Source organism: Chionomys nivalis, chromosome 10 (genome assembly GCF_950005125.1).
Source record: "Chionomys nivalis chromosome 10, mChiNiv1.1, whole genome shotgun sequence".
NCBI classification, from domain to species: domain Eukaryota; kingdom Metazoa; phylum Chordata; class Mammalia; order Rodentia; family Cricetidae; genus Chionomys; species Chionomys nivalis.
This window is the reverse complement of record NC_080095.1, coordinates 83,907,274-84,051,452: the sequence shown is the minus strand read 5'-3', so window position 1 is coordinate 84,051,452 and position 144,179 is coordinate 83,907,274. Positions and strand designations below refer to the sequence as shown.

Here is a 144,179-nt window from a genome sequence, read left to right as displayed (position 1 = left end):
CACAAGGCATTCAAAGACTCAGAACACAGTCTTTTTATGTTTCTCAGTCACAGAAAACGACGCCCCCAAACCATCATTAAAAAGTCTTCAGAATTGCCACCCACAATTCCTTCAAATGGTGTTGTATAATGCGCTTTTAATTATATAGAACACATGGAAATATTATGGTTTTCTGTGTATTAAAGAGACAAGCCATGCACACTCCTTCCAAAACCATTGAGGCAGGCTGATCTTCAGCCTCCATCCTGAGCTCTCTTTTCCATCTCCCTATAGAAGAGGCAGCTTCATTTCTGCTGCTCTCCCAAATTCTCCAATTCCAACCTTCTTTCTTTCTCCTTTTCTCTATCTTTGTCACCCATTAACACTTCCACCCACAGAAAACCCTGAATCCGTATTCAACCTAACACTGTAAGTAGTGTCTATCCATGTCTGCCTCCTGCCTGCATGCCAGGTGTTTATCTACATAGAACCAGCCAAGGATCAAGAACAGACAACCATCTGTGCCTGCAACTGGCTGCTCACACAGGCCACTGCCTGCCACATGGCCAGCAAGCATGGCTCGGGCCAACACTCTGGGACGGGCAGCCATGTCTGCCTGAGACTGGCTATACCCGGGGGACACTGTATGCTGCCACAGGTCCGGACACCATCATTTGGGACCTACAACATTTCTGATGCCTACTGCCGCAGGGAATCTTGCATCATTTCTAAAAAAGAAGGTAAAAGTAAACTCCACACCTCCGGGGATCCACGGGTATGAACAGTCTCTGACGAGGAAAAATTGGATCTATAATGATCGGGTTTTTAAGTTTCCCATTGCAGCGCGAGTAAAAGAGGTCAAGGGCAAGCGGTTGACAAAGATAGAAATCACTTAAGCCAAAAATGTCCCTTTAAATTAAAAGCAAAATCGCAAAAAATGATTGCAAGCACTGTGGCACTTAATCTCACTGACTGTGGCAATTAATCCAAATACAGGATCAAAGGTCCCACAGCACTTGTCCTTTCTCAGCAGTGCAGTGGCTGTGTCACACCCTCTACATCGGGTTGGACAGAGAGCTATGCCATAGGCCAGGCTGCCTTGTGTATTGGACACAAGAAAATCTCAGATTTTTGGAGATTGGTACCCGACCTATGGACTCTCTCTCTGTGTCCATCTGACCTATGAATTGGCCGGTTTTGTCTGTATGTCAACAAATAAAAGAGCGGGTTTTAAAACAGGATTTGTCTGCACAACTACTACAGTTACAGTTGCAAATCAGAAACTGCACCATGTGCTGGATGACAGTTAATCAGCAGGTTTCTTTGTCAATAGGACTCCAGCCCCGGCGTTTCTTGCCACTCTGGTCGAAATGAAAAGAGGCATTTTGGACAATTTGGAGGTACCTCTATTTACTTATTATTCTTAAGTGTCATTCTTAATGATATATCACTGTTTTATTATGTGTGATTAATTGATAGCACAAACACTATGTGCTATCAATTTGCTATGATAGGCAAAACTGACTCTTTATCTAATGGTAATAGGAATTTACCTGAAAGGTTACAAGCTGTTGTATTATACTTTCAGAAGTTATCACACAGTTTTGATAAATAAAAGGACAGGATATAGCTGCAGGATGGCAACTCACATGCTATACAGGGGAAATTCAAGGAGGAGATATTATCTTTAAAAGAAGCATGAAGAACTTGGAATCACAGATGCAGAATGGGGACCAAAAAATCAACACCTTAGTGAAATGCCTAGGAACACATGCAGGTAAGAAGATTCATAATTTAAGAGAGACAATGACTGAAAAACTTGAAGTGACTGAAGAAACTATTTTTAATTTTAAAAACATACAATTACGATGTTGAATCTTGGTATGATTAGCAATTAATAAAGCAATGAGGGGAAATAAACCTAACAAATGTTTTAATCATGGTAAATTTGGACATCTAAAAGGAATTGCAGGAAAGGTATTTTTAGGAATAAAACTTCATCTTTGAATGGAACAAATCGGAAACCCTCAGCACTCAGGTGTATGTAGGAGGCATGGTAAACTAAGACAAATGAGTGCAGATGAACAACCAATGCCAAAAGTGGCCCAGTTGCCGGGCGGTGGTGGCGCATGCCTTTAATACCAGCACTTGGGAAGAAGAGGCAGGCGGATCTCTGTGAGTTCGAGACCAGCCTGGTCTACAAGAGCTAATTCCAGGACAGGCTCCAAAACAACTGAGAAACCCTGTCTCGAAAAACCAAAAAAGAAACAATAAAATAAAATAAAAACAAAAAACCAAGTGGCCCAGTAATTCCCAGTAACCGTGGAGAAATTTTGACACCAGGACAATTAAAAACTCTAGAACCTTCTGTACAAGACCATAAGGTTGTAAAAGAGGGTAAGTCAGAAATTCAAGCAGGAAATAAGAAGCCTATATTTTGGAAAAATTCTAAAAATCAGAGACGAAAATGGAGAGTAGGTATAAATTAAATTGTGATATAATAACAGGAAGGATGTAATAAAGTACTATGCACAAAGGCCACCAGCCATTCAGGGCTGTCAACAAGGTAAATCAACCTATGGGAACTCTTCAGTCTGGGCTTCCTCTGCCTTTTCTGTTACACAAAGAATGGCCTCTTACAGTTATTAACTTTAAGGATTGCTTCTTGAACGTAACATTAGAAAGAAAGGATAGAAAAACTTTGCATTCTCAGTGAAGACATAAAATAAGTATTACCATATTGGGAGATAGCACCATCATGTGTCAAAACTTTGTAAGTGAACTGTTGGAAATAATACTATAAATAAAAAAAACTATAAATAAAAATAAATATACATACTATAAATACTATATACTATAAATACTATATATTATATACATATACTATAAAATAAGGATGTGCTGACCTCTGATGGAAGCCAGGAGATGTGCTACATTGGGTAAAGGGTTTTGCTCTTATGTACCATTGCAGAAGGAAAACTGTGGGTACCATCAAAATTAATAAAGTTTGGATGGGAAAACGATAAATGACAGATTGGAAAGGGCAAATGATGATCATACACAATGATGGCAACCATTATAGGTGATAAGAAAAACATAGAATGGGTGCAAAGTTCTGTTCTTATCTACACAAGAAAGGTAAGATGTTTGAATACTGGAAGCAGGAAAAATAAATATCAGATAAGGACTATAAAGAAAACTGAACCGGTTATGAGAGTATGGTGCTAAAGGATATACTTAATCATGTTTCTAAACTTATAGACCAGGTTTTGGAGTTGGACTCAGTGCCTCTATCATTCTAAGCCTATTGTTAATAGAAAAACCCAAAGTTTCTGGAGTTTCGGTCAGTCCTCTTTCAAAAACCATGATGAGACAGAAAGAAATATGAGTTTAGATAAGATAATTTTTTATTCGTATCTATCATAACTGCATGTATGCACATGTCTACATAATTAAGGTTTAAGTTGTCAAAAATGAACAATGAGGTTTTTCTGCACTGGTTTTTGAGGATTCTAGGAAGCAGATGGGGCTACCACAGGCAGAACTAACTGCAATTTGTTGATATGACATAACAATACTGATAGCACTCCTACAAGTCATGTTTCAGGTATCCAGCTTAACGTATGACACCAGCTTGGTTAGCTGAAATGGTGCACATCTTGCACAAAATTCTGGCCAGAACACAGCAAAATACTCAAAGACTGCCTGCAATTAAAAGACACTGATCTTGAAATTTAACCAGTATTTTACTCTCAAAAGATCCTTCAGAAATAACATCGCCCCTGCATAGCTGGAAGTAATTATGTTTATGCTCGGATTTAGGTGTTACTTAAAATTGAAATACAACACTTAGGGTCTGCTTATACTTTAAACACAGTTGAGGATTTGGAGAGTGATCTTTTGGGAAAAAAAAACAGGGATAACTGGATAGATAATAACGGTATTTGTGACTGATTGTTTACAGATAATTACATTGGCATAGATTCTTTGCAGATGGATACAAACTTAAATTATATTAACTATTGTATGCATGCATGCATGCTTGTACCTATGTTTAAAACTTCTTTGTGCATTGATATATGTATACCATTTTAGAGTATACATTTCTAGCTATGACTAAGATACTTATGTATTATTTATGTTTTACATTTGGAAACAATTGTTCTCATTGATTGCACAGTTGCTTATTCTCTTAATCTTTAAGGTAGATAGACATTAAGAGTTATAGATCAAGCCATGTATGTATGTCATATTTATAGTTAGACTAATCAGGTTCTTTACATACATAGAACATGATACATAGAATATATTTTGTATAAATAATCTTCAAGCTGTTCAAATAGCTGTGGAAAATGACATAATTTATTAATAGAGTTATGTGACAGTGACAAACAATGACTCCTGACAACAATGACCTATTCCCAAGAGATTATTGAGCACCAAAGATATTCCACTTGGAGCTTGTGTTCTTATTGCCAAACCGGCATCTGGGAAAGAAACTGCCCATACCAAAGTTAGTGACAAAATACACAGGATTCAGAAATGTATACGCAGAACTGTCAAAGACAGGTTAGGACAGTTTTGAAAAATGTCTTCCCTGTTAAATCCGGAAATGGATGAACAGAACCGACGACTAGCACCAAGACAGGGTAGGGTGGTATGGAAAAAGCTCTTGACTGTCAAAAGTAAGCTGTCAGTTATTCTAGACCACAGTGAAAGTGGGTTGATCAAATGCTGAAAACATAAGTTCTGGTGATTGGCCCGGTAGAAAGTTGTCTCTGATTTGTTACATGGTTTGGAAGTTGTTTGATTACAATTCCTAATTGATCAGGTAACATTATTTCACTTGTCAGATCTTCTATGGGATTTAAGAATAGGTAAATGTAGAAACATCGCTCAAAAGCTATCCAAGTTATTTATTATAAAAGACTTGGGATTGTTAGGACAGGATATTTGTTCTAATTGTACACAATTTTGTAGTAGAATTAAAATGGTCTTACTTAAAAAAAGGGTGAGGGTGCTGCAGGAAGAACTACCACTCCTTCAGCCAATAGCTGCTGAAATACGAGCACATTGAGCTGCAGGAACACCTTCTGCTTGATCAGCAAAGAGACGTTGAAATATCAGCCCTATGTGGCATGGGGTATTTGTCATTACAAAAGACATGAAAGCCTGGGCACACTATCTATCGCGGTTAAGGCGATTGGTTCATACTCTGGGGACTAGGCTCCTTACCTGATGGTTGATGTTTCCTGTGTTCTAACAACCTAAAACAATATCCATTCAAATCATAACTGGTGTGGGATTGATTTGCGCATAAGTAAAGGGCAAATGAACTGGCATTGCCAATACAACACTGAATCTTCTTCTAGTGAAGGAAAGAAATAACAACAGAAACCATCATCAGAGCTGTTGACTGAGCTACCAAGGTACAGTTGAAAAGCAGGGGGAGGGAAATGATGGGTAAGGAAGACTGGACCAGGAAGGGTTGGTGCACCCACTGAGAATGTGTGCCTGGTGCAATGGGAGCTCACCAAATACAGATGGACAAGGAATGAATGAGCAGGCAAGCATGCAAACAAACCAGACTCTCAGAATGTGGCTGAAAATGAGGGCGACTGAGAAGCCATTGATAAAGGCACTGGGTCTTGTTTCTACTGCATGTACTGCCTTTTTGGGACAAGTCTATTTGGATGCAAAACTTCCAAGGCATGGACATAGGAGAACAGGGTAGGGTTCATAAGGAGGGAAGGTGGAGTGAGCAGGGGGACTGGGTGGGGAATGGGAGGAGAGTAGAGCGTATAAATTTTTGAATGGAAAAAAAATAATTAATTTAAAAAAAAATAATAGATAACAAACTTAAATAATCAGCATATACCAAAAAGTACTCACTTTATAATTTTTTCACAAGCATTTTTTTTTTGGAGAGAGGGTTTCTCTGTAGCTGTGGAACCTGTCATGGAGCTAGCTCTTGTAGAAAATGTAGGCATGCCTCTCATCATAAATGCTATGATTAAAGGCATGCACAACCACTACCTGGGCACATGCACTCATGAAAAGAGCCACACTCTAACCCTAGCTCCGCCCTAACCCTATCCATGCCCTAAACCTAAGCCATAAGTAACCCTAACAGGGCAGTCAGCTTGAAGCTTGGCTATGGTAAGGGAGAGTCAAAGGTTTGGGGCAGTACAAGGGGTGGGCGGTGCTGGGGGTGGGGCATTGCCGGGGAGGGACAGGGTCAATGGGCACTTGGGGTCAGTGGACCTAGGGCTAAAGGGTGGCTAGAGTTGGGGCATAGCTAGAGGTGGGGCATCACTAGGGTTTGGCGGCACCTGTGGTGGAGCGTTGACAGGGCAGGTGAAGGGCGTGGGGGGGGGGTACTAGGCACTGGGGTTCATGGGGACTTGGGGTGGCTGGGGTACCAGGGGAGGGACATGGTGTGCCCACGGACACTCCCCCGGGGGGTGGTGGGGGAGCGGCCACAATGCTACCATGGCCCCCAGGGCCTCCAGGAATCAGTTCCTGGTAAGGGACTAGGTCTCCCATGATTCCCCGCGGGGGCAAATTTGCCTGTAGTCCAGAACAGTCATGGACAACTTGGTCACACAAGATCCCCGGTCATGGATGTACTCGGTATCACAAGATCTTCGGCCTGGAAGCCCAGGCTCCTTCCTTCCTGGCCGGAAATCCATCGATGATGGTAGCCGGATACCATCGCAAGGGAGAAGCAGAGAAAGGAGAAAAACGAAGAAAAAAGGAGAAAAAAACAATTTCCCCCCTCCCCAACATGCCACTTGTGGAGCCATGACTGCCGCAAGGGAACTGAAGTGCCGATTTGGGGGGGGGGGGGGCAGCAGAGGGAGGAGGCAGAGCTCTGGGTACCAGCTGAAGCAGCCCTTCAAGACAGTACCAGGATCAGGGAAACCAGGATGGGGCGAGCGGCGGGGAGAAGGGGTTCGAGGAGCTAGCCAAGAGGCTTCCTGACAGCACTGGTGGAGGCAGGAGCAGCAAGCAGCCCTGGGACTGGGTGCTCTCGTGGCCAAATGCCTGCTGGCACATGACCTGCCACCACTGCTCAGGCCACCACTCTGGGACCAGCAGCTCACAGGGCCTGCTGTCTACAGAGGCATGCCCACTACCAACATTTTGGGACCTAAGGCATTTCTGCTCCCTACTGCCGCCAGGGATGCTAAAGCAGTTTTTAAAAAATTATTTTAAAAAGGGGGTTGCATAACTTTTGAAGGTACTGGAGAGACCAGTAGTCTCTGAGTTTGGCAAGTTTGGCAAATATGAAACTGGTATTCTACATGTTTAATTATCATTTTTAGAAGCTATTATAATGTGATTAGAGGGACCAAAAGGTGGAAATATTTCTATCATTTATATACAAGATCAGTGAGGTAGCTAGGAACAAAGGCTACTTATTGATGATTTATTGTCCAGTTCATGGAGGCCATGGATAACCCAATCAATTAATTTGAATAATTATAAAGAATACAATAGGAGGTTTGATGTACGCTTCAAAGAAAGCCACAGAACATAAAGCAAAGCTTAGGACTTATACTCACATTGATGGACAACTGATGAATCTGAGTTTCCTTCCAAGCACAAGTGACCTGTAAAGTCTAGATGATGAACTGGCATTGACAACACAAAAAGAAAGATTAATTTTTGCCACCTGCATCTGTCTGCAGTACTAAAGAAGAAATTTTATTCAAAGGATGAGAGGATTGGTCATGAGAGAAGGGATGACACTCCAAAGTGTCGACATAGGATGCTATTTAAAAAGCAAATCTCAGTAAGATTTTCTTGGTAAAAAGATTATATACAGATCTGAGACATGAGACTCATACTCCTAGAGCAACAGCACACAGCAAAGAAGGACAGGTCCATGATTACTCCAAATTAAATGATGCTAAATACCTCTCCTCTCCCTATCAAGAAGCCACGTGGGAAGGGTATCATGCTGACTTTCGGCAGATGAAACAGATATAGAAGGGTGTGATAGTTGGTTGTGGGCTAATCACTCTAGGGACCAACTGTAGAAGCTAAATGAAAACCTCTAACAGATGGAAGCTATTGTGAGTCCTTCAAAAATGTGTTATGGACTTTGGATATGTAAGTTACTCATACAGACAGAGAATTTGGTCCTTACAACAGGCTCTATGGAAGGAAATTCTAATAATACGACCTGATGCAACAAATTCAACGAAAACAAACAAGATCAGTCATTGCCCCAATCCGATAATGGTAGTTAGTGTTACCTATTCAGAGGAAGTTGGGATAAGAACTGGAGGTAGAAATCAGATATAAAGTTTAGGGAAGAAAATAACAATTCTCATGGCTGTCTACTGGCTCCCTATTTGCTCACAATATAATTCCCAATGGTGTTCTTTATTGTTAGGCTTGCCCAAGTACCCTCAATTGCTAGAATTGCCCACCTGAGCTTCAAGATAGTAGCAGTTCCACTACTAGGTGTGCAGAAATCAAATGACTAAGCAAACAAAGCCCTTAGCAGCTCTGCCACTACACCCTAGGAGAACACAGGGCTCAAGTATGGAATATTGGCCTTGTAGTAGAAACTCTTCCAGTCTTAGAGAGCACTTCCTTGTATATGTACCATTACAGAGTAACTGACCAGCATAATAAAACCTTTTACTTATAGCTCAGAAATTCTGAGGGCAGACATAGGTCACATGCAAACAGCAACCCTTGATAAAGCAAAATTCAGGATTTTTATCATTTCCGGGTAGTCTTAGAGGCAAGAGGATGATGATTTGAATTATGTAATTATAATCAACAAAGGTTAAAAGGGTTTATGGTCATGTGCTCCAAAGTTTAGTGATTTATATTAGAGCACAAAAAGGATTAATACCACAATTTATCTCTGGCTGTACAGCTTAAATATGTAAAATAACAGTTCTTTTAGGAATTGGAACACAATTTTATCAAGTTCTACTTTTCTCAGACTAGTGATACTGCTATAATTTGTTTTCATGAGTTTGGTTCTTTATCAGGGTTCATGATTCCTTATTATGTGGATGCAAGAAATGGACACTCAGAACATTTAGCAATCATCTAAAATTGATTGACTCACTAGCAATTTCTTATGTGAGCTATGGTCAAAGGGGGAATGCTTTCATGCACACATTAAGGCCCAGCCTTGAAGCAGCTGCAAGACTTTCTTTCCAGCAATGAGCAGCAGAAGCAGGATTGGGTGCTCAAAACAATTCTAAAACGCATAAATTTGAAAAAGGCAGATCTCTAAACTCAAGGTAAGTCGGGTCTACAAAGATAGTTTCAGGACAGCCAAGGCTACACAAAGAAACCTTGTCTTGAAAGACAAAAATGTATTAATTTAGTTATCTGTGATGTGACCAACTATAATTCAGATGCATTGAAGATAATGTGGGCAAATGACGGTGATTTTCTAAAAGATCATAGTATACACAGTAAGTTCCAGGACAACCAGAGATTCACAACGAGAGGACCAAGAGGTGAGTGAACAGATACCCAGTCGTGGGTGTCAAAAACCTGGGTTAAAATAACAGCTAGCAGGAGAGGTTCCTACTGAGAGGACCAAGAGGGGAACTATAAAGCACAAGCTGTGAGAGCAACCCAGGAAAACAGAGCAAGAGAGCATGCTAAAGGAAACCTCAGTGGCTGTCTGAGACACAGAGCATACAGTTACCAAAGACTCAGACAGCCACTGGAAGAATTGGACCAACAGAATAGAAAGGATGGAAGAGAGAATCTCAGGGGTTGAAGATGCCTATATGAAATAAATTAATAAGCCAAAGAAAACATTAAATATAACAAATTCTTAACACAAAATATCCAGGAAATATGGGAAAACATCAAAAGTCAAAACCTAAGAATTATAGGGACAGAAGGAGAACTCCAGGTCAAAAACACTGAAAACACATAAAGTCCTATCACCATATAATAATTAAAACACAAAGCATATAAACTAAAGACAGACTATTATGAGCTGCAAAGGGAAAAGGTCAAGTACAAAATAAAGGTAGACAATCAGAATTACACCCGACTTCTCAATGGAAACCAAGAAAGCCAGAAGGCCCTGGTCACATGTGCTGCAGACACTGAGAGACCACAGATGCAAGCACAGATATCTATAACCAGCAGACCTTTCAATCACCATCAATGGAGGAAATGAGATATTCCATGACAAAAACACATGTAATCAACACATAGCCACAAACACAGACTTACAGAAAGGGCTAGAAGGAAAACCCAAAACCAAGAAAGCTAACAGAACCCACAAAAACTGATAAAACAGATAAACTCGCATCAGCAAAACCAACCTGCAAAGACATTGTGTCCAAAAAACAAAAAGTATTGCAAAGATTAAAAGCAACAAGAAAAATAAAAATAAGTAAATAAAAAAGCATAATTAATTTTGGGTAACTTAATACCTCAAAACAAATATGCTGTGTATAGTAAGAAAGGCAGAATAAAATAAATACATTTCAATGACAATTTCCAAAAATTTATAACAGAAAAGCCGATTACAAAGCTACATTCATGGGGAAACACTCATAGTGATCAATAACATTATAAAAACATAGTACAAAGACTGACATAGTATGACTTATGGAGGGAAAGTGGTGGTGTACATATTTAATCACAGCATTTGGGAGGCAGACACTGGCAAATCTCTGTAAGTTGAAAGCAAGAAAAACCCAAACATCAAAAAAAAAACTTACATCAAAGCTATCAAAATTAAGAAATAAACGGGTTTAATGGGAGATCTATGCTCTCCTGTGGCCTCAAGGAGAAAACCGGGAAAACACATGGAAGGCGAACCCAGGGAAGAAGAAAGGGAAACCACGTGCTTCTCAGAAGAGAGACCACAAGTCCCCGAATTTGGCTCTGTGTATGTCATTTTTTTAGAGTCTGGTGGAGGCACCACAAACAGGTTTTATCCTCACAGCTTCATGGCATGAACTCTCACAATCTCTTCACTGGGTTTCTGACTCTGCCAATCTTGGATGCCAGTAAAATGCTGACTTGTAACCACAAACTAAGAACCCAGTACCTTAAATTTTGATTTTTTCCTGTTTCCAGGACCAGCACGTGATGAGTGGTCCTGAAAAGTTTAACTTCTAAATTGATAGACACTAACACACTTGCACCACAGGCATAGCAGGTTTTGTATAAAGTCCCTTCCTAGGACTAGGAAGCACTGTGCTTACTCCTTACATAAATTGAAGGTTTATGTGGATAGAGTCTTTCTCCTGGAGCATCTTGCTCGACTTCCATTCCATAGCAAGGGCCTTCTCTATAACAGTAATAAAATCCTTGAAAATCCCTGCTTCTCCTAGTAATTGTTTGCCAACTGAAACTAACTTTTCATTTTCATTTATTTCTTTTTACTGTAGACCTGAATGAATCATCATTAATAACCATCCAACAAATCCAATATTTCAATAGGAAGGAGAATGTGGATATGACATAATATCAAAAAATTATTTTGAAAAGTTGAAACAGGATGGATGGTCATGTGCTTCAGTAGCTACGGATTTATATTAGACAACATCAAAGATTTCTGAAACCTTTTATCTCAGGGTGTATATTTAAAACCAGTGATAACAGTCCTGTTAGGCAGGGCCACATTTAACTCAGATTTATTTTGGTTGACCTACTGTAACTATAGCAATTTGGCTTTAGGACAACATCAGTTTTTTATCCAGATTCTTGATTATACTGGCATGTGGACAAGAAATGGCCACCCGGGACCTTTATGGAGCATATACAATTGATTACCTAATTACTAAGTAGGTAATTACTACATAGCTAATCACTGCTAATCTCAACTACTGTAGAAGTAGGAACCTTCTCTACCACTGTCCTGTCTCTCCCTTTCTGCACTGTGAATCTACCAGCTTCAAGATGAACCTAAGTACTCAGAAAAGGGACATGCGGGAGGAAGAAAGGAAGATGACGTGTTTCTCTTTGGGGGGGGAATGACTTAAGTAGCCAAAGGAGGGGTCCCGACACCACCACCAAGGAGGGGGCAGGAACTGGCATGATGGGATTTTAAGAACAGACCAGGCCTGGTGGCTGGGATAGATGCTAATGTCTGGGGCCTAAGCTCCCAACCTAACTCTTTATGTGACTTAATGTCTCCTAAGAACTGGTAAATCCTTATACCATCAATTCTATTATGAATTCTACTCTTCTACATCACAGTTTAGCAGTGGAGCGCTATTCCACACAGGAGAAACCTTTGACAAACCCCACAAAATTAACTACAGACGAATCGTAAACATGAATGTTAAAAATGCAGATCTTCTGAAGACCAAGGAGAGACCACAAGTCTCCGAGTTTGGCTCAGTGTATGTCGTTTTTTTGAGAACCAGGTAAAGGCCCTCCAAAAAGTAAAAACAACAACTACAGGTTTTATCATCACAGCTTCATGGCATGAACTATCACAGTCTCTTCACTGGGTTTCTGACTCTGCCAATCTTGGATGCCAGTAACAATGAAACCTAAGTTGTAAACACAAACTCAGAACCCAGTACCTTAAATTTTGATGTTTTTCTTGTTTCCAGGACCAGCACATGATGAGTGGTCCTGAAAAGTTTAACTGCTTAATTGAAAGACAATAACACACTTGGACGACAGGCATAGCACGTTTTGTAGGAAGTTGCTTCCTAGTACTAGGAATCATCTTGATTACTCCTTACTCAGCCAACCTGAACTTCCTGGTTATCAATTCAGCAGAAAGAGAGTCCTTTAAAAAACCGGGAAGGTACCCGTGATCCTGATTAGCAAGTAGAGTCCTTCATTACCTATGGTAAATTTGGGCTTCCAGACATTAACTACTGGGTGAACAGAGATCAAATATCTCAGAGAGCAAAAGTCCGCCAGGTTTGTCCTTCCACACTATGGTGAGATAAGACCCTAATTTGTAGTTTAATAAAATCTTCTATTCTCCGAGAGCACTTCCTGTTCTTCCTCCAAGGCACAGGGTACTATGCACATACACAATATTATACACTCAATGTCCAGTGTAGCGAACCCTTTGATTCATAGCTCTCTACCCCTCGCTCTCTCCTGAAATAAATATTTTCTAAGCATATATATCACATATCAGCACATATACCACAATATCCTACCATATCAGGACTGCAGAGTCTCACTCTCCTCAGGAAATCCATACATAGGGAAGCTCAAAGTATGATATAGTTATAATCTCAAAAAATTTTTGTGAGAAGTTGAAGCAGGCTATATTGCCATGTGTTACAGAAACTATGGGAAATTCTTATACCATTAATTATATTAATCATGCAATCTTAATTCACAGTTTAGCAGTGGAGTGCTACTCTACACAGGAGAAACCATTTACGAGCTCAACAATATTACCTACAGAGGCAACGGAAACATAAATGGTAAGTGTTATGGTATTCAATCTCACTCTGCAAGACATGTCCGTTTTTCTTCTGGGGGACTACATCTCCCAGAAGGCCACTGTGTGTAGGTGCCATAATGTTGCACATAACCTGGGAAGACCACATTTCCCAGAATCACGCAGCATTTGAGAAAAGAGCCGCACATGTGCAGAGTAGAGCATCTGCCCGCCTGATATAAAAGACCACATTTCCCAGAAGCACCCAGGGTTAGACAAAAAGGACATGCACGTGGAGACTACTGCATCTGCCCGCCTGATTTAAAAGACCACACTTCCCAGAATCACCCAGAGTTCCACGAAAAGGCAAAGCTTGCGCAGTAGACCTAATTCTGCAAGTCGTGTCTATCCCTGTCTCTATCTTTGGCCCGTCTGCCATGTGTCTCGCTGCCTGGGACCAGCCACTACTAGGGAACCAGCAGCCATCTCTGCCTGAGACTGGCTGCTCTCAGGGCCCACTGCCTGCCACCACATGGCCTGCCACCATCACTCAGGCAACCACTATGGAACTGGCAGCCATTTCTGAATGAGACTGGATGCTCCCAGGGACCTCTGCCTACCACCACATGTCTTGCCACAACTGCTCAGACCACCGCTCTGGGAGCAGCAGCCATTTCTGCCTATGACTGGTTGCTCCCAGGGCCCACTGTCTGCCACCACATCGCACGCTACCACCATTTTGGGAACTACAGCTGCATTCTGATGAAATAAATTCATCAGCCAATGAAAACATTATATCTAACAAATTCTTAACACAAAACATCCAGGAAATCTGAAAAAACAACAAATGCAAAAAATAAGAATGATAGGGATAGAAGGAGAAGAACTACAGTTCAAAAACACTGAAAACACATTCACCAACATCATACAAGAAAAATTTCCAAACTTAAAGGAGAGCCCTACAAAGATAGAAGAAGCTTATAGAACACAAGATAGACTGAATGAAAATAAAGTCCTATAAACATATAATAATTAAAACACAAAGCATATAAACTAAAGACAGACTATTATGAGCTGCAAAGGGAAAAGGTCAAGTACAAAATAAAGGTAGACAATCAGAATTACACCCGACTTCTCAATGGAAACCAAGAAAGCCAGAAGGCCCTGGTCACATGTGCTGCAGACACTGAGAGACCACAGATGCAAGCACAGATATCTATAACCAGCAGACCTTTCAATCACCATCAATAGAGGAAATGAGATATTCCATGACAAAACCACATTTAAACAACACATAGATAGCCACAAACACAGACTTACAGAAAGTACTAGAAGGAAAACCCAAAACCAAGAAAGCTACCAGAACCCACGAAAACTCCAAAAACAGATAACCTCGAATCAGCAAAACCCAATAACCCAAGTGTTTCACAGATTAACAGCAACAAGAAAAACAAAACCAAAGTAAATAAAGAAACAAATATGCTGTGTATAGTAAAGTTGCAGAATAAAATTAATAAAATTCAATGACAATTTGCAAACATTTATAACAGAAAAGCTGATTACAAAGCTACATTCATAATAGAAACACTCAGAGTGATCAATAAGATTATAAAAAAATAGTACACAGACTGACATAATATGACTTATGGAGGGAAAGTGGTGTACATCTTTAATCCCAGCATTTCAGAAAAAGACACAGGCAGTGAGTTCAAAGACAGAAAAACACAAAACTCAAAAAGAGCGTACATCAAAGGTATAACAATAGTGAATGTGAACAATATTTAAGATAAATATTTAAAAAAATATTTACAAAAATAGAATACTTAAATTCTACTTTGTGTTAGGAATATTTCCAAATTGAGATCTTTGAAGATGCAAAAATTCACAATAAAGCCAAATTTAAAATATTTTTTTTGTAAGACACTTACACGGGCAAAAACAGACCTGGCGTTGAACTGTAAGTGACCATTTAGAGTATTTGACCAACCTCGTGGCCTAAGTCCATTTCAGAACGTCCTCCAAAGTGGCTCTTAGGTCAAAAAGGGATCTCGGAGATGGAATGCCCGGGCTCACGATACAAACAGATCTCAGCCTCAGCCAACCCCGATCCCGCAAGATTAACAACCTGACTCGAATTACCAGCGTGAGCTCACGACTTCAAATGGAAATCCGAAAATGAAAAAAAATAAGTACGAATGGGTACCCACAAACCCTATAGACAAGAAAAGGGACTCACCAGAACGCAGCCACTGTACCCCAGAAGCCGGTTTTAAGTGTGGCATAGACAGCTCAAACTGCAGACTAGGGGCCTTTCAACATGAGGCCTAACACGTGGAAAGGACCTGCCCTAGCTTGGTGGGAATCTCCAAATGTTAGAAATAATTCCTAAACGAGCTCTATGAAGACGGAAAAATTATCAATGATTCCAAACAAACAATCAAAATTAAGAAATATCCAGGTTTAAAGGGAGATTTGCGCTGTCGGGTGGCAGAGAGGGGAGAAAACCGGGAAGCCACCTGGAACGAGAACACAGGGAAGAATAAAGGGAGACCACGTGTTCCTCTTTTGGGGCATCAATTAAGTACCCGAGGGAGGGGTCAGGACCTGGCATGCTGGGATATGAAGTCCAGACCAAGCATGGTGGCTGGGATAGAGGCAAAGGATTGGGGAATGAATGTGGCTAAACTGGAAGAGGTAGGGAGTGTAGGCTTGAGGGGGTAGAGGAGGGGCCAGTGCCTCAGGCAGCTGGTGCTGAGACTGGCTAAGGTGGGGGTGGACAGAGAGCACAGGGGAAAAAACAGACCTGGCTTTTAACAGTAAGTGCCCATTTAGAGGCTATGATCAACCACGTGGCCTAAGTCCATTTCAGAGCATGACCCAAAGTGGCTTTTAGGTAAAAAAAGGGTCAAAAAATAAATCAAAATTAAGAAATATCCATGGTTTAATGGGATATCTGTGCCCTCAGGTGGCCCTAAGGGGGAAACAGGAAGCCACAGGAACTCAACACCCAGGAGGAAGAAAAGAAGACCATGTATTTCTCTTTGGGGGGGGATGACTTAAGAACCCTGGGGAGGTGTCCCAATACCAGCCCCAGGGAGGGGTCAGGACCTGGCATGCTGGGATATGAAGTACAGACCAGGCCTGGTGACTGGGATAGAGGCTAAGGTCTGGGGACTAAGTTCCAAATGTAACACTTTGTGTGACTTAATGTCTCCTAAGAAATGGTAAATACTTATACCATTAATTCTATTATCAATTCTACTCTTCTACATCACAGTTTAGCAGCGGACTGCTACTCTACAAAGGAGAAACCTTTTACAAACCCAAAGAAATTAACTTCAGACGATTCCTAAAGCTAAATATTAAAAGTGCAGAACTTCTGAAGACCCAGGAGAGACCACAAGTCTGCGGGTTTGGCTCAGTGTATGTCGTTTTTTTGAGAGCCGGGGAAGGCACTCCAAATAGTAAAAACAACAACAGGTTTGATCCTCACAGGTTCATGGCATGAACTCTCACAATCTCTTCACTGGGTTTCTGACTCTGCCAATCTTGGATGCCAGTAACAATGAAACCTAAGTTGTAAACACAAACTCAGAACCCAGTACCTTAAATTTTGATTTTTTTTCCAAGACCAGCACATGATGAGTGGTCCTTAAAAGTTTAACTTCTTAATTGATAGACACTAACACATTTGGACCACAGAGCATAGCCGGTTTTGTATAAAGTTCCTTCCTAGGACTAGGAATTATTTGCTTGCTCCTTACATAAACTGAAAGTTTATGTGGATACAGTCTTACTCCTGGAGCATCTTGCTAGACTTCCATTCCATGGCAAGGACCTTCTCTATAATAGTAATAGAATCCTTGAAAATCACTGCTTATCCTAGTAATTGGTTGCCACATGAAACTACCTTGTCATTTTCATTTATTTGAGCCACAATTGTTATCTTTTCACTATAGACGTGAATGAATCATCAGTAATAACAAATCCAATATTTCATCTAATGAATCAGCCCATTTTTTTTGATTGTGCTTTACTAAATTTCCAAGTAATAGACAGGAAGATTTTAGAGCAAAAATATCATACAAATAACCTCTAACTTAATCTGTTATGATTTCCAAATGAAATCCTAGAATCTCAATCTCGAATTTCTGGCATTACTCTTAACATTTCTGTCTTCTTGGTCCTATAGGAACAGACAATTTAGTTCTCTGTACTACTTTCTATATTTTTTTTAACACCTAAAGTCTAGATATCTTCTACACTCTTTCAAGAGACATCATTCCCTGGTCCTGCCTAGCAACAATATTACTTTTGGGTTTCCATTTTTTATTCTAACTTGCATTCGTTTGCAGTGATTAAATCCTCTAACCAAAAGCAGCTTCACAATTTTCACGAAATTAATTCAATGTGACCCTTAAACAGTTGTTTCAGACCTTCCAGCTACTGTTATTTCTTCCAGAGAGGCCTCATGCTCTAGAGCCCTCGCTGCAAAAAGAGATGATCTACTGCTATGGTTATGCAGCCCATTAGACCTCCTTGTATTTTCAGGTAAACCCAGACACACTGATGCCCAATCACAAAACAATAGAGAATAACTTCTGCTTCCTGACAAATGGATTGTAGCAAAATATATAGATTCTGCTCTATCGACCTGCCAAATACCATAAAAACCTAAGAAACATCTGTAGCACAGAAACTCCCTTTGTCCCCTGGAACTAAACATCAATGAATTACACCATTGCAGCTAGCTAGTGGTAGCAGAAAGTTAGAAACATTTTAATCATGTATTGCTAAAAGACAATCAACATCACCGTAGTTCTACTAGCTTTTAAACTATTTGAGACATTTATCAGACAAACTTGAAAGTAGACTGCAATATTCATAACTTATAGAAATCAGATCATTTTAAATTTGTCTTTCCACTGCACACCAAAAGCATGGCTCTGTATGTACACTGGATAGTGATATTACAAGCACAATATCACACCATGCCAGGGCTGCAGAGTCTCCCTCTCCACGGGAAATCCATACACAGGGAAGCTCAAAAGACAAACATGGGTCACATTTATAACTGTTGTTAAAGAAAAATAGGCCATGAATTAGAAGATAATAAGGGGTCATGGTAAAGATTGGGGACAGGAATTAGAATGTGAATATGATAGTTATAATCTCAAAGAAATATTTTGAAAAGTTGAAACAGGATTCATGGCCATGTGCTTCAGAAAATAGAGATTTATATTAGAGCACATCAAAGATTTCTCAAACCTTTCATTTCCAGATGTATATTTAAAACCAGTACAATATAAGTCATGTTGGGCAAGGCCACATATTACTCAGATCTATTTTGGTTGAACTACTATAATTATAGTAATTTGGTTTCATGAGAAGATTAGTTCTTTATTCAGATTCTTGATTGTCCTGGCCTGTGGTCAACAAGAAATGGCCACCAGGACATTTATGGAGCATCTAAAATTGGATTACCGAATCCCTAATTAGGTAATTAGTAAATAGCTAAGCATTGTTAATCTCAAATACTATTGAAGTAGGAAAGTTCTCAACCACTAAAAGACTGAGATACTGGAGGTCACTCACTAGATGGTCTATTTTTCCTTATCACAGACCAGTCAAATCCCTGTCCTAAAGGAGTTTCCGGACTATCTACCCAAGACTGGGCAGCAGAGGCAGGATTGAGTATTTAAAGAAATTTTCAATTAAACAGGATGAGGCAACAATATTATAAGCTCATAGTCTCCCACACCAATATGGCAGAGCCTCCCCTTCACCCAGGGAATACACACTCAACAAAGCTCAGACGCCAAGGGCAACTACACGGATCACCACACAAAATAACAGAACCTGTCCGGATCATGGTCCATTCCTTTCCAAGCAGCTAATAGCTCAGCGAACCTGCTCTTCCTGGGCTGGGGACAGTGGCCACTACATTTAACAGTGCATGGCTTTGTGGTCCTCCTTACAGCTCCCTTCAGCAGAACAAGAGAATCCTGAAAAGAACCTGTGAACTACCTCCTACTGATGCTCCTGATTGCCAAGTACAGTCTTTCATTAGCTAGAACCACCCATTGTGCTTCAAGACAATAGCAGATCAAATATCTCAGAGAGCAAAAACCCTCCAGGTTTGCCTTTTCACAATATGGTGAGACAATATGGTGAGACAATCTGGTGAGAAAAGACCCTAATTTGTAGTTTAATAAAATCTTCTACTCTGCCAGAGCACTTCCTGTTCCTCCTCCAAGGAAAATAGCCCTATGTGTACACATTCCATTACACAATGTCCAGTGTAGCCAACCCTTTACTTCATAGCTGGGAGGTCCTGCAACCAAACACAGGTCACATTCAAGCAGTAATTGTTAAAAAGAGGCAATGGATTAGAAAACAATAAAGGGTCCATGGGAACAAATGGAAGCAAGAGACAGAGAGTGAAAATAATGTAATGACAATAACAAAAGAATACGGTTAAAAGGTTCGATCAAGCTTCATAGTCATGTGCTCCAGAGACTAGGGATCTGTATTAGAGCACACCAAGTACAACTCACATCATTTCTCTCAGGATATACAGTCATGTTAGGCAGGACCACACCCTTTTACCTAGTACTTCAAGTTTGCTTGAACTACTGTAACTACAGTAATTTGGTTTAATCATAAGTTTTTATAGAGATTGTTGAATGCAAAGTTTGTGGTGAGTCACTACTCATTGCTAATGTCAAATACTGTCCCAGCAGGAAATCTTTCACACTCTTTCCTGCCTTTCCATTTTTCCATTGTGACTATGTTTGCTTTACAGTTGGTCAGTGAACTACATTATTCCATCGATCCTACTTCACTCGTAAATTCACAATAAAATCTAGAGAAGTTGGAGGGTACTCATTCACTGATCTATTTCTCCTTTCCACAGAGCAGTCAAGGTCCATCCTGGTTGGAGTTGCAGGACTATCTTTCCAGAACTAGGTAACAGAGTTAGGATTAGGTGTTCAAAGAAATTGCCAATTACATAGTGCGAAGTAAGCATGAGCTACAGGTGACACTCCTATAAACCAGTTGTTGTCGATCTTCCTAATGTTTTGACCATTTAAAACAATTCCTCATGATGTGTTGAACCCCAACTAAAAAATTATTTTCACTGCTACTTCATAACTATATTTTTGCTACTGCTATGAATTATAAAATATCTGTGCTTTCTGATGGTCTTAGGCAAGTCCTGTGATAGGATCATTTGATCCCCCATAGGAAGCTGTGACCACAAAAGTTAAGAAACCCTGCTCTAAACTGATATAAATACACAAACAGCACTTAAGAAAAAAATGGAATGAAATTCTTAAACTAGAAATCATTGAAAAATATAGCAATAATGCACCTAAATAAAATGAATGTTAAAAATGAGAGCAATAATTGATGCTTTAAAATGATAAAAGAAATAGTAGAACACTTATCTATCCAAAATTTGAAATGGAGTAGTTCCTTCCCTGAGAGAAATAATGACATTAATAAGAGACTGTATGACTTTGTTCCACTAAACAGCACTGAATCATGTCATTGTGGCTGGTGATAGCAAAAAATTAGAAGCGTTCTAATTATGTATTGCTAAAAGACAATAAACATCACCATAATACTACCAGCTTTGAAACTATTTGAAACATTTATAAGACAAAGTTAAAACTGAAGGGAATATTCAAAAATTATAAAAACCACAACATCAATTTTCAAATCTCTCTTCCAACTGCTCACAAAGAGCATGACTCTGTTTGTACACTGTACTGTTGTATTAAAATCATAATATCCTACCATGCCAGGCCTGCACAGTCTTCCCTTCCGCTCCCCACAGGAAGCCAGGACACCATGGACTTGTGCTATATCCCCCACCATGCACCATCAGCACGTACCTGAAGCCTCTCTGGCCAGGGCCCAGGCCCCAGGTGGAGTCATGGTCGCTGTCTGGGCAGAGTCTGTGGACACTGGGGCGCACTGTGGCCCTCTGTGCCCTGTAAGCATCTTCCTGCAGCCTCTAGCGCAGCATCTCGGGGTCCTGGGGCGTCCTGAGTCCGGTCAGGGGCCTGCGGAGGGGACGGGGGAGACGTGGGGTCAGCATCTGGGCCGGGCAGAGGGGCCTGGCGGACTGTGGCCAGAGTATGGAGCCTCCAGAGTGTCCTGTGTCCGCCATGGGTGGGCGGGGAGCAAGAGCCAGAGACCGCGGAAGTCTGTCTGGACCTCGGCCGCGCGGCTGGCTCAATCCCTCCCCCCTCCCTCCTCGCTCCCCTGCATGCCCGCCAGCCCTGGTTCCTCCAGGAAGCCGCGCGGCTCGCTCCTCCTCCCTGCACCACCCACGCCCCACTCAGAACCACCCACCCACCCACCCCACCGCGCGCCAGCACAGGAACCCCGGTTCCGGTCACTCCCGGGAACCAGCGGGAAGCGGCCACAGAGCTCCACACCCTCCCCCTCTCCCATGCTCTGAACCGGACCCTCGGATACACCCGCCGCTATCGCGGCTCCACAAGCGGCAGATGCAGGCTATCGCGGCTCCACAAGCGGCAGATGCAGGCGGCAAGGGGGGGGGGAGAGCGGAAGTTTTTCTTTTTTTCTCCTTTCTCTGCTTCTCACGCGCAGCGGGAAAGCAGGAAGAAAGGAAGGAAGGAGCCCGGGATTCCAGCCGGGGGATCCTGGGAGACCGAGTCCGTCCCAGGCTGGCAAAATGGCCGCCGCGAGGATTCATGGGAGATGTAGTCCATGACCGGGAACCAGCGACCCGCGGGTAACCCACGATAGGCCCCAGACCAACCAGGCACACCGAGTCCCCAAGGACCCCGTGTGCTGAGTCACCGCGGCCCCACCCCGGCCCTGGCAACGCCACACCCCCGGCGCCGAACAACACATCCATGCATGTGGCGAGTAGTGCATCTGCCCACCAGATTTAAAAGACAACATTTACCAGAATCACGCAGAGTTCCATGAAAAGAACACGAATGCGCAGTAGACCTCACTCTGCAAGTCGTGTCTATCCCTGTCTCTATCTTTGGCCAGCTGGCCACGTGTCTCCCTGCCTGAGACCAGCCACTACTAGGGGATCAAGATCAAGATCAAATATCTCAGAGAGCAAAAGTCCTCCAGGTTTGTCCTTCCACACTATGGTGAGATAAGACGCTACTTTGTAGCCTAATAAAATCTTCTATTCTCAAAGAACACTTCCTGTTCTTCATCCAAGGCACAGGGTCCTATGCATATACACACTATTATACACTCAATGTACAGTGTAGCGAACCCTTTAATTCATAGCTGGGAGGTACTACAACCAAACACAGGTCACATTCAAACAATAACGGTTAAAAAGAGGCCATGGAGTAGTTCTCTCTATTTCGGAGTGCACACAGGTTTTGTCTCTCCTCTCTTCTCTCTGCACCTTCTCCTGTAATAAATATTTTCTCAGTATATATATAACATATCAGCATATATAGCACAATATCCTACCATATCGGGACTGAAGAGTCTCCCTCTCCCAAGGAAATGCGTACAGAGGGAAGCTCAAAGTATGATGTAGTTATAATCTCAAGAAATTATTGTGAAATTTGAAGCAGGCTTTATAACCATGTGTTACAGAAACTATGGGAAATTCTTATACCATTAATTTTATTATCAATCATGAAATATTAATTCACAGTTTAACAGTGGAGTGCAACTCTACAAAGGAGAAACCATTTACGAGCTCCACAAAGTTAACTACAGAGGCAACATAAACCTGAATGATAAAAGTGTTATGGTATTCAACCTCACTCTGCAAGTCACGTCTGTTTTCCTTCTGGGGCACTACATCTCCCAGAAGGCCGCTGTGCGTATAGGCCATAATGTTCCGCCTAACCTGGGAAGACCACATTTCCCAGAATGACACAGCGTTTGTGAAAAGGGCCAAGCATGTGCAGAGTAGAGCGTCTGCCAGCCTGATCTAAAAGACCACATTTCCCAGAAGCACCCAGAGTTAGACAAAGAGGCCATGCGTGTGGAGGGTAGTGCATCTTCCCGCCAGATTTAAAAGACCACATTTCCCAGAATCACGCAGATTTACAGGAAAAGGCCATGCATGGGCAGACTCTACTAGTCCTGTCTATCCCTTTCTCTATCTTTGGCCACCCGGCCACATGTCTCCCTGCCTGAGACCAGCCACTACTAGGGAACCAGCAACCATTCATAGTGGAAACACTTAAAGTAATCAATAAGATTATAAAAAAATCAGTACACAAACTGACTTCTGGCGGGAAAGTGGTGGTGTACATCTTTAATCCCATCATTTGGGACGCAGACACAGGCAGATCTCTGTGGGGTCAAAGACAGAGAAGCCCAAACTTAAAAAAAAACGTACATCAAAGGCATAACAATCATGAATGTGAAAAACATTTAAGATAGATATTTAGAAGATTATTTAGAAAACTAAAATACTTAAATTCTACTTTGTGTTAGGAATATTTCCTAAGTGAGTTCTTTGAAGATGCAAAGATTCGCAATAAAGCAAAATGAAAAGGTTTTTTGTAAGAGGCTTACAAGGGCAAACACAGGCCTGGCTTTGAACTGTAAGTGCCCATTTAGAGTATTTGACGAACCACGTGGCCTAAGTCCGTTACAGAGCATCCTCAAAAGCGGCGATTAGGTAAAAAAAAGATCTCGGAGATTGAAAGCCCAGCATCACGATTCAAACAGATATCCACCTCAGCCAACCCAGATCCTATAGGATTGACCACAACCTGAATGGAATTCCCAGCGCTAGCTCACAACTTCAAATGGAAATCCGAAAACTACAAAAATAATTATGAATGTGTCCCCCCAAACCCTATAGCACAGACAAGAAAAGGAACTCACCCAGACTAAGCCGCTGTAGCCCAGAAGCCGGTATTGAACATGTCATACACAGCTGAAATTGCAGGCTAGGGGCCTTTCAACACGAGGCCTGCCACGTGGAAAGGACTTGCCCTAGCTTGGTGGGAAACTCCAAATATTAGGAATATTTCCTAAATGAGCTATCTGACGACACAGAAATTCCCCATCAAGCCAAATCAAAACCATACAAATTAAGAAATTTCCAGGTTTAAAGGTAGATATGGGCTCTCAAGTGTCCATGAGGGGGAAACAGGAAGCCTCAGGAATGAGGCCCAGTAGGAAAGAAAGGGAGACCACGTGTTTCCGTTCGAGGGGATGGGGTGGAATGGGGGAATGACTTAAGTACCCTAGGGAGGGGTTAGGACCTGGCATTCTGGGATTTGAAGTACATAAAAAACGTGGTGGCTGGGATAGATGCTAAGGACTGGGGCCTAGGCTCCCAACATAACACTTTGGGTGACTTATTGTCTCCTAAGAACTAGTAAATCATTACATCATTAATTCTATTATCAATTCTACTCTTCCACATCACAGTTTAGGAGCGGAGTGCTACTCTACACAGGAGAAACCTTTTACAAGCCACACAAAATTAACTACACATGAATCCTAAACATAAATGTTAAAAGTGCAGAACTTCTTAAGACCCGGGAGAGACCTCAAGTCTCCGAGTTTGGCTCTGTGTATGTCATTTTTTTTTAATTTGGTTTTTCAAGACAGGGTTTCTCTGAGGCTTTGGAGCCTGTCCTGAAACCAGCTCTGTAGACCAGGCTGGTCTCGAACTCAGAGATCCGCCTGCGTCTGCCTCCCGAGTGCTGGGATTAAAGGCGTGCTCTACCATCGCACGGCAATTATTTATTTATTTATTATGTGTGCAATATTCTGTCTGTGTGTATGCCTGCAGGCCAGCAGAGGGCACCAGACCCCATTACAGATGGTTGTGAGCCACCATGTGGTTGCTGGGAATTGAACTCAGGACATTTGGATGAGCAGGCAATACTCTTAACCTATGAGCCATCTCTCCAGCCCATGTATGTCATTTTTTTTGAGAGTCGGGTGGAGGCCCCACAAAAAGAAAAAACAACAACAGGTTTTATACTCACAGTTTCATGGCATGAAATCTCACAATCTCTTCACTGGGTTTCTGACTCTGCCAATCATGGATAACAGTAAAATACTGACTTGTAACCACAAACTAAGAGCCCAATACCTTAAATTTTGATTTTTTCTTGTTTCCAGGACCAGCCCATGATGAGTGTGGTCCTGAAAAGTTTAACTTCTTAATTGATAGACACTAACACACTTGCACCACAGGCATAGCAGGTTTTGCATAAAGTCCCTTCCTAGGACTAGGAAGCACTGTGCTTACTACTTACATAAATTGAAGGTTTATGTGGATAGAGTCTTTCTCCTGGAGCATCTTGCCAGACTTCCATTCCATGGCAAGGCCCTTCTCTATAATAGTAATAAACTCCTTGAAAATCCCTGCTTATCCTAGTAATTGTTTGCCAACTGAAACTAACTTTTCATTTTCACTTATTTCTTTTTACTGTAGACCTGAATGAATCATCAGTAATAAACATCCAATAAATCCAATATTTCAATAGGAAGGAGAATGTGGATATGACATAATATCAAAAAAATTTTTTTGAGAAAAAATTATATTTTTGAGAAAAAGTTCAGGCATGAGCAGAGTAGAGCTTCTGCCCGCCTGATCTAAAAGACCACATTTCCCAGAAGCACCCAGAGCTAGACAAAGAGGCCATGCATGTGGAGAGTAGTGCATCTGACCACCTGATTTAAGGGACCACATTTACAAGAATCACCCAGAGTTACTCTAAAAGGACACACATGCTCAGTAGACCTCATTAGGCAAGTCAGGTCTATCCCTGTCTCTATCTTTAGCCAGCCTGCCATGTGTATCCCTGCCTGGGACCAGCCACTACCAGGGAACCAGCAGCCATCTATGCCTGAGAATGGCTGCTATCAGGGCCCACTGCCTGACACCACATGGCCTGACACCACCACTCAGGGACTGTCAGCCATTTTTCCTGGGACTGGATGCTCCCAAGGACCTCTGCCTGCCACCACATGTCCTGCCACAACCGCTCAGGCCACCACTCTGGGAGCAACAGCCATTTCTGCCTTTGACTGGCTGTCATAGGGCCCGCTGTCTGCCACCACATGGCCTGCTACCACCATTTTGGGAACTACAGCTGCACACTGCCGCCAGGAATCTTGCAACCTTTTTTTAAAAATTATTAAAAAAGCAAAGAACTTCTGAAAATACTGGAGAGACCAGTAGTCTCTGAGTCTGGCAAATTTGGTAATAGCTCTCCCCGTACGACAACAGAAGCGTGACAACATAAGGCACCACCGTTCATGTATCTTAGAATAGCCTTATTCTTGCCAGTCAGACAATAATTGGGGATTGATGAGAAGGAGACTAAAGAGCTTTACATTCCTGGGGAGACTGCAAAATGGGGCTGTAGAATACTGTCACTGACAGTTACATGAGAAGTATAGACCCAGCAAACATTCAATCACCATCAATGGAAAAGATGAGATATTCCATGACAAAACCACATTTAAACAACATATAGCCACAAACACAGACTTAAATAAAAAGCTAGAAGGAAAACCCAAAACCAAGAAAGCTAACAAAACCCACAAAATCTCATAAAACAGATAAACTCGCATCAGCAAAACCAACCTGCAAAGACATTGTGTCCAAAAAACAAAGTTTTTCAAAGATTAACAGCAACAAAAAAATAAAAATAAGCAAATAAAGAAGCATATAATTAATTTTGGGAAACGTAATAACTCAAAACAAATATGCTGTGTAAAGTTGAAGAATAAAATGAAAACAATTCAATCACAATTTCCATAAATTTGTAACAGAAAAGCTGATTGCAAAGCTACATTCATAGTGGAAACAATAAGAGTGATCAATAAGATTATAAAAAAGTAGTAAACAGACTAACATAATATGACTTATGGCAGGAAAGTAGCAGTGTACATCTTTAATCACAGTGTTTGTGAGACAGACACAGGCAGAAACAGAGAAACCCAAACATCAAACAACAAATTATATCAAGGCTATAATAATCGGGAATGTGAATAATATTTAAGATAAATATTTAGAAAAATATTTAGAAAAAAATACTTAAATTCTACTTTGTGTTAGGAATATTTCCCAAGTGAGCTCTTTGACGAAGCAAAAATTACCAATCAAGCCCAATGTAAAAGATTTTTTTTTTGTAAGAGGTTTACAGAGGAAAAAACAGACCTGGATTTTTTTTGGTAAGTGCCCAGTGTCCAGATAGGAACAGAACTCCGCCTCAGCCAACCTCTATCCCGGCAGACTGAACACAACCTGACTCGAATTCCCAGCATGAGCTCACGACTTCAATTAGAAAATCTAAAACGGACAAAATAAGTACAAATGGGTCCCCCAAAACCCTATAGCATAGACAAGAAAAGGGACTCACCAAGAAGCCGGTTTTAAGCATGGTGTAGAGACCTCAAAATGCAGACTAGGGGCCTTTCAACACGAGGCCTGCCACGTGGAAAAGACCTGCCGTAGCTAAGTGGGAACCTCCAAATGTTAGGAACATTTCCTGAACAAGCTTTCTGACGGCGCAAATTTCCCAATGAAGCAAAATAAAAACAATAAAAATTAAGAAATATCCAGGTCTAATGGGAGATCTATGGTCTCGGGTAGTCTCAAGAAAAGTACCCAAAAGCCAGGAAGCCACATGGAAGACAAACCCAGGTAAGAAGAAAGGGAAACCACGTGCTTCTCTTTTGGGGCATCAATTAAGTACCGGAGGGAGGAGTCAGGACCTGGCATGCTGGGATTTGACGTCCAGACCAAGCATGGTGGCTAGGATAGAAGCAAAAGAATTGGGGAATGCATGTAGCTCAAACGAAAGAGGTAGGGAGTGTAGGCACGAAGGGGTAAGGGAGGGGCCAATGCCTCATGGAATATTGTGATGACACTGGCTAAGGTGGGGGTGGACCTAGAGAACAAGAGACCAAAACACCGTGGAAAACCATATATATGAACGTTTGGATCATTTGTATCAGGCAGGCTCAATTTAAATGATTTTTTTAAGAGCCTTACAAGGGCAAAAAAAAGACCTGGCTTTGAACTGTATGTGGCCATTTAGAGAATTTGAACAACCACGTGGCCTAAGTTCATTTCAGAGCATCCTCCAAAGTTGCTCTTAGGTAAAAAAGGGGTCGGAGAGATTGAATAACCGGCGTCCCAATACAAACAGATCTCCGCCTCAGCAAACCCAGATCCCGCAGGATTGGCCGCAACCTGACTCTAATTCCCAGCGTGAGCACATGATTTCAAATGGAAATCAGAAAACGACAAAAATAAGTACGAATGGGTCCCCACAAACACTATAGCATAGAAAAGAAAAGGGACTCACCAGGACACAGCAGCTGTAGCCCAGAAGCAGTTTTTAAGCTTGGCATACAGAGCTGAAACTGAAGACTAGGGGCCTTTCAACATGAGGCCTGCCACGTGGAAAGGAACTGCCCTAGCTAGGTGGGAACCTCCAAATGTTAGAAATATTTCCCAAGCGAGCTCTCTGAGGAAGCAAAAATTGACAATGAAGCCAAATCAAAACCATACAAATTAACAAATATACAGGTTTAAAGACAGATCTGTGCTCTCAGGTGGCCACAAGAGGGAAATGGGAAACCTCAGGAATGCAACACCTGGGAGGAAAAAAGGAATACCACATGTTTCTCTTTGGGGAGTGGGGGTTGACTTAAGTATGCAGGGGAGGGTCAGGACCTGGCATGCTGGGATTTGAAGTCAAGAACAGGCCTGTAACTGGGATAGATGCTAAGGTCTTGGGCCTAAGCTCCCAACCTAAATCTTTCTGTGTCTTAATGTCTCCTAAGAACTGGTAGATCCTTATACCATTAATTCTATTATCAATTATACTCTTCTACATCACTGTTTAGCAGTGGAGTGCTACTCTACACAGGAGAAACATTTTACAGGCCCATGTAATAAATATTTTCTCAGCATATATATCACATATCAGCATATATAGCACAATATGCTACCATAACAGGACTGCAGAGTCTCCCTCTCCCCAGGAAATACATACACAGGGAGGCTCAACGAATGATAGTTATAATCTCAAGAAATTATTGTGAAAAGTTGAAGCAAGTTTTATGGCCATGTGTTACTATGGGAAATGCTTATACCATTAATTCTACTAGAAAATCATGAAATCTTAATTCACAGCTTAGCAGTAGACTGCTACTCTACACAGGAAAAACAATTTACGAGCTACACCAAAATAACTACAGAGGCAACGTAAACATAAATGATAAAAGTATTATGGTATTTAACCTCACTCTGCAAGTCATGTCTGTTTTTCTTCTGGGGGACTACATCTCCCAGAAGGCAGCTGTGCGTATAGGCCATAATGTTCCGCCTAACCTGGGAAAACCACATTTCCCAGAATCACACAGCGTTTGAGAAAAGGACCGAGCATGTGCAGAGTAGAGCGTCTGCCCGCCTGATTTAAAAGACCACATTTCCCAGAATAACCCAGAGTTCCACGAAAAGGCCATGCATGTGCAGTAGACCTCACTGTGCAAGTCTTGTCTATCCCTGTCTCTATCTTTGGCCCGCCTGGCATGTGTCTCCCTGCCTGGGACCAGGCACTACTAGGGAACCAGCAGCCATCTATGCCTGAGAATGGCTGCTCTCATGGCCCACTGCCTGACACCACATGCCCTGCCACCCCCACTAAGGCCACCAATCTGGGACTGGCAGGCATTTCTGCCTGGGACTCGCTGTTACCAGGGACCTCTGCCTGCAACCACATGTCCTGCCACAACAGCACAGGCCACCACCCCGGGAGCAACAGCCTTTTATGCCTATGACTGGCTGCTCCAAGGGCATGCTGTCTGCCACCACATGGCCCGATACCACCATTTTGGGACCTACAGATGCATACTGCCGCCAGGAATCTTGCAACTTTTTTTAAAAAATTATAGAAAAAGTGAGGAACTTCTGAAGATGCTGGAGAGACCAGTAGTCTTCTAAGTTTGGCAAATTCGGTGATAGATCTCCCCGAATGTGGTCACCGTCATTCAAAACTCCTAACTAGAGATTTTCTAGGCATCAGGGAAGCACAATATGATTCCATTCAAAGAAGTCAGAATAGATGCATGTAAGTTCCTTTTCTTTTCTTAATGGGAAGTAAAAACTCAACCTGGGGTCCATCTGACATGCGAGCTTATGGGTTGCAATAGATGTCTATTAAACAAAACATTATTTTGACTCTGGTTAAATGGTCAAACATCTTTTAAAGTATTTTATTGTCAGTCTCCATCCTGATTATTTTTATACTTTACCAGCATGTAATGGAGGTTTTGGGCGATCAGAATTACACCTGACTTCTAAATGGAAACCTAGAAAGCCAGAAGGCCCTGGTCAGATGTGCTGCAGACACTAAGAGATCACAGATGCAAGCACAGATATCTAGACCCAGCAAACCTTTCAATCACCATCAATGGAGGAAATGAGATATTCCATGACAAAACCACATTTAAACAACACATAGACACAAACACAGCCTTAGAGAAAGTACTAGAAGGAAAACAAAAAAAAGAAAGCAAACAGAACACACAAAAACTCAAACAGATAACCTCACATTAGCAAAACCCACCTGCAAAGACATTGCATCCAATAAACCAAATGTATTTCAAAGATTAACAGGAACAAGAAAGATCAAACCAAAGAAAATAAAGAAGCATATCATTAATTTTGGGGAACTTAATACCTCAAAACAAATATGCTGTGCCTAGTAAAGTTGCAGAATAAAATGAGTACAATTCAATGACGATTTCCAAAAATTTATAACACAAAAGCTGATTACAAAGCTACATTCATAGTAGAAACACTCAGAGTGATCAATAAGATTATAAAAAAATAGTACACAGACTGACATAATATGACTTCTGGCGGGAAAGTGGTGCTGTACATCTTTAATCACAGCAATTGGGCGGCAGACACAGTCAGATCTCTATGAGTTGAAAGAGAGAGAAACCCAAACAACAACAAAAAAAAACTTACATCGAAGCTATAACAATCGGAAATGTGAACAATATTTAAGATAAATATTTAGGAAAATATTTAGAAAAAGAGAATACTTAATTTCTAATTTGGGTTAGGAAAAATTACCAGTCAAGCCCAATTTATATGATTTTTTTTGTAAAGGCTTACAAGTGCAAAAACTGACCTGGCTTTTTTTATTAATTGTCCAGTGTCCAGATACAAACAGAACTCTGCCTCAGCCAACACCTATCCCACATAAATGACCACAAGATGACTCGAATTCCCAGCGTGAGCTCACAACTTCAATTAGAAATCAGAAAATGACAAAAATAAGTACGAATGGGTCCCCCCAAACCATATAGCATAGACAGGAAAAGGTACTCACCAAGACCCAGCCGCTGTACCCCTGAAGCAAGTTTTAAGCATGGTGTAGAGAGCTCAAAATGTAGACTAGGGGGCTTTCAAAACGAAGATTGCCATGTGGAAATTACCTGCCTTAGCTAGGAGGGAACCTCCAAATGTTAGGAACATTTCAAGAACGATCTCTCTAACAACGCTAAAATCCCAATCAAGCCAGATCAAAACAATCAAAATTAAGAAATAACCAGGGTTAATGGGAGATGTACACTGTCCGGTGGCCTCAAGGAGAAAACCAGGAAGCCACAAGGAAGGCAAACCCAGGGAAGAAGAAAGGGTAACCACGTGCTTCTCTTTTGGGACATCAATTAAGTACCCGAGGGAGGGGTCAGGACATGCTAGGGTTGGAAATCCAAACCAAGCATGGTGGCTGGGATAGGAGCAAAGGACTAGGGAATGAATGTAGCTCAACTGGAAGAGGTAGGGCGTGTAGGGTTGAGGGGTAGGGGAGGGGCCAGTGCCTCTGGCAGCATGGTGATGAGACTGGCTAAGTTGGGGGTGCACCGAGAAAACAGAGATCAAAAAACCATGGACAGAAAACCATATATATATATAAGTTTTGCTCATTTGTATTAGACAGGCTCAATTTAATAGATTTTTTATGAGGCTTACAGAGGCAAAAACAGACCTGGCATTGAACTGTATGTGCCCATTTAGAGAATTTGAACAACCACGTGGCCTAAATCCATTTCAAAGCATCCACACTCTGCAAGTCTCATCTCTTTTTCTTCTGGGGCACTACATCTCCCAGAAGGCCACTGTGCATAGAGGCCATAATGTTGCACCTAAACTGGGAAGACCACATTTCCCAGAATCACACAGCGTTTGAGAAAAGGACCGCGCATGTGCAGAGTAGAGCGTCTGCCCGACTGATCTAATAGACCACATTTCCCAGAAACACCGAGAGTTAGACAAAGAGGCGATACATGGAGAGTAGTGCATCTGCCCACCAGATTTAAAAGACCACATTTCCCAGAATCACGCAGAGTTCCAAGAAAAGGCCACGCATGCGCAGTCGACATCACTCTGCAAGTCGTGTCTATCCCTGTCTCTATCTTTGGCCAGCTGGCCACGTGTCTCCCTGCCTGAGACCTGCCACTACTAGGGAACCAGCAACCATTCATAGTGGAAACACTCAAAGTGATCAATAAGATTATAAAAAATAGTGGGCTTCTGGAAGGAAAGTGGTGGTGTACTTCTTTAATCCCAGCATTTGGGAGGCAGACACAGGCAGATCTCTGTGATTTCAAAGACAGAGAAACCCAAAACTGGAAAAAAAAAAAAAGAAAAGCATACTTCAAAGGTATAACAATCATGAATGTGAACGATATTTAAGATAAATATTTAGAAAAATATTTAGGAAAGTAGAATACTTAAATTCTACTTTGTGTTAGGAATAGTTCCAAAGTGAATCTTTGAAGACGCAAAGATTCGCAATAAAGCCAAATTTAAAAGATTTTATTTGTCGTAAAAAGCTTACAGGAGCAAAAACAGACCTGGCTTTGAACTATAAGTGACCATTTAGAATATTTGACCAACCACGTGGCATAAGTCCATTTCAGAGCGTCCTCCAAAGTGGCTCTTAGGTCAAAAAGGGATCTTGGAGATTGAAAGCCTGGCATCATGATTCAAACAGATCTCCACCTGAGCCAACCCCGATCCTGTAAGATTGACCACAACCTGACTGGAATTCCCAGTGTTAGCTCACAACTTCAAATGGAAATCAGAAAACAATAAAAATAATTACGAATGTGTCCCCCCAAACCCTATAGCATAGACAAGAAAAGGTACTCACCAAGACGAAGCCGCTGTAGCACAGAAGCAGGTTTTAAGCTTGGCATAGACAGCTCAAACTGCAGGCTAGGTTCCTTTCAACACGAGGCCTGTCACGTGGAAAGGACCTGCCCTAGCTTGGTGGGAACCTCCAAATATTAGGACTATTTCCTTAATGAGCTCTCTGACGACGCAAAAATTCCCCATCAAGCCAAATCAAAACCATACTAATTAAGAAATATCTAGGTTTAAAGGTAGATATGGGCTCTCAGGTGTCCCTGAGAAACAGGAAGGCTCAGGAATGCTACCCTGTGAGGAAGAAAGAGAGACCACGTGTTTCTCTTTTCATTGTCATTTATTTCAGCACTTGTTTTCTGTTTACTGTAGACCTGAATGAATCATCAGTAACAACCATCCAACAGATCAAATATTCCAATAGGAAAGAGAAAATGGATATAATATCAAAAAATAATTTTGAAAAGTTGGAACAGGATGGAGGGTCATGGGCTTCAGTAACTAGGGATTTATATTAGACAACATCAAAGATTTCTCAAACCTTTTATCTCAGGGTGTATATTTAAAACCAGTAGTAACAATCCTGTTAGGCAAGGCCACATTTTATTCAGATCTATTTTGGATGAACAACTGTAACTATGGCAATATGGCTTTAGGACAAGATCAGTTTTTTATCCAGATTCTTGATTATACTGGCATGTGGACAAGAAATGGCCAATCGGGACATTTATGGAGCATATACAATTGATTACATAATTTCTAAGTAGGTAATTATTACATAGCTAATCACTGCTAATCTCAACTACTGTGAAAGTAGGAAAATTCTCCACCACTGTCGTGTCTCTCCCTTTCTGCACTGTGAATCTACCAGCTTCAAGATGAACCTAAGAACTCAGTTCTTGCACAGATCAATCTTCATTTATGATCAACAATAAAAGACAGAGATACTGGAGGTCACTCATTACCTGGTCTATTTTTCCATCTCAAAAAACAGACAAGGTCCCGTCATGAAGGAGTTCAAGGACTACCTACCCAGCACTGGGCAGCAGAGGCAGGATTAGGTGTTTAAAGCAATTTTCTTTTTTATTGTTAAATATTAATTTATTATGTATACAATTTTCTGTCTGTGTGTATGTATGCAGGCCAGAAGAGGGCAACAGACCTGATTACAGATGGTTGTGAGCCACCATATGATTGCCTGGAATTGAACTCATAAGCTTTGGAAGAGCAGGCAATGCTGTTAACCACTAAGCCATTAATCCCAGCACTCTGTGAGTTCGAGACCAACCTGGTCTACAGAGCTAGTTCCAGGACAGGCTCCAAAGCCACAGAGAAACCATGTCTCGAAAAACCAAAAAAAAAAAAAAAAAAAAAAAAGCAATTTTCAATTACATAGCATGAAGCAAAAACATTATAAGTTCATAGTCTCCCATTATAGTATGGAAAAGCCTCACCCTCGCCCAGGGAATTCAAACTCAACAAAGATCAGAGGCCAAGGGCCACTACCCAGGTCACCACTCAAACTAACAGAACCTGTCTGTTTCATGGTCCATTGCTTTGTAAGCAGCTAATAACTCAGCCAACCTGAACTTCCTCGTGATCCCTTCAGCAGAAAAAGAGTATCCTTTAAAAAACCAGTAAGATACTGGTGATCTTGATTAGCAAGTAGAGTCCTTCATTATCTAGGGTCACCCATCTGGGCTTCAAAACATTACGAGTTAACAGACCGGGTGAACAGAGATCAAATATCTCAAAGAGCAAAAGTACTCAAGGTTTGTCCTTCCACAATATGGTGAGATAACACCCAAATTTGTAGATTAATAAAATCTTCTATTCTCCTAGAGCACTTCCTGTTCTTCATCCAAGGCACAGGGTCCTATGAATATACACACTATTATACACTCAGTGTCCAGTGTAGTGAACCCTTTAATTCATACTGCAACCAAACACAGGTCACATTCAAACAATAACTGTTAAAAACAGGCCATGGAGTATCTCTCTCTGCTCTTTTGGGGTGCACACAGGTTTTGTCCCCCCCCCTCTCTCTGCCCCTCTCTTCTGTAATAAATATTCTCTCTGGATATATATCACATATCAGCATATATAGCACAATATGCTACCATATCAGGACTGCAGAGTTTACCTCTAACCCAGGAAATCAATACACAGGGAGGCTCAAAGTATGATATAGTTATGATCTCGAAAAATTATTGTGAAAAGTTGAAGCAAGCTTTATGGCCATGTGTTACTATGGGAAATGCGTATACCATTAATTCTATTATCAATCATGCAATCTTAATTCACAGTTTAGCAGTGGAGTGCTACTCTACATAGGAGAAACCATTTACGAGCTCCACAAAATTAATTACAGAGTAAACGTAAACCTAAATGCTAAAAGTGTTATGGTATTCAACCTCACTCTGCAAGTCATGTCTATTTTTATTCTGGGGGATTACATCTCCCAGAAGGACGCTGTGCATAGAGGCCATAATGTTGCGACTAACCTGGGAAGACCACATTTCCCAGAATTACAGAGCTTTTAAGAAAAGGGCCGCGCATGTGCAGAGTAGAGCTTCCGCCCACCTGATCTAAAAGACCACATTTCCCAGAAGGATCCAAGAGGCCATGCATGTGGAGAGTACTGCATCTGCCCACCTGATACAAAGGATCACATTTCCCAGAATCACCCAGAGTTCAACGAGAAGGCTACACATGCACAGTAGACCTCACTCTGCAAGTCGTGTCTATCCCTGTCTCTATCTTTGGCACAACTGGCCATGTGTCTCCCTGTCTGGGACCAGCCACTACTAGGGAACCAGCAGCCATCTCTGCCTGAGAATGGCTGCACTCAGAGCACACTGCCTGACACCACATGGCCTGACACCACCACTCAGGCCACCACTCTGGGACTGTCAGCCATTTTTTTCCTTGGACTGGCTGCTCCCAGGTACCTCTGCCTGCCACCACATGTCCTGCCACCACATGTCCTGCCACAACCGCTCAGTCCACCACTCTGGAAGCAGCAGCCATTTCTGCCTATGACTGGCTGCTCCCAGGGCGCGCTGTCTGCCACCACATGGCCTGCTACCACCATTTTGGGAACTACAGATGCACACTGCCACCAGGGATCTTGCAGCATTTTTTTAAAAATTATAAAAAAAAACGAAGAACTTCTGAAGATACTGAAGAGACCAGTAGTCTCTGAGTTTGGCAAATTTGGTGATAGCTCTCCCCGTACGACAACATAAGCAAGACAACATAAGGCACCATCGTTCGTGTATCTTAGAATATCCTTATTCTTGCCAGGCTGACAATATTTGGGGATTGATGGGATGGAGACTAAAGAGATTTACATTCCTGGTGAGACTGGAAAATAGGGGTTATAGGATACTGTCACTGACAGTTACATGAGGAGCCAAAAAAGTAAATAATAGAAGACCTGGAGGAGGCTGAACCACCATAGAAGAGTGGATACAGAGCACAGAAGGTGCCAACCTACTTAAGTGAACCCTATGCATTGCTCTTTGGCATTTGAGCCTTGGGCTTTAGCAAACAATTCTTTCAAAGACAGCTCCATGTAAGTATCTGATTAACTTAGCCTTACAGTGACTTCAGTTCAAATCTCAGGATCTAACCACAATCTGGATGTCATGTGGTCACCATCATTCAAAACTCCTAACTAGAGATCTTCTAGGCATCAGGGAAGCACAATATGATTCCATTCAAAGAAGTCAGACTATATGACTGCAAGTTCCTTTTCTTTACTTAATAGGAAGTAAAAACTCAACCTGGGGTCCATCTGACATGCGAGCTTATTGGTTCCAATAGATGTCTATTAATCAAAACATTATTTTGACTCTGGTTAAACGGTCAAGCATCTTTTAAAGTATTTTACTGTCAGTCTCCATCCTGATTATCTTTGTTATTTACCCTCATTTTATGGAGGTTTTGGGCCCCTAAATATTACCGCTGAGAGAAACAAGAGGTGAGTGACAAGCCACTGGGTATGACACCACACTTTCTTTCTTTTTTTTTTTTTTTTTTTTTGATTTGTCGAGACAGGGTTTATCTGTGGCTTTGGAGCCTGTGCTGGAACTAGCTCTAGCTCTTGTAGACCAGGCTGGTCTCGAACTCACAGAGATTCACCTGCCTCTGCCTCCCAAGTGCTGGGATTAAAGGCATGCGCCACCACCGCCCTGCGACAACAATCTTTCTAGGCCAACCATAGTGAGGCAAAACCGTGGACCTCTACCTTGAATGACTCAGTTTCTCTAGCCAAAAGAATACCCACTCCCATCCATCCACTGGACCCACACAAGCAACAAACACCATCCTGCACCCAAATTCAAAGATCCTGCAACCTCAGTGGTACTGAAATACAATACTGAGAGGACCAAGAGGTGAGTGTACAGTGACCCAGCCATGGTCCTCACAACCTGATTTGGGTTACCTAGACAGCCAGCAGGAGAGATTCATGCTAAGAGGACCAAGAGGGGAACTATAAAGCACAAGCTGGGAGAGCAACCCAGAACAGAGCAAGAGAGCAGGCTAAAGGAGACCTCAGTGGCTGTCTGAGACACAGAGCATACAGTTAAGGAAGACTCAGACAGCCACTGGAAGAATTGGACCAACTGAATAGAAAAGATGGAAGAGAGAATCTCAGGGGTTAAAGATAGCTATATGAAATAAATGCATCAGCAAAATAAAACATTAAATATAACAAATTCTTAACACAAAATATCCAGGAAATATGGGAAAACATCAAAAGACAAAAACTAAGAATGATAGGGAAAGAAGGAGAAGAACTCCAGGTAAAAAACACTGGAAACACATTCACCAACATCATACAAGAAAACTTTCCAAACTTACAGAAATATAGACCTACAAAGATAGAAGAAGAGAACAGAACACAAGATAGACTGTATCAAAATAAAGTTCTATCGCCATATAATAATTAAAACACAAAGCTGTAGAATATAGACGGAATATTATGAGCTGCAGAGGGAAAAGGTAAAGTAAGATAGAAAGGTAGACCTATCAGAATTACACCAGACTTCTCAATGGAAACCAAGAAAGTCAGAAGTGCTTTGATATTCCATATCAAAACCCCAATTAAACTACCCATAGCCACAGACCCAGCATTACAGAAAGTACTAGAAGGAAACCACAAACAAAGAAAACTAGCAGAACCCACAAAACTCAAAAAACAGATAACCACGCATCAGCAAAACCCACCTGCAAAGACATTGTATCCAATAAACAAAAAGTATTTCACAGATTAACAGCAACAAGAAAAATAAAAATAAGTAAATAAAGAAACATAATTAATTTTTGGGAACATGATACCTAAAAACAATTATGTTGTGTATAGTAAATTTACAGAAAAAAATTAATAAAATTCAATGACAATTAACAAAAATTTATAACAGATAAGCTGATTACAAAGCTACATTCATAGTAGCAACACTCAGAGTGATCAATAAGATTATAAAAAAATACTACACACTGACATAATGACTTATGGTAGGAAAGTGGTGGTGTACATCTTTAATCACAGCATTTGTGAGGCAGGCACAGGCAGATCTCTGAGTTCAAAGACAGAGAAACTCAAAACTCAAGAAAAAAATTAAATCAAAGCTATAAAAATCGGAAATATGAACAATATTTAAGATAAATATTTAGAAAAATAGAATACTTAAATTCTAATTTGGGTTAGGAAAAATTCCCAATCAAGCCCAATTTAAAAGATTTTTTTTTGTAAGAGGCTTACAGGGGCAAAAGCAGACCTGGCTTTTTTTAGTTAAGTGCCCAGTGTACAGATACAAACAGAAATCTGCCTCAGCCAACCCCGATCCCACTAGATTGACCACAACCTGACTCAAATACCCAACATGAGCTCACGACTTCAAATGAAAATAAGAAGACAAAAATAAGTACGAATGGGACCCCCAAACCCTATAGCATAGACAAGAAAAGGACTCACCAAGATGTAGCCACTGTACCCACGAAGCCAATTTTAAGCATGGTGTAGAGAGCTCAAAATGCAGACTAGGGGCCTTTCAACACGAGGCCTGCCACGTGGAAATTACCTGCCCTAGCAAGGAGGAAACCTCCAAATGTTAGAAACATTTTCTGAACGAGCTCTCTGACGAAGCAAAAATTCACAATCAAGAGAAATAAAAACAATCAAAATTAAGAAGTATCCAGGTTTAATAGGAGATCTATGCTCTCGGGTGGCCTCAAGGAGAAAACCTGGAAGCCATGTGGACAGCAAACCCAGGGAAGAGGAAAGGGAAACCACGTGCTTCTCTTTTGGGACATCAATTAAGTACCAAGGGAGGGGTCAGTACCTGGCATGCTGGGATTTGAAGTCGAGACCAAGCATGGTGGCTGGGACAGAAGCAAAGGACTAGGGAACAAATGTAGCTCGAGCGGAAGAGGTAGGGAGTGTAGGCTTGAGGGGGTAGGGGAGGGGCCAGTGCCTCAGGAAGCATGGTGCTGACACTGGCTAAGGTGGGGGTGGACCGAGAGAACAGAGACCAAAAAACTATGGACAGAAAACCGTGTATATGTAAGTTTTGCTCATTTGTATCAGACAGGCTCAATTTAATAGATTTTTTTAAGAGGCTTACAGAGGCAAAAACAGACCTGGCCTTGAACAATATGTGCCCATTTAGAGAATTTGAACAACCACGTGGCCTAAGTCCATTTCAAAGCATCCTCACTCTGCAAGTCATGTCTGTTTTTCTTCTGGGGCACTACATCTCACAGAAGGCCACTGTGCATAGAGGCCATATGTTGCGCCTAACCTGGAAAGACCACATTTCCCAGAATCACACAGCGTTTGAGAAAAGGGCCGCGCATGTGCAGAGTAGAGCTTCTGCCTGCCTGATCTAAAAGACCACATTTCCCAGAAGCACCCAGAGTTAGACAAAGAGGATATGCATGTGGAGAGTACTGCATCGGCCCGCCTGATTTAAAAGACCACATTTCCCAGAATAACCCAGAGTTATTTTTTTAAGAGGCTTACAGGGGCAAAAACAGACCTGGGCTTAAACTGTACGTGCCCATTTAGAAAATATGAACAACCACGTGACCTAAGTCCATTTCAGAGATTTGACAAAAGTGGCTCTTAGGTAAAAAAGTGATATCAGAGATTGAATGACCAGCGTCCCAATACAAACAGATGTCCACCTCAGCTAAAACAGATCCCTCATGATTGGCCGCAACCTAACTGGAATTCCCAGTGTGAGCACATGATTTCAAAAGGAAATCCTAAAACAACATAAATAAGTACAAATGGATACCCACAAACAGTATAGCATAACAAGAAAAGGAACTCACCAAGACGCTGCCGCTGTAGCACAGAAGCAGTTATTAAGATTGGCATGGAGAGCTGGACCTGAAGACTAGGGGCCTTTCAACACGAGGGCTTCCACGTGGAAAGGACCTGTCCTAGCTAGGTAGGAAACTCCAAATGTTAGAAATATTTCCAAAGTGAGCTCTCTGACTATGCAAAAATTGCCAATCAAGCAAAATCAAAACCATGCCAATTTAGAAATATCCTGGCTTAAAGGGAGATTTGTGCTATCAGGTGGCCCCAAGAAGGAAACAGGAAGCTCCAGGAAAGCAACAAGCAGGAGGAAAAGAGGAAGACCACGTGTTTCTCTTTGGGGAGGGGATGACTTAAGTACCCTGTGTAGGGGTGCCAGCACCACCCCCAGGGAGGGGTCAGAAACTGGCATGATGGGATTTGAAGTCCACACCAGGCCTGGTGGCTGGGATAGATGCTAAGGATTGGGGCCTAAGCTCACAACCTAACTCTTTGTGTGATTTAATGTCTCCTAAGAACTGGTACATCCTTATACCATCAATTCTATTATCAATTATACTCTTCTACATCACAGTTTAGCAGTGGAGTGCTATTCTACACAGGAAACCTTTTACAAGACCCACAAAATTAACTACAGACGAATCGTAAACATGAATGTTAAAAATGCAGAAGTTCAGAAAACCAAGGAGAGACCACAAGTCTCCGAGTTTGGCTCTGTGTATGTCATTTTTTTAGAGTCGGGTGGAGGCCCCACTAAAAGAAAAAACAACAACAGGTTTTATACTCACAGCTTCATGGCATGAACTCTCACAATCTCTTCACTGGGTTTCTGACTCTGCCAATCATGGATGCCAGTAAGAATGAATGCTGAGTTGTAACCACAAACTCAGAACATAGTACCTTAAATTTTGATTTTTTTCTGGTTTCCAGGACCAGCAGATGATGAGTGGTCCTGAAAAGTTTAACTTCTTAATTGAAAGACAATAACACACTTGGACCACAGGCATAGAAGGTTTTGTATAGAAGTTGCTTCCTAGGACTAGGAATCATCTTGCTTACTAATTACATAAATGGAAGGTTTAAGTGGATGGAGTCTTACTCCTAGAGCATCTTGCTAGGCTTCCATTCCATGGCAAGGGCCTTCTCTATAACAGTAATAAACTCCTTGAAAATCCCTGCTTATCCTAGTAATTGGTTGCCACCTGTAACTACCTTTCATTTTCATTTATTTCAGGACTTGTTTTCTGCTTACTGTAGACATGAATGAATCATCACTAATAAACATAAAACAGTTCCAATATTTAAAGAGGAAAGAGAAAATGGATGTTATAATCTAAAAAAATTATTTTGAAAAGTTGAAACAGGATGGATGGTCATGTGCTTCAGTAAAGAGGGATTTATATTATAGAATATCAAAGATTTCTTAAAACATTTTGTCTAAAAGTGTATATTTAAAACCAGTGATAACAGTCCTGTTAGGCAGGGCCACATTTTACTCAGATAGATTTTGGTTGAACTACTGTAACTATAGCAATTTGGCTTTAAGACAAGATCAGTTTTTTACCCAGATTCTGGATTATACTGGCATGTGGACAAGAAATGACCACCTGGGACATTTATGGAGCATCTAAAATTGATTACCTAATTACTAAGTAGATAATTATTACATAGCTAATCACTGCCAATCTCAACTACTGCTGAAGTAGGAACCTTCTCCACCAATGTCCTGTCTCTCCCTTTCTGCACTGTGAATCTACTACCAGCTTCAAGCTGAACCTAAGTACTCAGTTCTTGCACAGATCAATCTTCATTTATGATAAACAATAAAAGACTAAGATACTGGAGGTCAATCATTAGCTGATCTATTTTTCCTTCTCAAAAAACCAACAAGGTCCCGTCATGAAGGAGTTGCAGGACTACCTAACCAGCACTGGACAGCAGTGTTTAAAGCAATTTTCAATTACATAGCATGAGGAAACAACATTATAAGTTCATGGTCTCCCATGCTAGTATGGCAAAGCCTCACCCTCGCCCAGGGAATTCAAACTCAACAAAGATCAGAGGACAAGGGCTACTAACAAGGTCACCACACAAACTAACAGAACATCTCTGGCTCATGGTCCATTGGTTTATAAGCAGCTAATAACCCAGCCAACCTGAACTTCCTGGTGATCCCTACAGCAGAAAAAGGGAATCCTTTAAAAAAAAGCCAATAAGGTACCGGTGATACTGATTAGCAAGTCAAGTCCTTCATTACCTAGGGTCACCCATCTGGGCTTCAAGACATTACCAGTTAACCTACTGGGTGAACAGAGATCAAATATCTCAGAGAGCAAAAGTCCTCCAGGTTTGTCCTTCCACACTATGGTGAGATAAGACCCTAATTTGTAGTTTAATAAAATATTCTATTCTACAGACAGCCACTGGAAGAATTGGACCAACAGAATAGAAAAGATGGACGAGAGAATATCAGGGGTTGAAGATATATGAAATAAATTCATCAGCCAATGAAAACATTATATCTAACAAATTCTTAACACAAAACATCCAGGAAATCTGGGAAAACATAAAAAAAAAAACTAAGAATGATAGGGATAGAAGGAAAATCTAGATAAATGAACAGAAATTATACAGAGGGAGGTATAAAACACCATAATAAAAGAGATGGAAGAGAGAATATCAGGAGTTGAAAACAGATAGATAAAATAAATTCATCAGTCAAAGAAAACATTAAATGTAACTAATTCTTAACACAAAAGATCCGTGAAATCGGCAAAAACATAAAAATACAAAACCTAAGAATAATAGGAATGGAAGAACAACTCCAGCTCAAAGACAAAGAAACTATATTCAACAAAATCATACAAGAAAACTTTCCCAATTTAAAGAAAAATATTCATACAAAAGGAGAAGCTTAAAATAGACAAGATCAAAAAAGTACTCTCACAATAACTCAAAATATGAATGAACTGAATCCACCTATAAAGAGACACAGGCTAAGAGAATGGATAGGAAAACAAGATCCAGACTTCTGTTGTATACAAGAAACACACCTCAACCTCAAAGACAGACATTACTTCAGAGTAAAGGGTTGGGAAAAGGTTTTCCAATCAAATGGACCTAACAGACAAGCAGGTGTATCTATCATATTATCTAACATTAAATTTCAAACTAAAATTAGCAGGAGGACACTTTAGACTCATAGAAAGATGAATCTATCAAAATAAAATCTCAATCCTTAACATCTATGCATCTAATACAAGAGCACTCACATAGGTAAAAGAAACATTACTAAAGCTTAAAACACACAACAAAATCCACACACTAAGAGTAGGAGACTTCTACACTCCACTGTCCACAATGGACAGGTCAACCAGACAGAAACTTAAGAGAAATAAGGAAACTAACAGATGCCATGAATGAAATGGACTTAACAGAAACGTACAGAACACTACACCTAAACTAAAAGGAATGTACCTTCTTCTCAACACCTCATGGAACATCCTCGACAATCAAGCACATACTGAACAAAGCAAACATCCACAGATACAAAAAAATTGGAGTAACCCTATGTATCTTAGTGGATCGCCAAAGTTTAAAGTTAGAACATAAGACAACAATACTATAAGAAATGCTAAAAAATCATGGAAATTGAACAGTAACCTACTGTACCACCCATGGGTCAAGATAGAAATGAATTAAAGACTTCCTAAAATTAACAATGTACCCAAACCTATGGGACAATATGAAAGGAGTACTAAGAGGAAAGCTCGTAGCACATACAGAAAGCTCACGAAAGTGACTTAACACCACATATGAAAGCACTAGAACAAAAAAGCAAACATGACCAGAAGGAGCAGAAGACAAAAAACAATCAAATTGAGGACTGAAATAAATTACATAGAAACAATTTACAAAATACAAAGAATCAATGAGACAAAGAGCAGGTTCATTGAGAAAAATCAACAAGATAGACGAACCCTTATCCGAACTAATAAAAAAGCAATGAAAGAAAATCAAAAATAACACAATCGAATAAAAAGGGGAACATAACAACATACACTAAGGAAATCCAGATAATCCTTACATAATACTACAAAAAATTGTACTCCACAAAATTAGAAAACATAAAAGAAATGGACAATTTTCTGGATGGATAAGTACCATATAACAAAATTAAATCAAGAACAGGTGAGCAATTTAAATAGATGTTTAAACTGTAAGGAAATAGAAGCTATCATGAAAAGCCTCACAAACAAAAATATCCCAGGGAAAAATGGTTTTAATGCAGCATTCTATACCAACTTCCTATTATCCTCAAAGTGTTCACCATAATAGAACCAGAAGGAACATTGCCAAACTCTTTTTATGAGACTACAGTTAACATGATACCAAAACCACAAAGACTCAAACAAGAAAGAGAATTACAAACTAATCACACTTATGAACAAAGATGCAAAAATACTCAACAAAATGCATAACACAGAATCCAAGAACACATCAAAAAATCCACCATGATCAAGTCAGCTTCATCCCAGAGATGCAGGGATGGTACAACATAAAAAAAATCTATGTAATCCATCATATAAATAAACTGAAAGAAAAAATACCTATAACCAACTCATTAGATACGCATTTGACAAAACATAATACCTATTCATGACAAACATCTTGGAGACAACAGGGATACAAGGAATATATCTAAACATAATTAAAGCAATATACATCAAACTGACAGCCAGCATCTAATTAAATGTGGAGAAAAAGTGATTCCCCTAAAATCAGGAAGAAGATGAGGCTGTCCACTACACCTCCATATCTATTATACATTGTTCTTGAAGTTCTACCTAGAGCAATATAAAAACAAAAAAAGGAATCAAGGGGATTCAAATTGGAAATTTGTTATTTGCAGACAATATGATAGTATTTATAAGTGACCTTAAAAACACTACAGGGGAACTTCTACAGGTGATAAATACCTACGATAATGTGGCAGGATAGATACAAGATAAAATCAAAAAAAAAAAAAAAAAACAGTAGGCCTCCTATATACAAATGATAAAGGAGCTGAGAAAGAAATCAGAGAAACATTACCTTTCAAAATAGCCACAAATTAAATAAAATATCTTGGGGTACCACTAACCAAATAATTTAAGGACCTTTATGAAATGAAATTTAATTTTTCGTAGAAAGAAATTGAAGAAAACACCAGGAAATGGAAAGATCTCCCATGTACTTGGATAGATAGGATTACAATAATAAAAATGTCAATCTTACCAAAAGCATTCTATAGATTAGAAGCAATTCACATCAAAATAACAACAAGATTCATCATGGACATTTAGAGAACAATAATCAACTTAATGCAGAAAAACTAAAAACCCAGGATACCAAAAAAAATCCGGTATGAGAATGGAAATTCCAGAGGCATCACAATCCATCAACATCAATTACAAAGCTACACTAATGAAAACAGCTTGGTATTGGCATAAAAACAGAGACGTTGAACATTGAAATAAAATCAAAGACCCAGATACTAAATCACAAACCTATGAACACCTGATTTTTGTCAAAGACGCTAAAATTACACAATGGGGATAAAAGCATCTTCAAAAAATAGTGTTGGCATAACTGGATGGCAACAGGTGGAAGAATAAAAATAGATCCATATCTATCCCCATGCACAGAACTTAAGTCCAAAAGGATTAGAGACCTCAATATAAATCTGACTACTGTAAACCTGATAAAAGAGATAGTGGGAAGTAGCCTTCAATGCATGGGGACAAGAGACCACTTTTTAAATATAACACCAGTAGCATAGACACTGAGAGCAACAATAAATAATAGAACGCCCTAAAAATTAGAACTTACATATAAGACTAGATACAGTAGAGAAGGCTTTGGACCTTCCACAAAGCAATGTGCCTTACCTTCTCTAAGGAATGGATGGGTGGTTGCTTCTTTGATCCCAGCTGCTGAGACCTGAAATAATCACAAAGAAACCATATTATTTGTAATGATGTTTTGTAACATGAAGGGCCAGCATTAAAACAATTCAAAGAGAGCATAATAACATACAGTATCAATATTCTCTGTATATAATCCATCTCTATGTGACTTTACTTAACCTCTTTTTTTTTATATTTACTTTTTCTTTTTGAGACAGGTTCTATTCATCTTTGAACTGGAAGAAATCTGTTGACCAGGCTGTCCTTGAACTCACAGAGACCTGTCCATCCCTGCCTCCCACACATTGGAATTAAACATGTGTCCTGAAGTATCAGAGGTCAATCTACCTCTGGCTCCCAAGTATTGGGATTAAAGGTGTGTACCAACACACCCAAATACTCTGTATTTCCACTTTAAGAACTTTAACCTTTACTCTGCATATGTTTTAAATATACTTTAAACCATTTAGAAGTTTTCTTCATATTTGAATCTCTCTTTATTGTATATCTTTTTCTAACCACATGAGTCTTTATGGAGATTAAAGCCATGGCTTTGACAGATGGATCGAGCCCATTCCTTAGCTTTATGTGATTCCAGCCTTGAGGCTGAGGTACAGGCCAAAGCCCTGTTCATTGCCTCAACTCTACAGTGTTTCAAGGTAACAGCCAGAAAGCAAACTGCAGTATTCTGCTCACAGACCATACTCAAGTGCTTTCATATTCAGACTGCCTGCCTGAAAGAATAAGAGTTTGCCATGGCAGAAACTCAAAGAAAGCAGCCATTTTAAAACTGCTTAACTTTTTTGCTGCTAACACGGAAACCAGAAAAGCATGCGTTCAGCTTTTCATCAACACTGTTTAAGTGTTTCCTGGCAGGACCTCTTAAAGAGCTGCAGAATTTCGCAGCTAAAGCAGAGTCAGGAAGCCTCTCTTAGATGAGAGCACTTGCTTGCCTATAAGACACAGAGCCAAGAAATTGCTGCTACCAAGAAAAGATGCTTACCTGTATTTTTTGCAAAGGTTTGTAAGGCTTTCTGTGGATGCAGTTATACACATGAGCGCCATTATGTAACATGAGGGGGACATGCACATTGGAATTTCTGCCCTGCCAAATTAACCAGAACTGGCCAGCCCTTTTATCTGAGAGTGTATATGTAAAACCAGTAAAATAACAGTCATGTTAGGCAGGGGAGGGAAGAGGGGGAATGGCGGAGTGGGTAGGGAATGGGAGGAGAGGAGAAAGTGTAAATTTCTGAATGAAAAAAATTAATTAATTAAAAGAACAAAATACAAGATAAAAGACTTTTAAAGAATCAATATATACATAAAGCAACTCTGTTGAAAATTGTTTCACAAGCTTTTGGTGGGGGGGGGGATTGAGAGAGGGTTTCTCTGTAGCTTTGGAGCCTGCCATGGAACTAGCTCTTGTAGACCAGGTTGGCCTGCCTCTGTGTTATGAGTGATAGGATTAAAGGCATGCACCACCACTGCCTGTGTACAGGCACTTTTGAAAACAAGTTTATTGCTATTTTTTACAAATCTTTGCACATGAGAATGAATGTTCTCTGCACGTATACAGGATATGGAATAATAGATATTTGTGAGCCTCTAAACTTGAATGTTGGTATTGGAATTCAGAATATATGAGGAACCACCTACAAAGACATTTTAGCCAATAAACCAAAATCTTTCATAGATTAACAGCAACAAGAAAAACAAAACCTCAGTAAATGAAGAAGCAAATAACCAATTCTTGGGAACATTATGCTGTGTATAGTAAATTGGAAGCATATAATGAATATATTTCAATGACGATTTCAAAAAATTTATAACAGAAAAGTTGATTACAAAGCTACAGTCATAGTGGAAACACTCAGAGTGATCAATGAAGTTATTAAAAAATAATTATGAAAAATAATTTAATATCTGCTTCCTGTCACAAGGATTATATCACAAGATACAGATTCTGCACTATCTACCTGCCCAATAACATGAACACCTGAGAAACTTTGGTAGTTCCTTTTGTCAACTAGAACTAAAGATCACTGAATCTTATCATTGTGGCTGGTGAGAGCAGAAAGTTAGAAGCATTCTAATCATGTATTGCAAAAAGACAATCAACACCACTATAGTTCTACCACCTTTTAAAATATTGAGACATTTATAAGAAAAACTTGAAAGTGGAATGCAATATTCAAAAATTTTAGAAAACATATCATCGGTTTTCCAATCTATCTTCCCACTGCACACCAAAAGCATGACCCTGTGTGTAGACTCTAAAATGATATTACAAGCATAATATTCTACCATACGAGAGCTGCAGAGTCTCCCTCTTCCCAGAAAATCCATACTCACAGAGGCTCAGAGGACAAGGACCACTGGCCAGGTCACTACGCAGAACAACAGAAACATAGCCTGGCTCATGTTCCATCCAAATGTCAGCAGATATGCCAGCTCAACAGACCTTATATGAACACCCTACACTCACCATGGCATAGATTGTGGTCTTCCATACAAGTCATTACAAGAAAAGCAGCGAAGAATCATGAAAAGAACCACCTGTAAGCTAGCACACATTATTATTCCTGCTTACTAAGCCTTCGCAGAGTCCATCACTGGCTAATACCACCCTGCTGGGCCTCAGAATATTATCAGCTCCAATAATGGATGATCAGAGAGCAAATTACTAACATATAACAGAACTTTATGTTCTGCCCTTACAGACCAGGAGGCAGGGCCTTTGTCCAGAAAGTTTGTATTTTAGTACGGGTTTCATCAACGTTCTGAGAGCATATCCTGTTCCTCATCCAAACCACAGGGATGTCCTTTGTGTGGACATGCCATTAAACACTCAATGTGCAGTGTAGCCAACCCATCATATAATACCTGAGAAAACCTGCAGCCAAACACAGGTCACATTCACAACTATTGATAAAGTAAAGAAGGCCATAAATTAGAAGGCACTGGAGAGTCATAGTAGGGCTTGGGGACAGAAAAGAAAATGTGGATATGATATAGTTATAATCTCAAGAAATTATTTTGAAAAGTTGAAACAGGATTTATGGCCATGGGCTCCATAATCTAGGGATTTGTAATAAAGCACATCAAAGATATCTAAATCTTTTAACTCAGGGTATATATCTAAAACCAGTAACAGTCCTGTTAGGCAGGGACACAACATTTAACTATGATCTATTTTGTTTGAACTATTGTAACTATAGCAATTGGGTTTCATAATAAGGTCAGTCAAGATTCTTCATTGCCTATTCTGTGGACACCAAGAAATGACCATCAGGACATTTATGGAGCATCTAAAATTAATTACCTAATTCCTAATTAGGCAATCAGTACATAGTTAAACATTGCTAATCTCAGTTACTGTTGAAATAGGAAAGTTCTCCTGTCTCTCCTTTTCTGTACTGTGAATCTACCAGCTTCAAACTTTGTCTATGCACTCAATTCATTCACAGATGCGTCTTTATCTACAATCACACAGGAAAAGTCAGAGAGACAAGAGGTCACTCATTAGCTGGTTTATTTTGGCTCTCATAGACCAGTCAAAGCCTAATCCTGAAATATAGCCAGCATTGTTTAAAGAAATTCGCAATTACAAAGCATCAGGAAACGATATTACAAGCTCATAGTCTTCCATGCCAGGATGGCAGAGCCTCCACCACACTCAAAAAAGCTCAGAGTTCAAGAGCCACTACCCAGGTCACCACAAAGAACAACAGAACATGTCTGACTCCTGATTCATCCCTATCCAAGCAGTTCTGACAGCTCAGCCAAACTGCTCTTCCTGGTCTGAGGACAGTAGCTCATAGATTCAACATAGCATGGCTTGTGGTCCTCCAAACAGATCCTTAGAGCAAAACAAGAGAATCAGGAAACAACCTGTTTAATTATGTTTTTATATAGATTCTTGAATGCAAAGTTTGTGGTGTGTCACTACTCATTGCTAATGTCAACTACCGTCCCAGCAGGAAAACTTTCATACTCTTTCCTGCCCATCCATTTTTCCATTGTGACTATGTTTGCTTTACAGTTGCTCAGTGAACTAAATTCTTACATCAATCCTACTACACTTGTAAATTCACAATAAAATCTAGAGAAGTTGGAGTGTACTCATTCATTGATCTATTTCTCCTTTACACAGACCAGTCAAGGTCCATCCTGGTTGGAGTTGCAGGACTATCTTTCCAGCACTGAGTAGCAGAGGCAGGATTAGGTGTTCAAAGCAATTCCCAATTAGATATTGTGAGGTAAGCCTGAGTCACAGGAGACACTGATATAAACCAGTTGTTGTCGATCTTCCTAATGTTGTGACCATTTAAAAGAGTTCCTCCTGATGTGTTGAAACTCAACTAAAAACTTATTTTCATTGCTACTTCATAACTATATTTTTGCTACTGTTATGAATTATAATATAAAATATCCGTGCTTTCTGATGGTCTTAGGCCAGTCCTGTGATAGGATCATTTGATCACCCATAAGAAGCTGTGACCACAAAAGTTAAGAAACCCTGCTATAAACTGATATAAATAAACAAACAGCACTTAAGAAAAAATGGAATGAAATTCTTAAACTAGAAAACATCGAAAAATATACCAGTAATGCATCTAAATTAAATAAATGCTAAAAATGACACCAATAAATGATGCTTTAAAATGATAAAAAAAATTATAATAGAACACTTATCTAGCCTAAATTTGAAATGGAGTAGTCCCTTCCCTGAGAGAAAGAATGACATTAATAAGAGACTGTATGACTTTGTTCCACTAAACAGCACTGAATCATGTCATTGTGGCTGGTGATAGCAAAAAGTTAGAAGCATTATAATTATGTATTGCTAAAAAGACAATAAACATCACCATAATACTACCAGCTTTGAAACATTTATAAGACAAACTTGAAAGTGAATGCAATATTCAAAAATTCTAGAAACCACACCATCAATTTTCAAATCTCTCTTGTCACTGCACACCAAGAGCATGACTCTGTTTGTACACTGGACTGTGGTATTACAAGCATAATATCCAGGCTTGCAGAGTCTCCCCTTCCACTCCCCACGGCCATCCAGGACACCGTGGGCATGGGCTCTGGTGTCCCCCACCCACCCACCCCGCAGCACCATCAGCACATACCTGAAGCCTCTCTGGGCACGGCCCAGGCCCCCGGTGGAGTCCTGGTCGCTGTCTGGGCAGAATCTGTGGACACTGGGGCGCGCTGTGGCCCTCTGTGCCCTATGTGGCCCTCTGGGAATCTTCCTGCAGCCTCCAGCGAGGCATCCCGGGGTCCGGGGGCGTCCTGAGTCCAGTCAGGGGCCTGCGGAGGGCACGGGGGAGACATGGGGTCAGCTTCTGGGACGGGCAGAGGGGCCTGGCGGGCTCTGGTCTCTGTCTGTGCAGAGTCTAGAGGCCTCCTGAGTGTCCTGTGTCTGCACAGGGGCGACCAGGAAACCATGGGCATGGGATCTGCCCCCCCCCAGCACCATCAGCACGTACCTGAAGCCTCTCTGGGCATGGCACAGGCCCCCGGTGGAGTAATGGTCGCTGTCTGGGTAGAGTCTGTGGACACTGGGGCGCACTGTGGCCCTCTGTGCCCTATGTGGCCCTCTGGGAATCTTCCTGCAGCCTCCAGCGCGGCATCCCGGGGTCCGGGGGCATCCTGAGTTCAGTCAGGGGCCTGCGGAGGGCACGGGGGAGACGTGGGGTCAGCGTCTGGGACGGGCAGAGGGGCCTGGCAGACTCTGGTCTGTCTGTGCAGAGTCTGCAGGACTCCTGAGTGTCCTGTGTCTGCACAGGGGCGACCAGGACACTGTGGGCATGGGCTTTGCCCCCCACCCAGCACCATCAGCACGTGCCTGAAGCCTCTCTGGACATGGCCCAGGCCCCCGGTTGAGTCCTCGTCGCCTTCTGGGCAGAGTCTGTGGACACTGTGGCCCTCTGGGAATCTTACTGCAGTCTCCAGCGAGGGATCTCGGGGTGCGGGGGCATCTTGAGTCCAGTCAGGGGCCTACATAGGGCACAGGGGAGACGTAGGGTCAGCATCTGGGCCGGGCGGACTCTGTCCAGAGTCCGGGGCCCTCCCGAGTGTCCTGTGTCCTCTGGCCGCCACTGCAGGAGGGAAGCCGCGCTGATGGCTCGCTCCCTCCCCACTCCCTTCTCGCTCCCTCTGTTCGCCCGCCCACCCCGGTTCTGGCGGGAAGCCTAGTGGAGCGCTCCTTCCCCACCCGCAGCAATCGCGGCTCCACAAGCGAAGGCTGGAGGCAGCGGCGATGGCTGGAGGCGGCGGTGGCGGCGGCGGTTTTTCTTCTTTTTTCTCCTTTCTCTGCTACTCCCGCGTGCTGGGAGCTGGCTCCCAGTGTGGCAGGAGCGGCGGAAAAGCAGGAAGGAAGGAAGGAAGGAAGGAAGGAAGGAAGGAAGGAAGGAAGGAAGGAAGGAAGGAAGGAAGGAAGGAAGGAAGGAAGGAAGGAAAGACCCGGGCTGGAAGCCCGGGGATCCTGGGAGAACGAGTCCGTCACAGACTGGTACCGGACTACAGGAAAAATGGCCGCCGAGAGGAATCATGGTAGACGTAGTCCTGGACCGGGAATCGGGTCCAGGAGCCCCAGGGGCTATGGAGAGCGGCAGGGCCGTCCATGCAAGGCTCGGGGGAGTGTCCACGGTCCCGGACACGCACCGCGGGGACCACACACCCCGCCCCCGGCAACACAGTCACCCCGAGTCCTTAGGGCCCCTCCCCGGCCCTGGCAACGCACAACCCCCGGTGCCACCAAACCCTAGCAATGCCCCACCCCTAGCCAAGCCTCAGCCATAGCCAGGCCATAACCACAGCCCCCCAGTCCCCCTAAGGGCCCGCTGACCCAGAGTGCCCGGTCACCCGGCCCCCACCCCCCCGGCCGTGGCAACGCCCCACCTACCCAGAGCGCCAACCACCTCTACCAACGCCCCACCCCTAGCCCATTACAGAATTAGTGACCAGTATAATAAACCCTTTCCCTTATAGTGCAGATAAGTTGGAGGACACTCATCTATTTTCCTTCTCACTGACCACTTAAGACCCAGCCTTGCAGCGGTTACAAGAATTTCTTTCCAGCACTGAGACACAGAAGCAGGACTAAGTGTTCAAAACAATTCTAAACTACATAGTGTGAGAAAAGTTGGTCTATATAAACTCAAGGTCAGCCTGGTCTACAAAGCTAGTTTCAGGACAGCCAAAGCTACACAAAGAAACCTCGTCATAAACAACAAAAATGTATTAATTTAGTTGTCTGTGATGTGCCCAACTATAATTCAGGTACATTGGCGATAAGGTGGTCAAATAACGCTGATTCTCTACAAGATTCTAGTCTATACAGTGAGTTCCAGGACAGCCAGAGATTCATAATGAGGATATTTTTTAAACAAAAAGAAAAAGAAAAAATTAAAAATAAAAGTAATAAACATGATATTTTTGGTATGACTAATTTGGAACACTGATGAAGATATAAGGTGATTAATTTATCCTTGAGGTCCTAACAGGTTTAGATAGATGGCAAGGGATATAAACAACTAAGTTAACCCAGCCTTACAGAAAGTACTAGAAGGAAATCCCGAACAAAGGAAGCTCACTTCACCAACAAAAACTAAAGCAACAGATAACCTCACATCAGCAAACCAAAGGAAGGGAAACACACAACAACTCCCACTGAAAAAGAACAGGAATTAACAACCACTGGTCATTAATAGCACTTAATATCAATGGTGTCAACTCACCTATAAAAGGACACAAACTAAGAAAATGGATAGGAATACAAGATCCAGACTTCTGTTGTATACATGAAACACACCTCAACCTCAAAGACAGACATTGCATCAGAGTACAGGATAAGTTTTTCCGATTAAACGCACCTAAGAAAAAAGTAGGTGTAGCTATCCTAATATCTAACATAAAATAAATCAGAAGAGATGAAGAAAGACAGTTTATATTCATAACAAGATAAATCTATAAAACTGGAGTCTCAATCCTTAACATTTATGCCCCAAATACAAGAGCATTCACATGTGTAAAAGAAACATTAAAAAAGCTTAAAATATACACAAAAATCCACACACTAATAGTAGGAGGCTTCGATATTCCACTAACCACAATATTACTTTGTTATACAAGACAAAACATTAATAGAGAAATAAGGAAACTAACAGATGTCATGAATGAAAAGGAGTTAACAGACATATACAGAACATTTCACCTAAACACAAATGAATAAACCTTCTTCTCAGCACCTCAGAACCTTCTCTGAAACTGACCACATACTGCATAGCAAAGCAAATATCCACAGGAAAAAAAAATTGGAGTAACCCTATGTATCTTAGTGGATCAACAAGGTTTAAAGTTAGAACTTAAAAACAACAGTACTATCAGAAATCATAGAAATTCATGGAAATAAAAGAGTAAACTATTGAACCACCCCTAGGTCAAGGAAAAAATAAAAAAAGAAATTAAAGAATTCCTAAAATTAAGCAAAAATGAAGCCACAAAGTACCCAAACATATGGGACACTATGAAAGCAATGATACGGGGAAAGTTCATAGCACATAAAGAAAGTGGAGGGGCTAGAGACAAGGCTCAGAGGTTAAGAGCATTGCCTGCTGTCCCAAAGGTCCTGAGTTCAATTCCCAGCATCCACATAGTGGCTCACAGGTATCTGTAATGGGGTCTGGTGCCCTCTTCGGGCCTGCAGGCATACACACAGACAGAATATTGTATACATAACAAATAAATAAATGTTTAAAAAAAGTGGAGAAAGGTCACTAGATAAACTCTTTTCTAAACTAACAAAAAAAAAGATAGAACATCCAAATTAACACAATCGGAAATGAAAAGGGATACCTAACAACAGACGCTAAGAGAATTCTTAGATCATACTACAAAAACCTGTACTCCACAAAATTAGGAAACATAAAAGAAATGGACATTTTTCTGGTTAGGTACCATATACCAAAAATAAATCAAGACCAGGTGAACAATTTAAATAGACCTATAAACTATAAGGAAATAGAAGCTATCATCAAAAGCCTCACAAACAAAAATATCCCAGGGACAAACAGTTTTAATGCTGAATTATACTCCTCAAAGTGTTCCCCATCATAGAACAAGAAGGAACAATGCCAAAATCTTTTTTTATGAGACTAGTTACCATGATCCCCAAACCACACAAAGACTAAACCAAGAAAGAGAGTTAACTCACTTATGAACTTAGATATCCAAAAATAATCAAGAAAATACTAGCAGACAGAATCGAAGAAAAAAAAATCAAAAAAATGCTTCATTTTCAAGTCAACTTGATCCCAGAGATGAAAGAATGGTAAAAAATAAAAAAAACTATTAATATAATACATCATGTAAATAAAATGAAAGAACAAAACATATGACAAACTCATTAGATGCTGAAAGAGCATTTGACAAAATATGATACCCCATCATGATAAAGGTCTTGGAGAGATCAGGGGTACAAGAAAGATATCTAAAAAATATAAAAGCACATGTCAGAATGGCTAAGTCCAAAAAAACCAATGATAACATAAGCTGAAGAGGATGTGAAGTAACTGTTGGGAATGCAAACTTGTGCAACCACTTTATAAATCACTATGGATGTTTCACAGAAAACTGGAAATCAAAGCACCCCAAGATCCAAAAATGCCACTATTGGAATTATAACAAAAAGACGTGCAATCATACTACAAAGATATATGTTCAACTATGTTCATAGAAGCATTTTTTTGTAATAGTCAGAACCTGGTAACACACTGAATACCCCTCAACTGAAGAATGGATAAAGAAAATGTGGAACATTCACATAGTTAGATTACTACTCAGTGGTAAAACAAAAAGATATGTTAAATTCTACATGCAAATGGATGGAACTAGAAAACACCATCCTGAGTCAGGTAACTCAGGCCCAAAAAGATGAATATGGTATTATGTACTCAATGATAAGTGGATATTAGCTATAAAAAGAGGATATTGACTCTATAGTTCATGATCCTAGAAGCTAAGTAACAATGTGAACCCTAAGAAAAACATATAAATCCACTTGGAATTCAAAATATAAAAGATCAGCTGAAATAAAATGGGAACACAAGGATGGGGAAAAAGAAAGGTAGGAGAAGAGAAGGGGGAAAGGGGAGGGGTGAAGAGAACTTGAGGAAATGGGATCATTGAGATAGAGGAAGGTCAGAGATGAGAGCAAGGAAAGAGATATCTTGATAGAGGGAGCCATTATGAGGTTATCAAGAAACATGACTTTAGTAAATTCCTAGGAATCCACAAGGATGACCACAGATAAGACCCTAAGCAATAGAGAAGGGGGGACCTGAGCTGGCCTTCTCTTGTAGTCAGAATGATGAATAACTTAAATATCACCAAAGAACATACATCCATCGAATGATGGAAGCAGAGGCAGAGACACACATCAAAGCTCTGGACTGATCTTTCAAAGTTCAATTGAAGAGTGGAAGGAGTGAGAATGAGCAAAGAGGTCAAAACCATGATGGGCTCACCCACTGAAACAGTTTAACTGAGCTAATGGGAGCTAACCAACACCACTAAGACTGGGAAGGAACCAGCATAGGTCCAAACTATTCATTCATAGTATTCCTTGTATGTGTACCATTACAGAGTAACTGACCAGTGTAATAAACCCTTTCCCTTACAGCTCTGAAATTCTGAAGCCAAACATAGGTCACATGCAAACAACAATCCTTGATAAATAAAGCAAAATTCATGATTTTTCTCATTTCTGGGAAGTCTTAGAGGCAAGAGGGTGATGATTTAAATTATGTAATTATAATCCACAAAAATTAATATAAAAAGGTGAAAAGGGTTTATGGTCATGTGCTCTCTGGCTGTACAGCTTAAATATGGAAAATAACATTTCTTTTAGAAACTGGAACACAATTTTATCAAGTTCTATTTTTCTCAGACTAGTGCAACTGCTATAATTTGTTTTCATGAGTTTGGTTCTTTATCCGAGTTCTTGATTCTTTATTCTGTGGATGCAAGAAATGGACACTCAGAACATTTAGCAATCATATAAAATGGATTGACTCACTACCTATTTCTTATGTGAGCTATGGTCAAAGGGGGAATGCTTTCATGCACACATTAAGGCCCAGCCTTGAAGCAGATGCAAGACTTTCTTTCCAGCAATGAGCAGCAGAAGAAGGATTGGGTGTTCAAAACAATTCTAAAATACATAAATTTGGAAAAGGCAGATCTCTAAACTCAAGGTCAGTCTACAAAGCTAGTTTCAGGACAGCCAAAGCTACACAAAGAAACCTTGTCTTGAAAAACAAAAATGTATTAATTTAGTTATCTGTGATGTGCCCAACTATAATTCAGATACATTAGAGATAATTTGGGCAAATCACGATGATTTTCTAAATGATCATAGTATATACAGTAAGTTCCAAGACAGCCAGAGATTCATAACAGAGGACCAAGAGGTGAGTGAAAAGATACCCAGCCGAGGTCCTCAAAAACCTGGGTTAGTTAAAAAGACAGCAGGAGAGGTTCCTGCTGAGAGAACCAAGAGGGGAACTATAAACCACAAGCTGTGAGAGCAAGCCAGGAGAACAGAGCAAGAGAGCATGCTAAAGGAAACCTGAGAGGCTGCCTGAGACACAGAGCAGACCAAGAACAATTCCCAAAGACTCTGGCAGCAACTGGAAGAATTGGACAAACAGAATAGAAAAGATGGAAGAGAGAATCTCAGGGGTTGAAGATAGCTATATGAAAGAAATTAATAAGACGAAAAAAATTAAATATAACAAATTCTTACAGAAAATATCCAGGAAATATGGGGAAACATCAAAAGACAAAAACTAAGAATGACAGTGATAGAAGAACCCAAGCTCAAAAACACTGAAAACACATTCTCCAACATTATACAAGAAAAATTTCCAAACTTAAAGAAGGATAGCCCTACAAATATAGAAGAAGCATACAGAACACAAGATAGACTGGATGAAAATAAAGTCCTATCACCATAATTAAAATACAAAACATATAAACTAAAGACAGACTATTATGAGCTGCAAAGGGAAAAGGTCAAATACAAAACAAGGGTAGATGATCAGAATTACACCTGACTTCTCAATGGAAACCAAGAAAGCCAGAAGGCAATGATCAGATGTGATGCAGACACTAAGAGACCACAGATGCAAGCACAGATATATATACCCTGCAAACATTTCAAACACCATCAATGGAGGCAATGAGATATTCCATGCCAAAACCACATTTAAACAACACATAGCCACAAACCCAGCCTGACAGAAAGTACTAGAAGGAAAACCCCAAACCAAGAAAGCTAACAGAACCCACAAAATCTCATAAAACAGATAACCTCACATCAGCAAAACCAACCTGCAAAGACATTGTATCCAAAAAACAAAAAGTATTTCAAAGATTAACAGCAACAAGAAAACTAAAAATAAGTAAATAAAGAAGCATATAATTAATTTTGGGGAACTTAATACCTAAAAACAAATATGCTGTGTATAGTAAAGTTGCAGAATATAATGAATACAATTCAATGACAATTTCCAAAAATTTGTAACAGAAAAGCTGATTACAAAGCTTCATTCATAGTGGAAACACTCAGAGTGATCAATAAGATTATAAAAACATAGTACACAGACTGACATAATATTACTTATGGCGGGAAAGTAGTGGTGTACATCTTTAATCACAGCATTTTGGAGGCAGACACAGGCAGAGACAGAGAAACCCAAACATCAAAAAAAAACTTATATCAAGGCTATAACAATCGGGAATGTGAATAATATTTAAGAAAAATATTTAGAAACATATTCTAATATAACTATTGATAACAATAAAACAAAACATTTGACAAAAGAAAGTATTGGAGAAAGAAATCTGTCTTAGGAGCGATAGAGAAAGTACCGCAAGGATTTAGAAAAATAGAATATTTAAATTCTACTTTGTGTTAGGAATATTTCCCAAGTGAGCTCTTTGACAAAGCAAAAATTACCAATCAAGCCCAATTTAAAAGATTTTTTTTGTAAGAGGTTTACAGGGGAAAAAAACAGATAGAAGCAAAGGACTGGGGAATGAATGTAGCTCAACCAGAAGAGGTAGGGAGTGTAGGCTTGAGGGGGTAGGGGAGGGGCCAATGCCTCAGGCAGCATGGTGCTGATGCTGGCTAACGTGGGGGTGGACCGAGAGCACAGAGACCAAAAAACCGTGGAAAGAAAACCATATATATGTAAGTTTTGCTCATTTGTATCACACAGGTTCAATTTAATATATTTTTTTAAGAGGCTTACAGGGGCAAAAAAAGACCTGGCTTTAAACTGTATGTGCCCATTTAGAAAATTTGAACAACCAGGTGGCCTAAGTCCATTTCAGAACATCCTCAAAAGTGGCTCTTAGGTCAAAAAGGGGTCGGAGAGATTGAATAACCGACATCCCAATACAAACAGATCTCCGCCTCAGCAAACCCAGATCCCGCAGGATTGGCCGCAACCTGACTTAAATTCCCAGCGTGAGCACATGATTTCAAATGGAAATCCGAAAATGACAAGAATAAGTACGAATGGGTCTCCCCAAACACTATAGCATAGACAAGAAAAGGAACTCACCAGGACACAGCAGCTGTAGCCCAGAAGCAGTTTTTAAGCTTGGCATAGAGAGCTGGAACTGAAGACTAGGGGCCTTTCAAAATGAGGCCTGCCATGTAGAAAGGACCTGCCCTAGGCTAGGTGGGAACCTCCAAATGTTAGAAATATTTCCTAAGCGAGCTCTCTGAGGAAGCAAAAATTGCCAAACAAGCCAAATCAAAACCATAAAAATTAAGAAATATCCAGGTTTAAAGGGAGATCTGTGCTCTAGGGTGGCCCTGAGAGGGAAATGGGAAACCTCAGGAATGCAACACCTGGGAGGAAGAAAGGAAGACCACATGTTTCTCTTTGGGGAGGGGGGGATGAATTAAGTATCCTGGGGAGGGGTCAGGACCTGGCATGCTGGGATTTGAAGTCCAGAACAGGCCTGGTAGCTGGGATAGATGCTAAGGACTGGGGCCTAAGCTCCCAACCTAACTCTTTCTGTGTCTTAATGTCTCGTAAGAACTGCTACATCCTTATACCATTAATTCTATTATCAATTATACTCTTCTAGATCACTGTTTAGCAGTGGAGTGCTACTATACTCAGGAGAAACATTTTACAAGCCACTGTAATAAATATTTTCTCAGCATGTATATCACATATCAGCTTATATAGCACAATATGCTACTATAACAGGACTGCAGAGTCTCCATCTCCCCAGGAAATCCATACACAGGGAAGCTCAAAGTATGATGTAGTTATAATCTCGAAAAATTATTGTGAAAAGTTGAAGCAAGCTTTACGGCCATGTGTTACTATGGGAAATGCTTATACCATTAATTCTATTAGAAAATCATGAAATCTTATTTCACAGTTTAGCAGTAGACTGCTACTCTACAGAGGAAAAACCATTTACAAGCTCCACAAAAATAACTACAGAGGCAACGTAAACCTAAATGCTAAAAGTTTTATGGTATTCAACCTCACTCTGCAAGTCATGTCTGTTTTTCTTCTGGGGGACGACATCACACAGAAGGCCTCTGTGCATAGAGGCCATAATGTTGAGCCTAACCTGGGAAGACCACATTTTACAGAATCACACAGCGTTTGAGAAAAGGGCCGCGCATGCGCATAGTAGAGCGTCTGCCCGCCTGATCTAAAAGACCACATTTCACAGAAGCACCCAGAGTTAGACAAAGATGCCATGCACATGGAGAGTACTGCATCTGCCTGCCTGATTTAAAAGACCACATTTCCCAGAATCACCCAGAGTTCCACTAAAAGGCCATGCATGCGCAGTAGACCTCACTCTGCAAGTCCTGTCTATCCCTGTCTCTATCTTTGGCCGGCCTGCCATGTGTGTCCCTGTCTGGGACCAGCCACTACTAGGGAACCAGCAGCCATCTCTGCCTGAGACTGGCTGCTCTCAGGGCCCAATGCCTGACACCACATAGCCTGCCACCCCCACTCAGGCCACCACTCTGGGACTGGCAGCCATTTCTGCATGGGACTGGCTGCTCCCAGGGACCTCTGCCTGCCACCACATGTCCTGCCACAACCACTCAGGCCACCACTCTGATGGTCTTAGGCCAGTCCTGTGATAGGATCATTTGATCCCGATAGGAAGCTGTGACCACAAAAGTTAAGAAACCCTGCTATAAACTGATATAAATAAACAGCACTTGAGAAAAAATGGAATGAAATACTTAAACTAGAAAACATCGAAAAATATACCAGTAATGCGTCTAAATTAAATAAATGTTAAAAATAACGCCAACAAATGATAATTTAATATGATAAAAAAATTAATAATAGAACACTTATCTATCCTAAATTTGAAATGGAGTAGTCCCTTCCCTGAGAGAAAGAATGGCATTAATAAGAGACTATGACTTTGTTCCACTAAACAGCACTGAATCATGTCATTGTGGCTGGTGATAGCAAAAAGTTAGAAGCATTATAATTATGTATTGCTAAAAAGACAATAAACATCACCATAATACTACCAGCTTTGAAACATTTATAAGACAAACCGGAAAGTGAATGCAATATTCAAAAATTCTAGAAACCACACCATCAATTTTCAAATCTCTCTTCCCACTGCACACCAAGAGCATGACTCTGTTTGTACACTGGACTGTGGTATTACAAGCAAAATATCCAGGCTTGAAGGGTCTCCCCTTCCTCTCCCCTTCCTCTCCCCAAGGGCGTCCAGGACACCAAGGGCATGGGCTCTGGCGCCCCCTCCCCCCAGCACCATCAGCGCATACCTGAAGCCTCTCTGGGCATGGCCCAGGCCCCGGGGGAGTCCTGGTCGCTGTCTGGGCAGAATCTGTGGACACTGGGGCGCACTGTGGCCCTCTGTGCCCTATGTGGCCCTCTGGGAATCTTCCTGCAGCCTCCAGCGCGGCATCCCGGGGTCCGGGGGCGTCCTGAGTCCAGTCAAGGGCCTGCGGAGGGCACGGGGGAGACGTGGGGTCAGGGTCTGGGACGCGCAAAGGGGGCCTGGCGGACTCTGGTCTCTGTCTGTGCAGAGTCTGGAGGCCTCCTGAGTGTCCTGTGTCTGCACAGGGGCGACCAAGACACCGTGGGCATGGGCTTTGCACCCCCCAGCACCATCAGCACGTACCTAAAGCCTCTCTGGGCATGGCCCAGGCAACCGGTGGAGTCCTGGTCGCCTTCTGGGCAGAGTCTGTGGACACTGTGGCGCTCTGGGAATCTTCCTGCAGTCTCCAGCGAGGGATCTCGGGGTGCGGGGGCATCTTGAGTCCAGTCAGGGGCCTACAGAGGGCACAGGGGAGACGTGGGGTCAGCGTCTGGGCCGGGCGGACTCTGGCCGGAGTCCGGGGGACTCCCGAGTGTCCTGTGTCCGCCGGGGGGGGGGGGGGGGGGAGGGGGGCGCCGGCCGCGCGGGTGGTTCGCTCCCTCCCCCCTCCCTCCCTTAGTTCGCCCCCCCCCCGCCCCGGTTCTGGCCGGAAGCCCCACGAGTCGCTCCTTCCGCCCCCCGCCGGCCCCTCGAATTCACCCGCAAAGATCGCGGCTCCACAAGCGACGGCTGGAGGAGGCGGGGGGGGGGGGGGGGGGGGGGAGCGGCGGTTTCTCTACTTCTCACGCCTGTTGGGAGACGGCTCCCACCGTGGCAGGAGCGGCGGGAAAGCAGGAAGGAAAGAAGGAGCCCTGGCTTCCAGCCCGGGGATCCTGGGAGAACGAGTCCGTCACAGACTGGTACCGGACTACAGGAAAAATGGCCGCCGAGAGGAATCATGGTAGACGTAGTCCTGGACCAGGAACAGGGTCGCGGAGCCCCCGGGGGGTGGGGGGGCACGGGGACCGGCGGGGCCATCCTCGCACGACGGGGGAGTGTCCACGGTCCCGGACACGCACCGCGGGGACCACACACCCCGCCCCCGGCAACACAATCACCCCGAGTCCTTAGGGCCCCTCCCCGGCCCTGGCAACGCCCAACCCCCGGCGCCACCAAACCCTAGCGACGCCCCACCCCTAGCCAAGCCTCAGCCATAGCCAGCCCAAGCCATAACCACAGCCCACCCAGTCCCCCTAAGGGCCCGCTGACCCAGAGTGCCCGGTCACCCGGCCCCCACCCCCCCCCGGCCGTGGCAACGCCCCACCTACCCAGAGCGCCAACCACCTCTACCAACGCCCCACCCCTAGCCCATTACAGAATTAGTGACCAGTATAATAAACCCTTTCCCTTATAGTGCAGATAAATTGGAGGACACTTATCTATTTTCCTTCTCACTGACCACTTAAGACCCAGCCTTGCAGCGGTTACAAGAATTTCTTTCCAGCACTGAGACACAGAAGCAGGACTAAGTGTTCAAAACAATTCTAAACTACATAGTGTGAGAAAAGTTGGTCTATATAAACTCAAGGTCAGCCTGGTCTACAAAGCTAGTTTCAGGACAGCAAAAGCTACACAAAGAAACCTTGTCTTAAACAACAAAAATGTATTAATTTAGTTGTCTGTGATGTGCCCAACTATAATTCAGATACATTGGAGATAAGGTGGGCAAATAATGCTGATTCTCTACAAGATTCTAGTCTATACAGTGAGTTCCAGGACAGCCAGAGATTCATAATGAGGATATTTTTTAAACAAAAAGAAAAAAGAAAAAATTATAAATAAAAGTAATAAACATGATATTTTTGGTATGACTAATTTGGAACACTGATGAAGATATAAGGTGATTAATTTATCCTTGAGGTCCTAACAGGTTTAGATAGATGGCAAGGGATATAAACAACTAAGTTAACCCAGCCTTACAGAAAGTACTAGAAGGAAATCCAGAACAAAGGAAGCTCACTTCACCAATAAAAACTAAAGCAACAGATATCCTCACATCAGCAAAACCAAAGGAAGGGAAACACACAACAACTCCAACTGAAAAAGAACAGGAATTAACAACCACTGGTCATTAATAGCACTTAATATCAATGGTGTCAACTCACCTATAAAAGAAAAGAAAAAACCGTATGACCAACTCATTAGATGTTGAAAAAACATTTGACAAAATATGATACCCCATCATGATAAAGGTCTTGGAGAGATCAGAGGTACAAGAAAGATATCTAAAAAATATAAAAGCACATGTCAGAATGGCTAAGTCCAAAAACACCAATGATAATAACATAAGCTGAAAAGGATGTGAAGTAACTGTTGGGAATGCAAACTTGTGCAACCACTTTATAAGTAACTATGGATGTTTCACAGAAAACTGGCAATCAAAGCACCCCAAGATCCAAAAATGCCACTATTGGAATTATAACAAAATGACGTGCAATCATACTACAAAGATATATGTTAAACTATGTTCATAGAAGCATTTTTTTGTAATAGTCAGAACCTGGTAACACACTGAATACCCCTCAACTGAAGAATGGATAAAGAAAATGTGGAATATTCACATAGTTAGATTACTACTCAGTGGTAAAACAAAAAGATATGTTAAATTCTACATGCAAATGGATGGAACTAGAAAACCCCATTCTGAGTCAGGTAACTCAGACCCAAAAAGATGAATATGGTATTATGTACTCAATGATAAGTGGATATTAGCTATAAAAAGAGGATATTGACTCTATAGTTCATGATCCTAGAAGCTAAGTAACAATGTGAACCCTAAGAAAAACATATAAATCCACTTGGAATTCAAAATATAAAAGATCAGCTGAAATAAAATGGGAACACAAGGATGGGGAAAAAGAAAGGTAGGAGAAGAGAAGGGGGAAAGGGGAGGGGTGAAGAGAACTTGAGGAAATGGGATCATTGAGATAGAGGAAGGTCAGAGATGAGAGCAAGGAAAGAGATATCTTGATAGAGGGAGTCATTATGAGGTTATCAAGAAACATGACTTTAGTAAATTCCTAGGAATCCACAAGGATGACCACAGATAAGACCCTAAGCAATAGAGAAGGGGGGACCTGAGCTGGCCTTCTCTTGTAGTCAGAATGATGAATAACTTAAATATCACCAAAGAACACACTTCCATCAAATGATGGAAACAGAGGCAGAGACACACATCAAAGCTCTGGACTGATCTTTCAAAGTTCAATTGAAGAGTGGAAGGAGTGAGAATATGAGCAAAGAGGTCAAGACCATGATGGGCTCACCCACTGAAACAGTTTAACTGAGCTAATGGGAGCTAACCAACACCACTAAGACTGGGAAGGAACCAGCATAGGTCCAAACTATTCATTTGGAATGTGGTTGACAGTGATATGGCTCAGGAAGACTGATGGGTCACTGGGAGTGGAACCAGAATTTATCTCTACTGCTTCTACTGGCTTTTTGGGAAAGTATTCTCTTTAGATGGATACCTTGTTACATCCTACCTAGTAGAGAATGCCTTGGAACTTCCACAAAGCAATGTGCCTTACCTTCTGTAAGGATTGGATGGGTGGATGCTTGTTTGTTCCCAAGTGCTCAGACCTGAAATAATGACAAAGAAACCATATTATTAGTAATGCTGTTTTGTAACATGAACGGCCAACATTGAAACAATTCAAAGAGAGCATAACAACATTTAGTAACAAGATTCCCTGTGTATTTTCCATCTTTTTTTTTTCAAATATTTATTTATTTATTATGTATACAATATTCTGTCTGTGTGTATGCCTGCAGGCCAGAAGAGGGCACCAGACCTCATTACAGATGGTTGTGAGCCACCATGTGGTTGCCGGGAATTGAACTCAGGACCTTTGGAAGAGCAGGCAATGCTCTTAACCACTGAGCCATCTCTCCAGCCCTGTATTTTCCATCTTTATGTGGCTTTACTGAACCTGTATTTCTTCTATTTTCACTTTTACTTAAAAAGACAGGTTCTCTGTGTAACTTTGTCCTGGAATAACTCTGAACGCTGTCCTTGAACTCAAAGAGATCTGAGTTAGCAGTGCTGAGATTAAAGGTGTGTGCTATCATGGAGACCTGTCTGTCCAGGCCTCCCAGGCATTGGGATTAAAGGTGTGTCCTGCCACACCTTGAAGTCACAAAGGTCAATCTTCCTCTGCCCCAAGTGAGACTGAAGTCTCACAACAGATCTACTTCTGGCTCCCAAGTGTTGGGATTAAAGGTGTGTACCACCACAACCAAGTACTCTTTTTTTCCACTTTAAGAACTTTGAGCCAGGTGTACAGAGCTAGTTCCAGGACAGGCTCCAAAGCCACAGAGAAACCCTGTCTCGAAAAACCAAAAAAAAAAAAAACCTTTGACCTTTGCCATGCATATATTTTAAACATACCATAAACCATTTAGTGGTTTTCTTCAGCTTTGAATCTCTCTTTACTGTATATATCAGCTGGATCTAGCACATTCCTTAGCTTTCTGTGATTCTAGCCTTGTGGCTGAGGTACCAGCCAGAGCAGCCTTCATTGCCACAACTCTACAGTGTTTCAAATTTCCAGACAGCAAGAAAGCAGCAGCATTCTGCTCACAGACCATAATCACTTGCTTTCTTAGTCAGAATGCCTGCCTGAAAGAATCAGAGTTTGCCCTGGCAGGAAGGAATAGAAAGCAAGCATATTAAAATGGTGCAGCTTTTTTTCTGCTGCAGCTGAAAACTGAGAAGCACATGTTCAGGTTTTCATCAACACCATTTAAGTGTTTCAAAGCAAGACCTCTTAAAGAGCTTCAGGGTTTTGCAGCTAAAACTGAGTCAGGAAGCTTCTCTTGGATGAGAGAGCTTGCTTGCCTCTAGGAAGCAGAACCAAGAAATTGCTGCTACCAAGAAAACATGCTAACTATATTCGTTCCAAACTTTATCAGGCTTTCTGTAGATGCAGTTTACACCATAGACGCCATTCTGTAACATGGCAGGGACCTGCATGTTGGGATTTCTTCACTGCCCAGTTCCCCACAACTGGCAAACCCTAAGGAAAATCACACAAAGATCTACATAATATATAAAACTGATTGGTAAATTAGCCATGTGGCTCAGTACCTTTCACAGCAGGGCAGATCACATGTTGCTTCTTAGGAGTCTGGGCAGGAGTATGGGAAGAGCTTCCTTCTTCCCAGAATACTCCTGTCCTCATCACCACACCTCTACTTCCTATCTGGTTGACCCACCTATACTTCCTGCCTGGCCAATCAGCGTTTATTTAAAGTATGATTGACAGAATTCAGACAATTCTCATGCACCACTGTTTGGCATAAGCCTGTTTCTGGCTAACTCACATCTAAGTGGTGGTGCACATCTTTACTACCAGCACTTAGGAGGCAGACACAGGCAGATCTCTGTGAGTTCAAAGCCACAGAAACCCAAAACTCAAAAAAGACCTTAAAACAAAGGTATAGCAATCAGGAACGGGATAAATATTAAGGATAAATATTTATAAAAGTATTTAGGATAAGTATTTATAAAAATATTTAGGATAAAAATATTTAGGATAAATATTTATAAAAATATTTAAAAAATGGAATTTAATTTAGTATCCTGGAACTAAACATCAATGAATAATACCATTACAACTGGTGGTAGCAGAAAGTTAGAACAGTTTAATCATGCATTGCTAAATCAACAGCACTGTAGTTCTACCAGCTATTAAACTATTTTAAACATTTATAAGACAAACTTGAAAGGAGACTGCAATATTTAGAACTTCATAGAAACCATATTGTCAGTTTTACAGTCTATCTTCGAACTGCACACAAAAAGCATGACTCTGTTTGTACACTGGACAGTGATATAACAAGCAGAATATCCTATCACACCAGGACTGCAGCTCACCTTAATAGACCTGGATAGAGGTGGGTGGTCCTTGGACCTCCCACAGGGCAGGGAAACCTGATTGCTCTTTGGGCTGAGGAGGGAGGAAGACTTGATTGGGGGGGGTAGGAGGTGGTGGGGGGAAGAGGCAGAAATCTTTAATAATTAAATTAATTAATTAATTAATTAATAAAAATAAAATATAAAATTTTATTAAAAGCAAAAAAAAAACAATTATGCAATCCTACTTCACAGTTTAACAGACCAGTGCTACTCTACACAGGAGAAACCATTTACAAGCTCCACCATTTGCAGCTCCAGGCAATCTGCTCCCTGCAGACACAGCCCATGCAGTGAATTTTTTCAGAGGCTGCAAGCAGGGTGTTGCAAGGATCACTTAGGACTGAAAGATCCTATAGACCCCCTCCTCAGAACCCGCAGCTAGCAGGCTCCCCGGGAGAACGTCCTGTTTGCTTGAAAGATTCTCAGGATCAGCAGCTAGCCTGCTCTCGTGAGAGGAAAACAGGATATCTATAAGATAGGACATCTACAAAGCAGGATGACTTCAAAGTAGGATACCTATAAGATAAGAGCAGGATGTCTGCTGCCAGACATCCATGCTGGGAGAGGAAAACCATTCATGCCCCCCCGCCTCATTCTGATAACCACGCTTCTGCTTCTGTAAATTGCTTTTTGCTGCCCTCTTTCCTATAAAAAGTCCTCCTCCCAGTCTGCAGGCGCGCAAGTCCTCCGAAAGACTTTGCCGCCCGCAGGTACCTGTGTCTACTTAATAAACCTCTTGCAGTTTGCATCCGACTCGTGGTCTCGGCCTGGTCTGTGGGTCCGGGGTCTCCACCTGAGGGAAGGTCCCTACCGGGGGTCTTTCATTTGGTGCATTGGCCGGGAATCGAGGCCCCCACCCAGGGACCACCGACCCACCATCGGGAGGTAAGCTGGCCAGCACCGATTTGTTAGTCTGTGTCTGCGTCGTTTATGTGCTTAACTCTGTACACTCAGATCTGGGTGCTCTGTATCTGGCGGGCCCAAGAAGGAGCTGACGAGCTCGAACTTCCACCCCGCAGCCCTGGAAGACGTTCCAAGGGTGTCTGGAGCCCGGAATTAGGTGGCAGCTTTTCCGGAGCTCAATCTGTATCAGACCCAAAGTCTTGCTTTGCTGACTTGGGTCTGAATCTGGAGCCCGAAATTAGATGGCAGCTTTTTCGGCGCTCGTCTGGCGAGCCACATTCCAAAGGTGGCTGGAGCCTGATTTTTTTCAGTCTCCGTCTGAATTTTTGCTTTGGGTTTTGCGCCAAAGCCGTGCTGCGCGTCCATATTGTTTGTGTCTAATTGTTGAATTTTTGTGTTTAAATATGTTCTTTGTTTTTGTATATCTGTTTGTGCTCGAGCCTAAATCTGGTACCATGGGACAATCGTTAACAACCCCTCTTCACTTAAGAAGGGGGGAAAATTGGGGTTTTAACTGTTTCTCAGAGACTGGAACTGATGGTATTTAATAACAACAATGTCTGTCATTGTACTCTTACTGGAATTGACCTGATGATATTTGTAACTGCTTATAGAAGTTGGAAAAGTTTGACACACCCTGTAAAATGTTGAGCCTCCTCCATATGCAGGATCAGATAGCCCAGAGGGACCTGAAGCGGCGATGGCCGAGGGGCCCCCACAAGAATCCCCGGCCCTCTCACCTATGGCTGGCCAACAGAGGGACAGACGCGAGCCGCCGCCTGATTCCACCTCCCACGCCCTTCCCCTCCGAGAGGGTCCGAATGGGCAGCAACAGTACTGGCCATTCTCAGCTTCTGATCACTGTAACTGGAAACAGCATAACCCTTCCTTTTCCAAAAACCCAGTGGCACTGACTAATCTAATCGAGTCTATTTTAGTCACCCACCAGCCCACCTGGAATGATTGCCAGCAATTCTTGCAAGCCCTGCTGACCTCAGAGGAAAAGCAAAGAGTCTTTTTGGAGGCTCGGAGAAACGTTCCAGGCGACAATGGTCGCCCAACCCTTTTGCCTAACGAAATTGACGAGGCCTTCCCTCTGACGCGACCTGATTGGGACTTCACCACAGCTGCAGGTAAGGGACACCTACGCCTCTATCGCCAGCTGCTTATAGCGGGTCTCCGAGGGGCAGCACGCCGCCCCACTAATGTGGCTCAGGTAAAGCAAGTGATACAAGGGAATGAGAAAACTCCCTCTGCCTTTTTAGAGAGGTTTAAGGAAGCATACAGAATGTATACTCCCTATGACCCGGGGAACCGGGGCAGGCCACTAGTGTTTCAATATCCTTTATTTGGCAGTCCAGTCCGGATATCAGAAGTAAATTACAGAGGCTGGAAGGTCTGCAGGGATATACAATACAGGATCTGCTGAAGAGGCAAAGAAAGAGAAGGAAAGGAGAATTTACAAGTATATTCAGAGGAGCAACCAATAAATGAGGAAAGAGACATGAAATAGAATAAAGAATTAAGTAGGCTGCTGGCCACTGTAGTTCAAGGACAAGAAAGAGAGGGAGGTAGGCTGGGAGAAAGGAAGGGGGCCAAAATGGACAGGGACCAATGTGCTTATTGCAAAAAAAAGAGGCTCTTGGACCAGGGCATCCTCATCCCCTGCCGGTCACCATGGAATACACCCCCTTTTACCAGTAAAGAAACCAGGGACTGGGGACTACCGGCCAGTGCAGGATTTGAGGGAGGTCAACAAAAGGGTGAAGGACATGCACCCCATGGTCCCCAACCCCTATAACTTATTGAGCACTCTGCCACCATCCCACGTTTGGTATACCATATTAGACTTAAAGGATGCCTTCTTCTGCTTGCGGCTGCATCCGGAGAGCCAGCCCCTTTTTGCCTTTGAATGGAAGGACCCAGATCTTGGTCTTTCGGGTCAATTGACCTGGACTAGGCTCCCCCAGGGATTCAAGAACAGCCCGACCCTCTTTGATGAGGCTCTGCACCGGGACCTGGCGACTTTCGGGTCCAGTACCCCACCCTGACATTGCTCCAATACGTTGATGACCTCCTTCTGGCGGCCGCTTCAGAGAAAGAATGTCAGGAGGGCACAAAGTCCCTCCTACAGACATTGGGACAATTAGGATATCAGGCATCAGCCAGGAAGGCTCAGATGTGCCAGAAGCAAGTCATTTACCTAGGTTATCAATTAAAAGATGGACAGAGATGGCTGACCGAGGTGCGCAAACAAACTATCACTAACATCCCTGCCCCCCGGAACCCCCGCCAGCTGCGAGAGTTTCTGGGAACAGCGGGATTCTGCCGCCTCTGGATCCCAGGGTTTGCCGAGATGGCTGCACCCTTGTATCCTCTAACTAAACCAGGGACAATGTTTGATTGGGGAGAGGAACAGCAGAGGGCTTTCAAAAACATTAAGAAAGCCTTACCAGCCTCCCCTGCTTTAGGCCTCCCTGACATTACCAAACCCTTTGACTTGTTCGTGGATGAGAGACAGGGTTACGTCAAAGGGGTCCTAACTCAAAAACTGGGCCCTTGGAGGCGTCCTGTAGCCTATCTCTCAAAGAAACTCAACCCAGTTTCTTCAGGGTGGCCGCCCTGTCTGCGAATGGTAGCAGCTATTGCAGTCCTCACTAAGGACGCGGGTAAACTAACCCTGGGCCAGCCACTGACTATCCTGGCACCCCATGCGGTGGAAGCCTTGGTCAAGCAGCCTCCAGACCGCTGGCTCTCCAATGCCAGCATGACTTACTACCAAGCCTTGCTCCTGAATGCGGACCGGGTGCAATTCGGACCTGTGGTCGCTCTTAATCCCGCGACCTTGCACCCCCTGCCTGAGGACCCGGAACACCACGACTGCCTCCAGATCCTCGCAGAAACACACGGGACCAGACTGGACCTGACGAATCAACCCCTCCGAGATGCTGACTATACTTGGTATACGGATGGCAGCAGTTTCCTGGCAAATGGGAAACGAAAGGCGGGGGCAGCAATGACAACAGAGACTGAGGTAGTTTGGGCAGAAGCCTTACCAGCAGGCACCTCCGCCCAGAGGGCTGAACTCATCGCTCTGACCTAGGCACTCCGGATGGCAGAAGGTAAGAGACTGAATGTTTATACGGATAGCCGATATGCATTCGCCACGGCTCACATACATGGGGAAATTTATTGAAGACGAGGGCTGCTGACCTCAGAAGGAAAGGAAATTAAAAACAAACTTGGGATACTGGCACTCCTGAAAGCCTTATTTTTGCCCCCAAAATTAAGTATTATGCACTGCCCTGGGCATCAAAAAGGCCATAGCCCTGAGGAAAAGGGAAATAGGCTGGCAGATAAGGCTGCTCGAGAGATTGCTATAAAATCAACCAAGACCTCCCAAGCTCTCCCCTTGACGAACCCGGAAGAGGCCCAAGCCTCCAGTTCGCTACCCTATAGTAAAGAGGACATTGATCTCCTAAAGAAAATGGGGGCCACATATGACCCCGAAAAGCAACATTGGGTTTTCAAGGAAAAGATTGGTATGCCAACAAAACATACTTATAAAATAATAGACTACTTGCATAAATTGACTCATTTGGGGCCAAAGAAGATGAAAACCTTGTCGGACAGACAGGAGTCAGGCCAATACCTCCTGAACAGGGACAGAGCCCTGCAAAAAGTGACTGATGAATGCCAAGCCTGCGCTCAGGTAAATGCAGGCAGAACCAAGCTTGGTCCAGGAGTTCGGGCACGGAGACATCGTCCCGGAGTACATTGGGAGATCGACTTTACGGAGGTTAAGCCAGGTCTCTAGGGGTACAGATACCTCTTGGTGTTCATAGACACTTTTTCAGGATGGATAGAAGCCTTTCCCACCAAAAACGAAACCTCAAAGGTGGTGACCAAAAAGCTCTTGGAAGAAATATTTCCCAGGTACGGAATGCCTCAAGTCTTGGCACCGATAATGGGCCCGCCTTCATCTCCCAGGTAAGTCAGTAGGTGGCCAAACTCCTAGGGGTCGAATGGAAATTACATTGTGCGTATAGACCCCAAAGTTCAGGACAGGTAGAACGCATGAATAGAACAATTAAGGAGACCTTATCCAAATTAACGCTTGCAACTGGCACTAGAGACTGGGTGCTCCTCTTACCACTGGCCCTGTACAGGGCCCGCAACACCCTGGGGCCTCATGGACTGACTCCTTTTGAAATCCTATATGGGGCTCCTCCCCATTTATAAATTTCTTTAATTCAAACATTGCTGATTTTGCTAACAGTCCTTCTCTGGAGGCTCATTTACAGGTGTCTACAGATTGTGCAGAGAGAGGTTTGGAAGCCACTCGCCGCTGCTTACCGAGACCAACTGAACCAGCTGGTGGAACCGCATCCCTTCCAGATAGGAGATACTGTTTGGGTCCGCAGACACCAGACCTAAAACTTGGAACCTCGGTGGAAAGGCCCTTACACTGTCCTTCTGACCCCCAATGGCACTAAAGGTTGACGGCATCGCAGCCTGGATCCACGCCTCACACGTTAAGGCCGCCCATACAGCTGACAAAATGGAGCCCGCCGCAACCCCAGCATGGAGAGCCCAACGCACTCAAAACCCCTTAAAGATAAGGCTTACCCGTGGGGCCCTTGGATCATTATATGGGCCCTACTAAGACTGGGGATGGCGACATTCCCGGGATATGACTGCCATCACCAGAGGGGGTGGAGGGGGACGACATGGGACCAGGAACAAAGACTTCTATGTTTGTCCAGGACAAAATACACACAAGGGATGTGGAGGGCCGGGGGACGATTACTGTGCCCAATGGGGTTGCGAAACGATGGGGGAGGCTTACTGGAAACCCTCCTCCATCTGGGATCTAATCATGCTCAGACGAGGAACCATGCCTGGGTACTCAGGAAGGGGACCCTGGACTTGCGGGGGGGGGGGGGAAAGCTTGTGGCCCCTGCTATAAGATCACTACCGCTACCAATGTCTAGTGCGCCACCCCAGGAGGTAGATGCAACCCCTTAGTCCTAGATTATGGAGACCAGCCAATTTAGACAACTTCAGGCAGCCATGCATACTGATATCAAGGCGCTGGAAGAATCGGTTAGCGCACTTGAAGAGTCATTAACCCCCCCTCTCAGAGGTAGCCCTACAAAACAGGAGGGGGCTAGACATGTTGTTTTTACAAGAGGGAGGGTTATGCGCAGCACTCAAAGAGGAATGTTGTTTCTATGCGGACCACACTATGACAAAGCTTAGAGAGAGGTAAAGACAGACACAAAAGCTGCTCAAATCACAACAGGGATGGTTCAAAGGGTGGTTTAATAAGTCTCCCTGGTTTACGACTCTATTGTCTCCTCTGATGGGTCCCTTGATTGATTATCCTCCTTCTGATACTCCTGTTTGGGCCCTGCATCTTAAACTGCTTGGTCCGGTTAATGAAAGACAGGCTGTCAGTTATTCAGGCCCTAGTACTGACCCATCAGTATCATATGTTACAACAAGAAGAAACCGAGGTTCCATAACTGCTTAGAGTAAAAGATTTAACTCTATGATAAAAGAAAATGGGGGAATGAAAGATCCTATAGACCCCCTCCTCAGAACCCGCAGCTAGCAGGCTCCCCGGGAGAACGTCCTGTTTGCTTGAAAGATTCTCAGGATCAGCAGCTAGCCTGCTCTCGTGAGAGGAAAACAGGATATCTATAAGATAGGACATCTACAAAGCAGGATGACTTCAAAGTAGGATACCTATAAGATAAGAGCAGGATGTCTGCTGCCAGACATCCATGCTGGGAGAGGAAAACCATTCATGCCCCCCCGCCTCATTCTGATAACCACGCTTCTGCTTCTGTAAATTGCTTTTTGCTGCCCTCTTTCCTATAAAAAGTCCTCCTCCCAGTCTGCAGGCGCGCAAGTCCTCCGAAAGACTTTGCCGCCCGCAGGTACCTGTGTCTACTTAATAAACCTCTTGCAGTTTGCATCCGACTCGTGGTCTCGGCCTGGTCTGTGGGTCCGGGGTCTCCACCTGAGGGAAGGTCCCTACCGGGGGTCTTTCAAGGACTACTTAGAAATAGGCAGGAACACACTAAACTCTGACTGTCCACTGGCTCCCACCCAGCCAGGAAAAGACGCACCACACAACAGCCACAACTCAACCTAGTTTGGGAACAGCGACCCCCGACTTCACCCGCCAAGCCAAGCCACTCCTCTGCACATGGGGAGAGCTGCCACGTGCACCAAGACCGGCCATTCCTCCCCACCTGGGGACTTTGGCCCCTCACTCACCTTAGCCCACCGCTCCTCCCATCTGTGGAGAACAAACACTAACCATGGTGCAGCTGCCTAGCTGATAAACTCTCTCTCCCTACAGGCGCAGTGCATGGAAGAGGATGTGGTTTCTTCGGGAAGCACTAAACCGGAAGCCTGGCTCCTGGAAGAACCCTCCCATTTGACTGTAGGGTCGGCTGGAGGCTCTCATTGGTTAGTGAGGTCAGAGTGACAAAACCAGTTGAGCAGAAAGAGACACGGCACAGCATTTGCAGCACTGGCTGCTAATCTAAGGACAGACCTAGCCCAGATTGACTGGAGGTTTCAGTCAAATTCAACAGAAAGTCTCTGGCAAATGTAAATAAATGGGTTCGGTTAAAAAGGAAGTATACAAATTCAGAAAGGAGCTAACATATTAATCATGCATGAAAGGTTTGGCTCCTCAAAGCAGCATACTGCTGGCACTGTTTTCTCTAGAGGAATATAAATTTAAAATAAAACTAAAACGTCAAGTGGACAACTTTTTTTATATCTTCTAAATGGCAGCAGATATTAAGCTAAAATGATACAGTCATTTCTCACAAAGCTTAATCAGGCTTTTGTTTAATTAAGAAGGGCACAGAGGCTATACTGCTTGCCTATCATTCCTACTGAAAAGATGGTACTTTTCCAAGAAATATATAACTTACTCAGTTAGTTTGGTAGTGACTTTTTGACATGTAAGGTTACATGCTAAGATTTAATCTGAGATATAATTACAAAGAACACATTATTCCAAATACTTAGTACAAATAGATTCATTCTTGATATAGTAATTATACCAGATGAGTCATAAATGTTTTAACCAAAATAATGAAAAAGAAAGCCTGAGGATAAGCTAATAATGTCAATATCGACTATTACCAAAATGTTCTCCAGGACCTGATCTGTAGAGAACATCAGAGATGACCAAAGGCTCCTGCACAATGAGTGACAGATCAGGGATGTGGAAAAGAATGCTGAGGACATGCCATGTCTTCTGTATAGATGCATTGTTAGGGTTCTGCCTGGGAGATGCAGGAAACCAATTCTGAACTATATTAACACTCCTACAGCAGCACCCTGAAGTCTTCCCCAACCATCATCACCCAAGTTGTCGTCTCCATAGAACCATTTGACAGTAAGAAAATTGTACAAAATTTCAAAAGTAGATATCAAATTAATAAAGCCATACAATGCACATGTATGTATTAGTGAGAAAAATATGATGGTGCTATCATTCAATTTTACAAAAAAAATACAAGCCATATCAAAAAAATTATTGCCATTTTTATTTTTGATGAAAACTTGATGAATGGTCTGACTCAAAATGTGTAATAGAAGACTATATAAAAATAACCTTAGCAAGAGAAAATATTTGTTTCTTAAGACAGGGAGATATTAAGTCAGTGGTAAAGTCTTCTTAAAAATAAAAAAAAAACAAGGTAAAAAGAAAGTGAGCAGATTTTCTATGTCCATCTCCTTTGATCAACCAGGCCCTGCACAGCTAACAAACCACCCAGAACACACGCTTTTCAACTCATGTCTTAATTTCCCTCTGTGCATGGGCTTGGAAGAACAGAAACAAGAATAAGAGCAAGCCCTTCATGTGATTGTGCAGTTACAGGTAGTTAACTCCTTCCCTGTCCCCCCTTTCTATTCATAATGTCCCTACTAGAAACATGTAGACCAATTCTATAATTTGGAAATTTCTGAGTCAAGGTGTCCACAGAATAGAGCTTCACGCTTCCATGGTGTGCATGTGCACATACAGTTTTCTGCACACTGAGCTTACAAGATATTGGTTTCTCATCATTCTCTAGTTAGTTAAGAAAGTTTTTTTATTTTTAATAAATTAGGTGATCTTGTTCCTTCAGCAGATCCAAGCCTCACCCTGGTCCAGCTGAAACAATCACTAGTAGACAGGTTATAAAAGCATAGGTAAAGTTTTTACTTTCCCTAGTTACTCAAAAAACAAAGCCTGGTTATAATCTAGGACATACTAGTGGTTCCCAACCTTCCTAATGATGTGTCCCTTTAATACAGTTCCTCATGCTGTGTTGACTCCCAACCATAAAATTATTTTCATTGCTACTTCATAAATGATTTTGCTAGTGTCATGAGTCATAAGTAAATATTTTTGTTTTCCAGTGGTCTTAGACACTTAGAATACCCCTGCAAAAGAGTTGTCCAAATTCTAAAGGAATCACAACCCACTAGTTGAGAACTGCTGACATAGCCACTTCTTCCAACACCTTTGGCTTTATAAAAAATCTCTTCTTCGCCAGGCGATGGTGGCGCATGCCTTTAATCCCAGCACTCGGGAGGCAGAGGCAGGCGGATCTCTGTGAGGTCGAGACCAACCTGGTCTACAAGAGCTAGTTCCAGGACAGGCTCCAAAGACACAGAGAAACCCTGTCTCGAAAAACATAAATAAATAAATAAATAAATAAATAAATAAATAAATAAAAATAAAATTAAAAAAATTAAATAATCTCTTCTTTTTGGGGCCCTCAGTTGCTTATGGGGTGAGTGTGAGTATATCCTCCGCCTCCTGAAGTAGAAGCTTTGAAGTTTTCCACTATTGAGAGTGATGCTGGCTGTGGGAGAACTACATATGATTTACAAAGTAGGGAATTCATACACCAGCAGTTTTAGACTACTTGTGTGTAAGTCAATATCGTTCTCACATTTGCTACAATTTAATTATTTAGGTCACTAACTAGTTTATAAATAATCCTGACATTCAAGTCAAATTCTGTGACATGAAATCTGGAGCCCATGGTTTTACTTCATTCTTGTAGAAGGAGCAAGCAGACAACCTTATGAGGTAAACAAAACCTGATTAAGCCTGAAACACAGGCTCTTCACTCCTGGAGAAAATGACGGACATATTGAAAGACATGCATTCATCACACTTAAACAAGGGAATGCAGAAGAAAACGTAGAAAGACATTTAATAGTTAATACTGGTAAATCTTAGGAATTTCAATGCTTTCCTAATTTTCAAACGTAAGGAAAAATTTCCCCAAAAGAATGCAACCAAGGAAAACCACATTCAGTTATGTGTGCTCTTAGTGAAGCCTAATGTGGGTGAGCTTCTGAGTGGATTGTAATCAAAGATGCTCATTTACATCAGAAGATGAGTACCCCACATAGTTGCTAAGAAAAATACAGAGTAGGAAAAAGTAAGACTGTTTTATTCGTTTACTGTGTCAAACGATTTAATTGGGTTTTCTAACCAAACTGTGCACTGGCTGAAGTAAAAATTATGGGAAACATCAAGATAACACAAAATCCCCTGCTCCAGCTGCAGTACTATGTGCACTGAACCCCTGTGTCAGGCCCCAGGAGCATCCCTGTCACTTCCATCTGTGGTGGACACAAAAGGAGGTGGGTGACCTCTATGACCACATTTTCAACACATCTGAAAGCTAAGCACAGTCCTCTCCTGAAGATACATCCAACTGTTGGGTTTATGATCCTTTCCACCAGGGAAGGTGCAGAGAAGCTACTGTGGATGCAGATATGAAGAAAGGTATGTCTATATACAGAGGTTTCCACATAGAGATATAGGAGTGGGAGCATGATTAATAAAAACTCAGAGATAGGTATTAGGGTTCAACCTGAAGACCAGAAAAGCAAAGCAGTCAGTCACTGACTCTGACCTTAACCTCAGTCTGAAAATGGTGATGCTGCCTCCGGGAAGTCTCAGAATGAGACTGTGACTGAGAGCTGTCGCCTCCCTTTTTATAATCATCTCTAGTTCCGGGATTAAGGGCATGCACCACCACTGCTTGGTTTCTATGGTAAACTAGGATGGCTACTGATTAAAGGTGTATGTCATTGTAACTACTGGGATTTAAGGTGTATGTCATTGTAACTACTGGGATTAAAGTATGCTGCATAGTAAGTAAGACTGGCCAACATGGCTGTTTTACTTTTCCAAGCTTCAGGCAAGCTTTATTTTTTAAAATACAAATAAAACGACAATACAGAAGTTTGTCTTAAGACCTAAGAAATTAGCTAAATGTGAAAACTGAAATTCTACTAATGAGAACAAAAATAATTCTCATGCAGTAGTGTAAACTAACAGATCCGTGGTCTGCCTTCAGTTCCCCAGACCTGGTCAAGGGTAAGATATCCTTAGAGTTCACAATGGGAATTTTAATTTTGTGTTGGTTTTTATGATAAAATGTATGCATAACCCCATTGAGAAATACATCTAAATAACTACTTCTAAATGAAGCACAGACACACAAATTACTACCCAAAGCTCTAACTCTTTGAGTGCAAAGTATGTAACTTGGAGAGAAAATAGTTGGGAAAATAAGATAATACCTAATATAAAGATATGCTCACAGCAAGTTAAGGGCAGAGAACATACACTTACTAGGAATAGAAGTCAGTTAGCTATATAGCTGGCTCAGTGCATGGCATTCTGAAGGCCATTACATCAATTCTACACACCAACATAGCATTAAGCACTGAAGGGAACCGTGAATAGCAGTTCAGTTAGCACAAACAGTACCTGCAGCTTTATCCTGCAAGCTTACATTTTCACAGGTTGTGAAGGTTGCCCAGTTCTTTCATGGCCACTGTGCTTGGATAGCATTGCAGTATGGAACCTTTGGATATCGTATTTATATTTATAAATATCTTTAAATTGCAATTCAGTTAGCAATATCTATCATTTGTATGCAAGATTTTTATGTAGATTGTTTGTTTTACCACTATTGGTGGTGGTGCGCTAGAGCAGTGGATCTCCACCTTATTAAAGCTGTGACCCTTTAAAGTAGTTCCTTACGCTGTGGTGACCCCAGTCCATATTTCACGGTGTACTGAACAAAGCTTGTCTGAAGATTCTAGTGCAGAGCTAAACCACTAGAAGCCAGGGAGTGGGGGCTCACACCTTTGATCCCAGCAATAGGGAGCTAGATAGGACTAGACAGGACTATAAGGAGGGAGGAGTCAAGAGCACTGCAGTCTGAAGGTTTAGTGGAGACAGATACAGTCTGGAGATGCACCTCAGTTTGAGCCCTGGTAGAGGTAAAAAATCTGTAATGGCTGACACTCTGTTTCTCTGATCTTCAGCATTAACTCCCAGTATCTGACTCTCGGTTTTTATTATTAATAGCAATTAGAATTAATGCTACATCATTGCTACTTCATAACTGCAATTTTGCTACTGTTATGAATTGTAATCAAAATATCTGATATGCGGGATATCTGTTATGTCCCCTGTGAAAGGGTCATTCAGCCACAGGAGGTCATGACCCACGGGCTTAGAACCACGAGCTGGAATCTTGTAAAGCAGCCCTCTACCACTGAGTTAACCCACCTACCTTCCAGCAGCTTGTCCAAGCTGGTGACCTTCCGACTGCCATCTATGGTGTAGATTGTGCGGACGCCCTGAGGCAGGTTCACATTGTCAGACAGGAAGCAGGTCAGCTCTATGAGGAGCACATCAAAGGAATGAAAGCGATCATTGGAGATGGCAAAGACCAGGCCTCTGAAGTAACGGTCCCCATTCCGGTAGAAGCATGCCTTCTTGGCCTTCTTCTCTGAGTTTAAGTCCTGCAAATCCGAGGTGCAGTAGAAGTTGCAGTGAGCAATGTGCACCAGGCTGAGGAAGAGCCCATTGCCCTTGGGGCTAGAGATGCTGCTGGCCCCGGAGGAGCTGGGAGCACCTCTCCGCGACCCTGGCCGTGGCCTTCTGTCCCGTTCTTCCAAATTGCTCCAGCTCAATGCTCCTGGTGCTGGCCACCGCGGATGCTCAGAGATAGCTCTCCACAAATAAATTAATAAAGGAACGTCCCAACAGCCCCAGCCGCAGTGCGCCGTGATCTGGGTGCTCCGGCCTTAAAGCATTGGGACACCTGGTTCGAGCATGGCCATGCTTGCAGATGGACCCGCTCAGCAAACTAAAAGCGGTTGCAGCTTGTAGCTGCCCAGCTCATTATCCCGCGCCCCCTCTTCGTCACCGCCGCGGAGCCCCACGCCCAACAAGCGCTTCCTTCGCCGGGTCACACCTCACAAATAGCGCGCGGGCAGCGGGCCAGGAACCACTAAGTTAAAAGGCAAGAGGATTGCCCAGGTTCGGATCCAGCCCGCGCTTGCTCTCCGGAGTGCAGAATGGAGGAAGGAAGCTGAGGGGGTGAGGTGGAGCGCGAGCATTGACGAGGCGCCTCGGGGCTATGTTGCGCGGCCTGGGGTCCTGGTCCACGGCCAGTGAGAGGCCAGGCTGACCGTGAGGATCCTCACCACAGCGCTGGGCCCCTGAGGGAAGAGCGCAGGCGCCTCCCACGGGCGCACGCTTGCGGGCATTCGCACTCCCGGCAGCCTGGCAGAGCCTGGACCCAGGAGGACTCCTTCTGTCCCTCTTGCAATGCCACAAACCACAGGGAAAGGGAGGTGGTGAGGAAGAGGGCAGCGCCCCACAATGAGCGGCTCGACCATTCTTGGAGGCCCCACCCACCTTGCTGCGTGAGCTACGTGCTCCCGGGCTTGGCAGCGCACCCCGAAACCGCCGGGGGGGGGGGGGGGGGCGGGGCGGCGCTAGTATAACCAGACTAGCCAAAATAACTACAAAGGAAGGAGACTCAAGGGCAGCAAGCACATCCTTAATCCGACTCTCCGGGGAGAACAGAAGTCAACCTAGGGCAGAAATACAAAAACATAGCACTAGGTTTAGACGTGATGTTTATTTTTTTATTAACAACCCATGCATTGTTTCATTTAGAGATCCTTTGGGCAGAAAATCCTTCACACTTTCTATGGAGATTAGCTAACGCGCTAGTTCCAGTAACTTTGAATGAATAAATGACTAGAATTTATTGGTTGGGGGAAGGTCAATTTAATCAATTTGTTGAAAGCTTGCCATTTGACAGGCATTAATCAATCCCATCATTGGGGATGTACAGGCAGAGAATAGAACCCATGGGCTCTTCCCAAGGTGTTCAATCTGAACTCACAGAAATGGACTGACAAACATCTACCATGCAGAAATCTTTTCCTTAGCGGTGTGTGATTCACAATAAAAGCGTATTTAGTAATTTCACTTTGGCGTTGAATATCAAAGACATTTGGCCCTAATCTGACATATGAAATTAATGATTCAGCACCTGGTTCTTCAGTGGTGATGGGGAAACTGTCCTTTAAGGTAGGATGTCAAAAGAGCTGGAGTCCTGGAACCACGTGAAACAGGAATGGGTGGGAACACAATCTTCAGTACCATCGAAGCAAATCACTTTTCTTAAGGGATTTAATGAATATGATACAGATCAAGACCTTGCGGGCCACAACTTGAGAGCTCATGAAGGTAGAGGGAAAAATTGTTCCATAGTTATCAAAGATGACTCAGTAGGTAAGAGTACTTGCTGCCAAGTCTGATCGCCTGGGTACAATGACCAGAACCCACGTGGTGGAAGGAAGGCATATATTCCTGCAAATTATCCTCTGCCCTCTGCATGCATGCCATGACATACAGTGCAGTAAATAAATGTAAAAGCTTTTGAAAGAAAAATTGTTCCTGCATTCCAGTTCTAATTCAAACAAATTGGGGGCAGGTAGGCTTTAAAAGAGACAACGACTAGTTAATCTGGATTGCTTTATGAATTAAAATTTATAGAACCATAACAGATTTTCCTCTTTCACGAAATTGTAGAATTTCTTTACTAAGAGGTTTAAAATTAGCATTTCCCTTGTTGGGATTTTCCCCTTCTCAGAAACACAGTCTGACATGCTAATTGTTCACCTGCTGTAGACTGTCTGGCAATTAGGTCACTTTCTGAAAACTGGCAAGTTGACTTTATTTCTCTCTTGGTTGTGAATTTTCTCTGTCCTGCTTTGTAACTCCCCTTAGTCTAGCATTTACTTGAATAAAAAATTGGGGGAAATATTTCAAATACATTTCCATTTCTCAGTTACAGGCAATTTAAGAAATTACATCTCAAAATATTCCCTCTATCATATTGGATGACTCCTTTCTGTTCTTAGTAAGGAATTTATAATCATAGACGATCTAGTGAGTGCAAAAATTTCACTGACAATCTGCAACAAGAATTTTTTAGAAACTTGACAACAGGTATGGCTCCAAATAAGAGATCCTGACCTAGGGAGTGGTTAATTAGTAGTTTGAATACAGAGGTGGATTTGTTCCACCTTCACCAAAGGTTAGAGAATTCAAATCTATTCCTGTTCCTTAAAGGGGGGGAATTGGCAGGAGATTCCAGGGAGTGGCTGCCTGCAGAATACTTGGTCTATTCCTTATATCATGTTAATGAAGTCTCTTGCCTCCCCCTGCCCTTTTAGACTGGAGTATATAATAAGCATGTGGAAAATAAATGTGGCAGATTTAGTATTCACTAAATTTCCCTCCCGGTGATGTTCTGTGTCTCTGTCTCTTATTTCTCTCATATATCTGTTCCGTTTGCTTAATAGATTTAATCCTCATGCCCCTACCCTGGAATGTGTGAACATCATCAAGGCTGAACCATGACAAATGTCACCCCAATGTGTGACTTATAACATTCCTCCAGCACAACCATATATCCTAAACCCTCCTGGTGCCAACAACTGCAGACCAAGTATTCACATGTCTGAGCCTATGGGAGATGTTTCTCATTCAGACCACCACACTTTTGAAATTTGTATTAAATCACAAACAAATGTTATCAGTCAGTTGTGAATATATTTTTCCTATCTTATTTTGGTAATCCTAACCAGCATACTCAAAGCTATTTTTATCCCCAGTTTTATCCCTTTAAATTTTTTCTTGCTTAGTTGATAAGTGATTACTTTCTCTACACAACCCCCAACACCCTATAACCTGGTAGTAATATGTACTGAGAAATACTATTTTAAGGCATGTTGCTTTGGTTTATGCTGCATTTGTATAACTCAGTGAAGTTGTGATTCTTTGCCTGTATAAAACACTTGAAGGTCTAAGAACATACAGAATAAAGAAAGAATATTAAGAGCTGCAAAGGAAAAAGTTCTAGTAACTTATAAAGGTAAACTTATCAGACTTACACCTGACTTCGCTATGGAAACCATGAAAGCCAGAAGGTCCTGGATAGATGTACTGCAGAAACTTAGAGACCATAGATCGAAGCCCAGACTACTATATCCAGCCAAGTTTTCGCTCACTATAAATGAAGAAAACAAAATTTTCCAGGATAAAAACAAATTTAAACAATACGTAGCCATAAATCCAGCCTTCCAGAAAGTAATAGAATGAAAATCACAAACCAAGGAGTCCAACAATGCCCACAATAACTCAAACATCTAATGACCTTTCACCAGCACAACACGAAGAAGCTAAACACACAAACACTACTACCAAAAAAAAAATGACTGGAGTTAACAACCACTGGTCATTAATATCACTTAATATCAATGGACTCAACTCGCCTATAAAAAGGCACAGGCTAAGAGATTGGATACGAAAACAGGATCAAACATTTTGCCATTTACAAGAAACACACCTCAACCACAAAGACAGACATCTACTCAGAGTAAAGGGTTGGGAAAATGTTCATCAAGCAAATGGACCTAAGAAACAAGCAAGTGTGGCCATACTAATTTCTAACAAAGTTGACGTCAAACTAAAATCAATCAGAAGAAATGGGGAGGAACATTTTATACTCATAACAGGAACAATTCATCAGGATGAAGTCTCAATCATGAATAGCTATGCCCCTAATAAAAAATGCACCCAATTATATAAAAAAACATTACTAAAACTCAAGGCAGTCATCAAACCACAATCACTAATAGTAGGAGACTTCAACACTCTTCTCTCACCAAAAGACAGGTCAACCAGACAGAAACCTAACAGAGAAATAAGAGAATTGATGGAGGTAATGAATAAAATGAACTTAGCAGACATTTATAGAACATTCCAACCAAACAGGAAAGAATGTATCCTCTTCCCTGCAGCTCATGGAACCTTCTCGAAAATTGACCACATACTCAGTAAGAAAGCAAACTTCCACAGTTACAAAAAAATATTAGTAACCATCTGTGTATTATCAGATCACCATGGATTAAAGTTAGAATTCAAGAACAGTGCTACACCCAGAAAACCTACAAACTCATGGAAACAGGACAGTCAAATACTGAACCACACCTGGATCGAGGAAAAAGAAAGAAAGAAATTAAAGTCTTTCTTGAATTCAATGAAAATAAAAACTCAACATACTCAAACCTATGGGACACTATGAAAGCAGTGCTAAGAGGAAAGTTCATAGCACTAAGTACCCTCTTAAAGAAAACGGAGAAAGCACACATTGGAGACTTAACAGCCCACATAAAAGGTATAGAAAAAAAGAAGCAGACTCGAATAGGAGGAGTAAAAGACTGGAAAAAATCAAACTGAGGGCTGAAATCAACAAAATAGAAACACAGAAAAAAATCCAAAAAATCAATGAAACAAAAATCTGGTTCTTGGAGAAAAATCAACAAGATTGATAAACCCCTATCCGCATCTCATTTCTAAAATGGAAATACTGAAAAACTCAACATAAATGTAAGCCATTTTTTGTCAAAAGTATAGATGTTTTTTATGAAATATGTATGCAACATCGATAGCGTGCTATGTGATCAGTCAGATACACACGAGAATACACATATGCTTCATTGAGCACTATGCATAAAACAGGTAATATTTCAGATTCCAGATTCACAAAGGGTGTGTTTCAAGTTCTTGGTTTTGTGTCTATCCTGTGCCTTATTATGTCACCATTTTCTCTTCTATGCACTCAAGAGAAGTATGCTCCTGTCTCAGAACTATTCGGAGAGCTAAATGATCTCATATTAGAAAGTGGTTGTAAGAGGGGCCAGCAAGGAGTGAGGGTTGACTTTATAGTAATTTGTTCTCAAATATTACTGCATAGTAAACTTTCCATCAAACCATGAAGAAAATAAGAAATGTGTACAGCTTATCAAATCATTCTCCAGAATGTTATATGCCTCTTTGGTGAATTAGGGAAACTCCTGTGACCATGGACCACTGAAATTCTCTGGGTTTATGACTTACAAATACCAGAGTAATTGCCTGGGGACAGAACTCACAGGATTTCTTCCCTTTTCTTTTTCTTACCAATAAGAAAAAAAACTGAATAAATTTTTGAATGAGCACTAAGAAAAAGGACAGTGTTAAAAGCTTGATTTGTATATTGGTACTTTTGAAATTATTTCTTTTTTATTTATTTATTTATTAAAAACATCCACCTCCTCCCATCCTCACATTTCCCTCCCACTTCCGCCACTCCCCCTCCCCTCCCTCTCCAGTCCTAAGAGAAGTCAGGGTGTCCTACCCTGTGGAAAGTCCAAAGCCCTTGCCCATCAATCCAGGTCTAGGAAGGTGTGCAGCCAAACACACTAGGCTCACAAAAAGCCAGTACATGCTTTCTGTATCATTATCGTTGTCTGGTATCATTATCATTGTCTTCTCAGTCCGCCCTCATTGTCAGCTACATTTAGAGAGTCTGCTTTGATCACATGATCATTCAGTCCCAGTCCAGCTGGCCTTGATGAGCTCCCATTACATCAGTCCTGCCACCTCAGTGGGTGGTTGTATCCCTTGCAGTCCTGACTTCCTTGCTCATGTTCTTCATCCTTCTGCTGTTTCATCTGGGCTTTGGGAGCTCAGTTCTGTACTCCAATGTGTGTCTCTGTCTCTATCTCCATCCATTGCCAGATGAAAGTTCTATGATGATATACAAGACATTCATTAGTGTAGCTATGGGAGAAGGCCAGTTCAGGCACCCTCTCCCCTGCTTCCCACTGCTATTGTCTGCAAATAGGATAAATGATTCACTGAGGTTTAATTTGCTTTGGGGGGTCTTAAAAAATAAACCAAACAGCAGTATCATTAGATTCCTCAAATTTCATTTGATGAAACCCTCATTATCCATAGGTTAATGACAGGAATAAAGAAAGCCTAACATGCCATTACTACATGGGAGGTGAGCAGGCGTGCTTGCAGGGAACAACTCTGGGTGAAAAACTCTTGGAAAGAGCACACAGACCCACATTACAGAGGCTACTTATGAGCCTTCTTTGTTATTATTCTACCTCATTATCACATAGTATATATTTCTACATTTGCAAAACAACAGGAACATTTTCTGAAATCTGTTTATGTTATATTGAGACACAAACACATATAAATACATATAAACATAAATATGTATGTATATATACATATGCCTTCCTGTACTTGAACTTAAAAGCTTTAGTTCACCTCTGCTTACAAATGAGCCTCTTTAAACTCATGTAGCATGCATTTTTACACATGTATTTGAGACAATTATGAGAACTAAGTCCCTTGGTATGTCATTACAATGCATTTTACTATCGTGTAAGATAAACAGACATGTTAGAAAGGTCCAGAGTTTTGTCTTAGATGATGAGTACACAGTGAGCACTCTTCCCCCTTCCCTAATATTTCCCATTACCTCATTAGTATTTGTTTAGATAAAGTATGCAGAGCATCCCTGTGCAACATCTGTTTGTAGAACACGGTTTTCACTGAATCACAATCAGTCACTGAGAGCTGCAATACAGAAAATTATGAGAAGATAGCTTCGAAAGCTCTCATTTTTTTTTGTTTTCTAACAATGAATACTCGTTTACACCATAGAAATGATAGAAATGAAAGAGACATTAAAAGTGAGTCACACTATGAACTCCCAGGTGTGCAAGTCACTAGCTCCGAGAAGGAGAACATCATTTTCATGTTGGATAGTTAAATAAGTGCTTACATGATCAATAAGACAACATTACCTTAAATAATAGCATGAATTCCCAATATTATACACAAAATCAATAAAACACACAAAGAACAGGAATGGAAATTTCCACCGCAACGTTTCCTGCTGATTTGAAAAATAATATTTAGTGGGCTGGGTTTTTGTTGTTGTTGTTTTACTAATTATGATCTTAGTCATAGTTTATTCTACAGTAAATCTGCTGGTGTGAGATTAAACCTGCTATTGAATGGAGTTATGCATCTACGGCGAGGCACTCATCACTGCTGGAGAGTGAACATTGCTGTTATCTCATTTAGAATTTTGCCAGCAAAGCAGACCATTTGTTTAAAAGGCAATTAAGCTGGTGTCTTGAAGAGAAATTAGCAAGGAGAAGTTCCTTTTGGAGGCATAAGAGGTCTGTTCGCAGACACATTAATTCTGCGATTTGGGACGTCAGTGCAATTTGGGACTGGAAGACATAAGCACAAAAGGGGAGCACTGGGTAAGGAAAGGAAACAGGTCTGTTCTTAAACAAGAGGAATCCTGTCTACCTGCATACAGAGCAGACATTCAGCACAGCCACTGGTTTTCTAGGAACCAAGGCAAGAATTTAGGATGTGAATTTAAGGAAGATAACTGTGGAGCTGAATCCAAAGGTCCATCATTTTTCATGTAACTGTACCTACCAAAAAACCTGACTTTAGAAGAAAATATATAGTAATTTCAATTCTGGGTAATTGTTTTAAAAACACTTTAGTACTGAAATAGTTTTAATTTCATGATGCAATAATTACTATGAAAACAATGGGTGACTATTTCACATAACATCAGTTACATGATGCATGAAAGATTTTTTTTCCTTTCTAATAATTGTATTTCTGGATCTCATTTGGGAATGCTCCTTCTAATTCTACACACACAATACTTATGATTATATCCCAAACATAACATGTACAAAAACAAAGACTGTATTTTGCATCACAATGTGAAACATATCCTCAGGTAGAAATAGCAATAAACTGCACTACATAATTGCAAAGAGAAGCAGAGGTCGCAGAAAATGACGTATGTACTAGCAGTAAGAAACAATTGAAATTACGGTATTGGTTCATAGAAACAACAGATTTCTTTTTGATGTCCTTAGTACCATGTGTACATCCTCACTTTTGACTTTTCCTGAAGTGATTGTCCTTATGCAAATTGGTGTGCTGCAAAAATTAAACATGTCCTATTTCTCCTTCCTTGATATTTGATCTGCTCTCAAAGGCAGTAAAAGGAAGAGTTCATTGGAAGGCTTCTGTCTTGCATTCACAGACAAAACCTAATCCTAACACTGCAGAGCTTTGAGTTGACTCAGATGTGTGTAGCTTGAAATTTAACTCTTCAGAGTCTGAATAATTATTTTATGTCACTTTTACTTCAAATCTTCGGAAGATAGACACTTTCATAGCTTGTAATGTTTACAATATAACTAGTTCAATTTCATACTTTCTATTGAATCCATTTTATCATGATCAACTTTAGTTTTTCATATGAATTGGGACATGTAGGAAGGAGCATTTGCAAGGGACTGGGTAGAAGTGCTTTAGGTAAATTTAATAAAATCTTATTCAAGAGGCCAATTTCTAATTATCTCATCAATATCTTATTCAGATTATCAACTCACCAGTCTAAGCACCTTAAAAGCAGGAACACGCTGTATTCATCTTTGTCAGCTTCATTCCAGCCTGGACTCCTAGATTGTGTTCAACATGAAGAAAGATGTTTCTGAAATACAAGAGACTAGGCTCCCCTCCACTCTCTACTCACTTCCAGTTCTAATTAGTGATGACCTCAGAGCATCCCTAGACTCGTGTATCTCTGTTCCCCCAAATTTCCTTGTTTCCTTTCCACACCACTCCTGGAGTTACTGGTTCGGGGTTATGACCCAACCTCTCCATGCCCAGTTTTTCAATGGCATACGAAGGGAAAGGGCATACTGTCCCTTTGCCCTTTGTATGTTTCTTAGTATGTTCACTATCATAGAAACCTGGAAGAAGGCTGTTCCATGTTGTTTGTTCCTCGATGCTCAGTCCTGAAATAATCACACAAAACTATAATATTTGCAATACTGCATGGCCAACAGCTTATGCATATTTCTGGCTAACTCATATCTTAAATTAACGCATCTCCATTAATCTGTATATTGCCATGATTCTGTGGCTTACCAGGTGACATTCCCGCATCAGTCTCCAACTGGGCTACTTGGCTTTTCACTGACTCCACCTTCTTTGTGCCAGCATTCATTTGAGATTTCCTCATCTAGCTCTGTTCTGGCTTGCTCTACTATAGGCTCAAAGCAATTTTTCTATTAACCAATGGTATTCACAGCATACAGAGCACACCTCCCCCTTTCTGTTTAAATAAAAAGGAAGATTTGTAACTTTAACATTGTATAATTATATATAACAAGTATCAAGTAAGAATTACAGTGACATTATTTCCATCTACTTTTTCCTCTATCATAACTAAGGAAAACTACAACTATAAATACGTATTTTTGAACTCCAGCAAAAACTACAGAAAAATTTAATATTACTGAAGTAAACATGAAGTGTATTGAAAGCCACCTCCAAAATTCTAGAATTGACAGACACATTTCACTGCCTATACAATCACCCAAAGTTCTTCTGTACCATTGGGGCATCCAATCTTCACCCAAATGCCCATAGTTTCTAGCAGGTTTTTCAATAAAGCAGGAAATTTAAAGACCTTTTCTGCCTTGTAATGGCAAATTCCATCAGTTGCTTTCTTCTGTGCGTGGCAGAATGTCTTGCAGACTCTTTCATGAAGCAGGAACAACAAAAGACTGTCTCTCTTTTTCTGGCAACTTCAGCAATCATTTTTGTGGGTCTTGTATTTCTAGAAAATAATAGATAGTTATAATTATACTTTTTCTTAGTTATAATGAAAGATAAAGTAGATATAAATGTTGTAACTGTAATTCTTACTTGACACCTGTTTTGTTATATGTAATTTTACTATGTTAAAGTTAAAACCTTCCTTTTAATTTGAACAGAAAAGAGAAAATGGCATGATAGGTCCTTAAGTACATGTGTTGCTTTTATAAATTAATGAATAAAAGAAACTGCTTAGGACTGTTGATAGGGCAGAGTAGAACAAGATGGGAGAAATTAAACTGAATGCCGGGAGAAAGAAGATGGAGTCAGGAGAATGCATTTAGCTCCCCAAAAAAGACAGAAGCCAGAACTTTACCCAGTAAACCACAGACTCATGGCCATACACAGATTACTAGAAATGGTTAAATTAAAATGTAGGAGATAGTCAATAAGAAGATAGAACTAATGGGCCAAGCAGTGATTTAATTAATAAAATTTTTGTATGGTTATTTCAAGAATCTGGGAGGCAGGGAAAAAAACAAGTGCCAAAGCAGATTTCTTACTACAGAAGGCTTTTTTGGCCTTAATCCAAACTACCTTTGGTCATAAATATTCTACCATATTGGAAATACATTTGTTTTTAAATAACTTTATGTATTCTTGAGTTTCTTTTTTTTCTCATTTTTATTTAAAAGCAGCAATGGAACTAGGACTGGAGAGCTGAGCTGGTGGTTAAAGACACTTGTTGCTCTTCCAGAGCACCTTGGTTCAGCTCTAAGCTACCAGGTGGTGTTTCATAATTGTAACTACATTCTAGAGAATTTAGTGAATTCCTCCTACTTTCATAGGAACTGTATACATGTGATGCACAAATATATGTGCAGTTAAAACAGACATACATGTAAAATAAAGACAAACAAAGACCATCTTTAAATTAAAAGATAGTTGTTAATTTGTCCTATTTTTCTTCCGCATTGCCCACCCTCTTCCTTCCTTATTATCCTCCCATTTCACTTCCCTCTCTCCACCCTCTCTTCCTTTCTCTCTTTTCCTCTCCGTCTCTTGACCCTCCCTTATTACCTGTCTCTCTTTCCCTCTGTACTTTAATCATTGAGTCTCAGATATTCATGATATTTGCATATTAAAAATGTTATTTCAGACATATATCTTCAAAGTTTAAATATTTACTTTAGTTTTATTTTTATTGCTTAAATCATTTGCTTTGAAAAGTTCAAAGTATTCAATTAACACATGGATCAATCTGCATATCTTCCCATTTAGATTTCCAATACCATAAAGATGTAAAAAAAAAACATTAACAAACATTATATTCTATTTCCTTGTAGTGAGAATTTTTATATTTAACTTTCATTTTACTTTGGAGCTAATATTCATGAATGTCTTGAAAACAAAATCTGAATGTGCTTTCATCTAACTAACCTAACAATAGCTACAATTCTTTTCTCTTCATTAAGTCATCTCTTTCATTACTCCCAGGTGTGTTACAACTCTTTTGCAGCCCACAATTTGTTACTTAAGACACCTAGGATCCAGCTATTGGATGGTGTAGAGATTATGACACTTAGAATACATACGGACATACACTCTATACATAGACTTCTGTGGAGTTTGCTATAGGATATTAACGTGCCATAAATACTTTTTACATGGTTTTATTAACATAAAGTCAGATTTATATACAATGAAATGAGAATGGGCTCTCCAATGGAACAAAGTATCATTAAGAATGTAGGTGAGTGAACCACTGGAAAAAGCGATGTAAAAAAAAAATATCTCCAAAGACGTGTTTTCAGGCTGTATGCTTGTTTTCAGCTGAATGCTTATTTACAATTACCAGATATACCAAAAAGGAGGGAGAACTCTTTATTAAAGAAGACCTATGTCTGAATGATAGTGAGATAAAGGTAGAAGATTCCAGAGAAAGAGGAAGAAAGGTAGAAAACCTGCTTTGAGAAAGACATACAAATGAAAGACATGTGATGTGCTACTAGTAGCTGGGGAAATCCATATAGAATGCTGTTAACCACCAACAGAACGTTAAAAATAAGACAAATGGCAAGTGTGTTTGGAGATTGAGGGGGGGGTTAATAATCTGCAAATCTCATCCCCTGCTGCAGAATAGAGATTAGTGCAGTCAATTGGTAGCTGAATGAAGATATCTACTGAATTATCCAGTACAAAACTTCTCCTAGGACTCAGAAATTAGACTCCTTGGCAAATGCTCAAAGGTCCTGCATTTTCTTTATCACCAAATGTTAAATGCTAGAGCAATCAAAGATTTTTATACTATCCTCACTTAAAAAGCAGCCCAGAAGTCTATCAGCTTCCTAGTGACTCAACACAATGTAATCAAGGGAAAAACTAGTACATAGTGACATTTCCAGATGTTAGTGTATATTAAAACCACGTGGCTATAGAACAGCAGGATCTTCTATGGCTTGCACTGCAGCAATAAAGAAAGAAGAAAATTTATCTACATGGCATGGAAGCCATCAAAAATGTTGAGTCCTGTAGGCATAATGTAGATTTCATATTTTATGTTTAGAGTGACTGACACATGACACCTACATAGAAATGCATTGGTACCGAGGGTCTGACAAAGGGAGGAAAGAAACCCAGCAAAGCCTAAGGAGACTTTCCCAAATTCTCTAAAGCATCCTTCCTCTAGGTATGAAACAAGACCTCTATGGAAAAAGGATACCATGGCCTTCTATCAGAAAAAATGGGTCAAGAAATTCTGTCATGGCAAACTCATACATAAACACATAGAGAAAATGGACTTATATTCCTACTTATATAATCCACCATTGAGAAGCAAAAATTCTGGTCACTCATGAACTCCTAGTAAGAAGATAAATGGTCAAAGATAGATCTCCAGGTCCGGCAAATGGCCTTCAGCTTAAAATATATGTGTTTCAAAGTCACAACCTATAGGGATGCTAAGGTTCAACAAGCTAAATGCTGTGCACAGGTTTTGCTTCTCCATGACAAATGCCAGGAGTCTCTATTTCTAGCAATTTTTTTCTAACACTGATGCTGATGGTCTGGAGACGTTATAATACTCTTAGGACACCTACAATGAGAACAGAATTCAAAGGCTCCCAATAAAAAAATGGGTAACTATATTAGTTTGCTTTCTCTTGATAAGTTATGACAAAGAGCAACTTGGAGAGTGAAAGAAATTAATTGTCTTATGTATTAAAATCGATCCATCACTAAGGATATCAGGGCAGGAAGCTACAGATATGAACACTAAGGCATTGAACATAAAGAGATGCTGCATACCTGTTTTATTGCTCCTGTCAGTTTGTTCAGTTTTCTTTAATATAAGCTTCCAGATCACCTGCCCAAGAATAGCAACAACAACGGTGAGTTGTGCCCTTCTCAACGAATCACCAATCAAGACATTGCCCCACAGACAAGTAAATAAGTCAATCGGATTAAGGCACTGTCTGAATTGAGGTATCCTTATTCTCAGGAGACCATGACATATTCCAAGTTGACAATAAATTGAGCAACACATTGACTATTAGCAAGTCAGGGCTGAAAAGAAGACAGACACTGATGTGAAAGGAAAAGGAAAACAAAAAGCAATTTTTGGTACTACAATTCAGTGATGGTTTGCACAGGAAGAGTAACAGCGTAGAAGGCTAAATGACTCCACCACAACTTATGATCCTCATGTCTTTCTTACACATAAACAATATATAATACATATTTATGTACATGTTATATATACACATGGATAACATTTACATAGGAGCTAAACAATTCAAGCTAGAAAAATTTTAACATGGAGAGGGGAAGTGGGCATCTAATTTCACTGCTAGTTAAGAACCTAGTGACAATTGATAGCTGCAGGGAAAAATAAAATCAATGTTCTTTAAGAGTGTAGCCCCTTGTCTGTTTCCCAATAAATACAAGAGTTTATGGGCAGCACAAATTGGACTTCACAGGTTAAAAAAAAGAAAAAGAAGACATGGTTGGATGGGAAGCAAAGAAGGATATTGAAGGTGTGGAGTAGGGTTAAGTATAGTCAACATATTTTAAAAATGAAAAAAGAAGAAATAAAACTTAAATTAAAGGGCAGTGATGATTCAAGCCAGGTAATCTCAGCACCTGGGAGGAAGAGGCATATGGATAACTGATGTTGACTAGAAAGATCTGAACTATGCAGGAAGTTCTAGGATACAGGGTAAAAACCCTGTATTAAAACACCCTCCAATATAAAAAATAAACATAAAAAAGATATTTAATTGAAACAGAAGCTGGCTAACTGTTAAACACAGGATTAGTGAGGTGGTTCAGCAGATAAAGTACCTAAACCCTAGTCGCATGTCATTAGTTAAGAGATAGCCACAAGTTATCCCCTGACAACCACACATGGATTTTAACATGTAAACACCATTCCTGTGTAACACACACACACACACACACACAGAGAGAGAGAGAGAGAGATTAAATAAATAAAAACACTCATCCAATATCTCCCAGGTTAAATCAAATGACTATAAAATTGAAGAACTCTACAACAGTGTACATATTTATGTAATTAATAGTCAGAATTTAACCTTCAGCCTAGGATTCCAACTACTGAAACTGAACGCAGAACAGCACTGATTCTTTCTGCTGCAGCTCTGATGACATAAAATCCTATCCATCTGCATGCACAGATCCAAGTACAAGGTGGGCTAGGGTCTGCATCCTTAATACATGTAACTTCCTGACTTTCCAAGCTGATGCGCTGTTAAGATATGCCAGGTGGACTTCAGGATGAGGAGAAAAGAAAAATTGAACACAGTCAGGAATAAGCAGGGGAGGAGATGAATTATTAAAAGAACAAAGAAAAAGAAAAAAGCTTCTTACTTGGGCAGGAAACAGCAAGGTCCTTCTCCATCAATGTTAGTGCCCACAAGACTTACCTTGATGACTTTTTCCAGGAGTGGAAACCCCTTGGTAATGTTCCAAACTAGGTTCTGAATCTGGTGTTTAAAAGCAGTTTCTGGTCCTTTATGCTCAGCAGCTGCTATTGTTTGCCTGGCAATGTCATTCTGTTTCAAAGACAGGCTAAATACATCAAAGTACAGTCTTAAAAAGGTTAATGTTGCTTTTATAAGATGAGAGGAAGCCCTTCCATGAAGACCCTAGATTGTCTGTCCCACTCCTTCTGCTTTCAGGGATTTCACCTGGCCTGAAGGTCAAATGCCTCTAGCTCCTGGGACTCAGCCTCAGCATCCTCTCTATTACTTTCATGTATTTCTTCAAAGATGGCCTCATTTGGCCAAGTAGTTAGCACCTGTGAAAGGAAAGACTTACCTGCATGTGTGAAAGTTTTATAACCAAGGGTTTGATCCAGAGAGTGGTGGCTCACGCCCTTGGGGAGTAGAAGAGGGGGATTTGTACTCCAAGGCCAGCTTCTACTAAATAGCAAACCTCAAGGCCAGGCAAACCTACATAAGACCCTGTCTCAAAACAAAGCAAACAAACATTAAATGAGAAAAACAAACACGAGAAAAAAGAAATTAGAAAAAATGGGGCAAAAACCTTAAAGTATCAAATAGAGGGGGGAAATTCCTGAATGTGTCTACATTCCACATTGCTCATTTTCCTGCAGATTATGTTGGGATTTGAGATGAAGTTATTATATTTACATGTGATATTCTTTCTTAAGATGACCAAAATACTTTCAGTTGCTGAAAGGAAAATAAATAAAAGGGAAGCATAAAATAAATGACAATTGCAACTGTCACTTATTTTCTGCTGAGCCTCAGAAATCTACTATCAAGACTCGCCAAAACAAGATATGAATATGAGTAAATTTTCTTTGAATGCACAGCTGGAAGATTGGTCGCTTCCCCTCTGCACTTTTACAGAGGCACAAGATAAGCAATATAAGATAGGAAGGACTGATTTCAGCTTTCAAAAGGCACCAACCCATTCCTATGAACCTGGGGTGAAGAAAAACACCCTGGTGCAGGGGCACAGGGTGAAGGAACCTGCTCACCCCACGATGGCCAGGAAGCAAACACAAAGGGAGTCTAGATAAAAAGTCCTGATTTCATAAAAGCTGATTCATCCGTGAGCACATTTTAGGTTTCTCCAGTGTTACCATGACCATCTCAAGATTCAATTACCTACTTTTATTTAATTTTTAAGAAAGAAAACTTAGATTGTCAACTTTCATTGAATCAATGTGGACTTCACATCAAGCATTGTTATTCCCCTCTTCTCCCAGTCCCCTTGAATCCACCCTCTGCCCTTGCAACCTCCCCTAATAAAATAAAATAAATTTTAAAGAAAAAACAAACAAAATAAAGAAACAAAAACAAACCAAAACTAACAGGATAGAGGCAGAAACAAAGAGAGACCGAGAGAGAGAAAGAAGAATCTGACTATGTAAGTTGTAGGGAGGCCCACTAACACACACATTTCACCCCTTAGTGCTTTCTTATTTACTTTCAAGTGTTCATTTCAACTCATAAATCTTTGTCCTGGTTGGAGGCTTCTGCCTTTTGTTACACCACCAATAATGGGCTCTAACTGGGGTCCCTCTTCGATATGCTGTTGTTGTCCTGTGTCCCTGAGTTTCTACAGGTTTTGATCTGTAGGTCCATCCCCTTCACATACTTCAACACTTCACAGATAATGTGACTGTTGGGATGGGCCAACTCATACTCCTGGTTCTGGGCCTGAGTTAGATTGTTCAGTTTGCCAGACTCTCTTCATTTTCACTACAATGCTGAGCTCTCCACCGCTGTCTCTGTTAGCTCACCAAGCATAGCTGTCAGCAAGGCAGTCAGACCCCAGTAACCCATGCTCATACAACCAGCTCTTTGAATGCACATTACATACATTATGTTTTTCCCTGGAGAGATGAGGGTCCTCTTTCCTGATTGTTGTGGTGGGGAGGAAGCAAATGAGGCCAGAGCTCCTACTCTCAAAACCACAGGGCTGGCTAACTGAAGCCCATGATAGAAAGTCTAGTTCTAGTAGGCTACCCAGGTAGGGTACAGGGCCTGCTTCCCTGTGTGTGGTGAAGGGCAAGGCTAATTCTTTGATTCTACCCAGCCCTCTAACCTGCTGCAGGGGGTAATGGGTGAGGGAAAAGATCTTTCTCTCACCCATGCCACCACATGACACACAAGAGGAGACAGGGTAAGTCAATTGTCTATTACTACCACTTGCCAGGCACCAAACTACAACACGTGAACATTTAGTTTTATTTTATGTCAAAACCATGACAGAAATAGAGTATTAAGAAACATACAGTAATGTTTCACTGGATACTGTATGTACAGATATTTAGAGGAAAATTAATGCTTGAAAGGCATTAATAAAGTCTCTGACTTTATTAAGTGTTCTGTAAAACACATGTACACAAATAAAATAAACATAGTAGAGTGTGAGGTGTGTAAAATACTCTTTCTACAACTATACTATACTTAAAAAGAGTAGGTGTTTAAACTTGAACATTCTGCAATGCCAGTTTGCAGTGCTTCATTTTTTCCTTTCATTGTAAATAGATTTTTAACCCTCACATAATGTATCCTGATTAGTTTGCCTTCCTTTACACTTGCCACTTCCTCCCTAAATCTCCTGCAATCTAAATGTAGTCCTATTCTGTTTCTCATTAGGAAAGAAAAGGCTTCTAAGGGATAATAACGAAAATAAATAATAGTATAACTAAATACACTACCGTAAGATAAAAATACTGCCATCACATCAAAGTTGAACAGGATAAACCAAGAAGAGAAAAATAGTTCAAGAGAAGGCATAGGTATCAGAGATCCACTCATTTCAGACTCAGCAATCCCATTTAAAAGGACAACTAGAATCATTGAACTCAAATGGAAGGGATTTGATGAAGACATCCTATTCAGTACTGAGTGTTTCAAGTATTTCATTCTCTGTGTAATGTTTGGTATGGGTCTCTGTATATGTTCCCAACTTCTGCAGGAGGAAGATTTTCTGATAGTGGCTGAATGAGGCATTGATCTATGATTATAGCTGAATATCATGAGGAGTCATTTTATCACTATGTTGCTGTCTTTTCTTTTTTTAGATCAGTGCGTAGTATTTGGATTTACCATAGGTCCCTGGGTTGTCCAATCTCTGATTTTTGTCACCCAGGCAGCATTGAATATGGGTTACAGTTCATGAAGTGGGTCTCAAAAAAATGAACCATTGGTTGCTTATCCCTACAAGGTTTTTGTGACTATTCCAATAATGTATTTTTTAACCAGGATGTAGATCAAAAGGGTTGTAACTGGATTGTTAATTGATGTTTCTCCATTGGTAGAATGTAAAATACCTTCCTGTTCCAAAGATCCTAGCAAAAAGAGGTGAAGGCTCTATGTAAGTACCAACTCTGCTTCTCTATGTTCGAATTGTGTATGGGTTTTCTTGAGTACTGTGGCCTTGCTGTCAGTTTATGAGGAACAAGCCATTATCTTAGCAACAGACTGGGTAGTTCTGGGACTCCCATAGAACCCCTTTGACCAAAAGCTCAATTAGATGTAACCCAGTGACAGTACTGATTTGGTTACGAGAGAATTATGTGACAATTAGATTTAGATAACCTTCATAACTATGTATAATTTAGGAAGTTTACACTCTATTAGATTTCTTTATTCCTCCTCAAATATCCCCTTAATTTTAGCTGTCTCATTATTACCTCATTCCACCCACTCTTCCCTCCCCCTCCCTACTTAATGCCCCCAATTCCAGCAACCCCTATACATCTATAACTACCTATTCTATTCTCCTCTGCCAATAACCACATGTGAGCCAATAAATACCATATTTGTCTTCCTGGGTCTGGATAGCCTCACTCAGCTATGAGATCAATGGCATCATATGACCCAGTTGAAATCATTGTGGGGACCCATGTTTTTCCAGGAGACTTCAAAGATTACTGGAGGAAAAGTTATTGTCCACTGTGGAAAACTTAAGTGTTGTTTAAATCAAAATAGTAAGTGTGAATTTCAATAGATATATAATCAAAGAAAGGGACCCCACAGAGAAAAATGGGTATGAGAAGTAAAATTTTTGATAACCTTAGTCCCTAGATTTTAACTTCCTTCTGTCCCATACAGATGACTCCTCATATGAAAGAATCCATGAAGATTTCTTTTAACATCTTGCTTGGATTTGGAGAAGGAGAACCACCACACAACTTCAAAGACAGCTTTCATTTTTAAGTGAGTCGTGGCTACCATCATACAGAGAACCAGGGAAATTTATATATTTAGGCAGTGAAATTTTGCCCTGTTGGAGATAATAGTATTATAGGTCAAATTTTGCTTTGCTTGTTGATTCTTTCTAGATAGCTATCTTTCCTTCTTTGGGCAGTTACATGTACAAGGGCTCTTGACTTTTGCCTCAAAGACAAGAACAAATCTCTGCAAAAACCTTATGATGTTTCCACCTATTTGGATGAGTTAGCATTTCACTTTCTGAAGAAGTTTCTCCTTTTCAAACCTAATTTTAATTAATTTTGATGATATTTATAGCTTTTTTTCTCCTGAGGAAAACAGAACAAAACATCTTTCCTATTGTCCCACATCTCTTAGCTTCCGTTATGAGGTCAGCACATCCTTGAAGTACACTGGCAGGTTTAATTCAGAAATTTTTTCTAGTATAGAATGTCTCTGTGAAGCCATTGTTCATTTCTCATTAGAATTAAGAAAATTCAAGTTTAATTAAGCATTTCAACAATCTATTTCTGGGAGTCTATCATTCCTTTCTGTTTCATATAGACTTGATAATTCAACTTTATCTTTCTATAACTGCCTGACCTGTAGGATTGTTTGGTATAATGTAATATGTTTTATATTATAATAACCAAAAAACTGTTTCATTTTGATAATAACTTATACTGCAGAAGAGCCAATCTTCATTTGACAAGTATACTAATGGTGGCCATAACTTGTAGCAAATGTGTGATTACCGAATGGCCCATTCTAATCTCAAAGCAGAAGCCCATTGAAAAACTGAATAGGTATCAATGGTATGCTATACATGTTTTAATTTTCCAAGTGCTACAAAATAGAACACACCCATTGGCATTAGATTACTTTTTTAAGTGCCTTTGGGTTACTTCTTGCTGGTGATGGTACTTAGTTATATAAAAAACAAGTAAGAATAGACTTATAATTGGCTTATTGTCATGAAATAAAAAGTCCTTAATAAAACTTTTGTTATTGACATGATGATTTTTGTAAAATTCTGAGAACTTCAAATGTTTCCAAAAAATAATTGATCAATATCAGAAATAAACTGTGATAGAGGACCTGGAAGAACTGTAAGGGATTATATGTATGTTATATATATGGAACGAAGCCTATTCCTAATTATATCTTATACAAGAATAAATATGAAGTCAATTCTGTATTATCTGATACAAATTCGGCAGAATAAATATGAAAAAAAAGATTCTACATGTTACAAATTGGTAACTATGTTGAGAAGTACTTTAAAATATCGTAGAAATATGACAGTAGAACATAATTCAGACTTTTGACAGAACAATAAGTTATTTGTACTACTCTGCATAAACCATCGGATTTAAACATGTACTTTATGATTTATTTGCATTAGCACAGAATAAAAGGTACTAGTATGTCTCATACAATGTGAGGAGGAATACAATTACCACTCTTTATAAGTTTAATTTTCTTTCGTTTGGGATGGTAGCTCTTACAATATCACAAATGAAATAGAATTATATCTTCATTACGGATAACTATACTTACATAATATGTTAATTTCATCCCTGATAAAAAAGAGGTTTATATGTTTGTATTTCCATCCTTTCTACCTCCTTCACTCTTGACGTGGGCTATGGGTTCCCAGGCAGTTAGCACCTGGTGATTTATGAGCTGGGACGAATCAGTTAGTTGGAGGAGGTAGTTGAGGGGTAAAGATATCTGGCATCTCTTTGAGATGGCAGCGCAAAGTCGGTCATACGACGACTCAGCAGCTCATGCTTTACTGCAGATTATGGATGGAACGAGAGGACTTGATCTCAAGGATCGGACAGAGTTGAAAATGTGGGCAGGTTATCTGCATCAGTGGCAGGGGTTGTACTGCACAACTGTGGATGAGAATGGGGCCTGGACCGCTAGGGTCAGAGGTAGAAGCAGAAACCCTTAAGGAGACTATCTGCTTCACTGGCAGGGGTGTCTGGTGGATTTGGGGGCTGGGACATAACCATGAGGTGGAGGAGGTTACTGGTGAGGTAAAGTGTCTGGGATCTCTTGGAGATGGCCACAGGCGGTGGGGTTAGAGGAACTCAACCACAGATGTTCGATTCCAGGTCTGTCCATTGAACTGGGCAATTGGATCTGGTGGCTAGGATGTAGATTGACAATCTGTAATTCTACTACCAGTTCCACTGTAAGGAGTGGCCTGTACACTCCAGTGAGTTCCTCTTGCATTTGGTATCTGTGAGCAATCGGTGACTCAGAGTAGGTAAGTGACAGATGCACATCTGTGGCATCTACTGGGGAGGAGTAGTCTGCTTGAGAGGGGGAATTAGCGGCAGATACCCTCCTGCAGATCAGTGGATGAACCACGGGGACCGGATCATGGCATTCAGAGTTACAGCTCAAGATCCGCAGTCATCTTATTTGAATCACCGGTATGAGCGGCCTTATGTGTGCTAGGGAGTTTCTTGCTTTGGGGACTGGTGTCAATCAATGAGTGGTTGGGTGTGGGATTTCTGGAGTTGGGATATGGGTGTAGGGACTCATAGGCAGATGTTCTGCTACAGATCTGTGAACGGAACTCAGGCACTCAGTGACTCGCTCTCCAGGCTCAGAGGTAGAGTTGTATATCTCTATTCCTCCTACCTGCTTCACTGCCATGAGAGCTATATGGTTTCACAGGGAGTTCCAGGCCATTGTTGGGGCTGGGGCTGGGGCTGGGGCTAAGCTGGGGCTGGGGCATGGGCTGGGGCAGGGGCTGGGGCGGGGGCGGGGGCGAGGGCAAGGGCGGGGACAAATCAATGTGTGCAAGGAGGGAGGGGATGGGAGATGTCGATGAGGTCTACTGGAGATGGGTGCACCCATGGTCCCATAGAGCGAGGCCTTAGGCTTGAAGCCTGCCGCGGATCGGTAAATGAAACTCGGCTCGACTGACAAGGATGAGAGACACAAGGCAACATCTGTGTTCATGCTACAGCGTCACTGGCAGCAGTGACATGTGTGTTCCACTGACTATCTTAGGATAGAGACAGGGAACGAGATCTTGAAGATCAGAGTTAGAGGTTTACATGTTTATATTTCCATCCTTTCTACCTCCTTCACTCTTGACGTGGGCTATGGGTGCCCAGGCAGTTAGCACCTGGTGATTTATGAGCTGGGACGAATCAGTTAGTTGGAGGAGGTAGTTGAGGGGTAAAGATATCTGGCATCTCTTTGAGATGGCAGCGCAAAGTCGGTCATACGACGACTCAGCAGCTCATGCTTTACTGCAGATTATGGATGGAAGGAGAGGACTTGATCTCAAGGATCGGACAGAGTTGAAAATGTGGGCAGGTTATCTGCATCAGTGGCAGGGGTTGTACTGCACAACTGTGGATGAGAATGGGGCCTGGACCGCTAGGGTCAGAGGTAGAAGCAGAAACCCTTAAGGAGACTATCTGCTTCACTGGCAGGGGTGTCTGGTGGATTTGGGGGCTGGGACATAACCATGAGGTGGAGGAGGTTACTGGTGAGGTAAAGTGTCTGGGATCTCTTGGAGATGGCCACAGGCGGTGGGGTTAGAGGAACTCAACCACAGATGTTCGATTCCAGGTCTGTCCATTGAACTGGGCAATTGGATCTGGTGGCTGGGATGTAGATTGACAATCTGTAATTCTACTACCAGTTCCACTGTAAGGAGTGGCCTGTACACTCCAGTGAGTTCCTCTTGCATTTGGTATCTGTGAGCAATCGGTGACTCAGAGTAGGTAAGTGACAGATGCACATCTGTGGCATCTACTGGGGAGGAGTAGTCTGCTTGAGAGGGGGAATTAGCGGCAGATACCCTCCTGCAGATCAGTGGATGAACCACGGGGACCGGATCATGGCATTCAGAGTTACAGCTCGAGATCCGCAGTCGTCTTATTTGAATCACCGGTATGAGCGGCCTTATGTGTGCTAGGGAGTTTCTTGCTTTGGGGACTGGTGTCAATCAATGAGTGGTTGGGTGTGGGATTTCTGGAGTTGGGATATGGGTGTAGGGACTCATAGGCAGATGTTCTGCTACAGATCTGTGAACGGAACTCAGGCACTCAGTGACTCGCTCTCCAGGCTCAGAGGTGGAGTTGTATATCTCTATTCCTCCTACCTGCTTCACTGCCATGAGAGCTATATGGTTTTACAGGGAGTTCCAGGCCATTGTTGGGGCTGGGGCTGGGGCTGGGGCTAAGCTGGGGCTGGGGCATGGGCTGGGGCTGGGGCTGGGGCGGGGGCAGGGGCGAGGGCAAGGGCGGGGACAAATCAATGTGTGCAAGGAGGGAGGGGATGGGAGATGTCGATGAGGTCTACTGGAGATGGGTGCACCCATGGTCCCATAGAGCGAGGCCTTAGGCTTGAAGCCTGCTGCGGATCGGTAAATGAAACTCGGCTCGACTGACAAGGATGAGAGACACAAGGCAACATCTGTGTTCATGCTACAGCGTCACTGGCAGCAGTGACCTGTATGTTCCACTGACTATCTTAGGATAGAGACAGGGAACGAGATCTTGAAGATCAGAGTTAGAGGTTTACATGTTTATATTTCCATCCTTTCTACCTCCTTCACTCTTGACGTGGGCTATGGGTGCCCAGGCAGTTAGCACCTGGTGATTTATGAGCTGGGACGAATCAGTTAGTTGGAGGAGGTAGTTGAGGGGTAAAGATATCTGGCATCTCTTTGAGATGGCAGCGCAAAGTCGGTCATACGACGACTCAGCAGCTCATGCTTTACTGCAGATTATGGATGGAAGGAGAGGACTTGATCTCAAGGATCGGACAGAGTTGAAAATGTGGGCAGGTTATCTGCATCAGTGGCAGGGGTTGTACTGCACAACTGTGGATGAGAATGGGGCCTGGACCGCTAGGGTCAGAGGTAGAAGCAGAAACCCTTAAGGAGACTATCTGCTTCACTGGCAGGGGTGTCTGGTGGATTTGGGGGCTGGGACATAACCATGAGGTGGAGGAGGTTACTGGTGAGGTAAAGTGTCTGGGATCTCTTGGAGATGGCCACAGGCGGTGGGGTTAGAGGAACTCAACCACAGATGTTCGATTCCAGGTCTGTCCATTGAACTGGGCAATTGGATCTGGTGGCTGGGATGTAGATTGACAATCTGTAATTCTACTACCAGTTCCACTGTAAGGAGTGGCCTGTACACTCCAGTGAGTTCCTCTTGCATTTGGTATCTGTGAGCAATCGGTGACTCAGAGTAGGTAAGTGACAGATGCACATCTGTGGCATCTACTGGGGAGGAGTAGTCTGCTTGAGAGGGGGAATTAGCGGCAGATACCCTCCTGCAGATCAGTGGATGAACCACGGGGACCGGATCATGGCATTCAGAGTTACAGCTCGAGATCCGCAGTCGTCTTATTTGAATCACCGGTATGAGCGGCCTTATGTGTGCTAGGGAGTTTCTTGCTTTGGGGACTGGTGTCAATCAATGAGTGGTTGGGTGTGGGATTTCTGGAGTTGGGATATGGGTGTAGGGACTCATAGGCAGATGTTCTGCTACAGATCTGTGAACGGAACTCAGGCACTCAGTGACTCGCTCTCCAGGCTCAGAGGTGGAGTTGTATATCTCTATTCCTCCTACCTGCTTCACTGCCATGAGAGCTATATGGTTTTACAGGGAGTTCCAGGCCATTGTTGGGGCTGGGGCTGGGGCTGGGGCTAAGCTGGGGCTGGGGCATGGGCTGGGGCTGGGGCTGGGGCGGGGGCAGGGGCGAGGGCAAGGGCGGGGACAAATCAATGTGTGCAAGGAGGGAGGGGATGGGAGATGTCGATGAGGTCTACTGGAGATGGGTGCACCCATGGTCCCATAGAGCGAGGCCTTAGGCTTGAAGCCTGCTGCGGATCGGTAAATGAAACTCGGCTCGACTGACAAGGATGAGAGACACAAGGCAACATCTGTGTTCATGCTACAGCGTCACTGGCAGCAGTGACCTGTATGTTCCACTGACTATCTTAGGATAGAGACAGGGAACGAGATCTTGAAGATCAGAGTTAGAGGTTTACATGTTTATATTTCCATCCTTTCTACCTCCTTCACTCTTGACGTGGGCTATGGGTTCCCAGGCAGTTAGCACCTGGTGATTTATGAGCTGGGGCGAATCAGTTAGTTGGAGGAGGTAGTTGAGGGGTAAAGATATCTGGCATCTCTTTGAGATGGCAGCGCAAAGTCGGTCATACGACGACTCAGCAGCTCATGCTTTACTGCAGATTATGGATGGAACGAGAGGACTTGATCTCAAGGATCGGACAGAGTTGAAAATGTGGGCAGGTTATCTGCATCAGTGGCAGGGGTTGTACTGCACAGCTGTGGATGAGAATGGGGCCTGGACCGCTAGGGTCAGAGGTAGAAGCAGAAACCCTTAAGGAGACTATCTGCTTCACTGGCAGGGGTGTCTGGTGGATTTGGGGGCTGGGACATAACCATGAGGTGGAGGAGGTTACTGGTGAGGTAAAGTGTCTGGGATCTCTTGGAGATGGCCACAGGCGGTGGGGTGAGAGGAACTCAACCACAGATGTTCGATTCCAGGTCTGTCCATTGAACTGGGCAATTGGATCTGGTGGCTAGGATGCAGATTGACAATCTGTAATTCTACTACCAGTTCCACTGTAAGGAGTGGCCTGTACACTCCAGTGAGTTCCTCTTGCATTTGGTATCTGTGAGCAATCGGTGACTCAGAGTAGGTAAGTGACAGATGCACATCTGTGGCATCTACTGGGGAGGAGTAGTCTGCTTGAGAGGGGGAATTAGCGGCAGATACCCTCCTGCAGATCAGTGGATGAACCACGGGGACCCGATCATGGCATTCAGAATTACAGCTCAAGATCCGCAGTCATCTTATTTGAATCACCGGTATGAGCGGCCTTATGTGTGCTAGGGAGTTTCTTGCTTTGGGGACTGGTGTCAATCAATGAGTGGTTGGGTGTGGGATTTCTGGAGTTGGGATATGGGTGTAGGGACTCATAGGCAGATGTTCTGCTACAGATCTGTGAACGGAACTCAGGCACTCAGTGACTCGCTCTCCAGGCTCAGAGGTGGAGTTGTATATCTCTATTCCTCCTACCTGCTTCACTGCCATGAGAGCTATATGGTTTTACAGGGAGTTCCAGGCCATTGTTGGGGCTGGGGCTGGGGCTGGGGCTGGGGCTGGGGCTGGGGCTAAGCTGGGGCTGGGGCATGGGCTGGGGCTGGGGCTGGGGCTGGGGCGGGGGCGAGGGCAAGGGCGGGGACAAATCAATGTGTGCAAGGAGGGAGGGGATGGGAGATGTCGATGAGGTCTACTGGAGATGGGTGCACCCATGGTCCCATAGAGCGAGGCCTTAGGCTTGAAGCCTGCCGCGGATCGGTAAATGAAACTCGGCTCGACTGACAAGGATGAGAGACACAAGGCAACATCTGTGTTCATGCTACAGCGTCACTGGCAGCAGTGACCTGTGTGTTCCACTGACTATCTTAGGATAGAGACAGGGAACGAGATCTTGAAGATCAGAGTTAGAGGTTTACATGTTTATATTTCCATCCTTTCTACCTCCTTCACTCTTGACGTGGGCTATGTGTTCCCAGGCAGTTAGCACCTGGTGATTTATGAGCTGGGACGAATCAGTTAGTTGGAGGAGGTAGTTGAGGGGTAAAGATATCTGGCATCTCTTTGAGATGGCAGCGCAAAGTCGGTCATACGACGACTCAGCAGCTCATGCTTTACTGCAGATTATGGATGGAAGGAGAGGACTTGATCTCAAGGATCGGACAGAGTTGAAAATGTGGGCAGGTTATCTGCATCAGTGGCAGGGGTTGTACTGCACAACTGTGGATGAGAATGGGGCCTGGACCGCTAGGGTCAGAGGTAGAAGCAGAAACCCTTAAGGAGACTATCTGCTTCACTGGCAGGGGTGTCTGGTGGATTTGGGGGCTGGGACATAACCATGAGGTGGAGGAGGTTACTGGTGAGGTAAAGTGTCTGGGATCTCTTGGAGATGGCCACAGGCGGTGGGGTTAGAGGAACTCAACCACAGATGTTCGATTCCAGGTCTGTCCATTGAACTGGGCAATTGGATCTGGTGGCTAGGATGTAGATTGACAATCTGTAATTCTACTACCAGTTCCACTGTAAGGAGTGGCCTGTACACTCCAGTGAGTTCCTCTTGCATTTGGTATCTGTGAGCAATCGGTGACTCAGAGTAGGTAAGTGACAGATGCACATCTGTGGCATCTACTGGGGAGGAGTAGTCTGCTTGAGAGGGGGAATTAGCGGCAGATACCCTCCTGCAGATCAGTGGATGAACCACGGGGACCGGATCATGGCATTCAGAGTTACAGCTCAAGATCCGCAGTCATCTTATTTGAATCACCGGTATGAGCGGCCTTATGTGTGCTAGGGAGTTTCTTGCTTTGGGGACTGGTGTCAATCAATGAGTGGTTGGGTGTGGGATTTCTGGAGTTGGGATATGGGTGTAGGGACTCATAGGCAGATGTTCTGCTACAGATCTGTGAATGGAACTCAGGCACTCATTGACTCGCTCTCCAGTCTCAGAGGTGGAGTTGTATATCTCTATTCCTCCTACCTGCTTCACTGCCATGAGAGCTATATGGTTTTACAGGGAGTTCCAGGCCATTGTTGGGGCTGGGGCTGGGGCTGGGGCTAAGCTGGGGCTGGGGCATGGGCTGGGGCTGGGGCTGGGGCGGGGGCGGGGGCGAGGGCAAGGGCGGGGACAAATCAATGTGTGCAAGGAGGGAGGGGATGGGAGATGTCGATGAGGTCTACTGGAGATGGGTGCACCCATGGTCCCATAGAGCGAGGCCTTAGGCTTGAAGCCTGCCGCGGATCGGTAAATGAAACTCGGCTCGACTGACAAGGATGAGAGACACAAGGCAACATCTGTGTTCATGCTACAGCGTCACTGGCAGCAGTGACCTGTGTGTTCCACTGACTATCTTAGGATAGAGACAGGGAACGAGATCTTGAAGATCAGAGTTAGAGGTTTACATGTTTATATTTCCATCCTTTCTACCTCCTTCACTCTTGACGTGGGCTATGGGTGCCCAGGCAGTTAGCACCTGGTGATTTATGAGCTGGGACGAATCATTTAGTTGGAGGAGGTAGTTGAGGGGTAAAGATATCTGGCATCTCTTTGAGATGGCAGCGCAAAGTCGGTCATACGACGACTCAGCAGCTCATGCTTTACTGCAGATTATGGATGGAACGAGAGGACTTGATCTCAAGGATCGGACAGAGTTGAAAATGTGGGCAGGTTATCTGCATCAGTGGCAGGGGTTGTACTGCACAACTGTGGATGAGAATGGGGCCTGGACCGCTAGGGTCAGATGTAGAAGCAGAAACCCTTAAGGAGACTATCTGCTTCACTGGCAGGGGTGTCTGGTGGATTTGGGGGCTGGGACATAACCATGAGGTGGAGGAGGTTACTGGTGAGGTAAAGTGTCTGGGATCTCTTGGAGATGGCCACAGGCGGTGGGGTTAGAGGAACTCAACCACAGATGTTCGATTCCAGGTCTGTCCATTGAACTGGGCAATTGGATCTGGTGGCTAGGATGTAGATTGACAATCTGTAATTCTACTACCAGTTCCACTGTAAGGAGTGGCCTGTACACTCCAGTGAGTTCCTCTTGCATTTGGTATCTGTGAGCAATCGGTGACTCAGAGTAGGTAAGTGACAGATGCACATCTGTGGCATCTACTGGGGAGGAGTAGTCTGCTTGAGAGGGGGAATTAGCGGCAGATACCCTCCTGCAGATCAGTGGATGAACCACGGGGACCGGATCATGGCATTCAGAGTTACAGCTCAAGATCCGCAGTCATCTTATTTGAATCACCGGTATGAGCGGCCTTATGTGTGCTAGGGAGTTTCTTGCTTTGGGGACTGGTGTCAATCAATGAGTGGTTGGGTGTGGGATTTCTGGAGTTGGGATATGGGTGTAGGGACTCATAGGCAGATGTTCTGCTACAGATCTGTGAACGGAACTCAGGAACTCAGTGACTCGCTCTCCAGGCTCAGAGGTGGAGTTGTATATCTCTATTCCTCCTACCTGCTTCACTGCCATGAGAGCTATATGGTTTTACAGGGAGTTCCAGGCCATTGTTGGGGCTGGGGCTGGGGCTGGGGCTGGGGCTAAGCTGGGGCTGGGGCATGGGCTGGGGCTGGGGCTGGGGCTGGGGCGGGGGCGAGGGCAAGGGCGGGGACAAATCAATGTGTGCAAGGAGGGAGGGGATGGGAGATGTCGATGAGGTCTACTGGAGATGGGTGCACCCATGGTCCCATAGAGCGAGGCCTTAGGCTTGAAGCCTGCCGCGGATCGGTAAATGAAACTCGGCTCGACTGACAAGGATGAGAGACACAAGGCAACATCTGTGTTCATGCTACAGCGTCACTGGCAGCAGTGACCTGTGTGTTCCACTGACTATCTTAGGATAGAGACAGGGAACGAGATCTTGAAGATCAGAGTTAGAGGTTTACATGTTTATATTTCCATCCTTTCTACCTCCTTCACTCTTGACGTGGGCTATGTGTTCCCAGGCAGTTAGCACCTGGTGATTTATGAGCTGGGACGAATCAGTTAGTTGGAGGAGGTAGTTGAGGGGTAAAGATATCTGGCATCTCTTTGAGATGGCAGCGCAAAGTCGGTCATACGACGACTCAGCAGCTCATGCTTTACTGCAGATTATGGATGGAACGAGAGGACTTGATCTCAAGGATCGGACAGAGTTGAAAATGTGGGCAGGTTATCTGCATCAGTGGCAGGGGTTGTACTGCACAACTGTGGATGAGAATGGGGCCTGGACCGCTAGGGTCAGAGGTAGAAGCAGAAACCCTTAAGGAGACTATCTGCTTCACTGGCAGGGGTGTCTGGTGGATTTGGGGGCTGGGACATAACCATGAGGTGGAGGAGGTTACTGGTGAGGTAAAGTGTCTGGGATCTCTTGGAGATGGCCACAGGCGGTGGGGTTAGAGGAACTCAACCACAGATGTTCGATTCCAGGTCTGTCCATTGAACTGGGCAATTGGATCTGGTGGCTAGGATGTAGATTGACAATCTGTAATTCTACTACCAGTTCCACTGTAAGGAGTGGCCTGTACACTCCAGTGAGTTCCTCTTGCATTTGGTATCTGTGAGCAATCGGTGACTCAGAGTAGGTAAGTGACAGATGCACATCTGTGGCATCTACTGGGGAGGAGTAGTCTGCTTGAGAGGGGGAATTAGCGGCAGATACCCTCCTGCAGATCAGTGGATGAACCACGGGGACCGGATCATGGCATTCAGAGTTACAGCTCAAGATCCGCAGTCATCTTATTTGAATCACCGGTATGAGCAGCCTTATGTGTGCTAGGGAGTTTCTTGCTTTGGGGACTGGTGTCAATCAATGAGTGGTTGGGTGTGGGATTTCTGGAGTTGGGATATGGGTGTAGGGACTCATAGGCAGATGTTCTGCTACAGATCTGTGAATGGAACTCAGGCACTCATTGACTCGCTCTCCAGGCTCAGAGGTGGAGTTGTATATCTCTATTCCTCCTACCTGCTTCACTGCCATGAGAGCTATATGGTTTTACAGGGAGTTCCAGGCCATTGTTGGGGCTGGGGCTGGGGCTGGGGCTAAGCTGGGGCTGGGGCATGGGCTGGGGCTGGGGCTGGGGCAGGGGCGGGGGCGAGGGCAAGGGCGGGGACAAATCAATGTGTGCAAGGAGGGAGGGGATGGGAGATGTCGATGAGGTCTACTGGAGATGGGTGCACCCATGGTCCCATAGAGCGAGGCCTTAGGCTTGAAGCCTGCCGCGGATCGGTAAATGAAACTCGGCTCGACTGACAAGGATGAGAGACACAAGGCAACATCTGTGTTCATGCTACAGCGTCACTGGCAGCAGTGACCTGTGTGTTCCCCTGACTATCTTAGGATAGAGACAGGGAACGAGATCTTGAAGATCAGAGTTAGAGGTTTACATGTTTATATTTCCATCCTTTCTACCTCCTTCACTCTTGACGTGGGCTATGGGTGCCCAGGCAGTTAGCACCTGGTGATTTATGAGCTGGGACGAATCATTTAGTTGGAGGAGGTAGTTGAGGGGTAAAGATATCTGGCATCTCTTTGAGATGGCAGCGCAAAGTCGGTCATACGACGACTCAGCAGCTCATGCTTTACTGCAGATTATGGATGGAACGAGAGGACTTGATCTCAAGGATCGGACAGAGTTGAAAATGTGGGCAGGTTATCTGCATCAGTGGCAGGGGTTGTACTGCACAACTGTGGATGAGAATGGGGCCTGGACCGCTAGGGTCAGAGGTAGAAGCAGAAACCCTTAAGGAGACTATCTGCTTCACGGGCAGGGGTGTCTGGTGGATTTGGGGGCTGGGACATAACCATGAGGTGGAGGAGGTTACTGGTGAGGTAAAGTGTCTGGGATCTCTTGGAGATGGCCACAGGCGGTGGGGTTAGAGGAACTCAACCACAGATGTTCGATTCCAGGTCTGTCCATTGAACTGGGCAATTGGATCTGGTGGCTAGGATGTAGATTGACAATCTGTAATTCTACTACCAGTTCCACTGTAAGGAGTGGCCTGTACACTCCAGTGAGTTCCTCTTGCATTTGGTATCTGTGAGCAATCGGTGACTCAGAGTAGGTAAGTGACAGATGCACATCTGTGGCATCTACTGGGGAGGAGTAGTCTGCTTGAGAGGGGGAATTAGCGGCAGATACCCTCCTGCAGATCAGTGGATGAACCACGGGGACCGGATCATGGCATTCAGAGTTACAGCTCAAGATCCGCAGTCATCTTATTTGAATCACCGGTATGAGCGGCCTTATGTGTGCTAGGGAGTTTCTTGCTTTGGGGACTGGTGTCAATCAATGAGTGGTTGGGTGTGGGATTTCTGGAGTTGGGATATGGGTGTAGGGACTCATAGGCAGATGTTCTGCTACAGATCTGTGAACGGAACTCAGGCACTCAGTGACTCGCTCTCCAGGCTCAGAGGTGGAGTTGTATATCTCTATTCCTCCTACCTGCTTCACTGCCATGAGAGCTATATGGTTTTACAGGGAGTTCCAGGCCATTGTTGGGGCTGGGGCTTGGGCTGGGGCTAAACTGGGGCTGGGGCATGGGCTGGGGCTGGGGCTGGGGCAGGGGCGGGGGCGAGGGCAAGGGCGGGGACAAATCAATGTGTGCAAGGAGGGAGGGGATGGGAGATGTCGATGAGGTCTACTGGAGATGGGTGCACCCATGGTCCCATAGAGCGAGGCCTTAGGCTTGAAGCCTGCCGCGGATAGGTAAATGAAACTCGGCTCGACTGACAAGGATGAGAGACACAAGGCAACATCTGTGTTCATGCTACAGCGTCACTGGCAGCAGTGACCTGTGTGTTCCACTGACTATCTTAGGATAGAGACAGGGAACGAGATCTTGAAGATCAGAGTTAGAGGTTTACATGTTTATATTTCCATCCTTTCTACCTCCTTCACTCTTGACGTGGGCTATGGGTTCCCAGGCAGTTAGCACCTGGTGATTTATGAGCTGGGACGAATCAGTTAGTTGGAGGAGGTAGTTGAGGGGTAAAGATATCTGGCATCTCTTTGAGATGGCAGCGCAAAGTCGGTCATACGACGACTCAGCAGCTCATGCTTTACTGCAGATTATGGATGGAACGAGAGGACTTGATCTCAAGGATCGGACAGAGTTGAAAATGTGGGCAGGTTATCTGCATCAGTGGCAGGGGTTGTACTGCACAACTGTGGATGAGAATGGGGCCTGGACCGCTAGGGTCAGAGGTAGAAGCAGAAACCCTTAAGGAGACTATCTGCTTCACTGGCAGGGGTGTCTGGTGGATTTGGGGGCTGGGACATAACCATGAGGTGGAGGAGGTTACTGGTGAGGTAAAGTGTCTGGGATCTCTTGGAGATGGCCACAGGCGGTGGGGTTAGAGGAACTCAACCACAGATGTTCGATTCCAGGTCTGTCCATTGAACTGGGCAATTGGATCTGGTGGCTAGGATGTAGATTGACAATCTGTAATTCTACTACCAGTTCCACTGTAAGGAGTGGCCTGTACACTCCAGTGAGTTCCTCTTGCATTTGGTATCTGTGAGCAATCGGTGACTCAGAGTAGGTAAGTGACAGATGCACATCTGTGGCATCTACTGGGGAGGAGTAGTCTGCTTGAGAGGGAGAATTAGCGGCAGATACCCTCCTGCAGATCAGTGGATGAACCACGGGGACTGGATCATGGCATTCAGAGTTACAGCTCAAGATCCGCAGTCATCTTATTTGAATCACCGGTATGAGCGGCCTTATGTGTGCTAGGGAGTTTCTTGCTTTGGGGACTGGTGTCAATCAATGAGTGGTTGGGTGTGGGATTTCTGGAGTTGGGATATGGGTGTAGGGACTCATAGGCAGATGTTCTGCTACAGATCTGTGAACGGAACTCAGGCACTCAGTGACTCGCTCTCCAGGCTCAGAGGTGGAGTTGTATATCTCTATTCCTCCTACCTGCTTCACTGCCATGAGAGCTATATGGTTTTACAGGGAGTTCCAGGCCATTGTTGGGGCTGGGGCTGGGGCTGGGGCTAAGCTGGGGCTGGGGCATGGGCTGGGGCTGGGGCTGGGGCTGGGGCGGGGGCGAGGGCAAGGGCAGGGACAAATCAATGTGTGCAAGGAGGGAGGGGATGGGAGATGTCGATGAGGTCTACTGGAGATGGGTGCGCCCATGGTCCCATAGAGCGAGGCCGTAGGCTTGAAGCCTGCCGCGGATTGGTAAATGAAACTCGGCTCGACTGACAAGGATGAGAGACACAAGGCAACATCTGTGTTCATGCTACAGCGTCACTGGCAGCAGTGACCTGTGTGTTACACTGACTATCTTAGGATAGAGACAGGGAACGAGATCTTGAAGATCAGAGTTAGAGGTTTACATGTTTATATTTCCATCCTTTCTACCTCCTTCACTCTTGACGTGGGCTATGGGTTCCCAGGCAGTTAGCACCTGGTGATTTATGAGCTGGGGCGAATCAGTTAGTTGGAGGAGGTAGTTGAGGGGTAAAGATATCTGGCATCTCTTTGATATGGCAGCGCAAAGTCGGTCATACGACGACTCAGCAGCTCATGCTTTACTGCAGATTATGGATGGAACGAGAGGACTTGATCTCAAGGATCGGACAGAGTTGAAAATGTGGGCAGGTTATCTGCATCAGTGGGAGGGGTTGTACTGCACAACTGTGGATGAGAATGGGGCCTGGACCGCTACGGTCAGAGGTAGAAGCAGAAACCCTTAAGGAGACTATCTGCTTCACGGGCAGGGGTGTCTGGTGGATTTGGGGGCTGGGACATAACCATGAGGTGGAGGAGGTTACTGGTGAGGTAAAGTGTCTGGGATCTCTTGGAGATGGCCACAGGCGGTGGGGTTAGAGGAACTCAACCACAGATGTTCGATTCCAGGTCTGTCCATTGAACTGGGCAATTGGATCTGGTGGCTAGGATGTAGATTGACAATCTGTAATTCTACTACCAGTTCCACTGTAAGGAGTGGCCTGTACACTCCAGTGAGTTCCTCTTGCATTTGGTATCTGTGAGCAATCGGTGACTCAGAGTAGGTAAGTGACAGATGCACATCTGTGGCATCTACTGGGGAGGAGTAGTCTGCTTGAGAGGGGGAATTAGCGGCAGATACCCTCCTGCAGATCAGTGGATGAACCACGGGGACCGGATCATGGCATTCAGAGTTACAGCTCAAGATCCGCAGTCATCTTATTTGAATCACCGGTATGAGCGGCCTTATGTGTGCTAGGGAGTTTCTTGCTTTGGGGACTGGTGTCAATCAATGAGTGGTTGGGTGTGGGATTTCTGGAGTTGGGATATGGGTGTAGGGACTCATAGGCAGATGTTCTGCTACAGATCTGTGAACGGAACTCAGGCACTCAGTGACTCGCTCTCCAGGCTCAGAGGTGGAGTTGTATATCTCTATTCCTCCTACCTGCTTCACTGCCATGAGAGCTATATGGTTTTACAGGGAGTTCCAGGCCATTGTTGGGGCTGGGGCTGGGGCTGGGGCTGGGGCTGGGGCGGGGGGCGGGGGCGAGGGCAAGGGCGGGGACAAATCAATGTGTGCAAGGAGGGAGGGGATGGGAGATGTCGATGAGGTCTACTGGAGATGGGTGCACCCATGGTCCCATAGAGCGAGGCCTGAGGCTTGAAGCCTGCCGCGGATCAGTAAATGGAACTCGGCTCGACTGACAAGGATGAGAGACACAAGGCAACATCTGTGTTCATGCTACAGCGTCACTGGCAGCAGTGACCTGTGTGTTCCACTGACTATCTTAGGATAGAGACAGGGAACGAGATCTTGAAGATCAGAGTTAGAGGTTTACATGTTTATATTTCCATCCTTTCTACCTCCTTCACTCTTGACGTGGGCTATGGGTTCCCAGGCAGTTAGCACCTGGTGATTTATGAGCTGGGGCGAATCAGTTAGTTGGAGGAGGTAGTTGAGGGGTAAAGATATCTGGCATCTCTTTGAGATGGCAGCGCAAAGTCGGTCATACGACGACTCAGCAGCTCATGCTTTACTGCAGATTATGGATGGAACGAGAGGACTTGATCTCAAGGATCGGACAGAGTTGAAAATGTGGGCAGGTTATCTGCATCAGTGGCAGGGGTTGTACTGCACAACTGTGGATGAGAATGGGGCCTGGACCGCTAGGGTCAGAGGTAGAAGCAGAAACCCATAAGGAGACTATCTGCTTCACTGGCAGGGGTGTCTGGTGGATTTGGGGGCTGGGACATAACCATGAGGTGGAGGAGGTTACTGGTGAGGTAAAGTGTCTGGGATCTCTTGGAGATGGCCACAGGCGGTGGGGTTAGAGGAACTCAACCACAGATGTTCGATTCCAGGTCTGTCCATTGAACTGGGCAATTGGATCTGGTGGCTAGGATGTAGATTGACAATCTGTAATTCTACTACCAGTTCCACTGTAAGGAGTGGCCTGTACACTCCAGTGAGTTCCTCTTGCATTTGGTATCTGTGAGCAATCGGTGACTCAGAGTAGGTAAGTGACAGATGCACATCTGTGGCATCTACTGGGGAGGAGTAGTCTGCTTGAGAGGGGGAATTAGCGGCAGATACCCTCCTGCAGATCAGTGGATGAACCACGGGGACCGGATCATGGCATTCAGAGTTACAGCTCAAGATCCGCAGTCATCTTATTTGAATCACCGGTATGAGCGGCCTTATGTGTGCTAGGGAGTTTCTTGCTTTGGGGACTGGTGTCAATCAATGAGTGGTTGGGTGTGGGATTTCTGGAGTTGGGATATGGGTGTAGGGACTCATAGGCAGATGTTCTGCTACAGATCTGTGAACGGAACTCAGGCACTCAGTGACTCGCTCTCCAGGCTCAGAGGTGGAGTTGTATATCTCTATTCCTCCTACCTGCTTCACTGCCATGAGAGCTATATGGTTTTACAGGGAGTTCCAGGCCATTGTTGGGGCTGGGGCTGGGGCTGGGGCTGGGGCGGGGGCGGGGGCGAGGGCAAGGGCGGGGACAAATCAATGTGTGCAAGGAGGGAGGGGATGGGAGATGTCGATGAGGTCTACTGGAGATGGGTGCACCCATGGTCCCATAGAGCGAGGCCTTAGGCTTGAAGCCTGCCGCGGATCAGTAAATGGAACTCGGCTCGACTGACAAGGATGAGAGACACAAGGCAACATCTGTGTTCATGCTACAGCGTCACTGGCAGCAGTGACCTGTGTGTTCCACTGACTATCTTAGGATAGAGACAGGGAACGAGATCTTGAAGATCAGAGTTAGAGGTTTACATGTTTATATTTCCATCCTTTCTACCTCCTTCACTCTTGACGTGGGCTATGGGTTCCCAGGCAGTTAGCACCTGGTGATTTATGAGCTGGGGCGAATCAGTTAGTTGGAGGAGGTAGTTGAGGGGTAAAGATATCTGGCATCTCTTTGAGATGGCAGCGCAAAGTCGGTCATACGACGACTCAGCAGCTTATGCTTTACTGCAGATTATGGATGGAACGAGAGGACTTGATCTCAAGGATCGGACAGAGTTGAAAATGTGGGCAGGTTATCTGCATCAGTGGGAAGGATGGTACTGCACAACTGTGGATGAGAATGGGGCCTGGACCGCTAGTTTCAGAGGTAGAAGCAGAAACCCTTAAGGAGACTATCTGCTTCACTGGCAGGGGTGTCTGGTGGATTTGGGGGCTGGGACATAACCATGAGGTGGAGGAGGTTACTGGTGAGGTAAAGTGTCTGGGATCTCTTGGAGATGGCCACAGGCGGTGGGGTTAGAGGAACTCAACCACAGATGTTCGATTCCAGGTCTGTCCATTGAACTGGGCAATTGGATCTGGTGGCTAGGATGTAGATTGACAATCTGTAATTCTACTACCAGTTCCACTGTAAGGAGTGGCCTGTACACTCCAGTGAGTTCCTCTTGCATTTGGTATCTGTGAGCATCGGTGACTCAGAGTAGGTAAGTGACAGATGCACATCTGTGGCATCTACTGGGGAGGAGTAGTCTGCTTGAGAGGGGGAATTAGCGGCAGATACCCTCCTGCAGATCAGTGGATGAACCACGGGGACCGGATCATGGCATTCAGAGTTACAGCTCAAGATCCGCAGTCATCTTATTTGAATCACCGGTATGAGCGGCCTTATGTGTGCTAGGGAGTTTCTTGCTTTGGGGACTGGTGTCAATCAATGAGTGGTTGGGTGTGGGATTTCTGGAGTTGGGATATGGGTGTAGGGACTCATAGGCAGATGTTCTGCTACAGATCTGTGAACGGAACTCAGGCACTCAGTGACTCGCTCTCCAGGCTCAGAGGTGGAGTTGTATATCTCTATTCCTCCTACCTGCTTCACTGCCATGAGAGCTATATGGTTTTACAGGGAGTTCCAGGCCATTGTTGGGGCTGGGGCTGGGGCTGGGGCTAAGCTGGGGCTGGGGCATGGGCTGGGGCTGGGGCGGGGGCGGGGGTGAGGGCAAGGGCGGGGACAAATCAATGTGTGCAAGGAGGGAGGGGATGGGAGATGTCGATGAGGTCTACTGGAGATGGGTGCACCCATGGGCCCATAGAGCGAGGCCTTAGGCTTGAAGCCTGCCGCGGATCGGTAAATGAAACTCGGCTCGACTGACAAGGATGAGAGACACAAGGCAACATCTGTGTTCATGCTACAGCGTCACTGGCAGCAGTGACCTGTGTGTTCCACTGACTATCTTAGGATAGAGACAGGGAACGAGATCTTGAAGATCAGAGTTAGAGGTTTACATGTTTATATTTCCATCCTTTCTACCTCCTTCACTCTTGACGTGGGCTATGTGTTCCCAGGCAGTTAGCACCTGGTGATTTATGAGCTGGGACGAATCAGTTAGTTGGAGGAGGTAGTTGAGGGGTAAAGATATCTGGCATCTCTTTGAGATGGCAGCGCAAAGTCGGTCATACGACGACTCAGCAGCTCATGCTTTACTGCAGATTATGGATGGAACGAGAGGACTTGATCTCAAGGATCGGACAGAGTTGAAAATGTGGGCAGGGTATCTGCATCAGTGGCAGGGGTTGTACTGCACAACTGTGGATGAGAATGGGGCCTGGACCGCTACGGTCAGAGGTAGAAGCAGAAACCCTTAAGGAGACTATCTGCTTCACGGGCAGGGGTGTCTGGTGGATTTGGGGGCTGGGACATAACCATGAGGTGGAGGAGGTTACTGGTGAGGTAAAGTGTCTGGGATCTCTTGGAGATGGCCACAGGCGGTGGGGTTAGAGGAACTCAACCACAGATGTTCGATTCCAGGTCTGTCCATTGAACTGGGCAATTGGATCTGGTGGCTAGGATGTAGATTGACAATCTGTAATTCTACTACCAGTTCCACTGTAAGGAGTGGCCTGTACACTCCAGTGAGTTCCTCTTGCATTTGGTATCTGTGAGCAATCGGTGACTCAGAGTAGGTAAGTGACAGATGCACATCTGTGCCATCTACTGCGGAGGAGTAGTCTGCTTGAGAGGGGGAATTAGCGGCAGATACCCTCCTGCAGATCAGTGGATGAACCACGGGGACCGGATCATGGCATTCAGAGTTACAGCTCATGATCCGCAGTCATCTTATTTGAATCACCGGTATGAGCAGCCTTATGTGTGCTAGGGAGTTTCTTGCTTTGGGGACTGGTGTCAATCAATGAGTGGTTGGGTGTGGGATTTCTGGAGTTGGGATATAGGTGTAGGGACTCATAGGCAGATGTTCTGCTACAGATCTGTGAACGGAACTCAGGCACTCAGTGACTCGCTCTCCAGGCTCAGAGGTGGAGTTGTATATCTCTATTCCTCCTACCTGCTTCACTGCCATGAGAGCTATATGGTTTTACAGGGAGTTCCAGGCCATTGTTGGGGCTGGGGCTGGGGCTGGGGCTAAACTGGGGCTGGGGCATGGGCTGGGGCTGGGGCTGGGGCAGGGGCGGGGGCGAGGGCAAGGGCGGGGACAAATCAATGTGTGCAAGGAGGGAGGGGATGGGAGATGTCGATGAGGTCTACTGGAGATGGGTGCACCCATGGTCCCATAGAGCGAGGCCTTAGGCTTGAAGCCTGCCGCGGATCGGTAAATGAAACTCGGCTCGACTGACAAGGATGAGAGACACAAGGCAACATCTGTGTTCATGCTACAGCGTCACTGGCAGCAGTGACCTGTGTGTTCCACTGACTATCTTAGGATAGAGACAGGGAACGAGATCTTGAAGATCAGAGTTAGAGGTTTACATGTTTATATTTCCATCCTTTCTACCTCCTTCACTCTTGACGTGGGCTATGGGTTCCCAGGCAGTTAGCACCTGGTGATTTATGAGCTCGGACGAATCAGTTAGTTCGAGGAGGTAGTTGAGGGGTAAAGATATCTGGCATCTCTTTGAGATGGCAGCGCAAAGTCGGTCATACGACGACTCAGCAGCTCATGTTTTACTGCAGATTATGGATGGAACGAGAGGACTTGATCTCAAGGATCGGACAGAGTTGAAAATGTGGGCAGGGTATCTGCATCAGTGGCAGGGGTTGTACTGCACAACTGTGGATGAGAATGGGGCCTGGACCGCTAGGGTCAGAGGTAGAAGCAGAAACCCATAAGGAGACTATCTGCTTCACTGGCAGGGGTGTCTGGTGGATTTGGGGGCTGGGACATAACCATGAGGTGGAGGAGGTTACTGGTGAGGTAAAGTGTCTGGGATCTCTTGGAGATGGCCACAGGCGGTGGGGTTAGAGGAACTCAACCACAGATGTTCGATTCCAGGTCTGTCCATTGAACTGGGCAATTGGATCTGGTGGCTAGGATGTAGATTGACAATCTGTAATTCTACTACCAGTTCCACTGTAAGGAGTGGCCTGTACACTCCAGTGAGTTCCTCTTGCATTTGGTATCTGTGAGCAATCGGTGACTCAGAGTAGGTAAGTGACAGATGCACATCTGTGGCATCTACTGGGGAGGAGTAGTCTGCTTGAGAGGGGGAATTAGCGGCAGATACCTTCCTGCAGATCAGTGGATGAACCACGGGGACCGGATCATGGCATTCAGAGTTACAGCTCAAGATCCGCAGTCATCTTATTTGAATCACCGGTATGAGCGGCCTTATGTGTGCTAGGGAGTTTCTTGCTTTGGGGACTGGTGTCAATCAATGAGTGGTTGGGTGTGGGATTTCTGGAGTTGGGATATGGGTGTAGGGACTCATAGGCAGATGTTCTGCTACAGATCTGTGAACGGAACTCAGGCACTCAGTGACTCGCTCTCCAGGCTCAGAGGTGGAGTTGTATATCTCTATTCCTCCTACCTGCTTCACTGCCATGAGAGCTATATGGTTTTACAGGGAGTTCCAGGCCATTGTTGGGGCTGGGGCTGGGGCTGGGGCTGGGGCTAAGCTGGGGCTGGGGCATGGGCTGGGGCTGGGGCTGGGGCGGGGGCAGGGGCGAGGGCAAGGGCGGGGACAAATCAATGTGTTCAAGGAGGGAGGGGATGGGAGATGTCGATGAGGTCTACTGGAGATGGGTGAACCCATGGTCCCATAGAGCGAGGCCTTAGGCTTGAAGCCTGCCGCGGATCGGTAAATGAAACTCGGCTCGACTGACAAGGATGAGAGACACAAGGCAACATCTGTGTTCATGCCACAGCGTCACTGGCAGCAGTGACCTGTGTGTTCCACTGACTATCTTAGGATAGAGACAGGGAACGAGATCTTGAAGATCAGAGTTAGAGGTTTACATGTTTATATTTCCATCCTTTCAACCTCCTTCACTCTTGACGTGGGCTATGGGTTCCCAGGCAGTTAGCACCTGGTGATTTATGAGCTGGGGCGAATCAGTTAGTTGGAGGAGGTAGTTGAGGGGTAAAGATATCTGGCATCTCCTTGAGATGGCAGCGCAAAGTCGGTCATACGACGACTCAGCAGCTCATGCTTTACTGCAGATTATGGATGGAACGAGAGGACTTGATCTCAAGGATCGGACAGAGTTGAAAATGTGGGCAGGTTATCTGCATCAGTGGCAGGGGTTGTACTGCACAGCTGTGGATGAGAATGGGGCCTGGACCGCTAGGGTCAGAGGTAGAGGCAGAAACACATAAGGAGACTATCTGCTTCACTGGCAGGGGTGTCTGGTGGATTTGGGGGCTGGGACATAACCATGAGGTGGAGGAGGTTACTGGTGAGGTAAAGTGTCTGGGATCTCTTGGAGATGGCCACAGGCGGTGGGGTTAGAGGAACTCAAACACAGATGTTCGATTCCAGGTCTGTCCATTGAACTGGGCAATTGGATCTGGTGGCTAGGATGTAGATTGACAATCTGTAATTCTACTACCAGTTCCACTGTAAGGAGTGGCCTGTACACTCCAGTGAGTTCCTCTTGCATTTGGTATCTGTGAGCAATCGGTGACTCAGAGTAGGTAAGTGACAGATGCACATCTGTGGCATCTACTGGGGAGGAGTAGTCTGCTTGAGAGGGGGAATTAGCGGCAGATACCCTCCTGCAGATCAGTGGATGAACCACGGGGACCGGATCATGGCATTCAGAGTTACAGCTCAAGATCCGCAGTCATCTTATTTGAATCACCGGTATGAGCGGCCTTATGTGTGCTAGGGAGTTTCTTGCTTTGGGTACTGGTGTCAATCAATGAGTGGTTGGGTGTGGGATTTCTGGAGTTGGGATATGGGTGTAGGGACTCATAGGCAGATGTTCTGCTACAGATCTGTGAACGGAACTCAGGCACTCAGTGACTCGCTCTCCAGGCTCAGAGGTGGAGTTGTATATCTCTATTCCTCCTACCTGCTTCACTGCCATGAGAGCTATATGGTTTTACAGGGAGTTCCAGGCCATTGTTGGGGCTGGGGCTGGGGCTGGGGCTAAGCTGGGGCTGGGGCTGGGGCTGGGGCTGGGGCGGGGGCGGGGGCGAGGGCAAGGGCGGGGACAAATCAATGTGTGCAAGGAGGGAGGGGATGGGAGATGTCGATGAGGTCTACTGGAGATGGGTGCACCCATGGTCCCATAGAGCGAGGCCTTAGGCTTGAAGCCTGCCGCGGATCGGTAAATGAAACTCGGCTCGACTGACAAGGATGAGAGACACAAGGCAACATCTGTGTTCATGCTACAGCGTCACTGGCAGCAGTGACCTGTGTGTTCCACTGACTATCTTAGGATAGAGACAGGGAACGAGATCTTGAAGATCAGAGTTAGAGGTTTACATGTTTATATTTCCATCCTTTCTACCTCCTTCACTCTTGACGTGGGCTATGGGTTCCCAGGCAGTTAGCACCTGGTGATTTATGAGCTGGGACGAATCAGTTAGTTGGAGGAGGTAGTTGAGGGGTAAAGATATCTGGCATCTCTTTGAGATGGCAGCGCAAAGTCGGTCATACGACGACTCAGCAGCTCATGCTTTACTGCAGATTATGGATGGAACGAGAGGACTTGATCTCAAGGATCGGACAGAGTTGAAAATGTGGGCAGGTTATCTGCATCAGTGGCAGGGGTTGTACTGCACAACTGTGGATGAGAATGGGGCCTGGACCGCTACGGTCAGAGGTAGAAGCAGAAACCCTTAAGGAGACTATCTGCTTCACGGGCAGGGGTGTCTGGTGGATTTGGGGGCTGGGACATAACCATGAGGTGGAGGAGGTTACTGGTGAGGTAAAGTGTCTGGGATCTCTTGGAGATGGCCACAGGCGGTGGGGTTAGAGGAACTCAACCACAGATGTTCGATTCCGGGTCTGTCCATTGAACTGGGCAATTGGATCTGGTGGCTAGGATGTAGATTGACAATCTGTAATTCTACTACCAGTTCCACTGTAAGGAGTGGCCTGTACACTCCAGTGAGTTCCTCTTGCATTTGTTATCTGTGAGCAATCGGTGACTCAGAGTAGGTAAGTGACAGATGCACATCTGTGGCATCTACTGGGGAGGAGTAGTCTGCTTGAGAGGGGGAATTAGCGGCAGATACCCTCCTGCAGATCAGTGGATGAACCACGGGGACCGGATCATGGCATTCAGAGTTACAGCTCAAGATCCGCAGTCATCTTATTTGAATCACCGGTATGAGCGGCCTTATGTGTGCTAGGGAGTTTCTTGCTTTGGGGACTGGTGTCAATCAATGAGTGGTTGGGTGTGGGATTTCTGGAGTTGGGATATAGGTGTAGGGACTCATAGGCAGATGTTCTGCTACAGATCTGTGAACGGAACTCAGGCACTCAGTGACTCGCTCTCCAGGCTCAGAGGTGGAGTTGTATATCTCTATTCCTCCTACCTGCTTCACTGCCATGAGAGCTATATGGTTTTACAGGGAGTTCCAGGACATTGTTGTTGCTGGGGCTGGGGCTGGGGCTGGGGCTGGGGCTAAGCTGAGGCTGGGGCATGGGCTGGGGCTGGGGCTGGGGCAGGGGCGAGGGCAAGGGCGGGGACAAATCAATGTGTGCAAGGAGGGAGGGGATGGGAGATGTCGATGAGGTCTACTGGAGATGGGTGCACCCATGGTCCCATAGAGCGAGGCCTTAGGCTTGAAGCCTGCCGCGGGTCGGTAAATGAAACTCGGCTCGACTGAGAAGGATGAGAGACACAAGGCAACATCTGTGTTCATGCTACAGCGTCACTGGCAGCAGTGACCTGTGTGTTCCACTGACTATCTTAGGATAGAGACAGGGAACGAGATCTTGAAGATCAGAGTTAGAGGTTTACATGTTTATATTTCCATCCTTTCTACCTCCTTCACTCTTGACGTGGGCTATGGGTGCCCAGGCAGTTAGCACCTGGTGATTTATGAGCTGGGACGAATCAGTTAGTTGGAGGAGGTAGATGAGGGGTAAAGATATCTGGCATCTCTTTGAGATGGCAGCGCAAAGTCGGTCATACGACGACTCAGCAGCTCATGCTTTACGGCAGATTATGGATGGAACGAGAAGACTTGATCTCAAGGATCGGACAGAGTTGAAAATGTGGGCAGGTTATCTGCATCAGTGGCAGGGGTTGTACTGCACAACTGTGGATGAGAATGGGGCCTGGACCGCTACGGTCAGAGGTAGAAGCAGAAACCCTTAAGGAGACTATCTGCTTCACTGGCAGGGGTGTCTGGTGGATTTGGGGGCTGGGACATAACCATGAGGTGGAGGAGGTTACTGGTGAGGTAAAGTGTCTGGGATCTCTTGGAGATGGCCACAGGCGGTGGGGTTAGAGGAACTCAACCACAGATGTTCGATTCCAGGTCTGTCCATTGAACTGGGCAATTGGATCTGGTGGCTAGGATGTAGATTGACAATCTGTAATTCTACTACCAGTTCCACTGTAAGGAGTGGCCTGTACACTCCAGTGAGTTCCTCTTGCATTTGGTATCTGTGAGCAATCGGTTCTCAGAGTAGGTAAGTGACAGATGCACATCTGTGGCATCTACTGGGGAGGAATAGTCTGCTTGAGAGGGGGAATTAGCGGCAGATACCCTCCTGCAGATCAGTGGATGAACCACGGGGACCGGATCATGGCATTCAGAGTTACAGCTCAAGATCCGCAGTCATCTTATTTGAATCACCGGTATGAGCGGCCTTATGTGTGCTAGGGAGTTTCTTGCTTTGGGGACTGGTGTCAATCAATGAGTGGTTGGGTGTGGGATTTCTGGAGTTGGGATATGGGTGTAGGGACTCATAGGCAGATGTTCTGCTACAGATCTGTGAACGGAACTCAGGCACTCAGTGACTCGCTCTCCAGGCTCAGAGGTGGAGTTGTATATCTCTATTCCTCCTACCTGCTTCACTGCCATGAGAGCTATATGGTTTTACAGGGAGTTCCAGGCCATTGTTGGGGCTGGGGCTGGGGCTGGGGCTGGGGCGGGGGCGGGGGCGAGGGCAAGGGCGGGGACAAATCACTGTGTGCAAGGAGGGAGGGGATGGGAGATGTCGATGAGGTCTACTGGAGATGGGTGCACCCATGGTCCCATAGAGCGAGGCCTTAGGCTTGAAGCCTGCCGCGGATCAGTAAATGGAACTCGGCTCGACTGACAAGGATGAGAGACACAAGGCAACATCTGTGTTCATGCTACAGCGTCACTGGCAGCAGTGACCTGTGTGTTCCACTGACTATCTTAGGATAGAGACAGGGAACGAGATCTTGAAGATCAGAGTTAGAGGTTTACATGTTTATATTTCCATCCTTTCTACCTCCTTCACTCTTGACGTGGGCTATGGGTGCCCAGGCAGTTAGCACCTGGTGATTTATGAGCTGGGATGAATCAGTTAGTTGGAGGAGGTAGTTGAGGGGTAAAGATATCTGGCATCATTTGAGATGGCCGCGCAAAGTCGGTCATACGACGACTCAGCAGCTCATGCTTTACTGCAGATTATGGATGGAACGAGAGGACTTGATCTCAAGGATCGGACAGAGTTGAAAATGTGGGCAGGTTATCTGCATCAGTGGCAGGGGTTGTACTGCATAACTGTGGAAGAGAATGGGGCCTGGACCGCTACGGTCAGAGGTAGAAGCAGAAACCCTTAAGGAGACTATCTGCTTCACTGGCAGGGGTGTCTGGTGGATTTGGGGGCTGGGACATAACCATGAGGTGGAGGAGGTTACTGGTGAGGTAAAGTGTCTGGGATCTCTTGGAGATGGCCACAGGCGGTGGGGTTAGAGGAACTCAACCACAGATGTTCGATTCCAGGTCTGTCCATTGAACTGGGCAATTGGATCTGGTGGCTAGGATGTAGATTGACAATCTGTAATTCTACTACCAGTTCCACTGTAAGGAGTGGCCTGTACACTCCAGTGAGTTCCTCTTGCATTTGGTATCTGTGAGCAATCGGTGACTCAGAGTAGGTAAGTGACAGATGCACATCTGTGGCATCTACTGGGGAGGAGTAGTCTGCTAGAGAGGGGGAATTAGCGGCAGATACCCTCCTGCAGATCAGTGGATGAACCACGGGGACCGGATCATGGCATTCAGAGTTACAGCTCAAGATCCGCAGTCATCTTATTTGAATCACCGGTATGAGCGGCCTTATGTGTGCTAGGGAGTTTCTTGCTTTGGGGACTGGTGTCAATCAATGAGTGGTTGGGTGTGGGATTTCTGGAGTTGGGATATGGGTGTAGGGACTCATAGGCAGATGTTCTGCTACAGATCTGTGAACGGAACTCAGGCACTCAGTGACTCGCTCTCCAGGCTCAGAGGTGGAGTTGTATATCTCTATTCCTCCTACCTGCTTCACTGCCATGAGAGCTATATGGTTTTACAGGGAGTTCCAGGCCATTGTTGGGGCTGGGGCTGGGGCTGGGGCTGGGGGGGGGCGGGGGCGGGGGCGAGGGCAAGGGCGGGGACAAATCAATGTGTGCAAGGAGGGAGGGGATGGGAGATGTCGATGAGGTCTACTGGAGATGGGTGCACCCATGGTCCCATAGAGCAAGGCCTTAGGCTTGAAGCCTGCCGCGGATCAGTAAATGGAACTCGGCTCGACTGACAAGGATGAGAGACACAAGGCAACATCTGTGTTCATGCTACAGCATCACTGGCAGCAGTGACCTGTGTGTTCCACTGACTATCTTAGGATAGAGACAGGGAACGAGATCTTGAAGATCAGAGTTAGAGGTTTACATGTTTATATTTCCATCCTTTCTACCTCCTTCACTCTTGACGTGGGCTATGGGTGCCCAGGCAGTTAGCACCTGGTGATTTATGAGCTGGGATGAATCAGTTAGTTGGAGGAGGTAGTTGAGGGGTAAAGATATCTGGCATCATTTGAGATGGCAGCGCAAAGTCGGTCATACGACGACTCAGCAGCTCATGCTTTACTGCAGATTATGGATGGAACGAGAGGACTTGATCTCAAGGATCGGACAGAGTTGAAAATGTGGGCAGGTTATCTGCATCAGTGGCAGGGGTTGTACTGCACAACTGTGGATGAGAATGGGGCCTGGACCGCTACGGTCAGAGGTAGAAGCAGAAACCCTTAAGGAGACTATCTGCTTCACTGGCAGGGGTGTCTGGTGGATTTGGGGGCTGGGACATAACCATGAGGTGGAGGAGGTTACTGGTGAGGTAAAGTGTCTGGGATCTCTTGGAGATGGCCACAGGCGGTGGGGTTAGAGGAACTCAACCACAGATGTTCGATTCCAGGTCTGTCCATTGAACTGGGCAATTGGATCTGGTGGCTAGGATGTAGATTGACAATCTGTAATTCTACTACCAGTTCCACTGTAAGGAGTGGCCTGTACACTCCAGTGAGTTCCTCTTGCATTTGGTATCTGTGAGCAATCGGTGACTCAGAGTAGGTTAGTGACAGATGCACATCTGTGGCATCTACTGGGGAGGAGTAGTCTGCTAGAGAGGGGGAATTAGCGGCAGATACCCTCCTGCAGATCAGTGGATGAACCACGGGGACCGGATCATGGCATTCAGAGTTACAGCTCAAGATCCGCAGTCATCTTATTTGAATCACCGGTATGAGCGGCCTTATGTGTGCTAGGGAGTTTCTTGCTTTGGGGACTGGTGTCAATCAATGAGTGGTTGGGTGTGGGATTTCTGGAGTTGGGATATGGGTGTAGGGACTCATAGGCAGATGTTCTGCTACAGATCTGTGAACGGAACTCAGGCACTCAGTGACTCGCTCTCCAGGCTCAGAGGTGGAGTTGTATATCTCTATTCCTCCTACCTGCTTCACTGCCATGAGAGCTATATGGTTTTACAGGGAGTTCCAGGCCATTGTTGGGGCTGGGGCTGGGGCTGGGGCTGGGGCGGGGGCGGGGGCGGGGGCGAGGGCAAGGGCGGGGACAAATCAATGTGTGCAAGGAGGGAGGGGATGGGAGATGTCGATGAGGTCTACTGGAGATGGGTGCACCCATGGTCCCATAGAGCGAGGCCTTAGGCTTGAAGCCTGCCGCGGATCAGTAAATGGAACTCGGCTCGACTGACAAGGATGAGAGACACAAGGCAACATCTGTGTTCATGCTACAGCATTACTGGCAGCAGTGACCTGTGTGTTCCACTGACTATCTTAGGATAGAGACAGGGAACGAGATCTTGAAGATCAGAGTTAGAGGTTTACATGTTTATATTTCCATCCTTTCTACCTCCTTCACTCTTGACGTGGGCTATGGGTGCCCAGGCAGTTAGCACCTGGTGATTTATGAGCTGGGATGAATCAGTTAGTTGGAGGAGGTAGTTGAGGGGTAAAGATATCTGGCATCATTTGAGATGGCAGCGCAAAGTCGGTCATACGACGACTCAGCAGCTCATGCTTTACTGCAGAATATGGATGGAACGAGAGGACTTGATCTCAAGGATCGGACAGAGTTGAAAATGTGGGCAGGTTATCTGCATCAGTGGCAGGAGTTGTACTGCACAACTGTGGATGAGAATGGGGCCTGGACCGCTACGGTCAGAGGTAGAAGCAGAAACCCTTAAGGAGACTATCTGCTTCACTGGCAGGGGTGTCTGGTGGATTTGGGGGCTGGGACATAACCATGAGGTGGAGGAGGTTACTGGTGAGGTAAAGTGTCTGGGATCTCTTGGAGATGGCCACAGGCGGTGGGGTTAGAGGAACTCAACCACAGATGTTCGATTCCAGGTCTGTCCATTGAACTGGGCAATTGGATCTGGTGGCTAGGATGTAGATTGACAATCTGTAATTCTACTACCAGTTCCACTGTAAGGAGTGGCCTGTACACTCCAGTGAGTTCCTCTTGCATTTGGTATCTGTGAGCAATCGGTGACTCAGAGTAGGTAAGTGACAGATGCACATCTGTGGCATCTACTGGGGAGGAGTAGTCTGCTAGAGAGGGGGAATTAGCGGCAGATACCCTCCTGCAGATCAGTGGATGAACCACGGGGACCGGATCATGGCATTCAGAGTTACAGCTCAAGATCCGCAGTCATCTTATTTGAATCACCGGTATGAGCGGCCTTATGTGTGCTAGGGAGTTTCTTGCTTTGGGGACTGGTGTCAATCAATGAGTGGTTGGGTGTGGGATTTCTGGAGTTGGGATATGGGTGTAGGGACTCATAGGCAGATGTTCTGCTACAGATCTGTGAACGGAACTCAGGCACTCAGTGACTCGCTCTCCAGGCTCAGAGGTGGAGTTGTATATCTCTATTCCTCCTACCTGCTTCACTGCCATGAGAGCTATATGGTTTTACAGGGAGTTCCAGGCCATTGTTGGGGCTGGGGCTTGGGCTGGGGCTAAGCTGGGGCTGGGGCATGGGCTGGGGCTGGGGCGGGGGCTGGGGCGAGGGCAAGGGCGAGGACAAATCAATGCGTGCAAGGAGGGAGGTGATGGGAGATGTCGATGAGGTCTACTGGAGATGGGTGCACCCATGGTCCCATAGAGCGAGGCCGTAGGCTTGAAGCCTGCCGCGGATCTGTAAATGAAACTCGGCTCGACTGACAAGGATGAGAGACACAAGGCAACATCTGTGTTCATGCTACAGCGTCACTGGCAGCAGTGACCTGTGTGTTCCACTGACTATCTTAGGATAGAGACAGGGAACGAGATCTTGAAGATCAGAGTTAGAGGTTTACATGTTTATATTTCCATCCTTTCTACCTCCTTCACTCTTGACGTGGGCTATGGGTTCCCAGGCAGTTAGCACCTGGTGATTTATGAGCTGGGACGAATCAGTTAGTTGGAGGAGGTAGTTGAGGGGTAAAGATATCTGGCATCTCTTTGAGATGGCAGCGCAAAGTCGGTCATACGACAACTCAGCAGCTCATGCTTTAGTGTAGATTATGGATGGAACGAGAGGACTTGATCTCAAGGATCGGACAGAGTTGAAAATGTGGGCAGGCTATCTGCATCAGTGGCAGGGGTTGTACTGCACAACTGTGGATTTAGAATGGGGCCTGGACCGCTAGGGTCAGAGGTAGAAGCAGAAACCCATAAGGAGACTATCTGCTTCACTGGCAGGGGTGTCTGGTGGATTTGGGGGCTGGGACATAACCATGAGGTGGAGGAGGTTACTGGTGAGGTAAAGTGTCTGGGATCTCTTGGAGATGGCCACAGGCGGTGGGGTTAGAGGAACTCAACCACAGATGTTCGATTCCAGGTCTGTCCATTGAACTGGGCAATTGGATCTGGTGGCTAGGATGTAGATTGACAATCTGTAATTCTACTACCAGTTCCACTGTAAGGAGTGGCCTGTACACTCCAGTGAGTTCCTCTTGTATTTGGTATCTGTGAGCAATCGGTGACTCAGAGTAGGTAAGTGACAGATGCACATCTGTGGCATCTACTGGGGAGGAGTAGTCTGCTTGAGAGGGGGAATTAGCGGCAGATACCCTCCTGCAGATCAGTGGATGAACCACGGGGACCGGATCATGGCATTCAGAGTTACAGCTCAAGATCCGCAGTCATCTTATTTGAATCACCGGTATGAGCGGCCTTATGTGTGCTAGGGAGTTTCTTGCTTTGGGGACTGGTGTCAATCAATGAGTGGTTGGGTGTGGGATTTCTGGAGTTGGGATATGGGTGTAGGGACTCATAGGCAGATGTTCTGCTACAGATCTGTGAACGGAACTCAGGCACTCAGTGACTCGCTCTCCAGGCTCAGAGGTGGAGTTGTATATCTCTATTCCTCCTACCTGCTTCACTGCCATGAGAGCTATATGGTTTTACAGGGAGTTCCAGGCCATTGTTGGGGCTGGGGCTGGGGCTGGGGCTGGGGCTAAGCTGGGGCTGGGGCATGGGCTGGGGCTGGGGCTGGGGCTGGGGGGGGGCGAGGGCAAGGGTAGGGACAAATCAATGTGTGCAAGGAGGGAGGGGATGGGAGATGTCGATGAGGTCTACTGGAGATGGGTGCACCCATGGTCCCATAGAGCGAGGCCTTAGGCTTGAAGCCTGCCGCGGATCGGTAAATGAAACTCGGCTCAACTGACAAGCATGAGAGACACAAGGCAACATCTGTGTTCATGCTACAGCGTCACTGGCAGCAGTGACCTGTGTGTTCCACTGACTATCTTAGGATAGAGACAGGGAACGAGATCTTGAAGATCAGAGTTAGAGGTTTACATGTTTATATTTCCATCCTTTCTACCTCCTTCACTCTTGATGTGGGCTATGGGTGCCCAGGCAGTTAGCACCTGGTGATTTATGAGCTGGGACGAATCAGTTAGTTGGAGGAGGTAGTTGAGGGGTAAAGATATCTGGCATCTCTTTGAGATGGCAGCGCAAAGTCGGTCATACGACGACTCAGCAGCTCATGCTTTACTGCAGATTATGGATGGAACGAGAAGACTTGATCTCAAGGATCGGACAGAGTTGAAAATGTGGGCAGGTTATCTGCATCAGTGGCAGGGGTTGTACTGCACAACTGTGGATGAGAATGGGGCCTGGACCGCTACGGTCAGAGGTAGAAGCAGAAACCCTTAAGGAGACTATCTGCTTCACTGGCAGGGGTGTCTGGTGGATTTGGGGGCTGGGACATAACCATGAGGTGGAGGAGGTTACTGGTGAGGTAAAGTGTCTGGGATCTCTTGGAGATGGCCACAGGCGGTGGGGTTAGAGGAACTCAACCACAGATGTTCGATTCCAGGTCTGTCCATTGAACTGGGCAATTGGATCTGGTGGCTAGGATGTAGATTGACAATCTGTAATTCTACTACCAGTTCCACTGTAAGGAGTGGCCTGTACACTCCAGTGAGTTCCTCTTGCATTTGGTATCTGTGAGCAATCGGTTCTCAGAGTAGGTAAGTGACAGATGCACATCTGTGGCATCTACTGGGGAGGAATAGTCTGCTTGAGAGGGGGAATTAGCGGCAGATACCCTCCTGCAGATCAGTGGATGAACCACGGGGACCGGATCATGGCATTCAGAGTTACAGCTCAAGATCCGCAGTCATCTTATTTGAATCACCGGTATGAGCGGCCTTATGTGTGCTAGGGAGTTTCTTGCTTTGGGGACTGGTGTCAATCAATGAGTGGTTGGCTGTGGCATTTCTGGAGTTGGGATATGGGTGTAGGGACTCATAGGCAGATGTTCTGCTACAGATCTGTGAACGGAACTCAGGCACTCAGTGACTCGCTCTCCAGGCTCAGAGGTGGAGTTGTATATCTCTATTCCTCCTACCTGCTTCACTGCCATGAGAGCTATATGGTTTTACAGGGAGTTCCAGGCCATTGTTGGGGCTGGGGCTGGGGCTGGGGCTGGGGCGGGGGCGGGGGCGAGGGCAAGGGCGGGGACAAATCACTGTGTGCAAGGAGGGAGGGGATGGGAGATGTCGATGAGGTCTACTGGAGATGGGTGCACCCATGGTCCCATAGAGCGAGGCCTTAGGCTTGAAGCCTGCCGCGGATCAGTAAATGGAACTCGGCTCGACTGACAAGGATGAGAGACACAAGGCAACATCTGTGTTCATGCTACAGCGTCACTGGCAGCAGTGACCTGTGTGTTCCACTGACTATCTTAGGATAGAGACAGGGAACGAGATCTTGAAGATCAGAGTTAGAGGTTTACATGTTTATATTTCCATCCTTTCTACCTCCTTCACTCTTGACGTGGGCTATGGGTGCCCAGGCAGTTAGCACCTGGTGATTTATGAGCTGGGATGAATCAGTTAGTTGGAGGAGGTAGTTGAGGGGTAAAGATATCTGGCATCATTTGAGATGGCCGCGCAAAGTCGGTCATACGACGACTCAGCAGCTCATGCTTTACTGCAGATTATGGATGGAACGAGAGGACTTGATCTCAAGGATCGGACAGAGTTGAAAATGTGGGCAGGTTATCTGCATCAGTGGCAGGGGTTGTACTGCATAACTGTGGAAGAGAATGGGGCCTGGACCGCTACGGTCAGAGGTAGAAGCAGAAACCCTTAAGGAGACTATCTGCTTCACTGGCAGGGGTGTCTGGTGGATTTGGGGGCTGGGACATAACCATGAGGTGGAGGAGGTTACTGGTGAGGTAAAGTGTCTGGGATCTCTTGGAGATGGCCACAGGCGGTGGGGTTAGAGGAACTCAACCACAGATGTTCGATTCCAGGTCTGTCCATTGAACTGGGCAATTGGATCTGGTGGCTAGGATGTAGATTGACAATCTGTAATTCTACTACCAGTTCCACTGTAAGGAGTGGCCTGTACACTCCAGTGAGTTCCTCTTGCATTTGGTATCTGTGAGCAATCGGTGACTCAGAGTAGGTAAGTGACAGATGCACATCTGTGGCATCTACTGGGGAGGAGTAGTCTGCTAGAGAGGGGGAATTAGCGGCAGATACCCTCCTGCAGATCAGTGGATGAACCACGGGGACCGGATCATGGCATTCAGAGTTACAGCTCAAGATCCGCAGTCATCTTATTTGAATCACCGGTATGAGCGGCCTTATGTGTGCTAGGGAGTTTCTTGCTTTGGGGACTGGTGTCAATCAATGAGTGGTTGGGTGTGGGATTTCTGGAGTTGGGATATGGGTGTAGGGACTCATAGGCAGATGTTCTGCTACAGATCTGTGAACGGAACTCAGGCACTCAGTGACTCGCTCTCCAGGCTCAGAGGTGGAGTTGTATATCTCTATTCCTCCTACCTGCTTTACTGCCATGAGAGCTATATGGTTTTACAGGGAGTTCCAGGCCATTGTTGGGGCTGGGGCTGGGGCTGGGGCTGGGGCGAGGGCGGGGGCGGGGGCGAGGGCAAGGGTGGGGACAAATCAATGTGTGCAAGGAGGGAGGGGATGGGAGATGTCGATGAGGTCTACTGGAGATGGGTGCACCCATGGTCCCATAGAGCGAGGCCTTAGGCTTGAAGCCTGCCGCGGATCAGTAAATGGAACTCGGCTCGACTGACAAGGATGAGAGACACAAGGCAACATCTGTGTTCATGCTACAGCATCACTGGCAGCAGTGACCTGTGTGTTCCACTGACTATCTTAGGATAGAGACAGGGAACGAGATCTTGAAGATCAGAGTTAGAGGTTTACATGTTTATATTTCCATCCTTTCTACCTCCTTCACTCTTGACGTGGGCTATGGGTGCCCAGGCAGTTAGCACCTGGTGATTTATGAGCTGGGATGAATCAGTTAGTTGGAGGAGGTAGTTGAGGGGTAAAGATATCTGGCATCATTTGAGATGGCAGCGCAAAGTCGGTCATACGACGACTCAGCAGCTCATGCTTTACTGCAGATTATGGATGGAACGAGAGGACTTGATCTCAAGGATCGGACAGAGTTGAAAATGTGGGCAGGTTATCTGCATCAGTGGCAGGGGTTGTACTGCACAACTGTGGATGAGAATGTGGCCTGGACCGCTACGGTCAGAGGTAGAAGCAGAAACCCTTAAGGAGACTATCTGCTTCACTGGCAGGGGTGTCTGGTGGATTTGGGGGCTGGGACATAACCATGAGGTGGAGGAGGTTACTGGTGAGGTAAAGTGTCTGGGATCTCTTGGAGATGGCCACAGGCGGTGGGGTTAGAGGAACTCAACCACAGATGTTCGATTCCAGGTCTGTCCATTGAACTGGGCAATTGGATCTGGTGGCTAGGATGTAGATTGACAATCTGTAATTCTACTACCAGTTCCACTGTAAGGAGTGGCCTGTACACTCCAGTGAGTTCCTCTTGCATTTGGTATCTGTGAGCAATCGGTGACTCAGAGTAGGTAAGTGACAGATGCACATCTGTGGCATCTACTGGGGAGGAGTAGTCTGCTAGAGAGGGGGAATTAGCGGCAGATACCCTCCTGCAGATCAGTGGATGAACCACGGGGACCGGATCATGGCATTCAGAGTTACAGCTCAAGATCCGCAGTCATCTTATTTGAATCACCGGTATGAGCGGCCTTATGTGTGCTAGGGAGTTTCTTGCTTTGGGGACTGGTGTCAATCAATGAGTGGTTGGGTGTGGGATTTCTGGAGTTGGGATATGGGTGTAGGGACTCATAGGCAGATGTTCTGCTACAGATCTGTGAACGGAACTCAGGCACTCAGTGACTCGCTCTCCAGGCTCAGAAGTGGAGTTGTATATCTCTATTCCTCCTACCTGCTTCACTGCCATGAGAGCTATATGGTTTTACAGGGAGTTCCAGGCCATTGTTGGGGCTGGGGCTGGGGCTGGGGCTGGGGCGGGGGCGGGGGCGGGGGCGAGGGCAAGGGCGGGGACAAATCAATGTGTGCAAGGAGGGAGGGGATGGGAGATGTCGATGAGGTCTACTGGAGATGGGTGCACCCATGGTCCCATAGAGCGAGGCCTTAGGCTTGAAGCCTGCCGCGGATCAGTAAATGGAACTCGGCTCGACTGACAAGGATGAGAGACACAAGGCAACATCTGTGTTCATGCTACAGCATTACTGGCAGCAGTGACCTGTGTGTTCCACTGACTATCTTAGGATAGAGACAGGGAACGAGATCTTGAAGATCAGAGTTAGAGGTTTACATGTTTATATTTCCATCCTTTCTACCTCCTTCACTCTTGACGTGGGCTATGGGTGCCCAGGCAGTTAGCACCTGGTGATTTATGAGCTGGGATGAATCAGTTAGTTGGAGGAGGTAGTTGAGGGGTAAAGATATCTGGCATCATTTGAGATGGCAGCGCAAAGTCGGTCATACGACGACTCAGCAGCTCATGCTTTACTGCAGAATATGGATGGAACGAGAGGACTTGATCTCAAGGATCGGACAGAGTTGAAAATGTGGGCAGGTTATCTGCATCAGTGGCAGGAGTTGTACTGCACAACTGTGGATGAGAATGGGGCCTGGACCGCTACGGTCAGAGGTAGAAGCAGAAACCCTTAAGGAGACTATCTGCTTCACTGGCAGGGGTGTCTGGTGGATTTGGGGGCTGGGACATAACCATGAGGTGGAGGAGGTTACTGGTGAGGTAAAGTGTCTGGGATCTCTTGGAGATGGCCACAGGCGGTGGGGTTAGAGGAACTCAACCACAGATGTTCGATTCCAGGTCTGTCCATTGAACTGGGCAATTGGATCTGGTGGCTAGGATGTAGATTGACAATCTGTAATTCTACTACCAGTTCCACTGTAAGGAGTGGCCTGTACACTCCAGTGAGTTCCTCTTGCATTTGGTATCTGTGAGCAATCGGTGACTCAGAGTAGGTAAGTGACAGATGCACATCTGTGGCATCTACTGGGGAGGAGTAGTCTGCTAGAGAGGGGGAATTAGCGGCAGATACCCTCCTGCAGATCAGTGGATGAACCACGGGGACCGGATCATGGCATTCAGAGTTACAGCTCAAGATCCGCAGTCATCTTATTTGAATCACCGGTATGAGCGGCCTTATGTGTGCTAGGGAGTTTCTTGCTTTGGGGACTGGTGTCAATCAATGAGTGGTTGGGTGTGGGATTTCTGGAGTTGGGATATGGGTGTAGGGACTCATAGGCAGATGTTCTGCTACAGATCTGTGAACGGAACTCAGGCACTCAGTGACTCGCTCTCCAGGCTCAGAGGTGGAGTTGTATATCTCTATTCCTCCTACCTGCTTCACTGCCATGAGAGCTATATGGTTTTACAGGGAGTTCCAGGCAATTGTTGGGGCTGGGGCTTGGGCTGGGGCTAAGCTGGGGCTGGGGCATGGGCTGGGGCTGGGGCGGGGGCTGGGGCGAGGGCAAGGGCGAGGACAAATCAATGCGTGCAAGGAGGGAGGTGATGGGAGATGTCGATGAGGTCTACTGGAGATGGGTGCACCCATGGTCCCATAGAGCGAGGCCGTAGGCTTGAAGCCTGCCGCGGATCTGTAAATGAAACTCGGCTCGACTGACAAGGATGAGAGACACAAGGCAACATCTGTGTTCATGCTACAGCGTCACTGGCAGCAGTGACCTGTGTGTTCCACTGACTATCTTAGGATAGAGACAGGGAACGAGATCTTGAAGATCAGAGTTAGAGGTTTACATGTTTATATTTCCATCCTTTCTACCTCCTTCACTCTTGACGTGGGCTATGTGTTCCCAGGCAGTTAGCACCTGGTGATTTATGAGCTGGGACGAATCAGTTAGTTGGAGGAGGTAGTTGAGGGGTAAAGATATCTGGCATCTCTTTGAGATGGCAGCGCAAAGTCGGTCATACGACAACTCAGCAGCTCATGCTTTAGTGTAGATTATGGATGGAACGAGAGGACTTGATCTCAAGGATCGGACAGAGTTGAAAATGTGGGCAGGCTATCTGCATCAGTGGCAGGGGTTGTACTGCACAACTGTGGATGAGAATGGGGCCTGGACCGCTAGGGTCAGAGGTAGAAGCAGAAACCCATAAGGAGACTATCTGCTTCACTGGCAGGGGTGTCTGGTGGATTTGGGGGCTGGGACATAACCATGAGGTGGAGGAGGTTACTGGTGAGGTAAAGTGTCTGGGATCTCTTGGAGATGGCCACAGGCGGTGGGGTTAGAGGAACTCAACCACAGATGTTCGATTCCAGGTCTGTCCATTGAACTGGGCAATTGGATCTGGTGGCTAGGATGTAGATTGACAATCTGTAATTCTACTACCAGTTCCACTGTAAGGAGTGGCCTGTACACTCCAGTGAGTTCCTCTTGCATTTGGTATCTGTGAGCAATCGGTGACTCAGAGTAGGTAAGTGACAGATGCACATCTGTGGCATCTACTGGGGAGGAGTAGTCTGCTTGAGAGGGGGAATTAGCGGCAGATACCCTCCTGCAGATCAGTGGATGAACCACGGGGACCGGATCATGGCATTCAGAGTTACAGCTCAAGATCCGCAGTCATCTTATTTGAATCACCGGTATGAGCGGCCTTATGTGTGCTAGGGAGTTTCTTGCTTTGGGGACTGGTGTCAATCAATGAGTGGTTGGGTGTGGGATTTCTGGAGTTGGGATATGGGTGTAGGGACTCATAGGCAGATGTTCTGCTACAGATCTGTGAACGGAACTCAGGCACTCAGTGACTCGCTCTCCAGGCTCAGAGGTGGAGTTGTATATCTCTATTCCTCCTACCTGCTTCACTGCCATGAGAGCTATATGGTTTTACAGGGAGTTCCAGGCCATTGTTGGGGCTGGGGCTGGGGCTGGGGCTGGGGCTAAGCTGGGGCTGGGGCATGGGCTGGGGCTGGGGCTGGGGCAGGGGCGAGGGCAAGGGCGGGGACAAATCAATGTGTGCAAGGAGGGAGGGGATGGGAGATGTCGATGAGGTCTACTGGAGATGGGTGCACCCATGGTCCCATAGAGCGAGGCCTTAGGCTTGAAGCCTGCTGCGGATCGGTAAATGAAACTCGGCTCGACTGACAAGGATGAGAGACAGAAGGCAACATCTGTGTTCATGCTACAGCGTCACTGGCAGCAGTGACCTGTGTGTTCCACTGACTATCTTAGGATAGAGACAGGGAACGAGATCTTGAAGATCAGAGTTAGAGGTTTACATGTTTATATTTCCATCCTTTCTACCTCCTTCACTCTTGATGTGGGCTATGGGTGCCCAGGCAGTTAGCACCTGGTGATTTATGAGCTGGGACGAATCAGTTAGTTGGAGGAGGTAGTTGAGGGGTAAAGATATCTGGCATCTCTTTGAGATGGCAGCGCAAAGTCGGTCATACGACGACTCAGCAGCTCATGCTTTACTGCAGATTATGGATGGAACGAGAGGACTTGATCTCAAGGATCGGACAGAGTTGAAAATGTGGGCAGGTTATCTGCATCAGTGGCAGGGGTTGTACTGCACAACTGTGGATGAGAATGGGGCCTGGACCGCTACGGTCAGAGGTAGAAGCAGAAACCCTTAAGGAGACTATCTGCTTCACTGGCAGGGGTGTCTGGTGGATTTGGGGGCTGGGACATAACCATGAGGTGGAGGAGGTTACTGGTGAGGTAAAGTGTCTGGGATCTCTTGGAGATGGCCACAGGCGGTGGGGTTAGAGGAACTCAACCACAGATGTTCGATTCCAGGTCTGTCCATTGAACTGGGCAATTGGATCTGGTGGCTAGGATGTAGATTGACAATCTGTAATTCTACTACCAGTTCCACTGTAAGGAGTGGCCTGTACACTCCAGTGAGTTCCTCTTGCATTTGTTATCTGTGAGCAATCGGTGACTCAGAGTAGGTAAGTGACAGATGCACATCTGTGGCATCTACTGGGGAGGAATAGTCTGCTTGAGAGGGGGAATTAGCGGCAGATACCCTCCTGCAGATCAGTGGATGAACCACGGGGACCGGATCATGGCATTCAGAGTTACAGCTCAAGATCCGCAGTCATCTTATTTGAATTACCGGTATGAGCGGCCTTATGTGTGCTAGGGAGTTTCTTGCTTTGGGGACTGGTGTCAATCAATGAGTGGTTGGGTGTGGGATTTCTGGAGTTGGGATATGGGTGTAGGGACTCATAGGCAGATGTTCTGCTACAGATCTGTGAACGGAACTCAGGCACTCAGTGACTCGCTCTCCAGGCTCAGAGGTGTAGTTGTATATCTCTATTCCTCCTACCTGCTTCACTGCCATGAGAGCTATATGGTTTTACAGGGAGTTCCAGGCCATTGTTGGGGCTGGGGCTGGGGCTGCAGCTGGGGCTAAGCCGGGGCTGGGGCATGGGCTGGGGCTGGGGCTGGGGCTGGGGCGGGGGCGGGGGCGAGGGCAAGGGCGGGGACAAATCAATGTGTGCAAGGAGGGAGGTGATGGGAGAAGTCGATGAGGTCTACTGGAGATGGGTGCACCCATGGTCCCATAGAGCGAGGCCGTAGGCTTGAAGCCTGCCGCGGATCGGTAAATGAAACTCGGCTCGACTGACAAGGATGAGAGACACAAGGCAACATCTGTGTTCATGCTACAGCGTCACTGGCAGCAGTGACCTGTGTGTTCCACTGACTATCTTAGGATAGAGACAGGGAACGAGATCTTGAAGATCAGAGTTAGAGGTTTACATGTTTATATTTCCATCCTTTCTACCTCCTTCACTCTTGACGTGGGCTATGGGTTCCCAGGCAGTTAGCACCTGGTGATTTATGAGCTGGGACGAATCAGTTAGTTGGAGGAGGTAGTTGAGGGGTAAAGATATCTGGCATCTCTTTGAGATGGCAGCGCAAAGTCGGTCATACGACGACTCAGCAGCTCATGCTTTAGTGTAGATTATGGATGGAACGAGAGGACTTGATCTCAAGGATCGGACAGAGTTGAAAATGTGGGCAGGGTATCTGCATCAGTGGCAGGGGTTGTACTGCACTACTGTGGATGAGAATGGGGCCTGGACCACTAGGGTCAGAGGTAGAAGCAGAAACCCATAAGGAGACTATCTGCTTCACTGGCAGGGGTGTTGGTGGATTTGGGGGCTGGGACATAACCATGAGGTGGAGGAGGTTACTGGTGAGGTAAAGTGTCTGGGATCTCTTGGAGATGGCCACAGGCGGTGGGGTTAGAGGAACTCAACCACAGATGTTCGATTCCAGGTCTGTCCATTGAACTGGGCAATTGGATCTGGTGGCTAGGATGTAGATTGACAATCTGTAATTCTACTACCAGTTCCACTGTAAGGAGTGGCCTGTACACTCCAGTGAGTTCCTCTTGCATTTGGTATCTGTGAGCAATCGGTGACTCAGAGTAGGTAAGTGACAGATGCACATCTGTGGCATCTACTGGGGAGGAGTAGTCTGCTTGAGAGGGGGAATTAGCGGCAGATACCCTCCTGCAGATCAGTGGATGAACCACGGGGACCGGATCATGGCATTCAGAGTTACAGCTCAAGATCTGCAGTCATCTTATTTGAATCATCGGTATGAGCGGCATATGTGTGCTAGGGAGTTTCTTGCTTTGGGGACTGGTGTCAATCAATGAGTGGTTGGGTGTGGGATTTCTGGAGTTGGGATATGGGTGTAGGGACTCATAGGCAAATGTTCTGCTACAGATCTGTGAACGGAACTCAGGCACTCAGTGACTCGCTCTCCAGGCTCAGAGGTGGAGTTGTATATCTCTATTCCTCCTACCTGCTTCACTGCCATGAGAGCTATATGGTTTTACAGGGAGTTCCAGGCCATTGTTGGGGCTGGGGCATGGGCTGGGGCTGGGGCGGGGGCGGGGGCGAGGGCAAGGGCGGGGACAAATCAATGTGTGCAAGGAGGGAGGGGATGGGAGATGTCGATGAGGTCTACTGGAGATGGGTGCACCCAAGGTCCCATAGAGCGAGGCCGTAGGCTTGAAGCCTGCCGCGGATCGGTAAATGAAACTCGGCTCGACTGACAAGGATGAGAGACACAAGGCAACATCTGTGTTCATGCTACACCGTCACTGGCAGCAGTGACATGTGTGTTCCACTGACTATCTTAGGATAGAGACAGGGAACGAGATCTTGAAGATCAGAGTTAGAGGTTTACATGTTTATATTTACATCCTTTCTACCTCCTTCACTCTTGACGTGGGCTATGGGTTCCCAGGCAGTTAGCACCTGGTGATTTATGAGCTGGGACGAATCAGTTAGTTGGAGGAGGTAGTTGAGGGGTAAAGATATCTGGCATCTCTTTGAGATGGCAGCGCAAAGTCGGTCATACGACGACTCAGCAGCTCATGCTTTAGTGTAGATTATGGATGGAACGAGAGGACTTGATCTCAAGGATCGGACAGAGTTGAAAATGTGGGCAGGGTATCTGCATCAGTGGCAGGGGTTGTACTGCACAACTGTGGATGAGAATGGGGCCTAGACCGCTAGGGTCAGAGGTAGAAGCAGAAACCCTTAAGGAGACTATCTGCTTCACTGGCAGGGGTGTCTGGTGGATTTGGGGGCTGGGACATAACCATGAGGTGGAGGAGGTTACTGGTGAGGTAAAGTGTCTGGGATCTCTTGGAGATGGCCACAGGCGGTGGGGTTAGAGGAACTCAACCACAGATGTTCGATTCCAGGTCTGTCCATTGAACTGGGCAATTGGATCTGGTGGCTAGGATGTAGATTGACAATCTGTAATTCTACTACCAGTTCCACTGTAAGGAGTGGCCTGTACACTCCAGTGAGTTCCTCTTGCATTTG

At 44.3% G+C, this 144,179-nt stretch overlaps 1 protein-coding gene across 1 annotated transcript; it reads right to left on the bottom strand.

Moving 5' to 3' along the window:
- Positions 1–49,817: 49,817 nt before the first annotated feature.
- On the bottom strand, positions 49,818–96,886 carry LOC130882291 (uncharacterized). Its single transcript, XM_057782181.1, has 9 exons — positions 96,881–96,886; positions 96,487–96,615; positions 82,000–82,288; positions 81,252–81,767; positions 66,326–66,377; positions 63,057–63,208; positions 52,319–52,499; positions 51,959–52,139; positions 49,818–50,676 (listed from the first exon to the last, which is right to left on the bottom strand). Exons 1-7 carry the CDS (start codon positions 96,884–96,886, stop codon positions 52,492–52,494), a joined length of 1,152 nt encoding a protein of 383 aa, XP_057638164.1. The 3' UTR covers positions 49,818–50,676; positions 51,959–52,139; positions 52,319–52,491.
- Between the last annotated feature and the right edge of the window lie 47,293 nt (positions 96,887–144,179).

Bases quoted from the DNA above. Each gene is read 5' to 3' on its own strand.
- LOC130882291 (XM_057782181.1), bottom strand. The intron at 82,289-96,486 runs GTAAGTCTTGTG...TGGCATTGCAAG, and splicing joins TCCTGGAAAAAGTCATCAAG to AGGGACAGAAGGAGTCCTCC. The intron at 81,768-81,999 runs GCAATCCTCTTG...CAATGCTTTAAG, and splicing joins CGGGCTGGATCCGAACCTGG to GCCGGAGCACCCAGATCACG.